This window comes from Bombina bombina, chromosome 2, assembly GCF_027579735.1.
Source record: "Bombina bombina isolate aBomBom1 chromosome 2, aBomBom1.pri, whole genome shotgun sequence".
Lineage (NCBI taxonomy): Eukaryota > Metazoa > Chordata > Amphibia > Anura > Bombinatoridae > Bombina > Bombina bombina.
The window spans coordinates 1,399,683,431-1,399,827,609 of record NC_069500.1 but is presented as its reverse complement, the minus strand read 5'-3'; the positions used below and the strand labels follow the sequence as shown (position 1 = coordinate 1,399,827,609).

At 39.2% G+C, this 144,179-nt stretch overlaps 1 protein-coding gene across 1 annotated transcript; it reads right to left on the bottom strand.

Moving 5' to 3' along the window:
• Positions 1–45,920: 45,920 nt before the first annotated feature.
• Positions 45,921–115,401, bottom strand: SPEF1 (sperm flagellar 1). The gene is made up of 7 exons (XM_053700337.1): positions 115,229–115,401; positions 95,180–95,291; positions 75,480–75,624; positions 74,151–74,193; positions 73,452–73,524; positions 72,212–72,317; positions 45,921–46,489 (listed from the first exon to the last, which is right to left on the bottom strand). The coding sequence occupies exons 1-7, from the start codon at positions 115,338–115,340 to the stop codon at positions 46,388–46,390; spliced, it is 693 nt and encodes a 230-aa protein (XP_053556312.1). The 5' UTR covers positions 115,341–115,401; the 3' UTR covers positions 45,921–46,387.
• Between the last annotated feature and the right edge of the window lie 28,778 nt (positions 115,402–144,179).

Sequence of the window (144,179 nt, the reverse complement as noted above, 5' to 3'; positions counted from 1 at the left end):
TGGTGTTGTTACTAACCTAGGTATATAAGCCTCAGGTGTTGCATTACAAACATGGTCTATGATTACGGCACGATTGTAAGCCGAAACGCGTAAGGCCGTTTTGTTTCTTCACTACTCTGTAGTTCTTTTTACTTAATAAAGTGTGTATTTTTATCTTTTTATCTGCACCGGGAACGTCTTCTTGTTTATCCTTATACCTTTATACGAGTTAAGAGGAGCTTGTTATCTGGATCCCAGGTGTTTGGACCATGACGACGCTGGACGATTGCGAGGCTGAAAGGCTAAACTGCTGATTTTCATTAGCCTCGGGAGCTTTCAGACGGAGGGGAGTGTTGTAGCTGGTAGCTTGGGTAGGCAGATATAATGCAGCAATGTCTGAGACGAAGAAGTGGTAGGAGACGGGTGCCACATCACGGTATTAATTCTTTGGAGTGCGCGGGACAAGATCCAACCCCAGGTAAGAGCCGGTTAAGGCTATGTGGGGATGTGCGCACAGAGATTACCAGTAACTGGGAGATGGTATAGGCTGAGAACCTGTACGGAATCACTGAATGTGCTGTTTCTAATTGTGCTACCCTTTATGCTGCTGGCCTTCGTGGGATACATATAAAGTATCAATCTGTCTGATATAGTCCGGAGTATTTTATTACAGATACTGACTTTGAGTTCTGGTTGGGCATTGTGTTTTTACTGACAGTTATATGTTGCTTTCGTGTTACTTTTTGCTATTGAACAATATATCTGATGCCTACATAGTTCCTGTGATTGAGAAATAAAAAGTGAATTTGTCAGATTCTGGCATATGTGTGACTGCCTCTTACTTTAGCTCATACAAGAATTTACCTATTTGTGTGATCCATTTGTGGTAATTAGAGAAAAACAACCTATGCCTATAAGCGTACTGCTCTATATTATAAAATAGGGACTTTTTATAAGGTAAGTTGTGTTTCCTTTCAAATTTTTATCTATATATATTTCCAACATACTTAAAGGGACAGTCTACTGTAAAAATGTTTCCACTTAAAGGGAAATGTACTGTAAAACCTTTTTCCCTTAAAGGGACAGTGTACTGTAACAGCGATTTCTCCTTATTGTGTTTTCAATTAATTGTTACACCAGCTGCAGAGTTTAAAATGTATGGGAATTTTTTCCTTTGGGTATATTTTTGCATGTGAAATAGTCATTTCTACTAATTTAAACCACAACCCAATAAAATGGGCCGAGCTTGTAGATGGAACAGACCTCATTATATTATCCAATTATTTACACAATAACACAATAATCTTATTTCTCTTTTATTCAAACAACAATATTTATAGAGAATAATAGAAAATTAACATTTTAGTACCTCTCTGTCACACTCCCCACTGGGAACATGGTTTCATCTAAACCTTCTTGTTTACATAACCAATACTTCAATAACCAATACTTAAGTACTAAAAGTTGCAGCATAGGTCGGGATATAACAGGCAAAATCAGCTATTTCAAATTAGGAAAAAAAAAGGTTAAGAAACTATTTATAAGCAATTTAATTCACTCTAGCACACTGGTTTTTCAACCTGTCCTCAGGCTTCCCAAACAGTCCAGGTTTTCAGGATTACCTAGGATGAAAGCAGTAAAATAACCGTGTTTACTAATCAGCTGATTGTTTCACCTGTGCTCCATTTCATATATCCTCAAAATGTGGCCTGTTAGGGAGGCCTGATGTCAAGTTTGAAAACCAGTGCTCTAGCAGGTAAAATAGATAATTGGGAACACATTAAAGGAGAGAAAAAAATCACAGTACATGTAGCTATTTTCCTCTTTCAAACCACAACCCATTTCAATGTGCTGAGCTTGCAGGAAGAGCAGTCCTCCTTATCTTATAATTCGCTTTATATACCGAGCAGTCCCCCTTATATTATCATTCTTTTTATATACCGAGCTGTCCTCCTTATCTTATCATTCTCTTTATATACTGAGCTGTCCTCCTTATCTTATCATTCTCTTTATATACCGAGCAGTCCTCCTTATCTTATTATTCTCTTGATATACCGAGCAGTCTTCCTTATCTTATTATTCTCTTGATATACCGAGCAGTCTTCCTTATCTTATCATTCTCTTTATATACCGAGCAGTCCTCCTTATCTTATCATTCTCTTTATATACCGAGCATTCCTCCTTATCTTATCATTCTCTTTATATACCGAGCAGTCTTCCTTATCTTATCATTCTCTTTATATACCGAGCAGTCTTCCTTATCTTATCATTCTCTTTATATACCGAGCAGTCCTCCTTATCTTATCATTCTCTTTATATACCGAGCAGTCCTCCTTATCTTATCATTCTCTTTATATACCGAGCAGTCCTCCTTATCTTATCATTCTCTTTATATACCGAGCAGGCCTCCTCTTTATATACCGAGCAGTCCTCCTTATCTTATCATTCTCTTTATATACCGAGCAGTCCTCCTTATCTTATCATTCTCTTTATATACCGAGCAGTCTTCCTTATCTTATCATTCTCTTTATATACCGAGCAGTCCTCCTTACCTTATCATTCTCTTTATATACTGAGCAGTCCTCCTTATCTTATCATTCTCTTTATATACTGAGCAGACCTCCTTATCTTATCATTCTCTTTATATACAGAGCAGTCCTCCTTATCTTATCATTCTCTTTATATACTGAGCAGTCTTCCTTATCTTATCATTCTCTTTATATACCGAGCAGTCCTCATCTTATCACTCTCTTTATATACCGAGCAGTCCTCCTTATCTTATCATTCTCTTTATATACCGAGCAGTCCTCCTTATCTTATCATTCTCTTTATATACCGAGCAGTTCTCCTTATCTTATCATTCTCTTTATATACCGAGCAGTCCTTCTTATATTATCATTCTCTTTATATACTGAGCAGTCCTCTTCATCTTATCATTCACTTTATATACCGAGCAGTCCTCCTTATCTTATCATTCTCTTTATATACCGAGCATTCCTCCTTATCTTATCATTCTCTTTATATACCGAGCAGTCCTCCTTATCTTATCATTCTCTTTATATACCGAGCAGTCCTCCTTATCTTATCATTCTCTTTATATACCGAGCAGTCTTCCTTATCTTATCATTCTCTTTATATACCGAGCAGTCTTCCTTATCTTATCATTCTCTTTATATACCGAGCAGTCCTCCTTATCTTATCATTCTCTTTATATACCGAGCAGTCCTCCTTATCTTATCATTCTCTTTATATACCAAGCAGTCCTCTTCATCTTATCATTCTCTTTATATACCGAGCAGTCTTCCTTATCTTATCATTCTCTTTATATACCGAGCAGTCTTCCTTACCTTATCATTCTCTTTATATACCGAGCAGTCCTCCTTATCTTATCATTCTCTTTATATACCGAGCAGTCCTCCTTATCTTATCATTCTCTTTATATACCGAGCAGTCCTCCTTATCTTATCATTCACTTTATATACCGAGCAGTCTTCCTTATCTTATCATTCTATTTAAATACTGAGCAGTCCTCCTTATCTTATCATTCTCTTTATATACTGAGCTGTCCTCCTTATATTATCATTCTCTTTATATACTGAGCAGTCCTCCTTATCTTATCATTCTCTTTATATACCGATCAGTCTTCCTTATCTTATCATTCTCTTTATATACCGAGCAGTCCCCCTTATCTTATCATTCTCTTTATATACCGAGAAGTCCTCCTTATCTTATCATTCTCTTTATATGCTGAGCAGTCCTCCTTATCTTATCATTCTCTTTATATACCGAGCAGTCCTCCTTATATTATCATTCTCTTTATATACTGAGCAGTCCTCCTTATCTTATCATTCTCTTTATATACCGAGCAGTCCTCCTTATATTATCATTCTCTTTATATACTGAGCAGTCTTCCTTATCTTATCATTATATACTGAGCAGTCCTCCTTATCTTATCATTCTCTTTATATACAGAGCAGTCCTCCTTATCTTATCATTCTCTTTATATACTGAGCTGTCCTCCTTATCTTATCATTTTCTTTATATATCGAGCAGTCCTCCTTATCTTATCATTCTCTTTATATACCGAGCTGTCCTCCTTATATTATCATTCTCTTTATATACTGAGCAGTCCTCCTTATCTTATCATTCTCTTTATATACTGAGCTGTCCTCCTTATCTTATCGTTTTCTTTATATATCGAGCAGTCCTCCTTATCTTATCATTCTCTTTATATACTGAGCAGTCCTCTTTATCTTATCATTCTCTTTATATACCGAGCAGTCCTCTTTATCTTATCATTCTCTTTATATACCGAGCAGTTCTCCTTATCTTATCATTCTCTTTATATACTGAGCAGTCCTCCTTATCTTATCATTCTCTTTATATACCGAGAAGTCTTCCTTATATTATCATTCTCTTTATATACTGAGCAGTCCTCCTTATCTTATCATTCTCTTTATATACCGAGCAGTTTTCCTTATATTATCATTCTCTTTATATACTGAGCAGTCCTCCTTATCTTTTTCATTCTCTTTATATACCGAGATGTCCTCCTTATCTTAGCATTCTCTTTATATACTGAGCAGTCTTCCTTATCTTATCATTCTCTTTATATACCGAGCAGTCCTCCATATCTTCTTATTCTCTTGATACACCAAAGCCTCCTTATCAATTTCTACATACACCAATGCCAATACTTACACCAATTGAACATTTTACCACCTTTCTCTCTTTTGTTTACATAGCTTTTCTATAGCCAGTACTGCTGAACATAAATTTTCAGCATTGGTGACAGTATAAACAGGCACATATAACTATTTAAAATTACAAAATAAAGGTAAATGATCTATTTGTAAACAAATTAGTACCCTCCAGCTGGTGAAAACATCACTGGGAACAGCAAAGGGGCTAAAGTTTTACAGCGCAATGTCCCTTTAAAATTTGATCTATTTTTAAATAATGGTAACCCTCTGTCAATATGTATTCTGTTGCTTTTTTAAAGGGACACTAAACACAAATTGTAAACGGCATGATTATAAACATTCATACATAAGAATAATTTTGCAATGAAAACTGCAACTTTATTTTTTCAAATGAGTATATTGTTTTATTTTTATTCTTTTCACTGATTTTCCTGTCCCCCGGAGCAAAAGCACCCCAGCTATCCAATCACAGACTAATATTCAGATATAGCACAAACTCTGTTTGCACATGTACAGACTTGGGTTTGCGACCCTCTTGTAAACATTCAAAATAATTATATTATATAGCATTATCTTACCGGCACCTTTATACATCTAAAGCATTTCCTGATTTTTTATCTCAAAGTTGGACTCTGCTCAAGGTTCTTGTTTTTCAAATTATTATTATTATACTCTATTTATGAAGCGCCCACATATTCTGCAGCGATGTCCATGGATACAATTCATTTAATAAAACAATTATACTTGTAAGAGACAGGACAAAATGTATAAACACATACAGGAGGAATTTAGGGCCCTTTTCCCGTTGGAACTTACAATCTAGAACGGTAGGAGGTTGAGAAACAGGAGGTGAGGACTGCAAGATTGAGAAAGATGTTAATGCAGAGTTAGATGAGGGAAATGTTAGGCTTCCCTGAACAGAAAAGACTTCAGGGACGATTTAAAGGAAGAAAGATTAGGGCAAAGCCTGACAGCACGAGGGAGAGTGTTCCAGAGGGTAGGTGCTGCACGACTGAAGTCCTGCAGTCTAGCATGAGAGGATGTGATAGTCGCAGAAGCAAGGAGCAGGTCATTGTTGGATCTTAGTGGGTGGGCTGGAGTATACTTGTTTATTAGAGAGGATAGGTAGAGGGGAGCGGCGTTGGTGAGAGCTTTGTATGTAAGGGTGAGAATTTTGAATTTAATTCTGCTGTGAATGGGGAGCCAATGAAGGGACTCGCAGAGAGGTGCAGCAGATACAGTGCAGCAGATATAGAGGTGCAGCAGATACAGATACGGGAAAGGTGGATCAGCCTGGCAGAGGCATTTAGGTTGGATTGAAGGGGGAGAGACGGGAAAGAGGAAGGCCAGCAAGTAGGTTATTGCAGCAAAGTCGGGAAATAAGGGAGTGGATTATTTGCTTTGTGGTGTTAGCGCTCAGAAAAGGGCGAATCTTGGAAATATTGCGTAGATGGTTGCAGCAGGATGTAGAAAGTGATTGGATATGGGGGACAAAGGATAGATTTGAGTCAAGTTTAACTCTGAGGCAGCGGACTTGGGGAGATGGGGATATAATGATGCCGTCAACAGGGATGGAGAAGTCCGAAATACGCTTTGTGGGAGTGCTGTCTAGTCACAGCCCGCCCGATCGTGCCATTGAAGTGAATGTAGCTTGCTCCCGCTACCAGATCAGAGCGGGAGCAAGCTGCATTCACTTCGATTGGGCGGGCTGTGAAAGTAAACTTTCATCAATTAGTGCCCGGTTTTTAAAAATGCTATTAAAAACAGGGGCACTTTTATTGATGAAAGTTCACATTGCACCGTATTTTACAAATACTTACTTTTTACATCTTCAAAGCCGGATCGGCATCCCCCGCCTGCAGGTCCTCTATAAATACGTCACCAATGATGAAACCGGCTTCCCCCCTCAGAGCGTCCATCTCGCGAGGCCCTGCCGTGATTGGAGGAAGCTGGTTTCGTCATTGGTGACGTATTTACAGAGGACCTGCAGACGGGGGATGCCGATCCGGTTTAGAAGAAGTAAAAGGTAAGTATTTGTAAAATACGGTGCAATGTGAACTTTCATCAATGAAAGTGCCCCTGTTTTTAATAGTTTATTTAAAAACCGGGCACTAATTAATGAAAGTTTACATTCACTTTAAAGGGAGAGTCTAGTCAAAATTAAACTTTCATGGTTCAGATAGGGCATGCAATTTTATACAGCTTTCCAATTTACTTTTATCATCAAATTTGCTTTGTTCTTTTGGTATTCTGTGTTGAAAGCTAAACCTTGGTAGGCACATATGCTAATTTCTGAGCCCTTGAAGGCCGCCTCTTATCTCAGTGCATTCTGACAGTTTTTCGCAGCTAGACAGCGCTAGTTTATGTGTGTCATATAGATAACATTGTGCTCACTCCCGTGGAGTATATTATGAGTGAGCACTGATTGGCAAAAATGCAAGTCTGTCAAAAGCACTGATATAAGGGGGCAGTCTGCAGAGGCTTAGATAAAATGTAGTCACATAAGTAAAAAGCATATTAATATAACAGTGTTGGTTATGCAAAAATGGGTAATAAAGGGGCTATCTATCTTTTTAAACAATATAAATTCTGGAGTAGACTGTCCCTTTAAAAGTTCCTATCCTGTTGGCATTAATTTCTGAATCAATACATTACTTATTCTTATTGAAAAATTCCATGGTTAAAGGGATATGAAACCCAAAATTATACTTTCATAATTCAGATAGAGCATGTGATTTTAAACAACTTTCTAATTTACTTCTTCATTCTCTTGGTATCTTTTATTGATAAGCAGGGACGTATACTTAGGAGCTGGCCTATTTCTGCATTATATGGCATCTGTTTTGAAAGAATGTTATCCATTTACAAGAGCGCTAGATGCAGCAGTATTTTCTGTCATGTAGTGCAGAACATTGGAATGTATAGTATTTACAGTAAATACACAGTATAACTCTGTATTAAATATGATTATTGCATAAATATGGTTTTTCATGTTTTCATCTACTTAACTGCAAAGGGCTCCAATGCACCTATACATATGTCTATATGTGTGTACATATGTATTTATGTGTTCATATGTGTATATATGTCTGTAAATACATATACTGTATACACATATAAATACATATATACACATATAAATACATATACTGTATACACATATAAATACATATATACACATATAAATACATATATACACATATAAATACATATATACACATATAAATACATATACTGTATACACATATAAATACATATATACACATATAAATACATATACTGTATACACATATAAATACATATATACACATATAAATACATATACTGTATACACATATAAATATATAACAGAATTTATGCTTACCTGATAAATTACTTTCTCCAACGGTGTGTCCGGTCCACGGCGTCATCCTTACTTGTGGGATATTCTCTTCCCCAACAGGAAATGGCAAAGAGTCCCAGCAAAGCTGGTCACATGATCCCTCCTAGGCTCCGCCCACCCCAGTCATTCGACCGACGGACAGGAGGAAATATATATAGGAGAAACCATATGATACCGTGGTGACTGTAGTTAGAGAAAATAATTCATCAGACCTGATTAAAAAAACTAGGGCGGGCCGTGGACCGGACACACCGTTGGAGAAAGTAATTTATCAGGTAAGCATAAATTCTGTTTTCTCCAACATTGGTGTGTCCGGTCCACGGCGTCATCCTTACTTGTGGGAACCAATACCAAAGCTTTAGGACACGGATGAAGGGAGGGAGCAAATCAGGTCACCTAAACGGAAGGAACCACAGCTTGCAAAACCTTTCTCCCAAAAATAGCCTCCGAAGAAGCAAAAGTATCAAATTTGTAAAATTTGGCAAAGTGTGCAGTGAAGACCAAGTCGCTGCCTTACATATCTGGTCAACAGAAGCCTCGTTCTTGAAGGCCCATGTGGAAGCCACAGCCCTAGTGGAGTGAGCTGTGATTCTTTCAGGAGGCTGCCGTCCGGCAGTCTTATAAGCCAATCGGATGATGCTTGTAAGCCAAAAGGAAAGAGAGGTAGAAGTCGCCTTTTGACCTCTCCTTTTACCAGAATAAACAACAAACAAGGAAGATGTTTGTCTGAAATCTTTGGTAGCCTCTATATAGAACTTTAGAGCACGGACAACGTCCAAATTGTGTAACAAACGTTCCTTCTTTGAAACTGGATTCGGACACAAAGAAGGTACAACTATCTCCTGGTTAATATTTTTGTTAGAAACAACTTTAGGAAGAAAACCAGGCTTAGTACGCAAAACCACCTTATCTGCATGGAACACCAGATAAGGAGGAGAACACTGCAGAGCAGATAATTCTGAGACTCTTCTAGCAGAAGAAATTGCAACCAAAAACAAAACTTTCCAAGATAGTAACTTAATATCTATGGAATGTAAGGGTTCAAACGGAACCCCTTAAAGAACTGAAAGAACTAAATTTAGACTCCAGGGAGGAGTCAAAGGTCTGTAAACAGGCTTGATCCTAACCAGAGCCTGAACAAATGCTTGAACATCTGGCACAGCTGCCAGTCTCTTGTGTAGTAAGACAGATAAAGCAGAGATCTGTCCCTTTAGAGAACTTGCAGATAATCCTTTCTCCAAACCTTCTTGAAGAAAGGAGAGAATCTTAGAAATTTTTATCTTATTCCATGGGAATCCTTTGGATTCACACCAACAGATATATTTTTTCAATATTTTATGGTAAATTTTTCTAGTTACAGGTTTTCTGGCCTGAACCAGAGTATCTATCACCGAATCTGAAAACCCACGCTTTGATAGAATCAAGCGTTCAATCTCCAAGCCGTCAGTTGGAGGGATACCAGATTTGGGTGTTCGAATGGACCTTGAACAAGAAGGTCCTGTCTCAAAGGTAGCTTCCATGGTGGAGCCGATGACATATTCACCAGGTCTGCATACCAAGTCCTGCGTGGCCACGCAGGAGCTATCAAGATCACCGAGGCCCTCTCCTGATTGATCCTGGCTACCAGCCTGGGAATGAGAGGAAACGGTGGGAATACGTAAGCTAGGTTGAAAGTCCAAGGAGCTACTAGTGGATCTACTAGAGTCGCCTTGGGATCCCTGGATCTGGACCCGTAGCAAGGAACCTTGAAGTTCTGACGAGACGCCATCAGATCCATGTCTGGAATGCCCCATAATTGAGTTATTTGGGCAAAGATTTCCGGATGGAGTTCCCACTCCCCCGGATGAAAAGTCTGACGACTCAGAAAATCCGCTTCCCAATTTTCCACTCCTGGGATGTGGATCGCAGACAAGTGGCAGGAGTGATCCTCCGCCCATTGAATTATTTTGGTCACTTCTTTCATCGCCAAGGAACTCTTTGTTCCCCCTTGATGATTGATATACGCAACAGTCGTCATGTTGTCTGATTGGAACCTTATGAATTTGGCCTTTGCTAGTTGAGGCCAAGCTCTGAGAGCATTGAATATCGCTCTCAGTTCCAGAATGTTTATCGGGAGAAGAGACTCTTCCCGAGACCATAGACCCTGAACTTTCAGGGATTCCCAGACCGCACCCCAGCCCACTAGACTGGCGTCGTTCGTGACAATGACCCACTCTGGCCTGCGGAAGCTCATTCCCTGGGACAGATGGTCCAGGGTCAGCCACCAACGGAGTGAATCTCTGGTCTTTTGATCTACTTGAATCATTGGAGACAAGTCTGTATAATCCCCATTCCACTGTTTGAGCATGCACAGTTGTAATGGTCTTAGATGAATTCGTGCAAAAGGAACTATGTCCATTGTTGCAACCATCAATCCTATTACTTCCATGCACTGCGCTATGGAAGGACGAGGAACAGAATGAAGCACTTGACAAGAGCTTAGAAGTTTTGATTTTCTGACCTCTGTCAGAAAAATCCTCATTTCTAAGGAATCTATTATTGTTCCCAAGAAGGGAACTCTTGTTGACGGGGACAGAGAACTCTTTTCTTTGTTCACCTTCCATCCGTGAGATGTGAGAAAGGCTAAAACGATGTCCGTATGAGCCTTTGCCTTTGACAGGGACGACGCTTGTATTAGAATGTCGTCCAAGTAAGGTACTACTGCAATGCCCCTTGGTCTTAGAACCACTAGAAGGGACCCTAGCACCTTTGTGAAAATCCTTGGAGCAGTGGCTAATCCGAATGGAAGAGCCACAAACTGGTAATGTTTGTCCAGAAAAGCGAACCTTAGGAACTGATGATGTTCCTTGTGGATAGGGATATGTAGGTACGCATCCTTTAGATCCACGGTAGTCATAAATTGACTTTCCTGGATGGTGGGTAGAATCGTTCGAATAGTTTCCATTTTGAACGATGGTACCCTGAGAAATTTGTTTAGGATCTTCAAATCCAAAATTGGTCTGAACATTCCCTCTTTTTTGGGAACTACGAACAGATTGGAATAAAATCCCATTCCTTGTTCCTTTATTGGAACTGGGTGTATCACTCCCATCTTTAACAGGTCTTCTACACAATGTAAGAATGCCTGTCTCTTTATTTGGTTTGAGGATAAGTGAGACTTGTGGAACCTTCCCCTTGGGGGTAGTTCCTTGAATTCCAGGAGATAACCTTGAGAAACTATTTCTAGCGCCAAAGGATCCTGAACATCTCTTGCCCAAGCCTGAGCAAAGAGAGAGAGTCTGCCCCCCACCAGATCCGGTCCCGGATCGGGGGCTACTCCTTCATGCTGTCTTGTTAGCCGTGGCAGGCTTCTTGGCCTGCTTACCCTTGTTCCAGCCTTGCATTGGTTTCCAGGCTGGTTTGGGTTGTGAGGCATTACCCTCTTGCTTAGAGGATGCAGAATTAGAGGCTGGTCCATTTCTGCGAAAGGGACGAAAATTAGGCTTATTTTTAGCCTTAAAAGACCTATCCTGTGGAAGAGCGTGGCCCTTTCCCCCAGTGATGTCTGAAATAATCTCTTTCAAATCAGGTCCAAATAAAGTTTTACCTTTGAAAGGAATGTTAAGTAATTTTGTCTTGGATGACACATCCGCTGACCAAGACTTTAGCCAAAGCGCTCTGCGCGCCACAATAGCAAACCCTGAATTTTTCGCCGCTAATTTTGCTAATTGCAAAGCGGCATCTAAAATAAAAGAGTTAGCCAATTTAAGTGCGTGAACTCTGTCCATAACCTCCTCATATGGAGTTTCTCTACTGAGCGACTTTTCTAGTTCCTCGAACCAGAACCACGCTGCCGTAGTGACAGGAACAATGCATGAAATTGGTTGTAGAAGGTAGCCTTGCTGTACAAAAATCTTTTTAAGCAAACCTTCCAATTTTTTATCCATAGGATCTTTGAAAGCACAACTATCTTCGATAGGAATAGTAGTGCGTTTGTTTAGAGTAGAAACTGCCCCCTCGACCTTGGGGACTGTCTGCCATAAGTCCTTTCTGGGGTCGACCATAGGAAATAATTTCTTAAATATAGGGGGAGGAACAAAAGGTATGCCGGGCTTTTCCCACTCTTTATTTACTATGTCCGCCACCCGCTTGGGTATAGGAAAAGCGTCGGGGGGCACCGGAACCTCTAGGAACCTGTCCATCTTGCATAATTTCTCTGGAATGACCAAATTGTCACAATCATCCAGAGTAGATAACACCTCCTTAAGCAGTGCTAATTTAAATTTAAATGTCACAACATCAGGTTCAGCTTGATGAGAAATTTTTCCTGAATCTGAAATTTCTCCCTCAGACAAAACCTCCCTCATGGCCCCTTCAGATTGGTGTGAGGGTATGACAGAACAATTATCATCAGCGTCCTCTTGCTCTTCAGTGTTTAAAACAGAGCAATCGCGCTTTCTCTGATAAGTAGGCATTTTGGATAAAAGGTTTGCTATGGAGTTATCCATTACAGCCGTTAATTGTTGCATGGTAATAAGTATTGGCGCACTAGATGTACTAGGGGCCTCCTGCATGGGCAAAACTGGTGTAGACACAGTAGGAGATGATTTAGTATCATGTTTACTCCCCTCATTTGAGGAATCATCTTGGGCAATATCATTATTTGTGGCAGTACTGTCCTTACTTTGTTTGGACGCTATGGCACAATTATCACATAAATTTAAATGGGGAGACACATTTGCTTTCATACATATAGAACATAGCTTATCTGAAGGTACAGACATGTTAAACAGGCTTAAACTTGTCAATAATGCACAAAAAACGTTTTAAAATAAAACCGTTACTGTCACTTTAAATTTCAAACAGAAAACACTTTATTACTGAATATGTGAAAAAGTATGAAGGAATTGTTCAAAAATTCACCACAGTGTCTTAAAGCCTTAAAAGTATTGCACACCAATTTTCAGAGCTTTAACCCTTAAAATAACGGAACCGGAGCCGTTTTTCAATTTAACCCCTATACAGTCCCAGATACAGTCTTTGCTAAGACCCAACCAAGCCCTGAGGGGAATACAATACCAAATGACACCTTCTAAAAGCTTTTTCAGAGATTCTTAGATCCTCTGCATGCCCTGCTCTCAAAAAACAACTGCTCATTAATGGCGCGAAATGAGGCTCAGTCTATGACTAGAAAGGCCCCCTGACTGAAAAAGGTGTCCAATACAGTGCCTGCCGTTTTATAAACGTTCCCCAAGATTATAAATGTCAATTGTTAGCCTAAATTTGAATAATATGCACAAATAAAGCAATCGATTTAGCCCATAAAAATGTCTACCAGTTTTTTAGCCCATAATAAGCCCTTTATTCTGTTTGTTTTTGACTAAGAAAATGGCTTACCGGTCCCCATGAGGGGAAATGACAGCCTTCCAGCATTACGCAGTCTTGTTAGAAATATGGCTAGTCATACCTTAAGCAGAAGAGTCTGCTAACTGTTTCCCCCAACTGAAGTTACTTCATCTCAACAGTCCTATGTGGAAACAGCAATCGATTTTAGTTACTGTCTGCTAAAATCATCTTCCTCTTACAAACAGAAATCTTCATCCTTTTCTGTTTCAGAGTAAATAGTACATACCAGCACTATTTTAAAATAACAAACACTTGATAGAAGAATAAAAACTACATTTAAACACCAAAAAACTGTTAACCATCTCCGTGGAGATGTTGCCTGTACAACGGCAAAGAGAATGACTGGGGTGGGCGGAGCCTAGGAGGGATCATGTGACCAGCTTTGCTGGGACTCTTTGCCATTTCCTGTTGGGGAAGAGAATATCCCACAAGTAAGGATGACGCCGTGGACCGGACACACCAATGTTGGAGAAATATACACATATAAATACATATACTGTATACACATATAAATACATATATACACATATAAATACATATATACACATATAAATACATATATACACATATAAATACATATGAGACCCTTACGGGTGAATAGCCGCGCTTTACAAGAACCCAATAGATAGATCGATAGATAGATAGATAGATAGATAGATAGATAGATAGATATGTACACACCTGTTCAGATTTACTTTCAATTTGTAATACGAGCGGAATTTAACTTGCGCACAAACGGCTGCAAAAATCTAATATCGTTTGCGTGCAAACGATAGAGCTCCACTCGTAATCTAGCCCTCATTGTTCATTAGAGGTACAAATCCCCAAATCTGGAATTCCAAAACCCAAACTGTTTAAAGGGACATTAAACTGCTGGGCACAGCTACTCAAGAATGGTTACTATTCATTATGCTATCGCTTTTCCTCCTGTTGCATTCTTTAAAGCCATGTTCCTATTTTATCCCCGGAAAAGTTGTCCGATGTTGAAGCTCCAGCTCTTTGTACTGGGGGCTGCCATCTTGAAGCACACATTTTCTTTGTTCTCTTGATATCTTTTGTTGAAAAGCAGGGACATATACTTAGGAGTTGGCCTATTCTAGAGCACTATATGGCAGCTGTTTTGCAAGAATGTTTTCCATTTGCAATTTGATAATAGAAGTAAATTGGAAACTTTTTTTATAAATTGGATTCTCTTGCTGAATAATGAAAGAAAAAATTGGGGTTTCGTGTTCCTTTAAAGCAAACTATCTGCAACAATTCAGAAAGCAAGTTCCCCGTTACTGTGTCTTTAAGTCATTGAAGTATTACCTAATGCTAAAACGATTTGTACAGTAGATATTGATTTCTAACTTGCAGCAGACTTTATGATTAAGAGACGGGATATATATTTCGAAAGAGAAATAAAAGGCACAGCAGGAATGCAGAAAATCCCGATCATATTGTTTTTGGTATTGATTTTATTGGCTTTTCTAGAGAATCAAAAGAACATTTAAAAAGATAGAGTTGCAGAAGATTAGTAGATATATCATACGGGTACCAAATGATCAGTTATAAAATATAAAACGTATACACCTAGATTACGAGTTTTGCGTTACGGTTTTAATGCTGAAATATGTCCATTTCAGCGTAAAAACAGTAACGCAACCATTACGTGTCTTGTCAGTATAGCTATACCGCAAGCATTTTAACCTGTAACGCAACGTCAATCCCGCACTCAAAAAAATGAAATTTTTCCGTGGGATTTCCATAGCGCCGGTAATTACAAGTTGTGCGATGAGGCTAAAATGCTTGCATTCCAGCCTATACCAACACAATCCGTTCTGCTATCTGAAAGCAGTAGTTATGAGTTTTGTGCAACAAAAATGTTTTACAAAACTCATAACTAAAATGTTACAAAGTACACTAACACCCATAAACTACATATTAACCCCTATTCCGCCAGCCTCCTGCATCACAAACACTATTTAAAACATTGCCAACATTGTAATAAAGCTATTAACCCCTATTCCGCCGCTCCCAGACATCGCCGCCACTAAATAAAGTTATTAACCCCTAAACCTCTGGCCTCCCACATCACCACCACTAAATAAACCTATTAACCCCTAAACCGTCAGCCCCCACATCGCATAAAGCTAAATTAAACTATTAACCCCTAAACCTAACAACCCCCTAACTTTAAATTAAAATTTCAATATCCCTATCTTAAAATAAATAAAAACTTACCTGTGAAATTAAAAAAACCTACGTTTAAACTAACAATTAACCTAACATAACTATTATACTAAAATTAAAATAAACTAAATTACACATTTAATAAAATCTAACACTACTAAAAAAATGTAAGTCTAAAATTATAAAAAATACTAAATTACAAAAAATAACAAACACTAAATTACGAAAAATAACAAACAAAATGAGTCAGTTTTTTTAATGTGTAATTTAGTTTGTTTAATTGGTAGTTATTTTAATTTTAGTATAATAGCTATGTTAGGTTAATTGTTAATTTAAACTTAGGTTTTTTTAATTTCACAGGAAAGTTTTTATTTATTTTAAGATAGGGATTTTGTCATTTTAATTTAAAGTTAGGAGGTTGTTAGGTTTAGGGGTTAATAGTTTCATTTTGTTTTTTGCGATGTGGGGGGCTGGCGGTTTAGGGGTTAATATGTTTATTTAGTGGCGGTGATGTGGGAGGCCAGAGGTTTAGGGGTTAGTAACTTTATTTAGTGGTGGCGATGTCGGGGAGCAGCGGAATAGGGGTTAATAGCTTTATTATAGTGTCGGCGTTGTTGGGGTGCGGGGGAATAGGGGTTAATAACGTTATTATAGTGGTGGCGATGTCGAGGAGCGGCGGAATAGGGGTTAATAACTTTCATTAATGGCGGTGATGTCAGGAGCGGCAGATTAGGGGTTAATAACTTTATTTCGGTGTCGGTGATGTCGGGGCAGCAGATTAGGGGTGTTTAGACTTGGGGTTTATGTCAGGGTGTTAGGTTTAAACGTAAAAAAGTTTTCCCCACAGACATCAATGGGGTTGCGTTATGGAGCTTTTCATTCCGCGCTTCAGGTGTTAGTTTTTTTTCTAACACTCTCTCCCCATTGATGTCTATGGGGAAAGCGTGCACGAGCACCTATTCTCAGCCCTTGGATTTTGTACGGTATGGAGCTTATCGCCACCATATCGCACGCACAAGGTGACTTTTCTGAGACGCTATGGAGGGTGAAATAACGCAACTTTTGTTGTGTTCGTTTTGTAACCTCTATAGTGCAAAACTCGTAATCTAGGTGATTCTGTATTGTATGAATAGAATTATTATGGTTATTATTTAGTAATATTAGAGAGACATGAACCCCAATATTTTTCTTTCACAATTCAGATTTTCCAATTTATTTCTATTATCAAATTTACTTTGTTCTCTTTGTATTCTTTGCTGAAAAGCATGTAGGAAGGCTTAGAAGTATGCACGTATATGGAGCAATATATGGCAGCACTTTTGCAAGAGCACTAAATGTTAGCACTGTTTGTCTTCCATACCTAGGTATGCTCTTCACCAAAGGATACAAAGAGAACTAAGTAAATTTGATAATAAAAATATTTTTTTATGTTCTATCTGAATCCTGAACAAAATATTAACCGGTTAACTTCTAGACAGCATCATGTGTACTAGAACACTGTTTGCTATAAATCAGTAAAAATGAATCTAGAGATTGCAACTTCCCTTGATGTGAAATGAAATACAAATGATATCTTTACACTTCCGTATGTGTTTAGTTATGACACTTTCATGACTGGTCTCCCAGTGTGGAGATATTTTTAAATGACACATTAACTCCTTATCCCAATTTAATAGATTAAAGGGGAATAAAAGTGCAAAAAGAAAGTGCTCTATTCTAGAACATTTAATTATTGCACAATTGTTTGTGTTTACTAGGTTTTAACTCCTGAAATATATGTATATAATGCATGCTGCTCCCTTATTGGCTGAACATGTCATCTCTTTGAGTACAGGACTGCTTCCTTGTTGGCTAAAGATGTCATCTCTGTGAGTACAAGACTGCTCCCTTATTGGCTAAAGATGTCATCTCTGTGAGTACAAGACTGCTCCCTTATTGGCTAAAGATATCATCTCTTTGAGTACAGGACTGCTCCCTTATTGGCTAAAGATGTCATCTCTGTGAGTACAGAACTGTTTCCTTGTTGGCTAAGCATGTTATCTCTGTGAGTACAGGGCTGCTCCCTTATTGGATAAACATGTTATCTCTGTGAGTACAGGACTGCTTCCTTATTGGCTAAACATGTTATCTCTATGAGTAAAGAACTGCTCCCTTATTGGCTAAAGATGTCATCTCTGTGAGTACAAGACTGCTTCCTTATTGGCTAAAGATGTAATCTCTGTGAGTACAAGACTGCTTCCTTATTGGCTACACATGTTATCTCTGTGAGAACAAGACTGCTCCCTTATTGGCTAAAGATGTCATCTCTGTGAGTACAGGACTGCTCCCTTATTGGCTAAGCATGTCATCTCTGTGAGTACAGGACTGCTTCCTTATTGGCTAAAGATGTCATCTCTGTGAGTACAGAACTGTTTCCTTGTTGGCTAAGCATGTTATCTCTGTGAGTACAGGACTGCTCCCTTATTGGCTAAGCATGTTATATCTGTGAGTACAGGACTGCTTCCTTATTGGCTAAAGATGTTATCTCTGTGAGTACAGGACTGTTTCCTTGTTGGTTACACATGTTATCTCTGTGAGTACAGGACTGCTTCCTTATTGGATACACATGTTATCTCTGTGAGTACAGGACTGCTTCCTTATTGGCTAAAGATGTTATATCTGTGAGTACAGGACTGCTTCCTAATTGGCTAAAGATGGTATCTCTGTGAGTACAGGACTGCTTCCTTATTGGCTAAAGATGTCATCTCTGTGAATGCTGAACAGCTAAAGCCAGTAACAGCTAAGGCACAATGATTATGTGTATGAATGTGATTTGAACTGTAATCCTTGACAGAGAGGTATTAATGGAAAGTGTTCTCTTGGTATCTTTATTTGAAAAGCAGGAATGTAAGCTTAGGAGCCCATTTTTAGTTCAGCACCTGGGTAGCACTTGCTTATTGGTGGCTAGATAACAATTTCTGAACTTCAGCTGTTACTGTCAGTATGTTTTCCAGTAATCACAATCTTAAAATGTTTTTGCTGTTACCCTTGAAGTTTGAGATTGTTACCTCCCTAAAATAACACAAAATTGTTATCTATGTGGTTCATTGTCTGATTATGTATTCCAGAAACCAAATTGTTGCTAAACTGAACAATAGCAGAGAACACTGGTTTTTATCTTCTCTTATATAAATTACATACAACACAAAAGACACATATAGCCGCATTAGCGGCATCACAAAACAAAACAGAACAAACATTAAAAAAAAAATTTTTTTAAAAATTAGTTGCTTCTAGTGTCGCTAATGCACAATTTGTCTCCAATGTGTGGGATATGATTCTGTTAATAGCAACATGAAGAAGAGAGGGGAGGCTCGAAAAGGGAAATAGAATCTGCTTTTGTGTGGGTAGCGGGAGTGAGGCTATAACCTTATCCCATTTGTTGAGAAAGGCTCTCAGTTTATCCTCTGTATAGATCATTGGGTCGTGTTGATCAATAATTCATTGATATAACATGTTTTGAGTAAATTCTACTAAGCCTGGTGGCCTTTTATCTTTCCATTTTCTCAGGGTCATTTGTTTAGCGATAAGAATGTCCGAATTGATTAAAAATTTATTCTGGATTGCCTCTTCTTTAACCATAAAGAAGATATGATACTTTTCAAGAGGTAATTTGACCGGTATAAACGTATTAATCCAGTAAGCCACTTGATGCCCGAATTCTTGAAGCTTTGGACAGGACCAGAATACATGCATAAGGTCAGCTATAGGAGCACTACACTTTGGGCATATATTATTCTCTCACATACACCAATGAGCCATCACACTTGGAGTCATATAAGATGTATTAACCTCACATGGGATTCCCTTATTGAAATTGCTGTTGTATATTTCATTACAGCGGAGATATTCTTTCTGAAGGTTTCAAAATCTAAATCTACAAAATCATATAACCACTTTTGATGAAGAAGCAACAAATTAACAGATGCCACTTGCGTTATTAAAGTTATTAAAGTTTTATATATTGTAGATATGGAGTGGAGTCCCGTACGATAATGGTTAATAATAGGATCCAGTTGTCCCAGGGACCATGTAGAATTTTCTCTCATATTTAAATTTGATATATAGTGCCTTATTTGTAGATAAGCAAATAATTAATTTTTATTTAGACTATATTTCAGGGACAAATGGTTAAATGAATAATTTTAGATTGTGGTTCTAGTAATTGTGAGATATATTTTAAACCTTTCTGAGACCATATTTTAAAAACATGATGACTAATCCCAGGTTTAAAATCAGAATTCCCCCTAATCGTTAAATATTTTGAGCATGTACTATCAATCCTTAATGCTCTACATACCTTAGTCCAGGCTTGGATTATATTCTGAAAAGTAAATTTTGGGATTACTTTTTTAGATATTGCCACATTCGATTTGTGAAGAAGAGCTTTAAGGGAATAGGATCTAATCATAAACTCCTACTCTTCATATGTGTAATATAGTTAGCTTCTGTTAACCAGTCTAAGGCCACTTTGGACATACATGCCCAGTTATAGAATTTTATGCTTGGGAATGCCAGTCCACCATATTCCCTATTATGGGAGAGTTTAGATAGTGAAATTCTCGGTTTCCCCTTTCCCCACAAAAAAAGGGAGCATGCAGAGTTGAAATTCTTTATATCTTTATTATGTAAAAAAGAGGGAATATGTTGTAGGAGGAATAGTAACTTTGGAAAGATAATCATTTTAATCATATTCACTTTGGCCGACAAGGTAAGGGGTAGCCTTGACCATACCCTGAAAGATTCTGAGAATTTCTCCCAAATTGGTGAAAAGTTCTGGTGATACCACTGTTCTTATTTTTTGGTTAAGATTATTCCCAGATATTTGATTTTCTTTTCCCGCTGGAATAAAAGGATTATTTATAAAATTATCTTTCCTTTTAATAATCCATAAAATTTCCGATTTGCTTCGGTTCATTTTAAAGCCTGAAAAGGTGCTATATTCAGAAATTATATCTAAGAGACAGGGAATGTTTTTTTTTTTGTATTACCCATAAAAAAAAGAATATCGTCCGCATATAATGAAAGAATAAATTTCCTTTTCCCCAGCCTTACTCCATCCAATTCTTTTCTACATTGTACTGCCAAAGGTTCTAATGCAATGTTGAATAACAATGGCGATAGAGGACACCCTTGTCTGGTTCCCTTTTGTAAAGTTATACTAGGTCAGAGAGCTCCATTTATGCTTAAAAAAGATATAGATTCGTCATATATAAGCTTATTGAGATCTAGAAAGTTACCTGAAAACCCAAATTTATCAAACGTGTCAAATAAATGATCCAATGTAATCAAATCAAACGCCTTTTCGGCGTCTACTGTGATTAAGGCAAAATCATTTTGATTGACTTTCGATTTATCACCCATTTGGGTATATTCTATTAGAGTCATAGCTGTTCTTAAATTTTTCATGGAGGTTCTACCAGACATAAATCCTGTCTGTTCTGGATGGATTATGTTCCCTAATGTTTTATTTAATCTAGTTGAGATAATATTTGTTAGGAGCTTATAGTCGGAATTAAGAAGGGAAATAGGAAGATATGAGTCCATCGACTCCGGATCTCTATCTTTCTTCAAAAGTAGTATAATATTTGAAGCAGTAAAATATCTTGATGGTTTCTTATGTACTAAAAATTAACTGTTAAATAGAGTTTTCAATATTGGACTAATCTGTGATTCTAAGATTTTATAAAATTCCGAGGGGATCTGGTCTGGGCTAGGTGCCTTACCATTAGCTAACTTATGAATTGCATCTGAGATTTCTTCAACTGTAATTTCTTTATTTTGAAAGTTTATTTGCTCCTCAGAAATTTTGGTTAAAGAGATTTTTTCCCAAAAGTCTTCCTTGCTTTTATTATTTACTTCATCTGCTAAATATAAATTTTGGTAGTATAAATGAAACTGAGTCAAAATATCTTGTGGTAAAGTATACCTGTCCCCCCTAGATAAAATTGCTCCTATGTAATTTTTCTTTCTCCTACTCCTAGCTAACTTGGCTAGATATTTAGAAGATTTAGGACTAGCTTTATCAAAAGTAGCTATATTCTTGAGACCAGATGGAATAGACTGTTGATTTAAAAACAATTCTATAGTTTCTTTTGCCTTCTGATATTAACTCCTCCCGACTCTGTCAGGATTTTCAATATATTCAATATACTTGTTCTTAAGATAGTTAGATAGTTGTATTTCCCTGCTCCCTATATATTTTTCCTTTTTATCATGTAGGCCTTAATCTCTTCCCTTAGACAGGCTTTTGCTGTTTCCCAAAATATCTCTGCTTTGGGAATATAATCTTTATTACATTTTTTAAATTCACCCCATTTATTAATTAACCCATTCCTGAACTTAATATTCTGGTATAGAAATGTTGGAAAAAAGAATTTACCCGTTTGTTTTTTCCCAAAAGCAGAGATAGTCATGGACAAGGAGATAACCGCATGATCTGAGATAAGGATGTTTTAATATCCGTGGCTATATCTAAACGTAGCAGTGATTCACTAATGAGGAACATGTCGATCCAAGATAGAGTTTTATATGATTTTGATTCACACGTATATTCTCTTGCATCTGGGTTGTGTATCCTCCAGATGTCCTTTAACTTTAAATCTTTAGCAACACCACAAATTAATTTAGCTTCTCTCCTAAATCTACTTTGGTGTTTCTTTGTTAGTCTGTCAATAAATGAATTAAAGGTCATATTGAAATCTCCTCCTATTATTAACTGAGCATCTACATATTTTATAAGTTTAGTATATAAATGTTCCCAAAATTTAGGCTGAAGCTCGTTAGGGGCATATAAGTTGCAAAGGGTAAAATGCGAGCCTTGTATCTCCATATTCAAAATTAAAAATCTCCCGTCTTTATCTTTTTCCCAAGAGATAATGGAATACTCCTCTCTTCTTGTTTAGTGCTGGAGAATATATTATTTCTCCTACCCAATTCAATTTTAATTTTTCTGATTCTATACAATTCAAATGAGTCTCTTGTAGGAGTACCACATCTGGATTGAAAGTTTTAAGATATTGAATAGTTTGCTTCCTTTTAGTTGGAGAGCTAATTCCTCCAACATTCCATGAAAGTATGTTTGACTTATATCTCATTTAACAACCAAGAAAGCAGCACCAAAACAGCAACAAACCAAACTAAAAAAAAAAAAAAAAAGACAAACAACAAACACATAATACAGCCCTTGACTCCGTCTAGTAATTTTGTTACTTGGCACTTTCATGGCTAGTACCCAAAATATTAACCTTTCCTCTATTTTTAAAAATTAATTTCCCATTCCTGCTTCCTTATTCTTTAACCTTATCCACAAAAATCTTAACATCCTCTATCTTATCCATTATGATAACTTTAAAGTCATGCAATATTTTAAGTTTTGCTGGATAGATGATGGCAGCCTGCATTCCAAGATTAATCAGTTCTGTACAATATGGGGAAAACTCCCGTCTTTTATTAGAAGTCTTTGCTGAGTAATCTTGGAATAGCAAAATACGCTCTTGATTCAGCTCAAAGGGTATTTGTGTCCTGTAATAGGTGAGGATTTTAATTTTATCTTGGAAATTCAGGTATCTTATCATAATTGGTCTTTTCTGATTGCTTTTATTATTACTTTTATTGTCTTGTATTTTAACGGGGCCTATTCTGTGTGCCCTCTCTACTGCTAAGGGAAGAACCTCTGTAGGAATGCCTAGCGCTTGTAGTAAAGTTAAAGTGGCAAATTTCATTAAATCTGTGTACTCCATAGTCTCTGGAAGCCCTACTACTTTCAAATTGTTTCTGCGAGATCTGTCTTCAAGCTCAAATAAGCGTGATTGTAAAAACTGTAGTGTTTTAGTTTGGGCTTTGATAGTTCTCTGCTGGGAGATTTGAATGTCATCTATATCAGATATCCTATTTTCTACCTCAGTGACCATTGTGGTGTCTATACTTGAATGTGTAGGATTGGAATTATCCATTGAACCACCTTCACAGTGGTCAATAATATTTATTGCTTTTCTTTCTCCTTTCTGCTTAGGAGGCATGGCTGGTGATATAGTTTTACTAATACCAAGATATTTGTCCATATACGATTAAGCAAAACAACAAAGTGAAGAAGAAAAAAGATGCGAAGAACAAAAAAAATAATAAGAAAAAATAAATAAAAATAAAGAATAAAAGTGGAATGTGTGCACAAATGTGACCCCCCAAAAAAGTGAAACAATAAATAAGGACTAAGTGACTTTGGTGCGTGTATGTGAAACGTGAATATAAATTTACTTCTATTATCAGTTTTTCTTCAGTCTTTTTATATGAACACTTTCTTAGGCACCACCTCCTACTGAGCACGTGCAAGAGTTCTCAGTGTATACATTTATGTGTCTGCAATTGGATAATGGCTGTCACATGGTACAGTGGGCAGTAAAATGAAAACAATCTTTGACATTTCTCAGAGATAATTTGAAGTTTAAAGTAAGTGCTACTGCATTGTCTTATAATTGTGTATCTATGGATTATGCAATTTTACTGTATTTAATGGTCCTTTAAGAAAAGAACCCATTTTTCACCCAAATGGTAATGAAAAAGTGCTGCTGATAAACACTGAAAATGACTGATAATGAAAAAGGCTCATCGGCAGTCGTTAACCTGCTGATAATTATCAAACAATGGATTATTTTTATTATTATTATCATCAGTTATTTGATTTACACATAGCTGAAGTCAGCTCCAAAGCAGCAATGCACTACCGGGAGCTAGCTGAACACATCTGGTAATCCAATAACAAGAAGTGTATGTAGGTAGCCACCAATCACTAGCTAGCTCCCAGTAGTGATTGGCTGCTTCTGAGCATACCTGTAGTTAAATAGCATACAACTGCCATCAATGAAAGTGATTCTGATTTAACCCAGATAAAAGTAATCTGTTGCTGTAGGATTTTCTTTAATGTCTGGGGTTGAATCATTCTGGGAGAGCCATGGTCCACAAAGAGTTGCAAAATACCAATCAGAAAAGGGATATAAAAAGAATATCAAAGGCACTGGATGTACCATGGAGCACTGTCATAAACATCATCAATAAGAGGAGAAATGTGACACCACAGAGACATTGCAAAGATCAGGTCGACCCTCCAAAGTTGATAAGAGGACGAGGAGAAACTTTTCAGGAAGGCTACCAAGAGGCCATAAGAAACACTAAAGCAGCTACAGGAATTCCTGACAGGTACAAATCACTGCTTGCGTGTGACCACCATTTCTCGGGATCTGCACATGTCGGGGCTATGGGGTAGGGTGGCAAGGTGGAAAACATTTCTTACAAAAAGGAACATCCAAGCACGTCTAAATTATGCCTAAAGGTTAATACAGTCTTCCCAAACCATGTGGGAAATTTGCTTTGGTCTGACAAGACAAAGTTTGCGCTTTTTCGGCATATATTGTAAAATATATATTGACTACAAAGCCAATAAAGCTCATCATCCAAGGAACACCATACCGAAGCATGGTGGTAGTGACATCATGCTTTGGGGCTGCTTCTTTTCAGCTGGTTCAGGGGCTCTTGGCAAGAGAGATAGAGTAATGAATAGCTCCGCATATCAAGATATTTTGCAACAAAAGCTGCTGGCTTTGGTCAGAAAGCTGAAGAGAAATTTCACATTTCAACATGACAATGACCCAAAGCGCACAGCTAAGTCGACCAAGTCTTGGAATGGCCCAGTCAGAGCCCAGACCTTAATCCCTTCAAAAACCTGTGGGATGACCTAAAGAGATCTGTAAAAACCAGAGAAGTTCAGCACAAGTGTCAGGAATGTGCTTGCTGCAGGGTTCACACTCTAAACCAGAGCTTTCCAAACTTTTCATGTTGGTGACACACTTTTTAGGCCTACATCATTTCGTGACACAGTAATTCAGTTGTACCAGCAAACAGGAGGTTAAACTAACTTGTTTTAAAATATTTTATATAATAACTAAATGTATTTATGAGTAACAGTTTGTATGTGCAATAATTAAAAAAAAAAAGTTTAATAACACCAATAGCTACTTACTATTTTAATGGGTTGTATAAGGTTGATGGGATGAACACAGTTTCTGAATATTTAGTGGAATATTAGATAAAGACACTCACATTTCATCATCAAGCATTTTTAAGCTTCCACTTCCTATCCATATATCAAGAGCAGGAGCAGCAATGCACTACTGGGAGCTAGCTGCAAAAACCCACTTTGACTTCTGACTTCACCTCAGTGTTTAAGCTGCTGCCCTCAGAGCTCTGCGAGTCTGACTGACTACTGCCCGCGTTGCAAACACACTGCTGTCCCACTCACTGATTACACGTGCAGTCACAAGCCGATTGAGCAGTCTGCAGGTGCTGTCAGAAGCCAACGTGCCGCCAATGGGAATAGTTTCAGTTTCTGCTAAGCTGCGCTAATAGGTTAAGATGATCTGTGACCAACTAGGTATTAATCACGTGTCAACCATGTGATATGCGTAGCAGGCAGGCGGAAAGTCGGAAACCAAAAAAAATTTTAAAAAGAATTTTAAATTTTAAAAAAATTCGTGCTAAAGCAGGGACACACCTACACACTGCCGCCGACACACTAATGTGTCACGACAGACAGTTTGGAAAGCACTGTTCTAAACCCTCAAAATGAGTACAAAGTCCAGAAAGCAGCCGCACTATATAAATTATATTTTTATTAGGTTAGTACAAAAGCATAAAAATGCAACGTTTCAAAACACACAGGTTCTTAATCATGCATATATGTGGTTCGAAACGTTGCATTTTTATGCTTTTGTACTAACCTAATAAAAATATAATTTAGATGGTGCGACTGCTTTATGGACTTTGTACTAAAGAGATCTGTACACAGGAGATCCCCTTTAAATTTGAAGGAACTTTAACTTATTTGCAAAGAAGAAGTCAGATGTGCAAAGTTAATAGACTTTTTCACAGACTTCCTGCTGTAATAAATATAAAAGTTGCCTCCACAAAGTATTACTTGTGCAGACTTATGCAATCATGGTGTTGTTTTTAAATTCCAAAAACCTGCTATTTAAGAAGGGTATGTAGACTTTTTATATCCACTGCATTACCAATTTTAATTTAACACAAAAAAAGCAAACCTTTTCAGAGCACATTTAAAAACATATCATTTCTATAGTCTGTTTTAAATAAAAAATATTCAACTTGTGGTTTCAGATGAAAGTTTTTCTATAGAGGCGCTGAAATGCAAGGAAAAAATAATAAACGTGTAGTCTTTCTTTTAATCAGCGTACTTGATTTGATTGTTAAAATGCATAAATATTAAAACGTTAAAAAATATATAAATTAATAAACTCTTTTGAATGTATTATAGGTCCTTTTTAGAAGATTATTTATTGTGAATGAATTTGGATTAACTCTTTTTATTGCTATATAGGTTCCAATCAGCCAATAGAATGCGAGCTCAATCTGATTGGCTGATCGGATCAGCCAATCGGATTGAACTTTATTCTGAATGGCTGATTCCATCAGCCAATCAGAATATTCCTACCTTAACTCCGATTGGCTGATAAAATCCTATCAGCCAATCGGAATTCGAGGGACGCCATCTTGGATGACGTCCCTTAAAGGAACGGTCATTCGTCGTCTAGTCGTCGGTTGAAGAGGATGTTCCACGTCGGCTTGGATGAAGATGGCTCCGCTCCAGAAGAAAGAAGATTGAAGATGCGGCTTGATAGAAGACTTCATCCCGATGATGGACTTCCGACTTCAGCCCGATGATGGATTTCTTCAGCCGCCGCTTGGATCCAGACTTCAGCCCGAGGATGGACATCACTCTTCAGCCCCCCGCTTGGGCTTGGATCAAGACTCTGGACCGATCGGTTAACCTGGTATGGTGAAGATAAGGTAGGAAGATCTTCAGGGGCTTAGTGTTAGGTTTATTTAAGGGGGGTTTGGGTTAGATTAGGGGTATGTGGGTGGTGGGTTGTAATGTTGGGGGGGGTATTGTATGTGGTTTTTTTTACAGGCAAAAGAGCTGAATTTCTTGGGGCATGCCCCGCAAAGGGCCCTGTTCAGGGCTGGTAAGGTAAAAGAGCTTTGAACTTTAGTAATTTAGAATAGGGTAGGGCATTTTTTTTATTTTGGGGGGCTTTGTTATTTTATTAGGGGGCTTATAGTAGGTGTAATTAGTTTAAAATTGTTGTAATTTTTTTCTTATGTTTGTAAATATTTTTTTATTTTTTGTACTTTAGTTAGTTTATTTAATTGTATTTATTTGTAGGTATTGTATTTAATTAATGTATTGATAGTGTAGTGTTAGGTTTAATTGTAGGTAATTGTAGGTATTTTATTTAATTAATTTATTGATAGTGTAGTGTTAGGTTTAATTGTAACTTAGGTTAGGATTTATTTTACAGGTGATTTTGTTATTATTTTAACTAGGTAACTATTAAATAGTTCTTAACTATTTAATAGCTATTGTACCTTGTTAAAATAATTACAAAGTTGCCTGTAAAATAAATATTAATCCTAAAATAGCTACAATGTAATTATTCGTTATATTGTAGCTATATTCGGGTTTATTTTACAGGTAAGTATTTAGCTTTAAATAGGAATAATTTATTTAATAAGAGTTAATTAATTTCGTTAGATTTAAATTATATTTAATTTAGGGGGGTCTTCATGTTAGGGTTAGACTTAGCTTTAGGGGTTAATACATTTATTAGAATAGCGGTGAGCTCAAGTCGGCAGATTAGGGGTTAATGTTTGAAGTTAGGTGTTGGCGATGTTAGGGAGGGCAGATTAGGGGTTAATGCTATTTATTATAGGGTTAGTGAGGCGGATTAGGGGTTAATAACTTTATTATAATAGCGGTGCGGTCCGCTCGGCAGATTAGGGGTTAATTATTGTAGGTAGGTAGCGGCGACGTTGTGGGGGGCAGATTAGGGGTTAATAAATATAATATAGGGGTCGGCGGTGTTAGGGGCAGCAGATTAGGGGTACATAGGTATAATGTAGGTTGCGGCGGTGTACGGAGCGGAAGATTAGGGGTTAATAATAATATGGAGGGGTCAGCGATAGCGGGGGCGGCAGAATAGGGGTTAATAAGTGTAAGGTTAGGGGTGTTTAGACTCGGGGTACATGTTAGGGTGTTAGGTGCAGACTTAGGAGGTGTTTCCCCATAGGAAACAATGGGGCTGCGTTAGGAGCTGAACGCGGCTTTTTTGCAGGTGTTAGGTTTTTTTTTCAGCTCAAACAGCCCCATTGTTTTCTATGGGGGAATCATGCACGAGCACGTTTTTGAAGCTGGCCGCGTCCGTAAGCAACTCTGGTATCGAGAGTTGCAGTGGTGTTAAATATGCCTGTACGCTCCCTTTTTGGAGCCTAACGCAGCCATTCTGTGGACTCTCAATACCAGAGTTATTTTAAAGGTGCGGCCAGAAAAAAGCCAGCGTTAGCTACGCGGGTCGTTACCGACAAAACTCTAAATCTAGCCGTATGTTTATTAATTTATATATTTTTTAACGTTTTAATATTTATGCATTTTAACAATCAAATCAAGTACGCTGATTAAAAGAAAGACTACACGTTTATTATTTTTTCATCAAGCGGATCTTATGATATTGCCTACAGCAAAGGGAGGCTTGTCCGCATACCGCTACCGGATAGGATAGCGAGCAACCAATCAAAAGTGATGAACGGATGTAAATAGCAAACGCACAGGAGCGTGCTATACGTCACTATTTCCTCTTGAGAAAGTCTGGAGAGCGCAGACGAAACGCGTTGGGGGTGGAGCCAAGGACGGCTCTGATATACAAAGACTGTGTAAAAGCAATATCTGAAGCGGCAGCAATCTAGCTGTGACCGGAAAGATTCCTGAGTGAACTGGGACCTGTTATTTTCCCTAGGAAGGGATTAATGCGATACCTTTTAACTTGTCTGTAAGTGCATTACTTTTGTGTGCTGAATAAATTTGTGAAACTACTACCTTGATGTGGGGTTGCGCTGTCTATTCTTTTTGTCATAGGAGCTATTTTGTCTTTGCATATTTATTATAGCGACAAGTTAGGTGCAAAACTGTGCACAAAATATGTAATCATTGATTTTTAAAGAGACAAAGTGGGAGCATAATCCATTCAAAGCATTTTTGTATCTCTATATCTAATAATGTATTAAATGTAGATCAATAATATATATATTTTTAAATCTCCTTAATTGCTGTGCAGTGTTTTCATTCTCTTGCTATCCTTTGTGTGAATATGTTTTTTTTTTTTTACAAACTTTGAATTACGGGAAGGGAATGGTATTTATAAGGTATACATATTTAATAATGCTTGCCATTGAGTTTTATTAGGTGATATGCTTCACTCTAGCAGCATCGAACATAAGATTTCTGTTTTCCAATTCCCATTGACTACTATAGCATCCGCAACCTCTAAGGCGGCGGATTGAAAACTAGGTACGCTGCGTCGGATAAGACGCGAGCGTAAGTGGTCATTTTTTGATAACTTTCAAAAAGCTTCTAATTGTTTTGAAGAACACGGCGAATGCACAGAATTCCGCAACATTTCCAGAGGTTTTCTAGTCTTAGCAATAGGCATCGAATTGAGAGCGCCGGATCGTATGTTACGTCACAAAACTCAAATTCTTCCGATCTTGAGACTTTGATAACTACGGCGATGCAATCTCGCGACAAGTACGACGCATAATTCTGCCGTATTTTCAGTAGACGCTTTGATAAATAGAGGCCTATAAGCACTTTGTGCTGTCAATTGAAATTATAGGGCCAACAAAATAATTATTACATGCCTTAGATTGATTTAATAAATATATTTTACCAATGGCTTCTAATACCAAATCAGTACTGACTTAGTGATGCATGAGGACAATTAGCATAATCATTAACCCTCAGTAGTTATAAATACTGTATATAGTTATAGGTAAGTACTTCTGCAGTATAAAAACTCACCCTTTACACCAGCTACATGTAATATAGATATTAACTGTTAGTTCTTGTTTTAGGTACTGGATTATTTCTTTTGTGTTTTGTATTCTTTGTGTTTCTATTATGAGTCTGTATCCGATGTTCTAATACATTCTGCTAAAGAATTTACTGAAAACCATGTTTAGCCTTTGTTTTACCTGTCAGTAAAGTACAAAGCAAGAGAAACAGAATATTTTATATTCATATGGATCTTAGGCGGCAATGCTTCCCCCCGCACACTACTTTTCTTTCATTTGCTTAGTAAGCTTTAGTTCATTTCTCTCGTGATTTTTTTTAACCACTTGGCTCCTGGCGAGGGCCTCTTTGACAGTCAAGGGTATAGGGATTTTGTTATGATCTTTCTCTCTCCTTTGCCCATCGGTGTTTGCTCATTTAAATGTTTAAGTTGTTATCTCACAAGTCCCAGCTGTAGTTAATACAAAATCCTGTCTTAAAGGGACAGTCTAGTCAAAATTAAACTTTCATGATTCAGACAGGGCATGCAATTTTAAACAACTTTGCAATTTACTTTTGTCATCACATTTGCTTTGTTCTCTGTGTATTCTTTGTTGACAGCTAAACCTAGCTAAGATCATATACTAATGTATAAGCCCTTGAAGGCCACCTCTTATTTTTGAGGATGTTGACAGTTTTCATAGCTAAGTAGCGCTAGTTTAGGTTTGCCATATAGATAACATTGTGCTTACTCCCGTGGAGTTACTTATGAGAGGGCACTGATTGACTAGAATGCAAGTCTGTCAAAAGAACTGAAATAAGGGGCAGTCTGCAGAGGCTTAGATACAAGGTAATCACAGAGGTAAAATGTATATTAATATAACCTTGTTAGTTGTGCAAAACTGGGGAATGAGTAATAAAGGGATTATCTATCTTTTCAAACAATAATAATTCTGAAGTAGAATGTCCCTTTAAATCCGCATCCTTTTTTTTACCAGAATTGGTGCATTGTTGTCCAGTCTTTAATTGCCCTTCACTCTGTTTGAAAACTGTCTGTGCGTTCCAATTTTATTTTCTTTAATGTCACAATAGTGACATTATTCTTTTTATTCATGCAATAACTTCAATAGCTTTTAATGCATTATAAAATAGAGACTTTCAAAAATGATCTATGCAATATTGAAAGATTTATGCTTATATCAACAGGAGGGAAAATGTGCTCAGAAAAAGGATCTTTCTAGTCAAACTTACTAGGGCATAAGTTCGAGATTTGTTGCTCAAATGAAAAGCAGAGTTACCCTCTGTTTCCGGCATTTGTTTAATTATGACACAGGATATATTAGAAATTAGAAGCGCAACTCAAAATATCAGAACATTTTGCCACATAAGATTACAAAACCTATTGGATATCTTTGAGAGCTGCAATGCATTCGAATCTAGCCTACAGGTACTTGTAAACAAGTGGTTGGAAACTTCTTCTGTAAAGGGTCAGAAAGTAAATATTTTAGGTTTTGTGGCAGAGGCAAATTTGAGGATATTTAGGGCTAGATTACAAGTGGAGTGCTAATTAATCGCGTGCCGCAAACAGGGAAATTCTTCCGTTCGCTGGTGCACAATAAATGGCCAGCCATTACAAGGGGCAGTTTATTAATACTACAAGCTTGCAGTAGCAATTAGCGCTCATAAAATTAAACAGAGATTAGATCTCAGGTTAATTTTAACAATGTGCCCGAAAAGCCCCCCAAAATACAGTGGTATGTATTTTATTAAAAAATAAAATTGAAGCATTTTCATTTTTAATCAAATAACTGCACAAAGCAGTTTTTAATGTGGGAAGTTGGCGGGTATGGGGTGTTAGAGAAAAAACGGCACTGAAAAGTGCCTTTACATTGCAGTCTATGGGAACTGTCGGCTAGATTACGAGTCTTGCGTTAGCCTTAAAAAACAGCGTTGAGAGGTCCCAAAGCTGCTTTTTAACGCCCGCTGGTATTACGAGTCTTGAAATGACAGGTGTACCGCTCACTTTTTTGGCCAGGCACAAAAATACCGCAAATCCACTTACGTCAATTGCATATCTTATATTTTCAATGGGATTTGCCTAACGCCGGTATTACGAGTCTTCCAAAAAGTGAGCGGTACAGCCTCTCCTGTCAAGACTGATACCACATTTAAAAGTCAGTAGTTAAGAGTTTTATGGGCTAACGCCGTAGCTTAAAACTCTTAACTAAAGTGCTAAAAAGTACACTAACACCCATAAACTACCTATTAACCCCTAAACCGAGGCCCCCCACATTGCAAACACTAAAATAAATGTTTAACCCCTAATCTGCCGAACCGGACATCGCCGCAACTATAAAAAATATATTAACCCCTAATCCGCAGCACTCCCGCATCGCAAACACTAGTTAAATTGTATTAACCCCTAATCTGCCATCCCTAACATCGCCGACACCTACCTACATTTATTAACCCCTAATCTGCCGACCCCAATGTCGCCGCAACTATATTAAATGTATTAACCCCTAAATCTAACCCTAACCCCTCCTAACTTAAATAGAATTTAAATAAATCTAAATAAAATTACTACAATTAACTAAATTATTCCTATTTAAAACGAAATACCTATAAAATAAGCCATAAGCTAGCTACAATATAACTAATACTTACATTGTAGCTAGTTTAGTTTTTTTTTTTATTTTACAGGCAACTTTGTATTTATTTTAACTAGGTACAATAGTTATTAAATAGTTATTAACTATTTAATAACTACCTAGTTAAAATAAAGACAAATTTACCTGTAAAATAAACCTAATCTATGTTACACCTAACACTACACTATAATTAAATTAATTACCTAAACTTAATACAATTCATTACAATTTAAAAAAATTATCTTAAGTATGAAAAAAAACCCATGAAATTAAAGAAAATAATAAAATAATTACAAGTTTTTTAAACTAATTGCATCTAATCTAATCCCCCTAATAAAATAAAAACGCCCCCCAAAATAATAAAAAGCCCAACCCTATACTAAATTACAAATAGCCCTTAAATGGGCCTTTTGCTGGGCATTGCCCCAAAGTAATCAGCTCTTTTACCTGTAAAAAAAAGTACAATACCCCCCAACATTAAAACCCACCACCCACACACCCAACCCTACTCTAAAACCCACCCAATACCCCCTTAATAAAACCTAACACTAACCCCTTGAAGATCACCCTACCTTGAAAAGTCTTCACCCAACCGGGCCGAAGTCCTCAACGATGCCGGGCAAAGTGGTCCTCCAGACGAGCAGAAGTCTTCATCCAAGCCGGGAAGAAGAGGTCCTCCAGACAGGCAGAAGTCTTCATCCAGGCGGCATCTTCTATTTTCATCCACCCGGCGCACAGCGGGTCCATCTTTAAGACATCCGATGCGGAGCATCCTCTTCAAACGAAGTCCAACTGAAGAATGAAGGTTCCTTTAAATGACGTCATCCAAGATGGCGTCCCTTGAATTCCGATTGGCTGATAGAATTCTATCAGCCAATCGGAATTAAGGTAGAAAAAAATCCTATTGGCTGATTGGATCAGCCAATAGGATTGAAGTTCAATCCTATTGGCTGATCCAATCAGCCAATAGGATTGATCTGGCATTCTATTGGCTGATTGGATAGGATTTTTTCTACCTTAATTCCGATTGACTGATAGAATTCTATCAGCCAATCGGAATTCAAGGGACGCCATCTTGGATGACGTCATTTAAAGGAACCTTCATTCTTCAGTTGGATGTCTTGAAGATGGACCCGCTCCGTGCCGGATGGATGAAGATAGAAGATTCCGCCTGGATGAAGACTTCTGCCCGTCTGGAGGACCTTTTCTTCCCGGCTTGGATGAAGACTTCTGCCCGTCTGGAGGACCACTTCGCCTGGCTTCGTTGAGGATTTTGGCCCGGTTGGGTGAAGACTTTTCAAGGTAGGGTGATCTTCAAGGGGTTAGTTTTAGGTTTTATTAGAGTAGGGTTGGGTGTGTGGGTGGTGGGTTTTAATGTTGGGGGTTATAGTACTTTTTTTTACAGGTAAAAGAGCTGATTACTTTGGGGCAATGCCCCGCAAAAGGCCCTTTTAAGGGCTATTTGTAATTTAGTATAGGGTAGGGCTTTTTATTATTTTGGGGGGCTTTTTTATTTTATTAGGGGGATTAGATTAGTTGTAATTAGTTTAAAATTTTTTATTTTTTTTTCTGTAATTTAGTGTTTTTTATTTTTCATACTTTAGATAATTGTATTTAATTGTATTTAGTTTAGGTAATTCATTTAATTATAGTGTAGTGTTAGGTGTAATTGTAACTTAGGTTAGGATTTATTTTACAGGTAAATTTGACATTGTTTTAACTAGGTAGCTATTAAATAGTTAATAAGTGTTTAATAACTATTGTACCTAGTTAAAATAAATACAAAGTTGCCTGTAAAATAAAAATAAACCCTAAGCTAGCTACAATGTAACTATTAGTTATATTGTAACTATCTTATGGTTTATTTTATAGGTAAGTATTTAGTTTTAAATAGGAATAATTTAGTTAATTGTAGTTATTTTATTTAGATTTATTTAAATTATATTTAAGTTAGGGGGTGTTAGGGTTAGACTTAGGTTTAGGGGTTAAGAACTTTATTATAGTGGTGGCGACGTTGGGGGGGGGCAGATTAGGGGTTAATAAGTGTAGGTAGGTGTCGGCGACATTGGGGGTGGCAGATTAGGGGTTAATAAATATAATGTAGTTGTCAGCGATGTTGGGGGCAGCAGATTAGGGGTTCATAAGTATAATGTAGGTGGCGGCGGTGTCCGGAGCGGCAGATTAGAGGTTAATAATATTATGCAGGTGTTGGCAATGTCGGGGGCGGCGGATTAGGGGTTAATAAGTGTAAGATTAGGGGTGTTTACACTCAGGGTTCATGTTAGGGTGTTAGGTGTAGACATAAAAGTATTTCCCTATAGGAATCAATAGGGCTGCGTTAGGAGCTGAACGCTGCTTTTTTGATTCCTATGGGGAAATCGTGCACGAGCACGTTTTGCCAGCTCACCGCTACCCTAAGCAGCGCTGGTATTGAAGTGAGATGTGGAGCAAAATTTTGCTCTCTACTCACTTTTCTGCGGCTAACGCTGGGTTTGTAAAAACCCGTAATACCAGCGTTGTCTGTAGGTGAGCGGTGAGGGAAAACTGCTTGTTAGCACCGCACCCCTGTTAACGCAAAACTCGTAATCTAGGTGTGTGTGTTCCCAGTAAATATATATGCATATAAGCATATACCTGTACTTATATATTTAAAATTGCTGCCCATCGCTGCACAACTTACCCCCTTTGCTGCTCTTTGGTTCTGTACCGTGTATGACGGCATCAGAATGAGGCTCCCATTAGAGCCTAATGAGGGCGCTCTCGTGAGTACCATGCTTCTGTGCAATACGAATGCAAGGTTTTGCTTTTTAGCAAAAGCTATATTTTGCGCTCCACTTATAATTTGGCCCTAAATAGGTACTTCTGTAACAAAAGGGAAAACAAATATTCACAATTTCTATTGATGAAGTTTAAAATATGTGACAAGCAAACGAGTCGTCTCTATACAGTAGCAACTTTTTTTTATTTTTTTATTTTTATTGAGGTTTTAGAATAAAACAAACAAGTTATTACATAGAATGTCACACCAAAAACACAATTGACAGTTACATATTCACTAAACAACATCGTCTATGAACCCATATGTAACTTGGAGATATTGATAAATATTGAGCATTAAACCTCAGTTTTCTAATAGAAAATGCCCTCTTGCGGAAAGGTAATGTACAAATCCAAATTAATACCCCCAGGGAACCAAAGAGGCCTCTCTTGGACTTCCTGAACTACAATATAGACATAATGGGGGACTTTAAAGAGGAGAAAAATAACTAAATAGGCCACTCTTGGACATAAGGATTGAAATGATATGATAGTTTAGCAACAATATGCAATATAGAAAAGATAGGTGATCAACATTCTAGTTAAACAAGCACCAGTTATATAGTGTTCTTATAATTCTTATAAAGGAGTTACTAAGAGTCATCTATGGAGATTAAGTATATGAATTAATGTGCTCTCTCCAATACCTAGTGAGTGAGTTACTTAAACAAGCAGCACCTGGATATAAACTACCAATAGCAGGGGGAATGTGAACAAATGCAGCCAGCTGATATTGGGCTGAGGTATTGTGCTCTCTATAAGACATATGTTAAGCCTCATAGCTATAAGAAGTTAATTGAGCAAGCAGCGTATATTGAGCTAGCAACTTTAGCAGTCTGAGACATATTTGAACAGTCAATAAACATATGATGGGCCGTTCAGTTAATAAACGTATCTTGAGCTAGCAACGTATATTGAACTAGCAAATGTACATAGCAGTTAATATGTTGTGCATTTAATAAACATAAATTGAGCTAGCAACGTTAGCATTCTGAGGCATATTTGAACAGTCAATAAGCAAATGTTGAGCAGTTAATAAACATATAAACACTAGCAACCTTAGCTGTCTGAGACATATTAATAAGCATATATTGAGCACAGATATTGAGTCTCCCCCAATACATAATTAAACCTAAATAACTAGTTTATTGCTAAGCCGCTTATATACATACGTCTGATATACATTTACTGCTGAGCTTTCAGGTCTCTAGACCGTCATTACTAGAACAGTACTTAATGCGCTTTGTACCCCGGTCTATTGTGCCAATAAATCTAGTCCGGGGATCACAGGCCGTCAAATATCCCTTCTTAGCTTATTATCCGATCCCTCTTTGACTGATAGATGACTCTGAACTAGCAAATGTATTGCAGCTGTTAGTCCCCCATAAAGGCAAAAATCCATTCATGAGGATTGGAGAGTAGATGAATTTTGACCCAGATAAACAACTCTTAATGTCCCATAACCTGTATTGGGCTTGTGACCGTCTGTCAGCAGGGTCTCTCCAGGCAAGAAGGTCTGGTGCGTGCATGTGATTCTTTAATAGCCTGTCTTGGATCTCCTGAGTAACTTTGCCTTTCTCCAGGATAGCCGCACCGCTCATATAGAGCTCCGGATATCTCCTCTTTAGATTTTGCAAATCTGTCGCTGCGGCCCTGCTCACAATGAGGGACGTATTTGGCTCAGCCAACTCTGTTGTTGCACCAACCTCCAAATTATGTCGGCCCGATTCCTCTGCTAGTGTGCTGACAAGCTTGGAGCCGCTTACCCTCTGCTCCTGTCGGTCAAACGCTTCCGAGAAGCAGTGTCTCACTAGTTGGATCAGCTCTGTGAAGCGCGCATCAAGTGTGTCGCAGATATTTTCTCCCCAAGCCTTTACCTCCGAATCCATCTCGGTGTCTCCTGAAATAGTGTTCCTAGTCGGGTTCAGTATAGAATATATCACTGTGGTGCAAATCAGTCTCTGATTAAGATTAGAGAAAGTATTACAGCATAACAAGCTGTTCTACCCGGATAACCAGGGGGGTTAGGTAAAGCCCGGCCTATTGCAAGGCCGCTGCTGCCGACTGTACCATTCCAGTTCTTTAGGACTGAGAAATTGTAAACTAGAGGTATCAAACCAATCTGCCTGGTATGCGTGGTCTAATAGTAGTGTTCATGAATAAGGATGATTTATCTTATGTCCGATAAACAGCAGATTTATCAAGACTTCTGCTCAGCCTCTAAAAAAAAAAAACGACCATCATGGCCGCCGCCCGGAAGCATCCCCCACAGTAGCAACTTTTATTGCGATATATTAGTGCAGTGCTACAAAAAAAGTGTGGTTGGGATGCTGTCGTATAATGAGAATGCTCTATTGATGGCGAAACACATACATTGTTAAAACCTGAGTTGACAGGTCGGATTCGCCATAATGCAATTTTCAATAGACAGATAGCATATCCGAAACAGTGATGGTTAATGGCAACCACAAGATAAGCTGAAAAATATAAACATAAACCAGAAATTGAATATTAGATATCCACAACTGTCAACAGTTAACACAGGAGGTTATGAAGGTAGTGGGTGTATTGCAACCAATGAATGACAAAAAGAGGGGAGGAGGGATAACACACACACATACAGGTAACCAATCAGGTTGTGAGGGAGCATATAAAGCTCCACAGGTGATACAAATAATTGAGTCTATGAATAAGGCACATCAGCTGAAACGCTTCAGACTGGCCTGTTTGTGACACATACATATGTTTTATAACACTTGTTACTGCACGTAAGCTATCAAGTTTTTAATTGTGTTTAATAAAATAAGACATTTTACTTAAGCAGCATTCCTTTCTGTTTTTGGATTCAAGTACGGCCGAGGAGAGGGCCGCTGTTTGCTGTGATTGGGCATATTGCTCATAATAACCCGTTGGAGCCTCGGGAAGGTATACTCTCATATAGCTGCCAGGATCGGTGAGAGCTGAAAGAAAGTAGGACCGATACCAGCCCGTCCAGTCTACCCAGTGATTGGTCACAAACGGTCACGTGAGTGTGACGTCAGACGCCGTCGGAGAATCTTGCAACCACGGATGAGTGGAGAGACCGGGATCTGAGGATACAGAGTGACCGGGGTAAGACGGAAGAGTTACAGGATAGACCGGAGAAGGTGAGACAACTCTGGTTTCTTTCTTACAGCCACCGCTAGCAGCCTGGATAATACAAGCCTATGGAGCACCGCTACTACTTCGTGCATTACCAAAGTCTCTCAGAAACTTACTTTGGTTTCAGCCTCATTTTAGTTTGTCACTTTTGTGAAGAAATGCTGCTGTGATGGGATTCTGTTTTAAATGTCCTAATTTTTCTGATCTTTGCGTTCCTATGAGCTGGATGAGAGTGAATGTATCACAATAAAATTTTATTTAAAGGGACATTAAACATCTTTGTAATTACAAGACATATCTGTTGTGTTGTTATAGAATAACATATCAGCCAAGTCTTAAAGATTTTTGTGTATGTATGCATGAGTGTTTATGTATTTGTGTGTGTATGTGTTTATGAGTGTGTGTATGTATGTATGTATGACTGTGTATATAGTATGTATGCATGAGTGAGTATGTATGTGTTTATGTGTATAAATGTGTATGAGTGCTTGTATATGTGTTTGTGTGTGTGTATATGATTGTATTTATTTTGTGGTGTTTTTTTAAGGGGCATTAGAATAGGAATATTTTTTAATTTATTGGGGTTATTTTGTGTGTTATTTTTTGTAAGGGTAGGTCTTGTTATTTTTTTGTAATGGTAGTTGTTTTTGTAAACGTTAGGTTTTTTATTTTCTGTAATGTAGGTTTTTTTATTTTTTGTAATGTAAGTTTTTTTTACATAATGTTAGTTTTTTTTATTTAGGGTAAGCCTAGGTATTAATGTAATTTTACAGCTACGTTATTATTTATTTTAAGGTAGTTAGTATAGTTTTTATTTAATGTATGAGTATTTTAATTGGGGTTACGTTAGGGGGTTAGGTTAGGGGGTTTAGTTGTTAGTTAATTACTTTGGGGGGGATGTTGTTCTAGGGGTTAATAGTTTATTTAGTTAGTTTGATTTGTGGGGGGGTGGCGGTTTAGGGGTTAACAGTTTTATTTAGTATTTGCAATGTGGGGGGATGGCGGAATAGGGGTTGCTAGGCTAGGGGTTTATGGTAAGGTGTTAGGTTTTTTTCAATTTTTTGTCCTTTTTGCGAGTAGGGTGTTAGTTTTTTCACTTTTTTTCTCAATCTCCATTGATCTCTATGGGGGAACACATGAACACACAGACGAAAACTCCACTAGCGGTTTTTGCGCTTCTCGGGCTACAAGCGCAAAATAATGTTTTTTTCAACTTGTAATACGAGCGGATCCCGAGAAGCGCAAAAAGCATTTAGCTAGCGGTGCTTTTGCTAGTGAAAAATATTGATTTGTGTATATTGCAATGTTGTTCTATTGTCCTTCATGAAAAAGAACAAAGCAAATTTGATAATAAAAGTAAATTGTAAAGTTGTTTAAAATTGTATGCCCTATCTGAATCATAAAAGTTTAATTTTGACTAGACTGTCCCTTTAATGCCAGGACAATATCCCACAAGTTAGGATGAATCCGTGGACTCGGTACATCTTGCAAAAGAAACAGTATATTATTTGATATTGATAATATCATAATTGATCATTTCATAATTTCCATCTGTTTAATGTATAATTGGAAACCTAAACTAATTAAAATATATTTTTTGTCATTGAATAACTATAAATATAGACCATGTAATTCATGGTGTTGTACGACGGATAGTATGTGGCGGATGTGGCACTTTTACCAAAACCAATTGGAACTAAAAAATAAGACAGGAAACTGAGACGCACTATACACCAAAACCCCTATTATCGGGAGTATGGTCTCTTTTTTCACTCAATGGATCACATGATCTCCTAAATAATATGTGAATGTTAAAGAAATTATTTAATTAATAGGCACTTGGTTTAAACGGCAAAATAGCTTGTATTTCATTGATATCATAAGGGATGTTTAAATCTACTCCTGGGAAATTCCATTGGATGTTATTATAGATCTTTGATAGGCCAATCACAATTGAAGACTTATGCAAACCAATTAGAGTCAAGGGAAATACTAAGAATAACAAACTAAACTCTGGGGTTGTCATGTTCTTTGTTCAGATGAGCATTGCCTGGTATTTCGGGGCTGGACTGACCTTACTTGGTGGGATCAGACTGATATACTACAAGAAAGTTTTCCTCTGTGAAAAGCACACTGGTCTAAAAGAGGCTGCTCCTGGGTGGTAAATCGCCATAGAACAAGCTGATGAGCTGTTGTTCGTTCCTGGTAGAGCGCTTCTCTCTTCGTATGCAAATTAATATGACCCTAGGGAAGTCTCCCTATAGGGGATGGGGGAAACCAGACATGGACTCCTTGCCCGGTGTGCTTATAGGAATGTGGCTGCACCTCACTGATGATGCCCATAGGAACCCGAAACAATCGTCTGGGGTTGCCATGTTCCTTGTTCAGAGGAGCATTGCCTGGTATTTTGGGGCTGGACTGACCTTACTTGGCAGGATCAGACTGATATACTACAGGAAAGTTTTCCTCTGTGAAAAGCACACTGGTCTAAAAGGGGCTGCTCCTGGGTGGTAAATCGCCATAGAACTAGCTGATGAGCTGTTGTTCCCTCCTGGTAGAGCACTTTTTTTTATGTAAACTCTAGAGTAGACTAGGATAAATAAATCAGTGTGAATGACAGGACATACTAGTGAAAAGGAATAACTACAGTTTACTTGGACAAACCAACCAGAATAAAGAACAAGACAGGTGAAGACAGACTAATGAGAATTAAATGCTAGTGCAGACTAGGGCAAACCAGTCAGAGCAGAGGACTAAAGCAGACCAATGTGAAATAAATAATAGTGAAGACTAAGACAAAGCAGTCACAGTCGAAGACAAGAACAACTAAACAAAAGTGGAAACAAGATCAATGCAATTAGAACCAAGAACAAGATAGACCAATGAGACTAGGGCAAGTAAATTAGAGCCAGTGACATATACAGGCCCATTTATCAAGCTCCGTATGGAGCTTGAAGGGCCGTGTTTCTGGCGAGTCTTCAGACTCGCCAGAAACACAAGTTATGAAGCAGCGGTCTAAAGACCGCTGCTTCATAACCCTGTCCGCCTGCTCTGAGCAGGCGGACAGGAACCGCCGGAAATCAACCCGATCGAATACGATCGGGTTGATGGACAGCTCCCTGCTGGCGGCCGCGAGTCAGCAGGGGGCGGCGTTGCACCAGCAGCTCTTGTGAGCTGCTGGTGCAATGTTAAATGTGGAGAGCGTATTGCTCTCCGCATTTAGCGAGGTCTTGCGGACCTGATCCGCAGTGTCGGATCAGGTCCGCAAGCCCTTTGATAAATGGGCCCCATAGACTATGACAACTAGCCACAGCCAAGGACAAAAGAGATCAAAACAGGTCAATGAGCAGTAAACGGGGTAGATTAAAACAAACCAATCAGAACCAAGAACAAGAGTAACTAGTGCAGAAAAATGAGAACTAAACACTAGGGCAGACTAGAAGAAACATTAAAGGGAAGGGCATGACAATCCAATAAGAACTAATTACTAGTACAGAATAGTACAAAGTAATCAATGACAAAATAGACCAAGACAGACTAATGAAACTAAACAATAGGGAACAAGATAATAAACCAATCAGAACTAAGGATCATTTTCAGTGGCATCAATAAGGGCGTGCGACTGCACCCGGGTGACACCTCAGGGAGGTTGCACCAACACTAGTGAAGCCACTGCATGGGCTGGTATTTATTTGATTTATATATATATATTTATGTACATACACACTGTATATATAATCTCATCTCCTCAGCCATTTTTTTTATCCAACTTGCTGCTTCCTCTCCCCCTCCCCAGCCCCTCTCCACTCCTGCTGCAAATTATTTCCTAAACTACCACGCCAGCTCCGGGGTTATGTGGTCTGAAGTGGCGGGCAGTACGACTGTGGCTCGCATGTAGCAAGATGATCAGCGTAGGCAAAACAAAAATAACTTCACAAATAAACTACTTAAAAATATACTTTAATTATGTTTTGCATTCATTTGATAATTGCGCTCTAAAAAACAGCTATCATTTTATATTAGTGAAATGCAAATGATTAAATAAAATTACATCAAACAACACACTGTTTTGTACTGTAGGCATTTCCAAAGTTTCTTCTGTACTGGGAGAAAGGCCAAATTTCAATTTATGAAATGTGATAAATATTGTAGCTCTGATGTATTGTGCAAGTGAGTACCATGAAAAGAGAGATTAAAGCGAGCATATCTAATGATTAAAAAAAAATAAAAAAATAGGCTCTCATTCCTTTATTTTATAAGAATGGGTGGAAGGCATAGAAGAAAGCTTTTTGCGTACGTCACTCGTATTACAAGTTGAAAGTAAACTGTTTTCGAACGAGCATTAACACGATGCACGCAAAAAGCTGAACTTAGGATATTGAGCATGCGTTAACATATTCCCACATAGAAGACAATGGAGCAAACAAAACTGGAAAAAAAACACCCCACTCACGTGCGAACCTTATTTTAAAGAGCGCTAACCCAACATGAAAATATGAATATTTCACATTCCAAAAGTTAAAGTAAACTGTTTTCGCTCACCCGCTAACCCGACGAGTGCAAAAAGCCCAACTTAGAATATTGCGTGCGTGTTCACGTATAACCCCACAGTCAATGGAGAAAAAAAGTGGAACACCCTACACGCACGCATAACTGATTGCATATTCTCAAGTGCGCTAACCTGACATGAGAATATTAATATTTTACATTCCAGTGTTCTTCACATAGCAGAATATGTTCTATTTATCCATAAATACATATTTATATATATATATATATATATATATATATATATATATATATATATATATAATATTTGGTACAATATATACAGTATCTCACTAAAGTGAGTACACCCCTCACTTTTTTGTAAATATTTTATTATATCTTTTCATGTGACAACACTGAAGAAATGACACTTTGCTACAATGTAAAGTAGTGAGTCTACAGCCTGTATAACAGTGTAAATTTGCTGTCCCCTCAAAATAACTCAACAAAAGTGAGTACACTCCTAAGGGGAAATGTCCAAATTGGGCTCAATTAGCCATTTTCCCTCCCCGGTGTCACAAGGTCTCAGGTGTGAATGGGGAGGAGGTGTGTTAAATTTGGTGTTATCGCTCTCACACTCTCTCATACTGGTCACTGGAAGTTCAACATGGCACCTCATGGCAAAGAACTCTCTCAGGATCTGAAAAAAAAGGGTTGCTCTACATAAAGATGGCCTAGGCTATAAGAAGATTGCCAAGACCCTGAAACTGAGATGCAGCACGGCTCCACTCAGAACAGGCCTCGCCATGGTCGACCAAAGAACTTGAGTGCATGTGCTCAGCGTCATATCCAGAGGTTGTCTTTGGGAAATAGACGTATGAGTGCTGCCAGCATTGCTGCAGAGGTTGAAGGGGTGGGGGGTCAGCCTGTCAGTGCTCATGCCATACGCCGCACATTGCATCAAATTGGTCTGCATGGCTGTCATCCCAGAAGGAAGCCTTTTCTAAAAGGTGATGCACAAGAAAGCCTGCAAACAGTTTGCTGAAGAAAAGTAGACTAAGGACATGGATTACTGGAACCATGTCCTCTGGTCTGATGAGACCAAGATAAACTTATTTGGTTCAGAGGGTGTCAAGCGTGTGTAGCGGCAACCAGGTGAGGAGTACAAAGACACGTGTGTCTTGCCTACAGTCAAGCATGGTGGTGGGAGTGTCATGGTCTGGGCCTGCATGAGTGCTGCCGGCACTGGGGAGCTACAGTTCATTGAGGGAACCATGAATGCTAACATGTACTGTGACATACTGAAGCAGAGCATGATCCCCTCCCTTTGGAGACTGGGCCACAGGGCAGTATTCCAACATGATAACAACCCCAAACACACCTCCAAGATGACCACTGCCTTGCTAAAGAAACTGAGGGCAAAGATGATAGACTGGGCAAACATGTCTCCAGACCTAAACCCTATTGAGCATCTGTGGGGCATTCTCAAACGGAAGATGGGGAGCGCAAGGTCTCTAACATCCACCAGCTTTGTGATGTTGTCATGGAGGAGCGGAAGAGGACTCCAGTGGCAACCTGTGAAGCTCTGGTGAACTCCATGCCCAAGAGGGTTAAGGCAGTGCTGGAAAATAATGGTGGCCACACAAAATATTGACACTTTGGGCCCAATTTGGACATTTCCACTTAGGGGTGTACTCACTTTTGTTGCCAACGGTTTAGACATTAATAGCTGTGTGTTGAGTTATTTTGACACAACAGAACATTTACACTGTTATACAGGCTGTACACTCACTACTTTACATTGTAGCAAAGTGTCATTCCTTCAGTCTTGTCACATGAAAAATATAATAAAATATTTACAAAAATGTGAGGGGTGTACTCACTTTTGTGAGATACTGTATATATAGGTAAAGTCGATATATACAGATATATATAGGATTATCTATTTAAAAATACATAGAACATATTCCCCCATGCACAGAACATTGTAATGTGAAATATTTACAGTAAATACTCAGTATAACACTTTATTAAATATGAATATTGCATAAATATGATTTTACATGATTTCATCTACTTGACTGCAGATGGCTCCAATGCACTTATATATATGTCTATATATGTATACATATGTGATTTTGTATTTATATCTGTATATATGTCTGTAAATACATATATACACACATATAAATACATCTGTATACACACACACACACATATATAGACATGTATATGTACGTATTTCGTATTTCTATGTTAAATCCCTTTGCCTGTCTTTTTTTTGTAACACCTAAGACCTCCTATCTTTGAGCCTTTATAATTTTTTGTTTCACAAAACAGTTAACCAGAGCTCTGAGAACACAGTAATTATTCTAGCATAATTCGCGATTACGCTCAAGCGATTGTGTTTACTTTCAACTTGTAATAGGAGCGGTAAACCCGATGTGTGCAAACCCCCACAATAAACCCCTTTTTGCTTGCACGTAACTGTTAACACGCACAAAATGTCAAATAAAATCTTCCTTGTATTACACCAATTGCTTGGGAAACAATAGATTTCATGTTTGCACTTGGGATGGCAGATAGTTTGCACTATATCCTCTGTTCATGTTCGTGAAAAGATCATTTCAAAAGTATGTGTTTATATATTTTGATAAACAGAATTAATGTGAAAATATTGAAACCCCTTGTAAAAAAAATAGATAAACTATAGAAGCGTCCTGTTCTTGTGGTTTATTCACTTCTTCTCTGCTTCTTGCAGGCGACGAGTTAGATCATCAATACGAACACTTTTTAGGTGCAGTAGCTGCTCTAACCGGCGTACTTTAGCCTGCAAAATCTGACAATAACAATATTATTAGCACAAGGACATAGACATTTCATTAAATTATAAACATATCATTACTGCATGCATTTACAAACACTTTCTAACATGCAACTCCTGTTATCAATTTCTAAGTGCATGTGACACTGACCCTAAATAAGTGCATGTGACACTGACCCTAAACAAGTAAATGCATAGGACACTGACCCTAAACAAGTAGATGCACGTGACACTGACCCTAAACAAGTAAATGCATACGACACTGACCCTTAACAAGTAGATGCACGTGGCACTGACCCTAAACAAGTAAATGCGTATGATACTGACCCTAAACAAGTAAAAGCATGTGACACTGACCCTAAACAATAAAATGCGTGTGATACTAACCCTAAACTAGTAGATTCATGTGACACTGACCTAAACAAGTAAATGTGTGACACCTTCTGGTTACTGTGCCCACCCTGCTATACAGTTCAGTGCTCTGGTCAGTACTCTGCATACACAAGTATCCTATACTTCTGTATGTAACTGTTACACAGTGTGACACCTTCTGGTTACTGTGCCCACCCTGCTATACAGTTCAGTGCCCTGGTCAGTACTCTGCATACACAAGTATCCTGCCCTTCTGTATGTAACTGTTACAGTGTGACACCTTCTGGTTACTGTGCCCATCCTGCTATACAGTTCAGTGCTCTGGTCAGTACTCTGCATACACAAGTATCCTATACTTCTGTATGTAACTGTTACACAGTGTGACACCTTCTGGTTACTGTGCCCATCCTGCTATACAGTTCAGTACTCGGGTCAGTACTCTGCATACGCAAGTATCCTATACTTCTGTATGTAACTGTTACAGTGTGACACCTTCTAGTTACTGTGCCTATCCTGCTATACAGTTCAGTGCTCTGGTCAGTACTCTGCATACGCAAGTATCCTGAACTTCTGTATGTAACTGTTACACAGTGTGACACCTGGTTACTGTGCCTATCCTGCTATACAGTTCATTGCTATGGTCAGTACTCTGCATATGCAAGTATCCTGCACTTCTGTATGTAACTGCTCATACATAACAGCTGATATATGCAGTTCTTCAGTTTATTCTGTGTTCCTGCCAGTCAGAGCCTCATTATCTATTTCAGAACATGTTGCTATGTTGAGCTCTGTTGTGGCTATTGGATTCCTACTGGTCTGTGCTATATCAGTTCCTGGTTCCTATTTTTAATACTGGTCTGTGCTATATCAGTTCCTGGTTCCTATAGTTACTACTGGTCTGTGCTATATCAGTTCCTGGCTCCTTTAGTTACTACTGGTCTGTGCTATATCAGTTCCTGTCTCCTATAGTTACTACTGATCTGTGCTATATCAGTTCCTAGCTTCTATAGTTACTACTTGTCTGTGCTATATCAGTTCCTGGCTCCTATAGTTACTACTGGTCTGTGCTATATTAATTCCTGGCTCCTATAGTTACTACTGGTTTGTGCTATATCAGTTCCTGGCTCCTATAGTTACTACTGGTCTGTGCTATATTAGTTCCTGGTTCCTATAGTTATTACTGGTTTGAGCTATGTCAGTTCCTGGCTCCTATAGTTACTACTGGTCAGTGCTATAGCAGTTCCTGGTTCCTATAGTTACTACTGGTATGTGCTATATCAGTTCCTGGTTCCTATAGTTACTACTGGTCTGTGCTATATCAGTTTCTGGCTCCTATAGTTACTATTAGTCTGTGGTATATCAGTTCCTGGCTCCTATAGTTACTACTGGTCTGTGCTATATTAGTTCCTGGCTCCTATAGTTACTACTGGTCTGTGCTATATCAGTTCCTGGTTCTAATAGTTACAACTGGTCTGTGCTATAGCAGTTCCTGGTTCCTATAGTTACTACTGGTATGTGCTATATCAGTTCCTGGTTCCTATAGTTACTACTGGTCTGTGCTATATCAGTTTCTGGCTCCTATAGTTACTATTAGTCTGTGGTATATCAGTTCCTGGCTCCTATAGTTACTACTGGTCTGTGCTATATCAGTTCCTGGCTCCTATAGTTACTACTGGTCTGTGCTATATCAGTTCCTGGTTCTAATAGTTACTACTGGTCTGTGCTATAGCAGTTCCTGGTTCCTATAGTTACTACTGGTATGTGCTATATCAGTTCCTGGTTCCTATAGTTACTACTGGTCTGTGCTATATCAGTTTCTGGCTCCTATAGTTACTACTGGTCTGTGCTATATCAGTTCCTAGCTCCTATAGTTACTACTGGTCTGTGCTATATCAGTTTCTGGCTCCTATAGTTACTACTGGTCTGTGCTATATCAGTTCCTGGCTCCTATAGTTACTACTGGTCTGTGCTATATCAGTTTCTGGCTCCTATAGGTACGACTGGTCTGTGCTATATCAGTTCCTGGTTCCTATAGTTACTACTGGTCCGTGCTATATCAGTTCCTGGTTCCTATAGTTACTACTGGTCTGTGCTATATCAGTTCCTGGTTCCTATAGTTACTACTGGTCTGTGCTATATCAGTTTCTGGTCCCTATAGTTACTACCGGTCTGTGCTATATCAGTTCCTGGTTCCTATAGTTACTGCCACACCCTGCATAGCCCTGTTTGCCAGCTTGTTTAGTTTAACATCTATTCAGTGGCGTCTCGTTTATGGGGGCCCATCAGTGTTTTTTGTGGGCAAGGTTGGGTGGTCCATGGTGGATTTAAATGGAGTTGTGAGGAACCTGTGCAAAGTGGTAGTGGGTAAATGAGGACTGATAATATTTGGGGGAGACTTGGGGGCAGTGATTATGGTAGGAGGGCTGGTGACTTCACAGCATCGACTTGGTTTCCAGGGATGTCTAAGAAATAACCTTTATTATGGGTCTGAATCTAATTAGATCACCACTGTGCATGAGAACCTGCTAACTAACCCACCCGTGATCATTACAGTATGTAACACTGGCTCCAACCAATTAAATGCATATAGCAATCCTACTTAATTGTATGTTCTGTTAACTGAAAGAGACATAAACCGTGTTCTTTTATGATTCAGTTACAACTTTCCAATTTACTTCTAAATCTCTGTGGTATCTAGTGGGAGCTATCTGAGCACATTAGGTGAGCCAGTGACTATAGGCATATATGTGCAGCCACCAATCAACAGCTAGCTCCCAGTAGAGCATTACTGCTCTTGAGCCTACCTAGCTATGCTTTTCAACAGAGGATATCAAAAGAAGGGTGCAAATTACATAATAAAAGTTAAAGGGGAAAGTTCTTTAAACTCACATGTTCTGTTTGAATCATGTACAGTAAATTTGTATTTCACTTTACTGTCCCTTTAAGTATAAAACTGCTGATCCCAGGCTTGGGCATGTTGGTGTTTGCAGTCGTTGAGTAAAGGAAAGTGAGGAGGATTTGTGTAGTTAATATGGTTGGTGCAGAGTACTGTGACATGTGACAAGTACCTATATATTACTAACCCCACTTTTAACTGTGTAGCCTCCAATATAACTTGTTTAATGGTCCCTCCAAATCATCTGAATCATTTTAGATATATTAGATTAGGGTGAAAACTGTATATTGTTAAATAAGGGTGACTGTTTCATTACTTAGGAACAATGGTGCTTCTAGATTCTAGTTAGTATCCAACCTCAGTCAATACTATAGCGCCCCCTAAACTCACATATGCCAATTGCCCTGATATTTCAATGTAATGAATAGTTATGTGTCAAATGATCTATTAAAATACCCCCTGTATGTTTGTTATTTAGTTTTACATTTTTTATGGTCCAGAGCTGTGAAGGCATCTGACCTATTATATGATTCTCTATATCTGCTTTTGTATATAAAACACGGAAATGGACTGCACTCTCAAACCGGACCAGGTACACATGTCATTGTAAAACCTGCAGCCCTCAGTACTCACCAGCATTCAGCTGCACACCTTTCAGTAACTCACACAATCCTGGGTGCAAAACCTATATATATATATATATATATATATATATATAATGCACTCTCAGGATTTTCACACAAAAGTGTCAGCTTTATTGGATGACGATTCAGAGACAACGTTGTCTCTTTCATCAAATCAAAAGTGCATATAATACAAATATGTCAAAATATATACGGTTAGATTACGAGTTTTTCGTTAGAGGCTATGAGGTGCTAACGAGCAGTTTTCTCTCACCGCTCACTTACCTGCAGCGCTGGTATTACGGGTTTCTACAAACCCGGCGTTAAAAGACAAGAAGTGATCCTAGAGCAAAATTGAGCTCCATACCACACTCCAATACCAGCACTGCTTAAGTCAGCGGTGAGCTGGTCGTACCTGCTCGATTTCCCCATAAGAATCAACGTGGAGAGCCGGCTGAGAAAAAGTCTAACACCTGCAAAAAAGCAGCGTAAAACTCAGTAACGCAGCCCCATTGATTCCTATGGGGAAATAAAAGTTAAGTTTACACCTAAAACCCTAACATGAAACCCGAGTCTAAACACCCCTAATCTTACACTTATTAACCCCTAATCTGCTGCCCCCGACATCGCCGACACCTACATTATACTTATTAACCCCTAATCTGCCGCTCCGGACACCGACACCACCTACATTATACTTATTAACCCCTAATCTGCTGCCCCCAACATCGCCGCCACCTACATTATATTTATTAACCCCTAATCTCCCGCCCCCAATGTCGCTGCAACCTACCTACATTTATTGACCCCTAATCTTCCGCCCCCAACGTCGCTACCACTATAATGAACATATTAACCCCTAAACCGCCGCACTCCCGTCTCGCAAACATTAGTAAAGTATTATTAACCCCTAATCTGTTGTCCCTAACATCACCGCCACCTACCTACATTTATTAACCCCTAATCTGCCACCCCCAACGTCGCCGCCACTATACTAAATGTATTAACCCCTAAACCTAAGTCTAACCCTAACCCTAACAACCCCTAACTTAAATATAATTTAAATAAATCTAAATAAAATTACTATAATTAACTAAATTATTCCTATTTAAAACTAAATACTTACCTATAAAATAAACCCTAAGATAGCTACAATATAACTAATAGTTACATTGTAGCTATCTTAGGGTTTATTTTTATTTTACAGGCAAGTTTGTATTTATTTTAACTAGGTAGACTAGTTACTAAATAGTTATTAACTATTTAATAACTACCTAGCTAAAATAAATACAAAAGTACCTGTAAAATAAAACCTAACCTAAGTTACGCTAACACCTAACACTACACTACAATTAAATAAATGTACTAAATTAAAAACAATTAAATAAATTAAATTAAATTAGCTAAAGTACAAAAAAAATTTTTTTTACAGAAAATAATAAACAAATTACAAGATATTTAAACTAATTACACCTAATCTAACAGCCCTATCAAAATAAAAAAGCCCCCCCAAAATAAAAAAAAACCCTAGCCTAAACTAAACTATAAATAGCCCTTAAAAGGGCCTTTTGCGGGGCATTTCCCCAAAATAATCAGCTCTTTTACCTGTAAAAAAAAAATACAAATACCCCCCGAACAGTAAAACCCACCACCCACACAACCAACCCCCCAAATAAAACCCTAACTAAAAAAAAACTAAGCTCCCCATTGCCCTGAAAAGGGCATTTGGATGGGCATTGCCCTTAAAAGGGCAGTTAGCTCTTTTGCGGCCCAAACTCTAATCAAAAAAATAAAACCCACCCAATACACCCTTAAAAAAACCTAACACTAACCCCCTGAAGATCGACTTACTGTTCTGAAGACCGGACATCCATTCTCAAGGAAGCGGCAGAAGTCTTCATCCAACTGGGCCAAAGTCCTCAACAAAGCCGGGAGAAGTCTTCATCCAAGCCGGGCGAAGTGGTCCTCCAGACGGGCAGAAGTCTTCATCCAGACGGCATCTTCTATCTTCATCCATCCGACGTGGAGCGGCTCCAGCTTCAAGACATCCGACGTGGAGCATCCTCTTCATCCAGAGTTTTCTTACTGAATGACAATTCCTTTAAATGACGTCATCCAAGATGGCGTCCCTTAGATTCTGATTGGCTGATAAAATTCTATCAGCCAATTGGAATTAAGGTAGAACAGCCAATAGAATGTGAGCTCAATCCTATTGGCTGATTGCATCAGCCAATAGGATTTTTTCTACCTTAATTCCGATTGGCTGATAGAATTATATCAGCCAATCGGAATCTAAGTGACGCCATCTTGGATGACGTAATTTAAAAGAACCGTCATTCAGTAAGAAGACTCCGGATGAAGAGGATGCTCCGCGTCGGATGTCTTGAAGATGGAGCCGCTCCGTGTCGGATGAAGATAGAAGATGCCGTCTGGATGAAGACTTCTGCCCGTGTGGAGGACCACTTCGCCCGGCTTGGATGAAGACTTCTCCCGGCTTCGTTGAGGACTTCGGCCCGGTTGGATAAAGACTTCTGCCGCTTCCTTGAGGATGGATGTCAGGTCTTCATAACAGTAAGTCGATCTTCAGGGGGTTAGTGTTAGGGTTTTTAAGGGTGTATTGGGTGGGTTTTATTTTTTAGATTAGGGTTTGGGCCGCAAAAGAGCTAACTGTCCTTTTAAGGGCAATGCCCATCCAAATGCCCTTTTCAGGGCAATGAGGAGCTTAGGTTTTTTTAGTTAGGGTTTTATTTGGGGGGTTGGTTGTGTGGGTGGTGGGTTTTACTGTTGGGGGGTATTTGTATTATTTTTTTTACAGGTAAAAGAGCTGATTACTTTGGGGCAATGCCCCGCAAAAGGCCCTTTTAAGGGCTATTGATAGTTAAGTTTAGGCTAGGTTTTTTTTTATTTTGGGGGTGCTTTTTTATTTTGATAGGGCTATTAGATTAGGTGTAATTAGTTTAAATATCTTGTAATTTGTTTATTATTTTCTGTAATTTAGTGGGGGTTTTTTGTATTTTAGCTAATTTAATTAAATTTATTTAATTGTTTTTAATTTAGTAAATTTATTTAATTGTAGGGTTAGGTGTTATTGTAACTTAGGTTAGGTTTTATTTTACAGGTACTTTTGTATTTATTTTAGCTAGGTAGTTATTAAATAGTTAATAACTATTTAGTAACTATTCTACCTAGTTAAAATAAATACAAACTTGCTTAGCTACAATGTAACTATTAGTTATATTGTAGCTAGTTTAGGGTTTATTTTATAGGTAAGTATTTTGTTTTAAATAGGAATAATTTAGTTAATGATAGGAATTTTATTTAGATTTATTTAAATTATATTTAAGCTAGGGGGTGTTAGGGTTAGACTTAGGTTTAGGGGTTAATAAATTTAGAATAGTGGCGGCGACATTGGGGTGGCAGATTAGGGGTTAATAAGTGTAGGTATGTTGCAGCGACATCGGGGGCAGCAGATAAGGGGTTAATAAGTATAATGTAGGTGGCGGCGATGTCTGGAGCGGCAGATTATGGGTTAATAAGTATAATGTAGGTGGCGGCGATGTTAGGCGAGGCAGATTAAGGGTTAATATTATTTAACTAGTGTTTGTGAGGCGGGAGTGCGGCGGTTTAGGGGTTAATATGTTTATTATAGTTGCGGCGATGTCCGGAGCAGCAGATTAGGGGTTAAAAAATTATTTTAGTGTTTGCGATGCGGGAGGGTCTCAGTTTAGGGGTTAATAGGTAGTTTATGGGTGTTAGTGTACTTTTTAGCACTTTAGTTATGAGTTTTATGCTACGGCGTTGTACCATAAAACTCTTAACTACTACTGACTTTAAAATGCGTTACGGATCTTGGAGGTAGAGGGTGTACCGCTCACTTTTTGGCCTCCCAGGACAGACTCATAATACCAGTGCTATGGAAGTCTCATAGAAAAAAGGGTTTACGAAGTTTACGTAAGTCGTTTTGCGGTAAGGCCAAAAAAGTGTGCGGTGCCCCTAAACCTGCAAGATTCATAATAGCAGCGGTAGGGAAAAAGCAGCGTTAGGACCTGTTAACGCTGCTTTTTCAGCCTAACGCAAGACTCGTAATTTAGCCGATAGTGTCTCAAAATCAGTGCTTCAAACAAAAACATACCTTCCTCAATTTTACAATTTGCGCCAAACATCACTGTGGAACGCATCAGTGCGTTTCAGTATTACGATAAACTGGAAGTCCCTCTGAGGTCACTTTCGGTTTTATCGTTATCAATATAAATTACATATATAAGGGTTACAAACCACACAACATACTCATATAAGTAAATGTAATTCCATCACCCCTTCTAGGTACTTCCAACTATGTTGGTTGTAGAGTCATGAGGTTAGTTTTTTTTTTTTTTTTAAAACGGGTTACCATTGTAACCAGTATACACATATCTAATGTGCTCATTTGTGTATTCTGAATCACGCTTTCTGGATCAAATAAGTGCATCCTCTGTATTAGTCACACACTCTACCAATCCCCCTAACAGCAAAACATGCTAAAAAACAGTGGCCTAGATTACGAGTTGTGCGTTAGGGTTGAAAAGCAGCGTTAAGAGGTCCTAACGCTGCTTTTTAACGCCCGCTGGTATTACGAGCCTTGCAGGTACAGGTGTACCGCTCACTTTTTTGGCCAGACTCGGAAATACCGCAAATCCACTTACGTCAATTGCGTATCCTATATTTTCAATGGGACTTGCATAACGCTGGTATTACGAGTCTGACCAAAAGTGAGCGGTACACCCTCTCCTGTGAAGACTGGTACCGCATTTAAAAGTCAGTAGTTAAGAGTTTTACACTACAACGCCGTAGCATAAAACTCTTAACTAAAGTGCTAAAAAGTACACTAACACCCATAAACTACCTATTAACCCCTAAACCGAGGCCCCCCCACATCGCAAACACTAAAATAAATATTTTAACCCCTAATCTGCCGAACTGGACATCGCCGCCACTATAATAAATATATTAACCCCTAAACTGCCACACTCCCACATCGCAAACACTAGTTATATTATTATTAACCCCTATTGTGCCGGCCCTAACATCGCTGCCACCTACCTACATTTATTAACCCCTAATCTGCCTCCCCCAACGTCGCCGCCACTATAATAAAGTTATTAACCCCTAAAACTAAGTCTAACCCTAACACCCCCTAACTTAAATATAATTTAAATAAATCTAAATAAAATTACTACAATTAACTAAATTAATCCTATTTAAAACTAAATACTTACCTATAAAATAAACCATAAGATAGCTACAATATAATGAATAGTTACATTGTAGCTATCTTAGGATTTATTTTTATTTTACAGGCAACTTTGTATTTATTTTAACTAGGTACAATAGTTATTAAATAGTTATTAACTATTTAATAACTACCTAGTTAAAATAAATACAAATATACCTGTAAAATAAAACCTAACCTAAGTTACAATTATACCTAACACTACAATTAAATTAATTACCTAAATTAAATACAATTAATTACAATTAAATACAATTATGTAAAGTACAAAAAAACCGCACTAAATTACAGAAAATAATAAAGAAATTACAAGATTTTTAAATTAATTACACCTAATCTAATCCCCCTAACAAAATAAAAAAGCTCCCCCAAAATACAAAAAAACCCTACCATACACTAAATTACAAATAGCACTTAAAGGGGCCTTTTGTGGGGCATTGCCCCAAAGTAATCAGCTCTTTTACCTGTAAAAAAAAATTACAATTCCCCCCCCAACATTAAAACCCACCACCCACACAACCAACCCTACTCTAAAACCCACCCAATCCCCCCTTAAAAAAACCTAACACTAACCCCTTGAAGATCACCTTACCGGGAGACATCTTCACCCAACCGGGCAGAAGTGGTCCTCCAGACGGGCAGAAGTCTTCATCCAACCGGGCAGAAGTGGTCCTCCAGACGGGCAGAAGTCTTCATCCAACCGGGCAGAAGTTGTTCTCCAGACGGGCAGAAGTCTTCATCCAGACGGCATCTTCTATCTTCATCCATCCGGCACGGAGCGGGTCCATCTTCAAGACATCCGATGCGGAGCATCCTCTTCATCCAACGGCCGACGACTGAATGAAGGTTCCTTTAAATGACGTCATCCAAGATGGCGTCCCTTCAATTCCGATTGGCTGATAGAATTCTATCAGCCAATCGGAATTACGGTAGAAAAAATCCTATTGGCTGATGCAATCAGACAATAGGATTGAACTTCAATCCTATTGGCTGATCCAATCAGCCAATAGGATTGAGCTGGCATTCTATTGGCTGTTCCAATCAGCCAATAGAATGCCAGTTCAATCTTATTTTGATTGCATCAGCCAATAGGATTTTTTTCTAGGTGTAGACATAAAATGTATTTCCCCATAGGAATCAATAGGGCTGCGTTAGGAGCTTTACGCTGCTTTTTTGCAGGTGTTAGGTTTTTTTTCAGCCGGCTCTCCCCCAGTGATTCCTATGTGGAAATCGTGCACAAGCACGTTTTACCAGCTCACCGCTAACGTAAGCAGCACTGGTATTGAGGTGAGATGTGGAGCTAAATTTTGCTTTACGCTCACTTTTTGTAAAGACTCTGAATGGATTATAGACTCTGCATATCCAAGTATGCCAATCCAATTTCTAATGCATATGGGATAGAAATTGTCCCATATTAAAACAAAATATGGTGCCTTTGTTGTTCAGTCCATAATGACCAAAATGTAGAACATCAGTATATACAGTACCTCCCAGATTTCAAAGAATGTGGCTCTCTCTAATAGAAGAGTGACTCATATTTCAGTAGAACAAGTGGGCCATCAGGGAACTCCGCTGGCAGATCTCCTCCACCAAAGCAGTGCCTCCCTCTGGCATGTAATGTGCGTTAGCAGCCTCCCCAGAAGCAGCCAACATACCCATGCCAACCAGCTCCACACTACTCATTTTGCACTCCTGGTATGTAACAGACTATGTCAGCCACTTAAAATCTGGTACTGAGTTCAACACTCCCGGGAACATAGTGCCCAAACGGTACATCCACTTTGCTTCCTTAATAAGTAGGAGTTTATCCCGGTCGCCACCTCTGTCCAGCTTCGGAATGTGGTCAATCAAAGTATATCTGATAGAGGACACAGGGTGTCTACTTTCAGCACAATGTCGTGCTACCGGTTGATCGAATGTCCTTTCTCCAATGCTTTTCGTATGGCTAGCCTATGATTAGCCATTCTCTTCATGAGCGTGTCCTTCGTCTTCCCCACGCAGAATCTTGAACAAGGACAAACCAGCAAATAGACCACATGCATGGTTGTGCACGTTATTGAATGTTGAATGGTATATACCGTATTCGTGTGTGGGTGATGAAACCTCTTGGTGGATATTAGCCCATTACATGTCACACACCCTGTGCATCTGTAGCTGCCCTTGATGTTGACCCTTGTCTGATCCTGGTAACACTGTGGATCTGTCTTTACCAACAGGTCACAAAGATTTGTACCGCTTTTGAAACCCACCATTGGTATCAATGGCTTAGAAACTCTAAGTTTAGGATCTGATGTCAGGATGGGCCAATGTTTCCTGAGGCTTTTACCAGTATTGGCCATACCTGGACTGAAGGTTGTGACCATAATCATTCTCTTGGCATCCTTATCCCCCCTCTGTTTGTTAATTAAATCCTCTTGGGTGTATGTTTGGACAGTGTCCAGAATCAGATCAATGATCCTTGGTTTGTATCCCCTCTGGAGGAATTTGTCACCCATTTCTTCCAACTGGGAGACCCCTACAGCATGACTAGTATTATTACGAAACGTCCTGACCATTTGTGATTTCACAATCCCTCTCAACAAAGTAGGTGGGTAGCAGCTGTCTGCTCTTAAAACTGTGTTGCGATCAGGACATAGTTGGAAGCACTTAGAAGGGGTGATGGGTTTACATTTACTAATATGAGTATGTTGTGTGGTTTGTAACCCTTATATATGTAATTTGTATTGATAACGATAAAACCGGAAGTAACCTCAGAGGGGACTTCCGGTTTATTGTAATGCTGGAATGCACTGATGCGTTCCACAGTGATGTTTGGCACGAATTGTAAAATTGAGGAAGGTATGTTTTTGTTTAAAGCAATGATTTTGAGACACTATATATTTTGACATATTTGTATTAAATGCACTTTTAATCTAATGAAAGAGACAACTTGTCTCTGAAACGTCATCCAATAAAACTGACACTTTTGTGTAAAAAATCCTGAGCGTGCATCATTTTGTTCCTGTTATAAAACATATACACTATAGGCTAGATTACAAGTGGTGTGCTATTGCAATTTTAACTTGCGCTCTTTTTACAAGTTGAAGGTAAATGCAAGCGCACAGGAGCAAACTAAATTTGTGCGACTGAAGCCCTTGCATAAAGTGTTAGGGGTGGGCTAAATAAAAAGTTACACTATTCACAACATAAATACATTAAAATAAAGTGTCACATTCATATATACACTATCTATTCATATATATATATATATATATATATATATATATATATATATATATATATATATATATATACACACAGGTGGCCCTCGTTTTACAACGGTTCAATTTACACCGTTTCAGAATAACAACCTTTTTTTCCAGTCATGTGACTGCTATTGAAAAGCATTGAGAAGCAGTGCATTTATTAAAATAGCCAGTAGGTAGAGCTATCCGCTTGTGTTGCAGCAAAGCCAAGCAAGCTGAAATTAATCAGTTTAACCAGACCTGAGCTATCGAGCAGATTTCAAAGGAACAAGATTTTCCTGTCTATAAATTAGTCCAGATTGGAATGCATAGAAAGAACTGTTTGCAGAAAAATGCAAGTGAAGTCTGCGTTGTGTGATTATTTTATTAGGTTTATAATGCTGTTTAGCAAATGTTTTTGTTCATTTAACTTAGTTTAATTATATATTCTGTGTTGTGTGATTATTTTATTAGGTTTATAATGCTGTTTAGCATTTAAAGTCTTCATTTCAAAGCTTTAAAAATAATGTATTAGGTGTTAATTATGACAATTTTGAGAGGGGCCTGGAACCTATCTCCCTCACTTCCCATTGACTTACATTATAAATTGGGTTTCAATTTACAACGGTTTCAATTTACAACCATTCCTTCTGGAACCTAACCCCGGCGTAAACTGAGGGCTACCTGTATATATACACAGTATATATATATATGGACAAAAAATATCAGAGGGGATGCAACTGCTGTTCAAGAGCTATTATGTAGAGTTACAAGCTGACAATAACACAACTAGTTTTGTCAGAATAAAAATTGAGGTGGTGCAGACCCTTATAAAAAGTTTTGTATGGTTTAGAAAAGGGAGAAATAACTAGGAATGTAATCCTAGTTGTAGAAAGACTGGGATTTCAGCACTCTTTTGAAAAAATAGAGCTCATTGGACCATAATACGTGTTTAAACAATGAATTTTTTATTATTCAATTGTGAACAGGGAGTTCTTCCAGCTGTATTTACACCACTCCCCAGGTGAAAAGATACAACACACTGTATCACATTCGTAGTAGGAAATTAATAAGGAAACATTAGTTACCTATATACATACTAGAGTTCGTATTCAAAACCTGACCGGTCAGGGGTACACAGCTTGTACAAAGACGAAAAGCAGCCAAAACTTTGTAGAATAATTTTTTGATACCTTTAAAGAACCTCTACACCATGCTGCACACAGAACCCCTAATGAAGAGGTATATCCTGGGCAGGTATAAGTAAGTGGGATCTAAGAGGTCAAATAGGGGTACCACAAGCAGAAGCAGTTCACAAATTTTTGTCACAGTCACAATATGGTATACAATGAATAGTAATTTTGTACTTAGTCAAGGGAAAAAGCCTTATTTTTAGACTCACTACACCCAACTGCTCACAGTACTCCAAACGAGGAGAGTATAATACTGGGCAGTACATAAAGTGGTAATTATTACCAGGATCTAAGTGGTCTCTAAGTTAGGCTTCCTTGAATTTAACAGTATGCGTGTACAAAGACATTTATAAGCAAAACTAACAGACAATATGTGCCATTTTAGTGCTTTTTTGTTAGCTATTCATGCAAAGCTTGCAGTAGGAAAAGTAAGCAATTAGAGGGTTTTAGCATTAAGCACAGATGATAGTAGTTCCTCAGTATTTCTGGGATCCTGAAATGCGGGCAAGTGAGGCTGCATGCAAAAAAGATTGTAGCAGGCAAGAAGAAAAGCAGTTCACAATGTTATTACTACAGAGCCAGCATAACATACAGGGAGTGCAGAATTATTAGGCAAATGAGTATTTTGACCACATCATCCTCTTTATGCATGTTGTCTTACTCCAAGCTGTATAGGCTCGAAAGCCTACTACCAATTAAGCATATTAGGTGATGTGCATCTCTGTAATGAGAAGGGGTGTGGTCTAATGACATCAACACCCTATATCAGGTGTGCATAATTATTAGGCAACTTCCTTTCCTTTGGCAAAATGGGTCAAAAGAAGGACTTGACAGGCTCAGAAAAGTCAAAAATAGTGAGATATCTTGCAGAGGGATGCAGCACTCTTAAAATTGCAAAGCTTCTGAAGCGTGATCATCGAACAATCAAGCGTTTCATTCAAAATAGTCAACAGGGTCGCAAGAAGCGTGTGGAAAAACCAAGGCGCAAAATAACTGCCCATGAACTGAGAAAAGTCAAGCGTGCAGCTGCCAAGATGCCGCTTGCCACCAGTTTGGCCATATTTCAGAGCTGCAACATCACTGGAGTGCCCAAAAGCACAAGGTGTGCAATACTCAGAGACATGGCCAAGGTAAGAAAGGCTGAAAGACGACCACCACTGAACAAGACACACAAGCTGAAACGTCAAGACTGGGCCAAGAAATATCTCAAGACTGATTTTTCTAAGGTTTTATGGACTGATGAAATGAGAGTGAGTCTTGATGGGCCAGATGGATGGGCCCGTGGCTGGATTGGTAAAGGGCAGAGAGCTCCAGTCCGACTCAGACGCCAGCAAGGTGGAGGTGGAGTACTGGTTTGGGCTGGTATCATCAAAGATGAGCTTGTGGGGCCTTTTCGGGTTGAGGATAGAGTCAAGCTCAACTCCCAGTCCTACTGCCAGTTTCTGGAAGACACCTTCTTCAAGCAGTGGTACAGGAAGAAGTCTGCATCCTTCAAGAAAAAACAGAATTTATGCTTACCTGATAAATTACTTTCTCCAACGGTGTGTCCGGTCCACGGCGTCATCCTTACTTGTGGGAATATCTCTTCCCCAACAGGAAATGGCAAAGAGTCCCAGCAAAGCTGGCCATATAGTCCCTCCTAGGCTCCGCCCACCCCAGTCATTCGACCGACGGACAGGAGGAAAAATATAGGAGAAACCATATGGTACCGTGGTGACTGTAGTTAGAGAAAATAATTCATCAGACCTGATTAAAAAACCAGGGCGGGCCGTGGGCCGGACACACCGTTGGAGAAAGTAATTTATCAGGTAAGCATAAATTCTGTTTTCTCCAACATTGGTGTGTCCGGTCCACGGCGTCATCCTTACTTGTGGGAACCAATACCAAAGCTTTAGGACACGGATGAAGGGAGGGAGCAAATCAGGTTACCTAAACGGAAGGCACCATGGCTTGCAAAACCTTTCTCCCAAAAATAGCCTCCGAAGAAGCAAAAGTATCAAATTTGTAAAATTTGGCAAAAGTGTGCAGTGAAGACCAAGTCGCTGCCTTACATATCTGATCAACAGAAGCCTCGTTCTTGAAGGCCCATGTAGAAGCCACAGCCCTAGTGGAGTGAGCTGTGATTCTTTCAGGAGGCTGCAGTCCGGCAGTCTCATAAGCCAATCGGATGATGCTTTTAAGCCAAAAGGAAAGAGAGGTAGAAGTTGCTTTTTGACCTCTCCTTTTACCAGAATAGACGACAAACAGAGAAGATGTTTGTCTGAACTCTTTTGTAGCTGCTAAGTAGAATTTTAGAGCACGGACTACATCTAAATTGTGTAGCAAAGTTCCTTCTTTGAAACTGGATTCGGACACAAAGAAGGTACAACTATCTCCTGGTTAATATTCTTGTTGGAAACAACCTTTGGAAGAAAACCAGGCTTAGTACGCAAAACAACCTTATCTGAATGGAACACCAGATAGGGCGGAGTACACTGCAGAGCAGATAACTCTGAAACTCTTCTAGCAGAAGAAATAGCAACCAAAAACAAAACTTTCCAAGATAATAACTTAATATCTATGGAATGTAGAGGTTCAAACGGAACCCCTTGAAGAACTGAAAGAACTAGATTTAGACTCCAAGGAGGAGTCAAAGGTCTGTAAACAGGCTTGATTCTAACCAGAGCCTGAACAAATGCTTGAACATCTGGCACAGCTGCCAGTCGTTTGTGTAGTAAGACAGATAAAGCAGAAATCTGTCCTTTTAGAGAACTCGCAGATAATCCTTTATCCAAACCTTCCTGCAGAAAGGAAAGAATCTTAAGAATTTTTATCTTATTCCATGGGAATCCCTTGGATTCACACCAACAGATATATCTTTTCCATATTTTATGGTAAATCTTTCTAGTCACTGGTTTTCTGGCCTGAACCAGAGTATCTATCACAGAATCTGAAAACCCACGCTTTGATAGAATCAAGCGTTCAATCTCCAAGCCGTCAGCTGGAGGGAGACCAGATTTGGATGTTCGAATGGACCCTGAACAAGAAGGTCCTGTCTCAAAGGTAGCTTCCATGGTGGAACCGATGACATATTCACCAGGTCTGCATACCTAGTCCTGCTTGGCCACGCAGGAGCTATCAAGATCACCGAGGCCCTCTCCTGTTTGATCCTGGCTACCAGCCTGGGAATGAGAGGAAACGGTGGAAACACATAAGCTAGGTTGAAGGTCCAAGGTGCTACTAGTGCATCCACTAGAGTCGCCTTGGGATCCCTGGATCTGGACCCGTAGCAAGGAACCTTGAAGTTCTGACAAGACGCCATCAGATCAATGTCTGGAATGCCCCATAATTGAGTCAACTGGGCAAAGATCTCCGGGTGGAGTTCCCACTCCCCCGGATGGAATGTCTGACGACTCAGATAATCCGCTTCCCAGTTTTCTACACCTGGGATGTGGATCGCAGATAGATGGCAGGAGTGATCCTCTGCCCATTGTATTATTTTGGTCACTTCTTTCATCGCTAAGGAACTCCTTGTTCCCCCATGATGATTGATATACGCAACAGTCGTCATGTTGTCTGATTGGAATCTTATGAATCTGGCCTTTGCAAGCTGAGGCCAATCCCTGAGAGCATTGAATATCGGTCTTAGTTCCAGAATGTTTATCGGGAGAAGAGACTCTTCCCGAGACCATAGACCCTGAGCTTTCAGGGGTTCCCAGACCGCGCCCCAGCCCACTAGGCTGGCGTCAGTCGTGACAATGACCCACTCTGGTCTGCGGAAGCTCATTCCCTGGGATAGATGGTCCAGGGTCAGCCACCAACGGAGTGAATCTCTGGTCTTCTGATCTACTTGAATCACTGGAGACAAGTCTGTATAGTCCCCATTCCACTGTTTGAGCATGCACAGTTGTAATGGTCTTAGATGAATTCGCGCAAAAGGAACTATGTCCATTGCTGCAACCATCAACCCTACTACTTCCATGCACTGAGCTACGGAAGGACGTGGAACAGAGTGAAGAACTTGACAATCGCTTAGAAGTTTTGACTTTCTGACATCTGTCAGAAAAATCCTCATTTCTAAGGAATCTATTATTGTTCCCAAAAAGGGAACTCTTGTTGACGGAGACAGAGAACTCTTTTCTATGTTCACCTTCCATCCGTGAGATCTGAGAAAGGCCAGAACGATGTCTGTATGAGCCTTTGCTTTTGAAAGGGACGACGCTTGTATTAGAATGTCGTCCAAGTACGGTACTACTGCAATGCCCCTCTGTCTTAAAACCGCTAGAAGGGACCCGAGTACCTTTGTGAAAATCCTTGGAGCAGTGGCTAACCCGAATAGGAGGGCCACAAACTGGTAATGTTTGTCCAGAAAGGCGAACCTTAGGAACTGATGATGTTCTTTGTGGATAGGAATATGTAGGTACGCATCCTTTAGGTCTACAGTAGTCATAAATTGACCTTCCTGGATAGTGGGTAGAATCGTTCGAATGGTTTCCATTTTGAACGATGGTACCCTGAGAAATTTGTTTAGGATCTTTAAATCCAGAATTGGTCTGAAGGTTCCCTCTTTTTTGGGAACTACGAACAGATTTGAGTAAAACCCCATTCCTTGTTCCGTCCTTGGAACAGGGTGTATTACTCCCATCTTTAACAGGTCTTCTACACAATGTAAGAACGCCTGTCTCTAGTGCCCAGGGATCCTGAACATCTCTTGCCCAAGCCTGAGCAAAGAGAGAGAGTCTGCCCCCTACTAGATCCGGTCCCGGATCGGGGGCTACTCCTTCATCCTGTTTTGTTAGCAGCAGCAGGCTTTTTGGCCTGCTTACCCTTGTTCCAGCCTTGCATAGGTTTCCAGGCTGGTTTGGGCTGTGAGGCATTACCCTCTTGCTTAGAGGATGCAGAATTAGAGGCCGGTCCGTTCCTGAAATTGCGAAAGGAACGAAAATTAGACTTATTCTTGGCCTTGAAAGGCCTATCTTGTGGAAGGGCGTGGCCCTTTCCCCCAGTGATGTCTGAGATAATCTCTTTCAATTCTGGCCCAAAGAGAGTTTTACCTTTGAAAGGGATGTTAAGCAATTTTGTCTTGGATGATACATCCGCTGACCAAGACTTTAGCCAAAGCGCTCTGCGCGCCACAATTGCAAACCCTGAATTTTTCGCCGCTAATCTAGCTAATTGCAAAGCGGCATCCAAAATAAAGGAGTTAGCCAACTTAAGTGCGTGAACTCTGTCCATAACCTCCTCATATGGAGTCTCTCTACTGAGCGACTTTTCTAGTTCCTCAAACCAGAACCACGCTGCTGTAGTGACAGGAACAATGCACGAAATGGGTTGTAGGAGGTAACCTTGCTGTACAAAAATCTTTTTAAGCAAACCTTCTCATTTTTTATCCATAGGATCTTTGAAAGCACAACTATCCTCGATAGGAATAGTAGTTCGCTTGTTTAGAGTAGAAACTGCCCCCTCGACCTTAGGGACTGTCTGCCATAAGTCCTTTCTGGGGTTGACCATAGGAAATAATTTCTTAAATATAGGGGGGGGGGGACAAAAGGTATGCCGGGCTTCTCCCACTCCTTATTCACTATGTCCGCCACCCGCTTGGGTATAGGAAAAGCGTCGGGGTGCACCGGAACCTCTAGAAACTTGTCCATCTTGCATAATTTCTCTGGAATGACCAAGTTGTCACAATCATCCAGAGTAGATAACACCTCCTTAAGCAGTGCGCGGAGATGTTCTAATTTAAATTTAAATGTCACAACATCAGGTTCAGCTTGTTGAGAAATTTTTCCTGAATCTGAAATTTCCCCATCTGACAAAACCTCCCTCATGGCCACTTCAGATTGGTGTGAGGGTATGACAGAACAATTATCATCAGCGCCCTCCTGCTCTTCAGTGTTTAAAACAGAGCAATCGTGCTTTCTCTGATATGCAGGCATTTTGGATAAAATATTTGCTATGGAGTTATCCATTACAGCCGTCAATTGTTGCATGGTAATAAGCATTGGCGCGCTAGATGTACTAGGGGCCTCCTGCGTGGGCAAAACTGGTGTAGACACAGTAGGAGATGATGTAGTATCATGTCTACTCCCCTCATCTGAGGAATCATCTTGGGCAATTTCATTATCTGTGGCAGTACTGTCCTTACTTTGTTTGGACGCTATGGCACAATTATCACACAATTTTGAATGGGGAGACACATTGGCTTTCATACATATAGAACATAGCTTATCCGAAGGCACAGACATGTTAAACAGGCTTAAACTTGTCAATAAAGCACAAAAACCGTTTTAAAACAAAACCGTTACTGTCACTTTAAATTTTAAACAGAGTACACTTTATTACTGAATATGTGAAAAAGTATGAAGGAATTGTTAAAAATTTACCAAAATTTCACCACAGTGTCTTAAAGCATTAAAAGTATTGTATACCAATTTTCAGAGCTTTAACCCTTAAAATAACGGAACCGGAGCCGTTTACAAAATTAACCCCTATACAGTCCCAGCTACAGTCTTTGCTGTGACCTAACCAAGTCCAGAGGGGAATACGATACCAAATGACGCCGTCTAGAAACTTTTCCAACTATTTTCAGGACCTCACACATGCATCTGCATGTCTTGCTCTCAAAAACAATTGCGCAATAATGGCGCGAAAATGAGGCTCAGCCTACAACTGGGAAGGCCCTTCCTGAATGGAAAAGGTGTCTAACATAGTGCCTGACGTTAAAAAACGTTCCCCAAGTTTATAAGTGTGAATTATCAGCATTAACATGTATAAAATGTCCAAATAAAGTAATCGATTTAGCCCATAAAAGTGTCTACCAGTTTTATAGCCCATATTAAGCCCTTTATTCTGTTTGAAACTAAGAAAATGGCTTACCGGTCCCCATGAGGGGAAATGACAGCCTTCCAGCATTACACAGTCTTGTTAGAAATATGGATAGTCATACCTTAAGCAGAAAAGTCTGCTAACTGTTTCCCCCAACTGAAGTTACTTCATCTCAACAGTCCTATGTGGAAACAGCAATCGATTTTAGTTACTGTCTGCTAAAATCATCTTCCTCTCACAAACAGAAATCTTTATCTTTTTCTGTTTCAGAGTAAATAGTACATACCAGCACTATTTTAAAATAACAAACTCTTGATAGTAGAATAAAAAAACTACATTTAAACACCACATATTCTTAACCATGTCCGTGGAGATGTTGCTTGTGCAACGACAAAGAGAATGACTGGGGTGGGCGGAGCCTAGGAGGGACTATATGGTCAGCTTTGCTGGGACTCTTTGCCATTTCCTGTTGGGGAAGAGATATTCCCACAAGTAAGGATGATGCCGTGGACCGGACACACCAATGTTGGAGAAACATGATTTTCATGCAGGACAATGCTCCATCACACGCGTCCAAGTACTCCACAGCGTGGCTGGCAAGAAAGGGTATAAAAGAAGAAAATCTAATGACATGGCCTCCTTGTTCACCTGATCTGAACCCGATTGAGAACCTGTGGTCCATCATCAAATGTGAGATTTACAAGGAGGGAAAACAGTACACCTCTCTGAACAGTGTCTGGGAGGCTGTGGTTGCTGCTGCACGCAATGTTGATGGTGAACAGATCAAAACACTGACAGAATCCATGGATGGCAGGCTTTTGAGTGTCCTTGCAAAGAAAGGTGGCTATATTGGTCACTGATTTGTTTTTGTTTTGTTTTTGAATGTCAGAAATGTATATTTGTGAATGTTGAGATGTTATATTGGTTTCACTGGTAAAAATAAATTGAAATGGGTATATATTTGTTTTTTGTTAAGTTGCCTAATAATTATGCACAGTAATAGTCACCTGCACACACAGATATCCCCCTAAAATAGCTAAAACTAAAAACAAACTAAAAGCTACTTCCAAAAATATTCAGCTTTGATATTAATGAGTTTTTTGGGTTCATTGAGAACATGGTTGTTGTTCAATAATAAAATTAATCCTCAAAAATACAACTTGCCTAATAATTCTGCACTCCCTGTATAAGCAATAGTGTTGCTATCCTCAGCAATTGTTACAAAAGTGCCCAGAGTCAACGTTCTTTGTGAGTGTATTGCTTACGGACCATATAGAAATGCAAACTGTCAACAGTGTAAGGCAATGGTATCCGTAAATATATGTGACCGTTATACAGTCCATATTAGTGAGCCATGATAGAACATATACGACCTTGCTATTTCATTCAGACATATCGCTGTGGCAAGATGCGTCCTCGTAACTTGTTTGATCCTCAAGTTAAATTTGTTATGCTTCTGTGTTCGCCGCAGGTATCATCATCCATGCGGTCTGGAGGCTGTGTTTGTAGCGTGCACCACGTAGGCCGGTCGGCTTAGCCAATGCTCTTCTTCTTCTTGACAGACTCAGACAATATCTTGGACACGGGGTTGAACGTGGTAACAAAGTTAATGATATCGCTATTGTTTTCCACCTTATCAGTAGGATCATGTGGTTGTAGCAAAGATACTTGATCATCCCCGGCCAGGTTGGTTTGCACCTGTGTTATCAAATTTCTTGCATATCCTCGTTGCTCCAATTTCATAATCATTTCATCCTCCTGTACTTTTCTAGTCTCTCTTAATGTGTTATTGCGGGCCACCCGCGTGAGTTGAGAGGATACCACACTCTTTTTTTGATGTTCAGGGTGAAAACTTGTGGATAGCAACAATGAGTTTCTATCCGTCGGTTTTGAATATAAGGAGGTAGAAAATTTGTAACAATCATCTTCTGTATAAACAGATATATTTAGATCTAGGAATGGTATGCTCACCCTGTTATGGGCAACCTTAAATCGAATAGTTGACTCAAGCTGATTTAAGCTGTCAACCCACTGTTCTAGGGATTCCTCTGACCCTCTCCATACCAAAAACACATCGTCAATATATCTGACGTACAGTTTAATTTTATCAATTGTGCGAATGTGCATGACCATAGTCTCATACCAAGACATATACAGATTGGCGTATGCGGGAGCCATATTTGAACCCATTGCAGTTCCTGATATTTGTAAGAAGAACTCCTTCTCAAATTTGAAAAAGTTTTTTTCCAGACAAAACCTCAATAGTTCCAATAGGAACTCAATGGGTGGTCCCGCATACGCCAATGACTCACTTAACATGGATCTGACTGCCTGTACACCACCATCATGCGGGATGACAGTGTATAAGCTGTCAACATCCATTGTAACAAGTAGGTCATCTGGGCCAAGTTCATTCCAAGCAAGTAACCTCCGAATGAGTGAGGGAGAATCCAGTATAAAGGAATATGACTCCTTTACAACTGGCTGTAGGTGATGATCTATAAAAATGGCCACATTAGAACACAAAGAATCCCTGGCAGACACAATAGGTGTACGTCAGATATATTGACGATGTGTTTTTGGTATGGAGAGGGTCAGAGGAATCCCTAGAACAGTGGGTTGACAGCTTAAATCAGCTTGAGTCAACTATTCGATTTAAGGTTGCCCATAACAGGGTGAGCATACCATTCCTAGATCTAAATATATCTGTTTATACAGAAGATGATTGTTACAAATTTTCTACCTCCTTATATTCAAAACCGACGGATAGAAACTCATTGTTGCTATCCACAAGTTTTCACCCTGAACATCAAAAAAAGAGTGTGGTATCCTCTCAACTCACGCGGGTGGCCCGCAATAACACATTAAGAGAGACTAGAAAAGTACAGGAGGATGAAATGATTATGAAATTGGAGCAACGAGGATATGCAAGAAATTTGATAACACAGGTGCAAACCAACCTGGCCGGGGATGATCAAGTATCTTTGCTACAACCACATGATCCTACTGATAAGGTGGAAAACAATAGCGATATCATTAACTTTGTTACCACGTTCAACCCTGTGTCCAAGATATTGTCTGAGTCTGTCAAGAAGAACTGGGACATTATTAATACTGACAAATCACTACCATTCCTGCACACATCAGCCCCACGGATGGCTTATAAGAGAGCACCCAATTTGAAGGATTTACTTGTCCATAATGACCCTGTGAAGTGCTATGAAAAAAGTACTTGGCTGGATAACAGGAAAAAAGTTGGCTGCTATAGATGTGGGGATTGCACTACGTGCAATAGTATGTTATCAGGGATGTTCTTTCACCACCCACACACTGGGAGAAAATACAAGATTTTGCACAGATTGTCATGTATGAGTACGTATGTTGTATACATACTAATGTGTCCATGTTCGCTGGTCTATGTGGGGAAGACCTCTACTACATTTCGTGATAGAATGGCCAATCATCGCCATGCGATTATACAAGCGATAGACAAGAAAACATCTGATCAACCGGTCGCCAGACATTTTCTTCAAGCTGGGCACACAGCGGCTAGTTTAAGGACTATGCTGATTGATCATGTGCCCCCCTTACGAAGGGGCGGAGATAGGAACACGAAACTACTCCAAGTTGAGACCTCCTGGATTTATCGTTTAGACACAGTGGCTCCCAAGGGTCTGAATGTACAGATGGACTTTGGTGTCTTCCTTTAAGTGAAATGTCCATGATTTATCAGTCTAGGTCATCAACACCTAGGAAGATGGACTGGTCCAGAATATATGGGTTCATAAAGTCTCTGAAAGTATGGTGTTCAGTGTATTGCGGTAGCCACAACTAAGTTTCTTACTGCACTCCAATTGGCATAGAAGCTATATGTTTTATTGATAATTATAGTATAACATACTTTATCTAGGAAATAGACATTTTGGAGATTGTGGATAGGATAATTAAGGGGAAGTGATTAGCTTAGCAAACTGTATATAAAGATGCAAAGTATCTTACTTAAGATGCTATAAATATAAGGAACAAAGTCTGTTTTGAGAACTCAGGTAGTCATATTACTTTTATAGATTTTAATTTGGTATAGATAGTTTTTTTACACTTTAGAGTAGTTATACTTGTAATAGTTAGTCCGGTGTCATTGGAACTTCAGCCACCCGGGCATGCGCATTAGCAGGAGTAACTATGCGTGGTTGGAACGCAAACGTCATTACGTGATTGAATATGCTAATTAGCCATGCTGTTGGCTAACTCCTGGACGCATGCGCGTGGTGGGGCGGCTTCTGATACACCGGAAGTGACAGGGATGCTTTACAGGTGTATATAGGTGAGTGGTTTGTGGTTAGTATTAGGAACCTTCTTTTGGGATAGATATGTTCTGATTACCCATTGAAAAAGATACCAATTGGTATCGAAACGTTTGGGAACTTTGTCATTTGATGCTGGATACCTAATAAAGGATTTTTGAATAAGACCGGAGAGTGAAGCGTTTTTCTACCTTGAGGGGTTGAACGGATATTGCTATATATATATATATATATATATATATATATATATATATATATATATATATATATATATATATATATATATATATATATATATATATATGAATAGATAAAGTTATAAGGGTTTAAAGGTATATGACAAGCTGTTTTAATGGAAAGGGCTATAACATACACACATAAATATGTGTATGTATGTATAATGTATATATATATATATATATATATATATATATATATGTTTTTATGTTTGTGTATATATGTAAACAAGAAAAAATATTTGTATTGAATATTAATATGAATTGTTTTTTACTGTAAATATTTTGCATTCCAATGTTCTTTGTATTTCTAAATAATTATTTATATATATATATATATATATATATATATATATATATATATATATATTTATGTGTATGCATATATTTATAGAGATATATGGGTATAGATATATATTTTACAAAAAACATCAAATATATATAAAAATAAATATTTATTAAATAAAAAGAACAGTTTATCCTATGAGAAGAACACAGGAATGTAAAATATCTATTACTCACTTCGGGTTAGCGCTATAAGTCTAACACAGTGTCGGGTTAGCGTGCAAACGATAGGTGTTACATATTTCTTTTCAACTTGCCCTTTCTATTGAAGCCTAAGGGGAGAACACATTTGCGATATCTGAAGTCCTACAGTTAGCTCACATCAGGTCTCACTTGTGCGTCAACTTTTTACTTTCAACTTGTAATACAATTTTACTTTTAGCTGTATTAGCATTCGAGCATGAGCCATTCCACTTGTAATCTCGCTCTCTCTCTCTCATACAAATGTTTCACAGTAGAGTAGCCGCTAACCTGAACAGTTTCTTGAGACTCTAGCAGTGCCTGCTCCTTCTCTGCTATTTGAATGCGTAAACTGGTGTCAGTACTGGCATTTTGCGAGTAGCCAAGCTGGGATTTACTAGGAAGCAAAGAAGATGTTATGGATGATGGGTTAAAATAATGTGTCAGTCAAACATTCAACTTTACAAATCAAATAATATTTTAAGGGACACTGAACCCAATTTTTTTCTTTCTTGATTCAGATAGAGTATGCAATTTTAAGCAACTTTCTAATTTACTCCTATTATCAAATTTTCTTCATTTTCTTGGTATCTTTATTTGAAATGCAAGAATGTAAGTTTAGATGCTGGCCCATTTTTAGTAAACAACCTGGGTTGTTCTTGCTGATTGGTGTATATATTCACCTTCCAATAAACAAGTGCTATCCAGAGTTCAGAATCCAAAAAATAGGTTAGATGCCTTATTTTTCAAATAAAGATAGCAAGCGAACAAAGAAAAAATGATAATAGGAGTAAATTAGAAAGTTGCTTAAAATTGCATGCTCTATCTGAATCATGAAAGAAAAAATTGGGTTCAGTGTCGCTTTAAAGAAACATAAAACCGTTTCAATATATAAACAGTACCAGCAAATAAAGATCTTAAACCAAAATAAATACTTGAAAATCATTTAAACTGTCATTCTGTTATCAAAATATGCATTGTTTTGTATTCCCTGAACATATCCCTTTAAACGCTCTCATCTCTCAACTGAGAAAAAGTAGGGACACTTTAATGCAGAGTTATGTTTATGAAGTCTGAAGTGTGTACTTACAATTGTTGTGGGGAAAGTTCAATCACTAAAAGACACGTACAATTTGTAAAAACATCCAGTTTACCATTTATTATAAATTAAATCAGTTATCTTGATATCTTTCTTAAAAAGTAGGTAACTAGGCACAGGAGCGTGTTTTGAGCTACACATAGTGCAAATACTGCTGCCATCTAGTGCTCCAAAAATGTATAGCATTGCACAAAAACCATACAGTGCTCAATTTGACTGCTCTTCAGCAATGAATACCATGGGAACAAAGTAAATTTGATAAATGTATAATTAAATATTTATAAAAATCACAATTTTGCTTTTTATTTCCCTTCCATACAAAATGTAATTGTATTTATGATTCAGTATAGAGATACAGATTTAATACAGAGATACAAGTTCACGGAACGGAAAATCAATAAGCAGTGAGGGTCATTATCTGTCGATGCTCACCTTGAATTTTCACCTTTTGCAGGATGTCTCGGGCTATGTTCTATTCCATTACTTTTATGTTTGGCGACATACCCTGTGTGATAACCAGATTGCATTATTAAGTAGAGGAATCGCTTTATATGTAAAAAAACTCTCTGTATAAGGTTTGTTAGCAGTTACAACTGTATCTGTGCTCATTCACAGGCTGTTAAACACAGTTGCTTTTAACAAGATGTGCATTTGAATCGACCGAATGTAAAAAAACAACTACATTTTTGTTATTCATTGTTTTTATCAGAAAAAAAACAGCTTCTCCTTTACAAGGATATGAAACTCAAAAATGTTATTCAGACAGAACATACCATTTAAAAAAACAAGGACAGGAAAGGCTTTTTTGTCGGGGGGAAGACTTCAAATTTACAGTAACCAATAACAATTCATTCACATTTCAATTTTGACCTTTCTATCCCTTTAAATCCTAGATTTGTAATTGATAATTTGATTTAATCTGATAATTATTCATTTATTAAGATGTTTCTATTGTGATTCAAATTCAAAAAGTAATTTTCCATAAAAAGGTTGATGGTTGTCACATGATGAAATCTGTCAGAAAACAATTTGCTTCTCATTTAAAGTTCAGAGTGTTATTGCAGTGCATTGTTATGAATGAGGCCCTTGATCATGCAATCCTACTGTTGGTCCTTTCATTTTCAGACTTACCTGAATCTGCGGGAGTTATTGCTTCGGGGGATGCGTTTGTCTCCTAAATAAATGAGAAACGAAAGTGTTTAGACAGAAAACATTCTTCATGCTCTCCCAGCTACATATGTGATTGCAGGGTACCGTACAGCTTGTAAATGTCACGTGGCATTAGTCCCCACGTGTCTAGTCTGTAACATCAGTAAGAACAACATGGTCTGCTACCAATAATGTCACAGATTGCTCATCTTAAAGAAAGGTGGTTGGCAACATTGCAGCTTAAAGGGATATGAAATTCAAAATGTTAGTTTGTTCTTCATCTTTATAAAGTTTCAATTTACTTCTATTAGCAAAATTGCTTTGTTCCCATGGTCTTTGTTGAAGAGATACCTAGGTAGCATCTGGAGCACTACATGACAGGATATAGTGCTGTCCTCTAGGGCTCTTGCAAATGGATAACATTCTTACAAAACTGCTGCCATATAGTGCTCTAGACACGTGCACGCTCCTGAGCACACATCCCTGCTTTTTAACAAGAGATACCAGTAGAACAAAGCAAATTTGATAATAGAAGTAAATTAGAAAGTTGTTTAAAATTGCTGCTCTATCTGAATCACAAAAGAAAACACAACCCCCCCCCCCCCCTCGTGCTACACAGTGGGAACTACACATCTTCCTTCCACCCTATAGTGGAACCTCAGATTCGGGCTAATCAGACCTGATGTCAATCCTAAGCCAATCACAAGCAGCATACGTATGTAGCCTCCAATCACCAGTGACCAGCTGTGTTCAGAAGAAATGGATTACAATATCTGAGCAGACTTTAACTATTATGATTAGGTGCAGATTGTTTGTGTTTTTGAATGGTTGTTCCAGACAATATGGCTGCCTGATTTGTGTATTGCACACCCATGTTGTTTTCTGCAACCGTCAACGGGTGTAAGGAAGCGTCTCATATTTAACATTATACATGTGTGTTTTTTTCTGCTGTTACTTTAAATAGTGAGTGTCTATGCTGGGTTATGTTTCTTAAGAAGCCAAACTCAATCTTGTATGGTCTAACAGTTACCAATAATTTACTAGCACAAAGGCTCAACAATCCTTGCAATAAAAATGACACAGCAGTTAAATCAAATGTACAACACAATTATGATTAAAAGTAACTATATACATATAAAATGACCTTTATGAGGGCTGAGTCATTTTTTACTCTGCAGTCAGTATGGATAATACATTGATTATGTGGTTCATATACATTGACAGAGGCCCATATAGGGACCAAAATGTAGTTGAAATAAAAAGCTAAAAAATAGGCGCAAACTACAAATCATCACACCTGTAGTAACGTACCTTTTCCATTTTATTTTGTTTCTGCTTCTCTTCGATCTTGTGCCGTAAAGTATTAATTACGAGCTCCACCACCCCTGGGGAGCACTGAATAATTTTGCGGATCACATCATAGGGGACAGAGAAGTTCAATTTACTGAGAACTTTTCTAAACAAGAAGAAAACAAACATGGTTTGAAATGTACTTTTATTTGAATGACAAATCTCAAGCAAATTTGTGTGTTTGCTGCTCTTTAATTTGTAAGATTTTTTATTTCTATTCAATTTTGTTTTCTGCACACAAAGGCTCTGGATTTGTCAAATGTTGTGCTAATGTACTGCATCACTGGCATCTCCTGATAGGTAGGAGTGAGTATATCAGATTGCATGGTAAAAACTGATAACGTGACATAAAAAATATATTCTTTATATTCAGCCATTCTTAAAGGGATATGAAACCCAAATTTTTTCTTTTACGATTTAGAAATAGCATGTTGTTTTATACAACTTTCTAATTTTCGGTGACTTCAACCTCCCTGTTGATAATCCCACTGCTTCCTCTGCAAAACAACTTCTGCAACTCACTTCCTCTTTCGGCCTGTCACAATGGACTGACTCTCCCACTCACAAAGATGGTCACTCCCTTGATCTGATTTTCAGTTATTGATGAACATCTCAAATGTCACAAACTCACCTTTTCCTCTTTCTGACCACCACCTCCTCACTTGTACCATCACATCCCTCCCTACAACTCTCCCTCCTTCTACCCCTCACACTAAACTTCACAGAAGAATCAAGTCATTAGATCAGCAACAGCTCGCTAGCTCTCTCGAACCTCTTCTCTCTTCCATCCCCTCCTTTTCCTGTCCTGATGACTCCATCTTCCACTATAACTCCACCCTTACATCGGTCCTTGATAACCTGGCCCCACCTACCATAGCTCGGAAAACATACACTCATCCTCAGTCCTGGCATACTCCTCTGACATGGTATCTACGCAGATGTTCCCGTACTGCTGAGAGACACTGGAGGAAATTTTGGAGTTCAGCTGACTTTCTTCACTATAAGTTTATCTTGAACTCTTACTATTCTGCCCTTAATCTATATAAGCAACACTACTTCTCTACTCTTATCTCTACTCTTTCTTCAAACCCAAAACGTCTGTTCTCCACATTCAATACTCTTCTCCGCCCACGCCCACCTCCCACCACAACTTTCTCTAAGCCCAAAATTTTGCCAGCTACTTCAACAACAAAATCAACTCCATCAGAACTGAAATTAGCTCTCAACATACTACCGGTCTCCCACCCCCTCAAAATCTCACAATCATCCAAAACCCACATAGCCATAAATTTAGCTCTTTTGCCCCTGTTACTGAGGATGAAGTTTCTGCCCTTATACTATCCTCTCACCTCACTACCTGTCCCCTCGACCCCATCCCCTCACAACTACTCCCCTCCCTCTCTTCTACCCTTACCCCTATCCTCACACACATCTTCAACCTCTCCCTCAACACTGGTATAGTTCCCACATCTCTTAAACATGCATTAGTCACACCTATCCTCAAAAAACCTTCTCTTGATCCAACCTCCCCATCCAACTACCGCCCTATTTCCCTACTACCTCTTGCCTCAAAGCTTCTTGAAAAGCTAGTATATGCACGTCGATCCCATTTCCTTACATTAAACTCCCTCCTTGACCCACTGCAATCTGGATTTCGCCCCCTTCACTCAACAGAGACAGCAATTGTTAAGGTTACCAACGACCTACTTACAGCAAAATCAAAAGGCCACTTCTCTCTACTTATCCTCCTTGATCTGTCTGCAGCCTTTGATACTGTCGACCACCCTCTTTTGCTCTATACTCCAATCCTTCGGCATCTGTGACACAGCTCTCTCTTAGTTCTCTTCCTATCTATCTAACCATACCTTTAGTGTAGCCTTTTCTGGGGTATCCTCTGCCCCATTACCTCTTTCTGTTGGGGTACCGCAAGGCTCTGTCCTTGGTCCCCTTCTCTTCTCAATCTACACGTCCTCACTAGGTTCCTTAATAAAGTCCCACGGGTTTCATTATCATTTGTATGCCGAAGATACCCAAATCTACCTCTCTGCACCAGAATTATCTCCTTCCTTGCTAACCCGTGTCACTATCTGTCTCTCTCATATCTCATCTTGGATGTCCTCTCACTACCTCAAGCTAAATCTCTCCAAAACTGAGCTCCTTATTTTCCCCCCTCCTTCAAAAATCTCCACGCCCCATGTCTATAACTGTTGACAACTCCATCATTACCCCAACCTCACAAGCCCGATGTCTTGGGGTTACACTTGACTCAGATCTTTCTTTCACTCCTCACATTCAGTCCTTGGCTAAAGTCTGCCGCTTCCACCTTAAAAACATTGCTAAAATTAGACATTTCCTTACACAAGACACAACAAAGATTTTAATCCACTCTCTCATCCTTTCCTGCTTCGACTACTGCAACTCTATCCTCTCTGGTCTCCCTAGCTGCCGCCTAGCTCCTTTACAATCCATAATGAATGCCTCTGCCAGGCTCATCTTCCTTGCACGTCGCTCTTCATCTGCCACACCTCTCTGCCAATCCCTTCACTGGCTTCCTCTTGCCTCCAGGATTAAACACAAAATTCTCACTCTGACACACAAAGCCCTCAATTGCATTGCTCCCCCTTACATCTCGGACCTTGTCTCCAGATACTCTCCCTCCCGTCCCCTTCGCTCCGCTCATGATCTCCTACTCTCCTCCTCTCTTGTTACCTCCTCACATTCCCGTCTACAAGATTTCTCAAGACTCCCATCTTATGGAACTCTCTGCCTTGCTCCACAAGAATCTCCCTTAGTTTTAAAAGCTTCAAGTGCTCCCTGAAGACTCTACTATTCAGGGACGCCTACAACCTACACTAACTTTCCTATCTCCACTGCTATCCCCTAAAACCCCATAGCATGTAAGCCTATGAGCCCAGCTGTTTGTAGTTCACCTTCATAAGAGCCGACTACAACAGTGTAACTCTCGGCAGGACCCTTCACCCATTTGATCCCTTTATCGTTTTTATATACCACCCATGTTCATAGCGCTGCGGAACCTGTTGGCGCTCTACAAATATCTGATAATAATAATAATAATAATAATAATAATAATAATTTACTTATATTATCTAAATTGCTTCATTCTCTTGATATACTTTGCTGAAAAGCATATCTAGATAGGCTCAGTAGCTGCTGATTGGTGGCTGCACATAGATGCCTTGTGTGATTGGCTCATCCATGTGCATTGCTATTTCTTAAACAAAGGATATCTAAAGAATATAGCAAATTAGATAATAGAAGTAAATTGGAATGTTGTTTGAAATTGTATTCTCTATCTGAATCCTGAAAGAAAATGTTTGGGTTTAGTGTCCCTTTAAATCATTATAATCAGGGACAATATAAGTATCATATGGAATGCAATTTCTACATGAAACATATAAATAGGCTACATTCATACTGATATCAGCAAGATTTTTTATTTTTTTTAATAATTTTTTTTATTGAGGTAAGCAATTACAGGCACAGAGATGTTATAAAATCAAAGCAAGTCATACGTGTGGACATGAGAGTAAAAAAAAAGAAAGATGTACACACAAGGTCAAAGAGAACAAACAAGCGACCTGTATATTACAGGCATGTAGGATAAACAGTATTATTCAAATGATATACCACACATATGACGTAGACAGACTTGTTTGCTTGTACTTTGAAATTCTATTGCAAAACCTGAAAACCTCATTTTCTATAAATTATTATATATATGGTAAACTGTACAACTTAAGGAGTAGTAATATTGAGCAAGCATGTGTGTGTGAGTGACCCACTAATATGAAGTGATGAGTGCTAAATGTGCCAGGAGTGTAAGATAAAGTGAGAGGCGATGAGGGGTTAAAGCGTGATAGAGGATAAGACGTCTTAAGCATAGTGAGGTAAACAGGGACACTCCACATCCGACAAAAATGTGCGGGATTAGACGTTTTAGACCATAAGCAACATCTGTCGCTGTATGCAGATGACTTGTTGTTATTTATAGGCAATCCTGCTACCAACTTGAATCCCCTCTTAGAGGTAATTAAGACTTTTGGAACTTTCACAGGTTACAAAATTAATGTCAACAAATCTGAAGTCACGTGGCTGCAAAATAAGCAAAACACCACTTTGACAAACACCACTCTTAAAATGACAGATGGCTCATTTAAGTATTTAGGCATTCATATACATGTGAATCCCAATAAATTATACCAGTTAAATCTGTCAAATACTATAAGCAACATAAAACTTTTACTCTCGGGTTGGTGTAGTTTACCCCTATCTCTTATGGGCCGAATTCACTTGTTTAAAATGGTGGCGTTGCCCAAACTCTTATATCCTCTGCAGATGTTACCTCTCCTTCTTACCAAACAAGACACCAAGTCAATACAATCCGCTCTGGGGCAGTTTATCTGGAGGGGCAAGAAACATAGGATAGGACAAAATTACTTAGCGATGCCCCTGGAAAAAGGAGGTCTTCGTCTCCCGAACATTTTATGGTATAACTGGGCCACTCTGACTAAACTCATACTAGATTGGCTTATAGATGACAATCGATTCACTGTCCCTGCCTTAGAAAATAGTTTGGTTAAACCAATAAGCTTGGCCTTCCTGCCCCATGCAAGCTTCACTTCACTACCCTCACACATACAGTCTCACGTATTATATAGGGACCCGCTTAGGGCTTGGGCCAAGTTGTGCAGGTTGTGGGGGGTAGACAAATCAGTGAGTAAGCTCTTGCCGATTCAGGGTAACCTAAATTTTATCCCTGGATACACCACAAAAGCATTTCAGGAGTGGCGTGGTCAAAAGCTCACAAAGATTAAACAGCTTATCAATCCTTTGACTCTGGAAATTGTCCCTTTTCAGGATTTAAGGGATGTGTTTGGTCTCCCAAGCTCCCATCGCTTCGCATACTTTCAGTGCAGACATTATATCACTAAGTTAAAAACAGAGGGGCATCTTCTCAGGGAGCCTACCCAGGTTGATAACCTATGTGCGCTAGCAAGGCAGGGTTCATATAAAATCACACACACATACAATTTAATCCTAGAACATTTTGAAAACTCAGCTATGTGCGGGCTTATATCTAAATGGGATGGTTTTAATGATTTATTAGTTAATGAAGAGCTTATTCACGCAAGTCTGAGAAAAATACAGACAGTCACCATTTCTGCCAAGTTGAGGGAGTCACATCTAAAATTCATGCATCAGGCCTACATAACCCCGCACCTACGCTCTAGATGGGTTCCTGGAGCTAGTGATACTTGCCCCAAGTGCAGTTTGGCTTCACCAGACTGGCTGCATTTGCTTTGGAATTGCCCCAAGCTACAGAGCTTCTGGCTCAAGATATCATACTGGCTTACAAAAGCGACAAACACCCAGATAGCTCTCTCACCTCAACGTATTATTTTCCTAACCCTTAATGATAACCCACCCTCTTATGACAGCTTAGTATCCACAGTCATAGTTTTGGCGAAACAAGTGATCTTGGAGGGTTGGGCTAGTAATAAAACCCCCCCTCTCCAAAAGCTTCTTAGAAATATACATACGCAAATGCTAATAGAACAGGCAGATGTGAAGGGTGATCCGAAAAAACGAATAAAACGTTTCATACTGAAATGGGGAACCTACCTTCTATATTTACCGGAAGCAGTTAGGGAAAGGGTCATTTACCCATTTAGAAACAGTCTTTTTAACTTAAATGAAAACCTTAAAGGAAATTGGTCTTTCCCGGCCCCCCAGAATTAACCAGTAATACTGCATTGGTGGTGCACAAACTTACCTACCCTGACGCCTTCTTTCATGGTGTCACTATTATTACCACTTCTCTCTCCCTTTCCTGCTCCTATTGCGTGTCCATGGGGGGTGAACCAGACCGGAGTGCTCAGGTATGTTATTATGTGTTTGTATTATGCGTCTGTGTTACCTTTTGTTTGTTTATATTTCTGTTTGTTTTTGTTTTTTGTTATTTTACTTATAAGAAAATGTGAACCCATACCTCTACATGGTGGAGTCATACGGGTCGTTGATTATGTGATTGTATGAAGGATCTTGCAATGTAGTGCTTCATGTACTTTTCTATTGGACTCTTTATGCCCTACTGCCATGTATGTATTGGATTCCGATAATAAATAAAGTTATTAAAAAAAAAAAAAAACAGGGACACTCAATGAATGAGAAGAAAAGGGTTCATAAAATAATGGGCACACCTGCACAGGGATATGGGCAATAAGTAAGTGAATATTATTGAAAACTGGGGGGTACATCAGCAGGCAAGAGCTGCTCTAGGTTGGAGGAGGGGGGGGATTGGGGAGGAGGCGGTTAGGTAAACGATGTAGCCTGTAATGAGACATTTATTAGGGTGGCTGGGCTCAAGTCTAGAGAAATTTTAATGTCTGGTTGTGTGGCAGGAGGTTATAGATAATGGGAAAGAGAATATTATGATATGGACAATACAGTTTATTAAATAGGGGGCATATGAATATGTGGCTTTATAAATGATAAAGATGAGGGAGGTGTAGAGTAGTGCGTAAGAAGAGGTTAGATGCTGTGAAAATATCAAACTATGTAAGAAAAATAAGCGAAAGGCAGTAAAGGTTTGACTCTCAGGTTAAAGTAAGCTAGGGCTTAGGTATGATTCCCAACCCATTACGTTAATTAGCCTCATGGAGTATTCTAGTGAGTTCTGAAGAGCCAGAATAAGGTATATGTGACCAATATTGCGGGATGCATACTGATGAATGTAACAGTAAAATTTGCTGACAGATCTGAACCTAGATAAGTTTAAAGGAGCTCAACGCCCGACATTACAGACATAGGCCTAGATTTGGAGTTTGGTGGTAGAAGGGCTGTTAACGCTCCGCGGGCTTTTTTCTGGCCGCACCATAAAATTAACTCTGGTATCGAGAGTTCAAACAAATGCTGCGTTAGGCTCCAAAAAAGGAGCGTAGAGCATTTTTACCGCAAATGCAACTCTCGATACCAGAGTTGCTTACGGACGCGGCCAGCCTCAAAAACGTGCTCGTGCACGATTCTCCCATAGGAAACAATGGGGCTGTTTGAGCTGAAAAAAACCTAACACCTGCAAAAAAGCAGCGTTCAGCTCCTAACGCAGCCCCATTGTTTCCTATGGGGAAACACTTCCTACGTCTGCACCTAACACCCTAACATGTACCCCGAGTCTAAACACCCCTAACCTTACACGTATTAACCCCTAATCTGCCGCCCCCGCTATCGCTGACCCCTGCATTATATTATTAACCCCTAATCTTCCGCTCCGTAAACCGCCGCAACTTACATTATCCCTATGTACCCCTAATCTGCTGCCCCTAACACCGCCGACCCCTGCATTATATTTATTAACCCCTAATCTGCCCCCCTCAACGTCGCCGACACCTGCCTACACTTATTAACCCCTAATCTGCCGAGCGGACCTGAGCGCTACTATAATAAAGTAATTAACCCCTAATCCGCCTCACTAACCCTATCATAAATAGTATTAACCCCTAATCTGCCCTCCCTAACATCGCCGACACCTAACTTCAAACATTAACCCCTAATCTGCCGACCGGACCTCACCGCTATTCTAATAAATGTATTAACCCCTAAAGCTAAGTCTAACACTAACACTAACACCCCCCTAACTTAAATATAATTTACATCTAACGAAATAAATTAACTCTTATTAAATAATTTATTCCTATTTAAAGCTAAATACTTACCTGTAAAATAAATCCTAATATAGCTACAATATAAATTATAATTATATTATAGCTATTTTAGGATTAATATTTATTTTACAGGCAACTTTGTAATTATTTTAACCAGGTACAATAGCTATTAAATAGTTAAGAACTATTTAATAGTTACCTAGTTAAAATAATAACAAATTTACCTGTAAAATAAATCCTAACCTAAGTTATAATTAAACCTAACACTACCCTATCAATAAATTAATTAAATAAACTACCTACAATTACCTACAATTAACCTAACACTACACTATCAATAAATAAATTAAATACAATTCCTACAAATAAATACAATGAAATAAACTAACTAAAGTACAAAAAATAAAAAAGAACTAAGTTACAAAAAATAAAAAAATATTTACAAACATAAGAATAATATTACAACAATTTTAAACTAATTACACCTACTCTAAGCCCCCTAATAAAATAACAAAGACCCCCAAAATAACAAAATGCCCTACCCTATTCTAAATTAATAAATTTAAAAGCTCTTTTACCTTACCAGCCCTGAACAGGGCCCTTTGCGGGGCATGCCCCAAGAAAATCAGCTCTTTTGCCTGTAAAAAAAAACATACAATACCCCCCCCCCCAACATTACAACCCACCACCCACATACCCCTAATCTAACCCAAACCCCCCTTAAATAAACCTAACACTAAGCCCCTGAAGATCTTCCTACCTTGTCTTCACCATCCAGGTATCACCGATCCGTCCTGGCGCCAAAATCTTCATCCAACCCAAGCGGGGGTTGGCGATCCATCATCCGGTGGCTGAAGAGGTCCAGAAGAGGCTCCAAAGTCTTCCTCCTATCCGGCAAGAAGAGGACATCCGGACCGGCAAACATCTTCTCCAAGCGGCATCTTCGATCTTCTTGCATCCGGTGCGGAGCGGGTCCATCTTGAAGCAGCCGACGCGGATCCATCCTCTTCTTCCGTTGTCTCCCGACGAATGACGGTTCCTTTAAGGGACGTCATCCAAGATGGCGTCCCTTGAATTCCGATTGGCTGATAGGATTCTATCAGCCAATCGGAATTAAGGTAGGAATATTCTGATTGGCTGATGGAATCAGCCAATCAGAATCAAGTTCAATCCGATTGGCTGATCCAATCAGCCAATCAGATTGAGCTCGCATTCTATTGGCTGTTCCGATCAGCCAATAGAGTGCGAGCTCAATCTGATTGGCTGATTGGATCAGCCAATAGGATTGAACTTGATTCTGATTGGCTGATTCCATCAGCCAATCAGAATTTTCCTACCTTAATTCCGATTGGCTGATAGAATCCTATCAACCAATCGGAATTCAAGGGACGCCATCTTGGATGACGTCCCTTAAAGGAACTGTCATTCGTCGGGAGTCAACGGAAGAAGAGGATGGATCCGCGTCGGCTGCTTCAAGATGGACCCGCTCCGCACCGGATGCAAGAAGATCGAAGATGCCGCTTGGAGAAGATGTTTGCCGGTCCGGATGTCCTCTTCTTGCCGGATAGGAGGAAGACTTTGGAGCCTCTTCTGGACCTCTTCAGCCACCGGATGATGGATCGCCAACCCCCGCTTGGGTTGGATGAAGATTTTGGAGCCAGGACGGATCGGTGATACCTGGATGGTGAAGACAAGGTAGGAAGATCTTCAGGGGCTTAGTGTTAGGTTTATTTAAGGGGGGTTTGGGTTAGATTAGGGGTATGTGGGTGGTGGGTTGTAATGTTGGGGGGGGGTATTGTATGTTTTTTTTTACAGGCAAAAGAGCTGATTTTCTTGGGGCATGCCCCGCAAAGGGCCCTGTTCAGGGCTGGTAAGGTAAAAGAGCTTTTAAATTTATTAATTTAGAATAGGGTAGGGCATTTTGTTATTTTGGGGGTCTTTGTTATTTTATTAGGGGGCTTAGAGTAGGTGTAATTAGTTTAAAATTGTTGTAATATTTTTCTTATGTTTGTAAATATTTTTTTATTTTTTGTAACTTAGTTCTTTTTTATTTTTTGTACTTTAGTTAGTTTATGTAATTGTAGTTATTTGTAGCAATTGTATTTAATTTATTTATTGATAGTGTAGTGTTAGGTTAATTGTAGGTAATTGTAGGTAGTTTATTTAATTAATTTATTGATAGGGTAGTGTTAGGTTTAATTATAACTTAGGTTAGGATTTATTTTACAGGTAAATTTGTTATTATTTTAACTAGGTAACTATTAAATAGTTCTTAACTATTTAATAGCTATTGTACCTGGTTAAAATAATTACAAAGTTGCCTGTAAAATAAATATTAATCCTAAAATAGCTATAATATAATTATAATTTATATTGTAGCTATATTAGGATTTATTTTACAGGTAAGTATTTAGCTTTAAATAGGAATAAGTTATTTAATAAGAGTTAATTTATTTCGTTAGATGTAAATTATATTTAAGTTAGGGGGGTGTTAGTGTTAGACTTAGCTTTAGGGGTTAATACATTTATTAGAATAGCGGTGAGGTCCGGTCGGCAGATTAGGGGTTAATAATTGAAGTTAGGTGTCGGCGATGTTAGGGAGGGCAGATTAGGGGTTAATACTATTTATGATAGGGTTAGTGAGGCGGATTAGGGGTTAATAACTTTATTATAGTAGCGGTGCGGTCCGCTCGGCAGATTAGGGGTTAATAAGTGTAGGCAGGTGTCGGCGACGTTGAGGGGGGCAGATTAGAGGTTAATAAATATAATATAGGGGTCGGCGGTGTTAGGGGCAGCAGATTAGGGGTACATAAGGATAACGTAGGTGGCGGCGCTTTGCGGTCGGCAGATTAGGGGTTAATTATTGTAAGTAGCTGGCGGCGACGTTGTGGGGGGAAGGTTAGGGGTTAATAAATATAATATAGGGGTCGGCGGGGTTAGGGGCAGCAGATTAGGGGTACATAAGTATAACGTAGGTGGCGGTCGGCAGATTAGGGGTTAAAAAATTTTAATTGAGTGGCGGCGATGTGGGGGGACCTCGGTTTAGGGGTACATAGGTAGTTTATGGGTGTTAGTGTACTTTAGGGTACAGTAGTTAAGAGCTTTATGAACCGGCGTTAGCCCAGAAAGTTCTTAACTCCTGCTTTTTTCAGGCGGCTGGAGTTTTGTCGTTAGAGCTCTAACGCTCACTTCAGAAACGACTCTAAATACCGGCGTTAGAAAGATCCCATTGAAAAGATAGGATACGCAATTGACGTAAGGGGATCTGCGGTATGGAAAAGTCACGGCTGAAAAGTGAGCGTTAGACCCTTTAATCACTGACTCCAAATACCGGCGGTAGTCTAAAACCAGCGTTAGGAGCCTCTAACGCTGGTTTTCACGGCTACCGCCAAACTCTAAATCTAGCCGATAGTAAGTAATAATATATAAATAAATAAAATGGGCCTGACAGTCTTAAGATATAACATTCTAATGAAATACATGCTCATTCATGAACCTTTAGAGAGTGACTAAGTTGAATGATTACAAGCAAAAACTATGAGGAGCTTAAGTGGTATATCTATAGAATCTGTAAATATATACATACGACAACTAAGGGTCTGGAAAGATGCATATGCACACACACTCTCTTGTATGGCTGAATTTTCTCTCAGGTCTAGAAGTGAATAGGGCTATACTGGTGTGAATGAGGAACTTTAGGGCGGTTTTATGAGCACATGTAAAATCTGGGCTCTATGGATCTATTTGAAAGTAGGGCTTAGGTATGATTCCCAACCTGTTGCGCCAATTAGTCTCATGAGAGATTCTAGTGAGTTCTTAATAGCCAGAATAAGGTATAGGTGACCGGTATTGCAAGATGTACCCTGAGGAATGGGACAGTAAAATCAGCTGACAGTTCTACACCTATATAAGGTAACGGGAGCCCAAAGACACAGTAAATAGTAGTATATAAATAAGAAGGGCCAGTCAGCATAAAGATAGTCAAATAGTATTCTAATATTATATGTGCTTTTTCACAGACCCCCAGATAATGACTAAGTTGAATGATTATAAACATAAACTATGAGGAGTTTAAGTGGTATACTTATAAAATCTGCAAATATATACAGAAGACAATGAACAATTTGCAAATATGTAGATACACACACATTCTCTTGTATGGCTGAAGGTTCTCTATGGTCTGTACGTGAAGAGGACCGTATAGGTGTAAATGCAGGACTGTAGGGCATACTTAAATACACATGGAGGACCTAGGCTCTATGAATCTGCATGACTAAGGGGGGTTAACTTGAAACAACCAACTAGAAAACTACTGTCGTGTAACTAACATCATAAGGGGAGTATGGTAATGTCCAGAGCTATAAGTTAACATACTTCAGGCCCTAAGGCCGTCATCCGGGATATTAGCCATCTAGTAACTAATGGCTAGGGATCTCAAAATGTATAGTCAGTCTGAAAAAGGTCTCAATGTTGAGAATAGGACAGTGGCCTGCTGTAGCTTGTGTGGAGGCAATCCGGACACTGCTTGGTGTTCGTTAGACAGTCACCCTACTCCAGATCTTAGGGTCAGAGGACAATGCAGAAGGTCTTGGGCTAGTGTGGAGTCAAAGTTCCATCGAGAACAGCCAAAATGCATATAGGACCCATGTCACCTAGGTCCGTCATCTTGATATAGCTGGACATCGGGCTCACGTAAAAAGATCATTATGGAAAAACGCTGAGACTTTTGATGTAAGATGCCAGACGTTTGATTGTCTAATACAAACTGGGTCCTCCTCACAAGAATAGAAGAATCTGTACGAGGTGCGAGTTGCAAAGCTTCCGTTTCTGCCGCTCTTTGTGTTGTCACCCCCACCTATCTGCGTGTTGCTTAACTGCGTTGTGCTCAACTTCATCCGGGGCGAGTGCTGGGGCCCTGCATCATCGCACCCAGTAAACGGACTGTCACTATCATCGATAGCATGGGGAGCATCGGTGGGGGACCTCAGTATAGCGACGCAGCTCGCATGATGTAGGTCTAGGCGTGAGCAGAGATCTTTCAAAAGAGATATAGCCACCTCCATCCTAATAGGAGGTAGGTGTCATAGATTACCAGCTTGTTGCATTAGTATAGAAGTCCGCCATGTGGTTGTGCCGTCTGATGTAGGTTAAGTATGTAAGCCGATTTGTAGCCTTTGGAGTCCCTGGAGCTTCAGATAGATCATCTAGATGCCAAAAAACAATTGTCGCGCCTTATGAGGCATAGAGAGTTGGGTAATAGTTGATGATTAATAGCTTAGCTCCGGAGCTTCAACCAAATGCGTCCTGCCATTACAGGAGTTAGCTCCTCCCCCATATCAGCAAGATTTTAACATTTTGAAAATATACAGTGAGGTTAGAGCTGCACTGGTGCCATTATTATAACTTTGGTTTGGCTACTAAGATTTAGGTGATAGGAAAGCTTACATTATCAAAGTGCAGGATATGAACTAATCTAATGCACAAATATTGCAGATCTAATCTAATCTATAGAAGTTTAACCTCTATAACAAGCTTAGCTTTTTTCTGACGCAGATAGTACAGCCAATAAGAAGCCATACCACACTATTGACAACCATAGATGTGTGCTGCAGCACTTCTGCTATTAAAGGGTCAAGACACCCACAATATTTATTTCATGATTTAGACACAGAATATAATTTTAAACAACTTTCCAATTTACTTCTATTATCAAATTTGTTTTGCATCTTTTGTTTAAAGGGACACTCAAGTCAAAATTAAACTCTCATTATTCAGATAGAGCAGCAATTTTAAACAATTTTCTAATTTACTTCCATTAACAAAATGTGCACAGTCTTTTTATATTTACACTTTTTGAGTCACCAGCTCCTACTGAGCATGTGCAAGAATTCACAGAATAAAACGTGTATGTATTTGTGATTGGCTGATAGCTGTCACATGGTATGTGTATGCATTTGTGATTGGCTGATGGCTGTCACATGGTATGTGTATGCATTTGTGATTGGCTGATGGCTGTCACATGGTACAGGGGGAGTGGAAATAAACTTAACTTTTAAAATTGTCAGTAAAAAATCTACTACTCATTTGAAGTTCAGACTAAGTGCTATTGCATTGACTTGTTATCTTGCATTTGTTGATTATGCAAATCTACAGTATTAACTGGTCCTTTAAGGATCAGCAGTACACTACTGGGAGCTAGCTAAACACATCATGTGAGCCAATAACAGGAGGCATACATGTGCAACCACCAATCAGCAGATAGCTTCCACTACTGCATTGCTGCTTCGGATCCTACCTAGGTATGCTTTTTAAAAACAGATACAGTACCAAGAGAACAAAGCAAATTTGACAAAAGGAGTAAATGGGAAAGTTGTTAAAATTGTATGCTCTGAATCATTAAAGATTCATTTTGACTTTACCGTCCGCTTAAGGTGAAGGGCCTTGTATGCAAAAATGCGCATGAACAGTTGGCAGAAAATTCCTTAAACAAGGCAAAGTAAGTAGTAAATTTCTATAGAGCTATTTGATAAATAACAACATTTATGCTTACCTGATAAATGTATTTATTTCCGGGCATGGAGAGTCCACAAAACATTCTAATTACTAGTGGGATATTCACTCCTGGCCAGCAGGAGGAGGCAAAGTGCACCCCAGCAGAGCTGTTAAGTATCACTTCCCTTACCCATAACCCCCAGTCATTCAGCCAAAGGGAAATGGAAAAAGAAGATAACACAAGGGTATAGAGGTGCCTGAGGACTAGACCAAAAAACTGCCGTCTTAATTTGAATAAGGGCGGGTCGTTGACTCTCCATGCCTGGAAATAAATAAAGTTATCAGGTAAGCATACATTTTGTTTTCTTTCCTATGGCATGGAGAGTCCACGAAACATTCTAATTACTAGTGGGAACCAATACCCAATCTAGAGGACACAGAATGAATAGAGAGGAAGAACAAGACAGGTGGACCTAAACTGAAGGCACCACCGCTTGAAGAACCTTTCTCCCAAAAGAAGCCTCAGCTGAGGCAAAAGTATCAAATTATAGAATGAGCCATAATTCTCTCAGGAGCCTGCTGTCCAGCTGTCTCATACGCTAAACGGATAACACTTCTCAACCAGAAAGAAAGAGTGGTTGAAGTGGCCTTCTGACCCCTACGTTTACTAGAAATAAGGTAAAGGGGAATCACACTGCAGAGCCGAAAGTTCGGAAACTCTGCGAGCAGAAGACATAGCAAGAAGAAACAAAAGCTTCCAAGATAGTAATTTAATATTAACAGAATGCATCGGCTCAAACAAAGCCTGCTGCAAAACTTTAAGGACAAGGTTAAGACTCCAAGGAGGAGCAACAGATTTAAACACAGGCCTGATTCTGACCAAGGCCTGAACAAAAGACTGAACATTTGGCAGAACTGCAAGACTTTTATGAAGAAGAATAGACAGAGCAGAAATCTGACGCTTTAAAGAACTGACTGACAAACCCATCTCCAGGCCAAGCCAAAATTCAAGGAACCCTTACTTTGTTCCAAGAAAATACCTTTTAAATGACACCAATAAAGGTATTTACACCATACCCTATGGTAAATTCTGCGAGTAACCGGTTTACAAGCCTGAAGCATAGTATCTATGACTTTCTCAGAGAAGCCACGTCTAGCCAAACTTAGATGTTCAATCTCAAAGCAGTCAGCTTCAGAGAAACCAGATTTGGATGAAGAAAGGGACCCTGAAGTAGAAGGTCCTTTCTGAAATGTAAATTCCACGGCAAAAGAGATGACATCATCACCAGATCCGCAAACCAGATCCTGTGACGCCATGCAAGAACTATTATAATCACAGAAGCTCTCTCCTGTTTGATGCAAGCAATTACTCGTGGAAGCAACGCAAACGGAGGAAACAGGTATGCTAGATTGAAGCTCCAAGGAACCGCTAGAGCATCTACCAAAACGGCTTGAGGATCTCTTGACCTTGAACTGTACTTTGGAAGCTTGGCGTTTTGACAAGACAACATCAGATCCAACTCCGGAACCCCCCCACCTGAGAGTTATCATTGTAAAACCTCCGGGTGGAGAACCCACTCTCCTGGAATAAAAGTCTGCCTGCTTAGAAAATCCGCCTCCCAGTTGTCCACCCCTGGTATGGGGATGGCAGAGAGATGGCAATTGTGAGACTCCACCCACTGGAGAATGCGAGACACCTCCTTCATTGCCAAGGAACTCCGAGTGATTGATGTAGGCCACCGAGGTGATGTTGTCCGACTGAAATCTGATAAATCGGACCAAAGCTAGTTGAGGCCAAGCTATTAAAGCATAGAAAATTTCTCTCAACTCCAAGATGTTTATTGGAAGAGACGACTCCTCTGGAGTCCACAGACCCTGTGTCTTAAAGAAACTCCAAACTGCTCCCCAGCCTAACAGGCTGGCGTCCGTGGTCACAATCACCCAGGAAGGCCTCAGGGAGCATGTGCCCCGAGACAGACGGTCCTGTGAAACCCACCAAGAGAGAAAGATTCTTGTTGGGGAATCCAAATGTATCTTCTGGGAGAGATCTGAGTGGTTCCCGTTCCATTGACTGAGCATCCATAGCTGCAAAGGTCTCAGATGGAACCAAGCAAAAGGAATGATGTCCATGGAGGCAACTATCAGTCCAATCACCTCCATGCATTGAGCCACAGATGGACGAATAGCAGACTGGAGAAACAGGCAAGAAACAGGAAGTTTGAATTTTCTGACGTCTGTCAGAAAAATCTTCATGGACAGGGAATCTATGATTGTTCCCAAGAAACACATACTTGTATCTGAAACAAGGGAACTCTTTCCCAGATTCACATTCCACCCGTGGGAACGTAGAATAGACAACAACATCTCAGTATGAGATCTTGCTAGATGAAAAGATGGCGCTTGAACTAGAATGTTGCCTAGATAAGGTGCCACAACAATACCCTGGGAGCTCACCACTGCCAGAAGAGCCCACAGAACTTTTGTAAAAATTCTGAGAACTGTAGCAAGGCCAAAAGGAAGGGCAACAAACTGGAAATGTTTGTCCTGGAAGGCAAACCTTAGATACTGGTAATGATTCCTGTGAATAGGAACATAAAGATATGTGTTCTTCAGATCTATGGTCGTCATGAACTGACCCTTTTGGACCAAAAGGAAGAATAGAACATATGGTCTCCATCTTGAAGGACGGAACCCTGAGGAATTAATTTAGACACTTTAGGTCCAGAATGGGACGAAAAGTGCCATCCTTCTTGGGAACTACAAATAGATTTGAATAGAATCCTAGACCCTGTTCCTCTAGAGAACCTGGAACAATCACTCCCAGGGATTATAGGTCCTTTACGCAGTTTAAGAAGACCTCTCTCTTTATCTTTTTCGCAGATAACCTTGACAGGTGGAACCTGTCTCTGGGAGGACAAGATTTGAATCCTATTCTGTAACCGTGGGATACTATATCTATGGCCCAAGGATCTGGAACATCGCGTATCCAAGCCTGGTCAAAAAAAGAAAGCGTGCTCCCTACTTGATCCACTACAGGATCGGGGGCAGCCCCTTCATGTTGATTTTGAATCAATGGAAGGCTTCTTAGCTTGCTTCCCCCTATTCCAAGGCTGACTGGACCTCCAAGAAGACTTGGATTGATCCGACGTGGAAGAGGAAGACTTCTGTCCTTTAAAGTTATGAAAGGAATGAAAATTAGAATTCTGGCGACCCTTAGGTCTATTCTTTTTATCCTGAGGTAGGAACAAACCCTTTCCACCTATAATGTCAGAAATAATTTCTGCCAGACCTGGTCCAAACAAGGTTTAACCCTTATAAGGCAGAGATAAAAGCTTTGACTTGGATGTAACATCTGCAGACCAAGATTTTAACCAGAGAGCTCTGCGAGCTAAAACAGTAAAACCAGAAATCTTAGCACCCAACTTAAGAACTTGCATGTTGGCATCACAAATAAAGGTATTGACTGGCTTGAGAGCCTTGATCCTGTCTTGGATCTCCTCTATAGTAGTCTCTTCTAGGATAAGATTAGATAAATCATCGCACCAATAAGATGCTGCCCCCACAACTGTAACAATACTAGCAACAGGTTGCCACTGTAATCCCTGATGAATGTACATCTTCTTCAAAAAAGCCTCAAGCTTCTTATCCATGGGATCCTTGAAAGAACAACTATCTTCAATAGGAATCTCAACATTCCAGTTTTTGACCCCATTTTCCCCTTTTATCTTAAATAACCGCCTAATAACAGCCTCTGAAGTTTAAAAAAATATTGAAATTTTGTAGTATACCAAAATGTTGTATTCTTCTTTTTAAACAATAGATGGCACTAATAACAAAGTTATGCAAACAGCAATTGCATAGAAAACTGCTTTAAAAAACCAGAGGGATGTCTTAGCATTTGCTTACATTAAGCACACAAAAAAGCCATGCAAGAAGACAAGATATTCAGTGTAAAAATAGCCAGAGCTGTTGTTATGCCTGCAGCACCGTATTTTCTGTTGATTGTGGAACAGCTGCTCTTTGTATAGGGATTTAAAAAGAATGGAATGAGAGTGCTGCATTGGAATATTGCCCCAGCACAGCAGTGAGACAGTTAAATGTAAAGCAGGTCTGCACAGCAGTGAAGCAGTTCAATGTAAAGGAGATCTGCACAGCAGTGAGGCAGTTAAATGTAAATCAGGTCTGCACAGCAGTAATGCAGTTAAATGTAAATGAGTTCTGCACAGCAGTGAGGCAGTTAAATGTAAAGGAGTTCTGCACAGCAGTGAAGCAGTTAAATGTAAAGCAGGTCTGCACAGCAGTGAGGCAATTAAATGTAAAGGAGGTCTGCCCAGCAGTGAAACAGTTAAATGTAAAGGAGGTCTGCTCAGCAGTGAGGCAGTTAAATGTAAAGGAGGTCTGCCCAGCAGTGAGGCAGTTAAATGCAAATGAGGCCTGGACAGCAGTGAGGCAGTTAAATGTAAAGGAGTTCTGCACAGTAGTGAGGCAGTTAAATGTAAAGCAGGTCTGCAGAGCAATGAGGCAGTTAAATGTAATAAATTCAAAGTGATGGAAAACAGCACAGCTTTATCTTCTTTTGTGGGGCACGGAGTAACAGACTTGCCAGGTCTCTGTAGAATCCACAAATTTCAAAAAAATTCCAGTACATGATTAAGAGCCTAATGTTGGCTTGAAACGTTGTATACTTGGACCCAGAATAAGATAATAAAGGTCTTTTAATGAAGTTGGTGGCTGGAGTTTTTTGAAATTTGCAGTTAAATGTAAAGCAGATCTGCAGAGCAATGAGGCAGTTAAATGTAACAAAATATAAAATGAGAGGGCGCTAAAAGCAAGAATAAATACCACACTTAATCTCTAAAAAATTATGAGTTTAATAAACATAATTAAACATATATATGGCAAGTAAAAATTACTAACATCAAAAAATAGAAGGGACGTCTCCCTATAGAAAATAAATCTTAAAAATACCACCAATATATTCAGAAAAAATGTTAAATTTCATTTATCATCCGTATGTATAAGGACAAAAAAGTATAGTCAAATCGATGTAGACCACTGGTAAAAATTGATCCGCAAATGCTCAGCAGTTAAATGTAAAGCAGATCTGCACAGCAGTGAGACAGTTACATGTAAAGCAGATCTGCACAGTAGTGAGACAGTTACATGTAAAGCAGGTCTGCATATGAAAAGACCCTTTACACAAACAGGGGCAAGCTGTAGTCTGTATACATCAGTATACATCTGATACATTGGGGCTTGGTTAGGAGTCTGAAAATCAGCACAATGTTATTAAAAATAAATAAAACTATACATTGTTACAAAAACACTCCCAGATGAGCTACTGTATTAAATGGATCATCTACAAAACAGTTTTGCAAAGAAAAATCTAGTGTACAGTATCCCTTTAAGTTCCACCCCTCCTAGTTCTCAGATTTGTGCTATTATACCCCAGTGAAATGACCCCATTGCTTTACAGAACTCTCTTACTTGTTCAGGGTGGTCCAGTTGCTCAGTTTCTGCTGTGATGAGTTTGCTGGAACGTAGTTGTGCATCTCAACAAGTTTGGGGAAGTAGAATTTTACCAATTCTGCCACTAGCACTGCATTGATCAAGAAAAAAACAGAACATGAATTGCAGCTTAATCAGTCATTTTTGTGCACTTACAGAATATGTAACAACTGTGATCAGACAGCCAATCTTCAGCCACGAGGTTCATCTATAAACAACCAGACCACAGCATCTGGCCTAGATTACTGGTCATTACTTATATTCCTCTTTATTCATTATTGTTAAGTTTCATTAGCTGACAAAAAAAGTGTAAAGTTTAGTGACTATAAAACAATGGGAGCTGCCATGTTGTAACTTAGGTTACCTTCTCTGCTGTGGCCAATTAGAGACAGTTATAAATAGGTCACTAGAGTGTGTAGCAATGGCTGTGTGGAATATAACAGCGTTCTGCAGTTCCATTTCTAACAAAAAAACTCACAATTTTATATTCAGCTAGATCATACAATTTTTTTTAAATAAATTCAATTTACTTCTATGATCAAATTTGCTTAATTCTGGTATTCTTTGTTGAACGGCATATCTTGGGTACAACTATGCATCACTGGGAGCTAGCTGCCAGTTTGTGTCAGCACATATATGCCTCTTGTCATTGACTCACCTAATGTGTGCAGGTAGCTCTCAGTAGTGCATTGATGCTACTTCAATAAAGGATACGAAGAGAATTAAGCAGATTTGATTATATAAGTAAATAGGACAGTTTAATATTATATGCTCTGTCCTCTTATCTAAGTTAACCCTGAATAGTTACATTTCCTTTTTCCTTGAGATGTTATAAACTAATGGGCTCGGTCATGCTGAATACAATGTTAACCCTTATCTAATCTCTTCTGCTCTGTGCAATAAGGGAGAGATGAAGCGTGAAAACAATGGCTGTGGGGAATGTAGCAACGTTACAAATGTTTTATCCCTCAATATATGATTTATAAACAAAGCAAATATACTGTACCTGGTTTCTTCAGTATTATCCAAACTTAAATGAATAATATTGGGGGGGGGGGGTGTATGAAAATAATAATAATAATAATAGTAATAATAATAGTGAAATAAATAAAAAATCAGATAAAAAATGTGAATTGAAGAATTACACAGATATGATGGAATATCTTAATCATACTTTGTCACTAAATAGCTTTTTATTTTTTATTTCATGTTTTTTTTTATCTCTTAACAAAGTTTACATTTTGGAAATGTACAAATAAAGGCACTTACATGATTTCTAAAGTGAATTTACGTAAATGATTTGGAAAGAACATACGGTTTTAAACAACTTTCCAATTTACTTCCATTGTCAAATTTGCTTTGTTCTCTTGTTTTCCTTTGCTGAAGGAATAGCATTGCATTACTGGCAGCAAGATGAACACATCTAGTCAGCCAATCACAAGAGACAAATGTGTGCAGGCACCAATCAGCAGCAGCTCCCACTAGTGTAGGATGTGTGCATATTCTTTTTCAACAAGGGATACCAAGAGAACGAAGCACATTTGAAAACAGAAGTTAATTTAAACGTGTCTTAAAATTACCTGCGCTATCTGAATCCTGCAAGTTTAATGTTGAATTTCCTATGCCTTTAAAGGGACAGTATACACAAATTTTCATATAACTGCATGCAATAGACACTACTAGAAGAATATGCACAGATACTGATCTAAAAATCCAGTGTAAAACCTTTTAAAAACTTACTTAGAAGCTCCCAGTTTAGCATTGTTGATGAGGTTAGGCTGGGACACCCAGTGAGAGGGGTTGAGAAAACAGGAAAAGCAGACACTGCCCCCTCCCCTGCATATGAAAAGGCTCATTACACAAACAGGATCAAACAAGAGTCTGTAGACTTGGGTCTACATCTGATACTTTGGGGCTTGGTTAGCAGTCTGAAAATCAGCACAATGTTATTTAAAAATTGTTATTGTTATAAAAATACTCCCAGGTGGGCTATATAAATGGATTATCTAAGGGACACTTAAAGGGACAGTATACACTCATTTTCATATAACTGCATGTAATAGACACTATTATAAAGAATAAGATGCACAGATACTGATCTAAAATCCAGTATAAAACTGTTTAAAAACTTACTTAGAAGCTGTCAGTTTAGCTCTGTTGAAAAGGCAGCTGGAAAGCCCACTGCAAGTGGGAAATAAGACACTCCCCCTTCTTTTGCATATGAAAAGACTCTTTACACAAACAGGAGCAAGCTGGAGAAGGTATCTGATGGTATTCAAATAAAACTTTGGGGCTTGGTTAGGAGTTAGAAAATCAGAGCAATGTTATTTAAAAATAAGCAAAACTATACATTTTTTTAAATACTTTATGGGCTTTATAAATAGATCATCTACAAAACATTTAAGCAAAGAAAAAATGAGTGTATAATGTCCCTTTAAGTCAAAATTAAATGTTCATGATTTAGATAAAACATGCATTATTTAAAATAAAGAAGAAAAGAAAGACTTTCAAAATTACTTTTATTATCAAATTGTTAGTATTTTTATATGCACACTTTCTGAGGCAAGAGTTCACAGTGTATTCATGTATGAGTCTGTGAGAGGCTGATACAGGGGACCGGCAAGAAATTTAGAAAATTGTCAAAAAAACAATCTACTGCTTGAATACTGTAAATGCTATTGCATTCTCTTTGTATAATGCACTTGTTGCACAAACCATGTTAGTGCCTACAGCTTCCTCATGAACAAAGAAGGAGGTGATTATATGGTGTATTCTTCATGCAGATTAATACATAAGCACTTTCACCAGGTCTAATCTCTTTTATACATAGACAAATCCCATGCTGCAGTTGTGTCACTTGATTTATCTTTACTACACCTTTATGATCACTAAAGCAAACAACCTACAAATTCCCTCTACTTATCTAAAGCAAATAAAAGGCTTAAAAAACAACCAACCTTTAAAGGGACGTACACACCTTGTAATTACGAAACATTTTTGTTGTGTTGCTTTAAAATAATAATCAGCCAAAAACAAATTAACATCCTGTCATGAGATGCAGAACATATGCAGGACACAGCAATGATGGTACAACTCTATTTTATTACAGAGCACGGAAACATACATCTAGTCAGGTTGATTTCACCAACTAACTGCGACACAGACTACTGGACCTAAGCCCCGCCCCCCAAACTAGTGACATCACATCCTGCTCTCATCACATCTTCCCCCTTTTCAAAGGGCGAAGCATACATTTAAATATAACAAATAACAGGGTATACAAAGAGCATACAACAACATTTTTGAACAGTATATAGCAAATTGGTTACAGAAAAATAAACAACATTAATTACATCCTGACTTGGACATCGGGGTAGACTACCCTAGTCCACAGTGACCATGGGATTATTCTGCCCATACTTCCGGTCACTGTTCTAGCTAAAGTCAGTCCCTATATCGGGCCGGAAGTTTCACCACTCTTCCGCTTGATGTAACTTTGCATGAACTATCCTCTGATACAGAAGAAGGTGAATAAGAGTCCGCTGGAGGCAAAGACATATCCCCACTGTGATCTTGCTGAGGGGAAGGCACCCCTTTTAGAACAGAGATCCCACCGGCGGTGGTACTCAGGCATCCAGTTCCAAACTCTCAGGTACAGGCTGAAGATGTCTTCGGTTACGGCGTGTAACCGTCCCTCCATCAGTAAGGACTACATAAGACCTTGGTTCTGGAGAGCGTCCAATTACCGTAGCAGGCGTCTACCATTTCTTCTCATCATCCAGTTTAATTCTGACACTTTGCCCCGCATTTAGTTCCTGTAAGGGCCTGACAGAATGTCTCCTGTCGTAGAAGAAACGATAGCCCTTTCTGGCCTCTTCATCCCTCCTAAGGACTTCGTCCCGAGGAACAGAGAAAGTCGGCTTGAAGACACCCACTGAGGGTAAAGTGGTGCAAATCTGGTGTCCTAGCATCAGCTGTGCCAGGCTAAACCCGGTGGCTTGAATGGGCGCCACCCTGTATGACAAGAGGGCTAGGTACGGCTCAGATTGCTTTAAAATGAACTTTGTTGTTTGAACTGCCCTTTCAGCCATTCCGTTGGCCTGCGGGTAATGTGGACTTGACGTGGAATGTACAAAGTCATATTCCCTGCTGAAAGCACTGAACTCTGTAGAAGCGAACTGCATGCCATTATCACTCACCAGCTCCATTGGAATGCACCACCGGGCGAACAAGCTCTTCAGACGGATGATAACGGCTTGACTTGTGATATCATTCAAAGGTGCAATTTCCAAATACCTGGAATAGTAGTCGATCACAACAAGGAACTTTTTCCTGTGCAGTTCACACAAATCAGCAGCTATTTTCTACCACGGCCCCGCAGGCAGCGGAGTAGAAATCAAGGGCTCTCTTCTCTGAGTAGGCCGGCGTTCCCGGCAAAAGGCACATTTGGACATGTGATTTGCAATGTCGGAGCTGATCCCAGGCCACCACACAGCTGTAGCTCCCCTTTATCTGCACTTTGTAATGCCTAAGTGGCCATCGTGAATCCTGTTTAACATCTCCTTCCTCATGCTGACAGGAATAACGATGCGGTCTTGGAACAGCACCAACCCCTCCAGCTCCGTGAGCTGCGACCTCTCTGGCTGGTAAGAACTGACAGACATCCAGGCTGCCTGGCTCTCGGGCCAGCCTTCTTTAATGTACTTCATAACCTCTTGCAGATCTGTGTCTAAATATGTCTCTTTCTTTATTTCTTCCAGTTTCCTAGAGGAAATGGACTTTGAGGCCAGAACTGAATCCACATACACGCACCTTTCTATTTTTCTTTGCAACAGGAACAATGGGGGCACACCAGTCAGTTGCTTCAACAACCTCTTCAATAACCCCCATAGACTTCATGCGCATATGCTCCTTCTCCACTTGAGGCATGAGCGGGAACGGAATTCTACGGGGAGTAGAAATACTGCATGGGACTGCGTCACTTTTAAGTGCTATACGGACTGGCTTGCAATTCAGTAGGCCCAATTCATTCACAGCTGGCAAGAAATTTCCCCGCACAATCAATGCGGCCACCAGGACTATGGACATTTGTAGTAACCTTCGCCAGCTGGGGCTGTTGAGGCAGTTTCATAAATGCAGCAAGAGACATTACAGTGATATCTGCTCCTGTGTCAATCTTAAAATCAACTTTGGCTCCCATTACAGTAAAAGTAACTGTCCAATCTTCCTCTGAGCTTGGCCGTTCCACAACAGACCCCACAAAAGACACTTCCTGACCCTCCTGGTCACTGTCCACCTGCATCTCCTTAATGTATTCAGTTTTACACACCACTTCAAAATGGCCCATTCTGTTACATTTTCTGCATCTTTTATCTCTGGCCGGGCATATAACACTCTGATCATGGGCACGGTAGCACCGTGTGCATCGGGCATGCTGCACCCATCCACTTCTATGTCTATCCGTTATTTTAGATCTACCGCTCACACTGTGCCTTTCACTAGCAGTTTTCCTGGACTGTCGCACTTCATCCACAATACTCTCAGACCTCAGATCAGCACTTTGCTTTTTCACCAGTTCACTCTGGCGGGCCATCCTAATAGCCCCGTCTAACCTTAAATCAGGCTCTAACTGCAGCTTCAGGGAGACTTCAGCATCTGCAATTCCAATAACTATTCTGTCTTTGATTTGCTCTTCTTTAGCAACACCAAACTCACAGAATTCAGCTAATTCATACAGGCTGCGCACAAATGACTCCACAGATTCTCCCACACGCTGATTACGTTTGTGAAAACAAGCTCTCTCATGGATCACATTTCTTTTGGGCACAAAGTGGGCACTGAGTTTATCCATTACTATATCAAAGTTAAATTCTTCCCCTTCTTGGAAAGTAAAAGCATTGAACACTGGCTCCACATCTTTCCCCGTATAAAAGAGAATTAACTTGTACTTCACCACTCTCCTTGTTCAGTTTGGTAGCAATCCTGAAGCGCTGAAACCGCTGACGCCATGTGGGCCAAGCTGTAGGCTGAGAGAAGTCAAAAGGCTCAGGTGGGGTAAACTTTGACATTGCAATCGATCAGGAACAGAAGCGCAGGCCAGAACTTCTGACACCATGTCATGAGATGCAGGACATATGCAGGACACAGCAATGATGGTACAACTCTATTTTATTACAGAGCACAGAAACATACATCTAGTCGGGTTGATTTCACTAACTAACTGCTACACAGACTACCGGACCTAAGCCCCGCCCCCAACTAGTGACATCACTTCCTGCTCTCATCACACATCCTTTTTGCTGACTTTATTTTTTAAAAGTCAAACTCCACCAACCAGCTGCTTTATATGGAGGAGCCAATCCTAGCTTTAGTCTACAGACGACAAGGCTTGCTGCTGTCATAAAGTTACAAGCTGTCAACTGATAAAGCCAATTAGTGACATATATGTAGCAGAGTTAGCCTTAAATGGTATGAAACCCCAATTTTTTTGTTCATAATTCAGATAGAACATGTGATTATAAACAGCTTTCCAATTTACTTCTATTATCTAAGTTGCTTAAATTTCTTGATATCCTTAGTTGAAAAGCATACCTAGGTAGGCTTAGGAGCAGAAATATATTACTGGGAGCTAGCTAATGATTGGTGCCTGCACACAAATGTCTCTTCTGATTGGTTCACCAGGTGTGTTCAGCTAGCTTCCAGTAGAGAATTGCTGCTTTAGGAAAAGATACCAAGATAATAAAGCAAATATGATAGTAAATAAAGTAAATTGAATAGTTGTTTAAAGTCATGAAAGAAAATTGTGGGTGTCATTCACCTTTAAGAAGTCAGCAGGGTGCATTTCAATGTCTGAGAATTAGAAATTGCTCAATTTTCAGAACTAAATTATAGGAAAAGGGTCAAAATAAATAATGAAAATATATCATTAGTTGTGTGTTTTTATATTTAATTAAATATAACTAAACATCTTATAAAAAAGTCTCAAGGTGTTGGCTCAAAGGATACAAACCCTAGCATAGCAGCTGTAATGTGCTATCAGACCGCTCTTAGCTTGCACAATCATATAAACTGTGCAAACAAAATGGTACATTATTTTCAAACATTCATTTTGAAATGCAGTGCAGAATTGCTGAAATGTTATGATTTTAATGACCCTTTAAGCGTAAGAAATGCTTTCAAACACATTAGTAAGTTATTATAACTATGGAACAAAATAGCTTTCATATTTTACTTTTTCATTGACCAAATATATTCTGTTTCCATTTAGGTAAGTATACAACATACACATAAACAGACAAACATGCATACAGAATACATTGGGCTCCTTTTATCATCCATGGGCAGACATATACACCCCTGTCCACCTGGCTTCAATCCGTTGCCCGCATTTACCATTGCACACAAGCTCTCCTGTGCGCTTGCGTGCAACCCCCCCTTGCCCGCGCACTGCCAATCACGCACGGGCATTTGCTGTCAACCCCTCCCGGTCGGATGAGTTCGGGTAGATAGAAATTCTTCACCTAAGAGGTGGAGAACAGGGCAGGGAATCCTGACTGCAGGTTCGCTTGAGCAGTCGAAAGGGAGAGAAGGGCTTGATAAATTGAGCCTGTTCATCAGTGTTCTCCCAAGAACCTATTTAGGGCTAGATTTTGAGTAGAGCGGTAGTTTGCTCTCCCGCTTGCACATTAAATCCGCTTGACTTCTGCTTTATGCACGCATCGGGTACCAAGAGTTTTACACATTAATAGTAAAAAGTTTTTGCTTGCGAGCTACCTCACATACGCAAAAAGCCAGTTAGAATATTGCGACCATGCTAATGTAATTCCCCATAGACTTCAATGGAACACAAAAAAGTAGGAAAACACCCAACAAGTCGCACAAACATGATTGCGTTTAACCAAGTGTGCTAACCCGACATGAAATATTAATATATCACATTCCATTGTCCTGTTCTATTTAATCATAAATACATACATTTCTATATACATCTGATGTTTTTAGGTTATATATATATATATATATATATATATATATATATATATATATATATATATATATATATCCTATACTATAAAAGGCCAAGTGTGTTTGTCAGAAGCTGTCATGCGCAGTAGAGACAGCACGAGGACAAACACACCTTGCCTTAAATCCCTACCTGATCTGCCGACTGCTGCGAGCAGAAGTGGGCGTGGCTGAGCGTGTGCAGGGGCGGTTACCGAACTTGAAGGGGCGTGGCCTAACGTAAAGACCTGTGAAGGGGCGGAGCCTAGCATGGAGGTGTGCGGAGGGGCGTGGCCGGGGCGGGGCCATGGAGAGAGCTCAAACAGCTCAAAAGAGGGGAGAGAGAGATCAAGAGGGGAGAGAGAGATCAAGAGGGGAGAAAGAGAGAGGGTGGAGAGAGAGAGAGAGAGAGAGGGGAGAGAAAGAGGGGAGAGAAAGAGGGGAGAGAGAGAGAGGGGAGAGAGAAAGAGAGAGGGGGAGATAGAGAGAGAGGGGATATATATATATATATATATATATATACACATAGAGAGAGAGAGAGAGAGAGAGAGAGAGAGAGAGAGAGAGAGAGAGAGAGGGGAGAGAGAGAGGGGAGCGAGAGAGGGGAGAGAGAGAGGGGAGATGTGGAGAGAGAGAAGGGAGAGAGAGAAGGGAGAGAGGGGGGAAAGAGAGACAGAGGGGGGAGATAGAGAGAGAGAGACAGAGGGGGGAGATAGAGAGAGAGAAAGAGAGAGAGAGAGAGAGAGAGAGAGAGAGAGAGAGGGGAGAGAGAGAGAGAGAAGAGAGAGAGAGGAGAGAGAGAAAGAGAGGGGGAGAGAGAAATAGGGGAGATGTGGATGGAGAGAGAGAGAGAGAGAGAGAGAGAGAGAGGGAAGAGAAAGAGGGGGAGAGAGAGAGGGGAGAGAGAAAGAGAGAGGGGGAGATAGAGAGAGAGGGGGAGAGAGAGAGAGAGAGACAGAGGGGGGAGATAGAGAGAGGAGAGAGAGAGAGAGAGAGAGGCGAGAAAGAGAGAGAGAGAGAGAGAGAGAGAGAGAGGCGAGAAAGAGAGAGAGAGAGAGAGAGAGAGAGAGAGAGAGAGAGAGAGAGAGAGAGAGAGAGAGAGAGAAAGAGAAAGAGAGAGGGGAGCGAGAGAGGGGAGCGAGAGAGAGGGGAGCAAGAGAGAGAGAGGGGAGAGAGAGAGGGGAGTGAGAGAGGGGAGAGAGAGAGAGAAAGAGAGGGGAGATGGGGAGCAAGAGTGGAGATGGAGAGAGAGAGAGGGGAGAGAGAGAGAGAAAAAGAGAGAGGAGATAGAAAGAGAGGGGAGATAGAGAGCGCAAAAGAGGGGGGGGGGAGAGAGTGCAAAAGAGAGGGGGGAAAGAGAGAGCGCAAAAGAGAGGGGGGAGAGAGAGAGAGAGCTTAAAAGAGAGGGGGGAGAGAGAAAAAGCAAAAGAGAGTGGGAGGGAGAGAACGCAAGGGGTGGGACCACTGTACTATATATATATATATCCCCGCCCCCTCATGGTTCTTCCACTGCGACTTGCGACAGGTACTAGTGGGCTGGTCCAGCAGTTACAGGGAGGTGACGAGGCGCAGCCGGAGACACTGAGCAAGGAACTCAGGAGCCGCTGGTAAGTGCTGTGTAGCAAATAGAATGAGAGAATCCTGCCCTCCCCCATCATTTGCAGAAATAATGGTACATTCAACAACCTCTGGCAGTTTAAGCTGGTGCAGCCGTTACCATGGTTACTAAAGCCTGGACTTGCCCATGTCTTTCACTTTCACATGGGGGTGTTACTTTTGTTTTATGCTTGTCTGTGTTAAGTACAGCAATATAAGTAACATATAGAGGATTTATAGGCACAATAATAGTGACGTGACTGCGCTCAGCGGTGTCTGCCGCAGTCTATGCTGCTGAACTTTTTTTTGCTCCCCCTCCGTCTGCACCACTGTGGGCACTCTTTGCGCATGCGCAGTGCACAGCTGACTGCTCAGACGGGGAGATACAGCGCCATGGAAGTGGCCCGCACAGGGGGCCTGAACACCTATGGCCGGCCCTGTATATATATATATATATATATATATATATAAATATATATATAAATATGATTATATATAGGTATAGATATATACAGACATATATACGAATATCTATTTAAAACACTTATTCCCTTATGTGAAAAACATTGGAATGTGAAATATCTACAGTAAATACATAGGTAAAAACTTTATTAAAGGGACAGTCTGCACCAGAATTTGTATTGTTTAAAAAGATAGATAAGCCCTTTATTAACCATTCCCCAATTTTGCACAACCAGCACTGTTATATTAATACACATTTTACCTCTGTGATTATCTTGTATCTAAGCCCCTGCAGACTGCCCCCTTATTTCAGTTCTTTTGACAGACTTGCATTTTAGCCAATCAGTGCTGACTCCTAGGTAACTCCACGGGCATGAGCACAATGTTATCTATATGGCACGCGTGAACTAACGTCCTCTAGTTGTGAAAAACTGTAAAAATGCATTCAGATAAGAGGCGGCCTTCAAGGGCTAAGAAATTTGCATATGAGCCTACCTAGGTTTAGCTAAGAATACCAAGAGAACAAAGCAAAATTGATGATAAAAGTAAACTGGAAAGTTGTTTAAAATGAGATGCCCTATATGAATTATGAAAGTTTATTTTTTACTAGCCTCTCCCTTTAAATACGAATATTGCATAAATATGATTTTACATATTTTTAGCTACTCGACTGAAAAGGGCTCCAATGCACTTATATATATATACTAGTCCTAAAGCCCGTTCACATGGGCCATTTTTTGCTGGGTACAGCGGTCCCACCCCTTGCGCTCTCTCCCTCCCCCTCTCTTTTGCTCTCTCTCCCCCCTTTCTTTTGCGCTTTCTCTCTCCCCCTCTCTTTTGAGCTCTCTCTCTCCCCCCTCTCTTTTGCGCTCTCTCTCCCCCCTCTTTTGCGCTCTCTCTCTCCCCCCCTCTCTTTTGAGCTCTCTCTCTCCCCCTCTCTTTTGAGCTCTCTCTCCCCCCTCTCTTTTGTGCTCTCTCTCCCCCTCTCTTTTGCGCTCCCCTCTCTTTTGCTCTCTCTCTCCTTCTCTTTTGCTCTCTCTCTCTCCCCTTCTCTTTTGCTCTCTCTCTCCCCCTCTTTTGCTCTCTCTCTCCCTCTATTTTGCTCTCTCTCTTTCTATCTCTCTCCCCTCTTTTTTGCTCTCTCTCTCCATCCCTCTCTTTTGCTCTCTCTCTCTCCATCCCTCTCTTTTGCTCTCTCTCTCCCCTCTCTTTTGCTCTCTCTCCCCTCTCTCTCTTCCCCCTCTCTCCCCCCCTCTCTCTCCCCCCCCTCTCTCTCTCTCTCTCTCTCTCTCCCTCTCCCCCCTCTCTCCTCTTCTCTCTCTCTCCCCCCCTCTCTCTCTCTCTCTCTCTCTCTCTCTCTCCCCCCTCTCTCTTTCCCCCTCTCTCTCCCTCCCCCCTCTCTAGCTATCTTCCCCCCACTCTCTCCCCCCTCTCTCTTTCTCCCCCCCCCCTCTCTCTCTCCCCCCTCCCTCTTTCTCCCCTCTTTTGATCTCTATCTCCCCTTTCTTTTGCTCTCCCTCCCCCTCTCTTTTGCTGTCTCTCTCCCTCTCTTTTGCTCTCTTTATCTCCCCTCTTGATCTCTCTCTCCCCTCTTGATCTCTCTCACCTTTCTTATGTTATCCCTACTCCATCTCTCCCTTCTTTTGAGCTGTTTTGAGCTCTCAGTCTGCACGGCCTTTCACAGGCCCGCCCGGCCCCGCCCCCTTCATGCACCTTAACGCTCACCCACGCCCCTTCACTGACCGGCACGCTTGGCCACGCCCCTTCATGCTCGACCACGCCCCATCCGGCCACGCCCACTTCTGCTCGCACCGCAGATCAGGTAGGGGCTGTACGGCCAGGTGTGTTTGTCCTCGTGCTGTCTCTACTGCACATGACAGCTTCGGACAAACACACTTGGCCTTTCATAGTATAGGATATATATGTCTATATATGTATACATATGTATATATGTACACACATATAAACATATATATATATATATATATATATATATATATATATAGTCAAGCTATCCTGACATGCGTTAAATTGAATTGCGCCTGAGTGAACACATTAACTTTTAACTAGTAATATGCGCGCCAGTGTTAATTTCGTCGACTAAAACTAGACTAAAATGAGTATAAAACTAAAGAAATTCTGATGACTAAAATACGACTAAAACTAAAATGGCATTTTAGTCAAAAGACTATGGGGCCTGCAGGCTCGCCAGAAACAGCAGTTATGAAGCAGCGGTCTAAAGACCGTTGCTCCATAACCTGTCCGCCTGCTCTGAGCAGACGGACAGACATCGCCGAAAATCAACCCGATAGAGTACGATCGGGTTGATTGACACCCCTGCTGGCAGACGATTGGCCGCGAATCTGCAGGGGGTGGCGTTGCACCAGCAGCTCACAAGAGCTGCTGGTGCAATGCTGAATACGGATTGCTCTCTGCATTCAGCGAGGTCTGGCGGACTTGATCCGCACTGTCGGATCAGGTCTGCTTGACCTTTGATAAATATCCCCCTATGACTAAAGCTAAATCAAAATTTGCTGACAAAACAATTTATGCAAGGTGTTATAATTAAGAGGTTGCCTTTGTGTACAATCGTAAATGGATCAATATTGGCGATAACTTTGTTTTTAATTTTATTTGTAAGGAATCATGAATGAAAGTCAGATTGAATTTGTAAAACAAATGATATCCTGGATCGTCATAAAGGTAAAGTTTACTTTCAGGTGTCATTATTCTTTCCTCATAATTATACTTGTTATATTGTCACAAAAGTAACACTGATAGTTAACGGATACATTTTTTCCATGATATTAATTTTCCATTTCTTCCATAGCCTCTACATAATCTGTCTGTAAATTCAGCAAGTCAAATGGGATTAATTATAATGAGAACTACACAATAACAGGGATACTACAGCCTCCAAACACAGCCCAGAAGGACAAGTGTTGTTATTGCTGCAAAGCTTATTAACGTTTCTTTTTTTTTTAAAGATTTATTTTCACATTAAATTCATCTATAAGAATGCAAAACTGTAAGGGTCAAGTTGACAGCATTAAATGGATTCATTTTATTTCCGATAAAAGTAATTACACCTATTAAACAAAAATGGTAATGCACTTGCATTTTTCTGTGGGCTTTGTGTATAATTTTACTTCCAAATTGTATTTTTCCAATCATCCCAAAGAGTAAAGGGTATCTAGCCCGATTTAGAAACTAACCCTGCAAAATGCTAGGCAGTGATTGCTTTATCAGAGTAGTAGCTTATTTCTGTCCTTTATTGACCACAGCAAAGGAGATAAACAATCCCAAGAGGGTTTTCCAGGGGTACGTTCCTAGACTGCAAATTGTTTTGCAATCAAGTGTTTAATTGCGGATATATACTATGCATACATATAAAAAATAATTTACTGTCCCTTTAAATTAAGCTACTGAAATGCACTCTAAAGGGGCAGTATTAAAGGGCACTAAACAGGTTTATACTTTTTCTCATGAAAAGGGTTAAAGGGACAATATACAGTAAAAAAATAAAAATATTAATGTATGTTAAATGACTGCAGAGCTTTATTTGTGAATATGAAATTCCTGGTTTTGTGCTTTTAAACCACAGCCTATTACATTGTGTTGAGCTTGCAGGTAAAATCAGATCTCATTATATTATCACTTTGTGTGCACATACTTGCTTCCTTATATTATATTTGTCTGTAAACCAAAGCTCAATACTTAAAGAGAACAATAGAAAAATAATAATTTTATTACTTAACTATCCTGTACCCCACTGGGAGTGTAATTTCCTCTGCTGGCTGTGTTTACATAGCTTTTCAATAGTGTAGACTCCAGTATAGAAATTTTCAGTATAAGTGGGGCTACCACAGGCTAAATCAGCTATTTCAATTCCGAAATAATGGTAAAGGAGCTACTTGTAAACAATTGAATACACTCTAGCAGGTAACATGGATAATTGGGAACAATTTAAAGGAGAGATTTTTTTTGAGTGAACTGTCCCTTTAAGTTTAAGCTGTACTAATTTGGGAGCTTTATATTGTTATATAAAATGTTTAATGATGTGTAATAAAAAAAACTTTGCAATATATTTTAATGATTTATTTTGCCTTCTTTTTCTGTAATTTAACTCTGAAAAGAGATTTTACAAAACCTAACCCTGCCACATATCTGTCCTTAATTGGTCTTAATTATCAAGTAAGGGCAAACCGGCACTACAATCCAAAAGGGTGGGAAAAGCATCAAATAAAAATATTTCTATGAGATAAGGTGCTAATCCCCTAAAAATAACAATTCAATTATACAAAAGAGAGAAAGTGTGGGGCTTACAGCACTATTCCCTACTAATAAAACATAGCCTTTATTAATAAATTAAAAGGTAATATCACATCTAATCACCCTGCTCACATACCCCCCTCCCACGGGGTAAGGTTACATAGTACTGAAAAAAGCAGAGTGAATAAGAAAATAAACAGAACAAGTTAAAAAAAAAAAAAGCATCACATCAATCCTAAAGAGTCCTGGCCGATATACTGGAACCTCGGCATCAGGTGGGATAGAGGAGAGGCAAGTTAGAAAAGCTAGCGCAGCAAACAAGTTTCGGCCATACACGGCCTTTTTCAATGCTAATGTTCTCAGCAGACGTGATAAAATAAGGTAAAACAATGCAACAAAATGGCAGCAGCAAGTGTTGTCTACTTCAGTAACAAGTTCAGATTGTCTCCCCTGTAAAGTGCTGCTGGAGGGACAGCAATAAAATGGTGATATTTGTGTCCTGTGGAGGTGACTACTGTTTTATAAACAAAATAAATGGGTGTTGTGTTGTTATCAGACGCTGTATAATGTACTGACTTACTGGTCACATGACACCGCAGCAGTCATTACGCAATAACACTTGTACCCAGGCAGCACTGTTTGACTAATCTGCTGAATGAAAACACTTGATAAAATACAAAGACTCCACTTCTCTGAGGATTATTTTTTCAACATAGGATCAAGTTGGATTTTTCAAGAGTGTTAAAAATAATAAAAATCCTTATAATTTTTTTTTAGTAACATTGTAGTGTAAAATAAAATTCTATATTTAAAGGGACATTAAAATCCTCTTGATTTTGTGTAAGAAAAATGTACTGCAAATTTCCTTAACAAGGCTTTAGCGGTCACTCCCATGCATGGTCTAATTGGGTGACCTCACGGAGCCACAAACCAATCAGATCATGCATTAACAATGCCTACCCCCCAATGCATGATCTAATTAGTCCATTTTTTTTTGTCTTTTTTTGCCTCCGCTTGTGGGGTTTAAGGGGGGCACAAGGCGTTAGCTCTCACCCCAATGCATCTGGTTGGTCTGTGACATCACCCAATCGGATCATGCATCGGGGTGCCCTCTGACGTCTTGTAAACCAGCTATTTGATTTGTGACCTAGGTGTTTTTTGGCCTCTCTAGGGAGCGTTGGACATAAAAACCTTTCAATATCTTCTTTTCCTTCTTTTCCTCTCCCCTCTTAGTCCTTTTTTCCCCAAACCCTCACACACTCAATTTAAGCCACTTTTTGTGTGACAAGTATTATAAAGCTATTGTTTAGTTTAGTTGTACATTTGTATTGTCTGCTTTAGCTTTTCTTTCTCTTTCCAGCTGTTATAGGCAAATATCTGACACTAAAACCTCACCCTCCATGACATTCTGGCTCCCGATAGTAGTATCTGGTAATTTCAAGCGCAGGTACATTTAAGGATTAGGGATATGGTTGGGGGGCTTAGGTTTATAGTCACCGCTTTCTTGCTGCTTCAGTATTGTGGCAGCTGCACTATTGCTAGTGGGGCAACCAGGGGCGAAACTACAGGGGGTGCAGAGGTCGCAATTGTGACTGGGCCCCCAAGGATGGAGGCCCAGCTTAAAAAAAAAAAAAATAATAATATTTTTTTTTACAATAAAAAACGTTGACCTGCCACTGGCTGCACTGATATCATATGAGTGTGACATGATGTTTCACTAGTGTCTCTGACTACAGGGGTTAGTGTTTCTGTTTTACCCATTGGTGTTTATGTGTGTATGTGTGTGTGTATGTATGTATGTATGTGACTGTGTGTGTGTGTGTGTGTGTGTGTATGTATGTATGTATGTATGTGACTGTGTGTGTGTGTGTGTGTATGTATGTATGTATGTATGTGACTGTGTGTGTATTTATGCATGTATGTGTGTGTATGTGACTGTGTGTGTATATATGCATGTATGTGTGTGTGTGTGTGTGTGTATGTTTGTGGAATCAGAAAATTACAGAACTTGTTACTACAGCATGGGGGGGGGGTAAACAGTGTCACTATACAGTACCACTATATACAGTAAGGGGGGGCTGGACCATGTCACAGACTACTGTGGTCACTCTATAAAGTATTGGGGCGGGTAGGGTCAGGCCAGCCATCTCGCCGGCTGATTACAGACTGTGTCACTAACTCACTATATAAAGTACTGGTGGGTTAAACAGTGTCACTATATACAGTAATGGGGGGTCAGGCCATCTCACAGACTGTGGGCACAGGGTACCTCCTTTTGTAGACATGTAATCTGATTCACATGTATTTTCTGTGTTAAATGTAAAAAAAAAAAAAAAGATATGTATCAAATTCACTTTTTTTTGGGGGGGGGGGGGGCCTTCTTAGATTCTTGCACCTGGGCCCTGTGGTTTCTAGTTACGCCTCTGGGGGCAACATTCTTAAAGGGACATTAACCACTTTGAGGTATTATTATAAATGTTTAATTGTATGTAGTAAAACAACTTTGCAATATACTTTCATTGTTTATTTTGTTCCCTTTTGCTGTAAATTCCTGTTGAAAGTGGAAGTGCAGACACTGCTGTAATCCACACAGTGATTGGTTGCACACTCTAGCAAACCATTTGTAATTGTCCTTAATTGGCCTTAGCCGAAAAAGAAACCTGTTACAATATGGCGGTGCCCACTGCTTTATAGATATGTGAATGTTACCCTTATAGTTTCAATATTTAAAAGAAACAAACTTATGTCATTTAAAAAAACACATGTACATATTATTCTCAGGCTAATATTTATCTGAATACATTATTCTATCAATGATGTATTTAGTGTTTAATATCCCTTTAACAAAACCCCCTGGACGGAATAAAAAGCCGTTTTGTGGTTTATTCATTACACCGACCCATAACAGAATTGGTAACCTAAGTATCATTTTGGCACCATAACATTTTAAAACTAAAAGTAGACATTATTTTGTTATGTGCAAATCCAGATCTTTGTGTATCGCACTATTAGACGAATAAATCCTGCCACTGCTATAACCCGATGCTGCTACTCCCGGCCATATTCAGCATTCATTTATACAAACAAATGCCAAATTTCAGAAAGATGTCAGGATATATATGTATAAGATTTGACCACATCAGAGCTCACAACTGACCTGCTTATTGTGGTAATGTCATGTATTGGGAGGTCTATGCTGCTGTCGCTCTAGATAATTCCTCTTCTAGAGCAAAATCAGGAACTGCCCTGGCTCTGTGTGTGTCACCCAACCTGCACATCGCTCGCCCGCTACGCTGCCCCTTTGATCGTGGCTTCACCCACAAAACATTGCCTACAAGTCCCCCCTCACCACTCAGTTTTGTAAAACTTCTGGGAAATGTTTGGAGTTATGTCATTTGCTTAATGCATGCAGCAGCCCTCTTATGCTGTTCTTATAATGCCATAGATATGATTACCCTAATCATTAGCTGTTATATAGCTGGGAGGTAAGGCACTATAAATGTAAAGAGACATTACTCTCACCAATGTCTGTCGTGCATATGATAAGTTACTATTTAAATATGAGAGAGAAAAAAGCGCAAGAAACACAAACAAACAAAAAAAACCTGAGAATAAGTTGTTACCTTAAAACATCACTTTAATAAATTGGTTTAAAGCTCATGGGGTTAAACACATAGCAGTGCAGGGTCGATAGTTGTAAAATTATGCTCTAACAAATGATCCTTGAATGTAATATTTTTATAGTATAAAGTATATTACCAATAAAGCACTGCATTACAAAAATCTGCATACAAAACATATCTGTTAAAAAGCATTTTAGAGCAACATTTTGTTTGTTTTGCAGTTCAAGGACACACCTCTTGAAAACCTCTAGATCATGTTGTTGTCAAGAAGGTTTGTTGGGGACAGATAAGAATGAACTCCAGCATTGATAAAACAATCACTTTGTAGCATGTTTGTGGTGTAAAACTCCTACATTCTACAAGATACAGAACAGACTATCTGTGTGGGGGGGGGGGGGGGGGGGTCACAATTATCAGATGTAAATTACTGAAAAATAAGGCAAAATACGTAATAAAAGTGCAATTATTTTTTTTATGGTGAATTTAATTTTCAGTTTCGAGTCCAGTTATATACAATGCAGCATTATGCATAAAAGCACATAACACAAACTTGCACAAAGGTATTTACACTTTCAAATGCTATCTCACACACATTCCCTCACACTCTCAAACATACTCACACAATAACACACTAACACTCCCACACACATTTTCTCTCTCACACACACACACAAATACACTAATGCTCTCACACACACACACTTGCACACATTCTCTCTTTCACACACAAATACACCCACTCTTTCCCACACCGACACTCACTGACAAACACAAAGACACACACACACAAACACACTTGCAAACATTCTCTCTTTCACACACAAATACACCCACTCTTTCCCACACAGACTCACACACACAAACACTGTCTCACTGACAAACACAAAGACACACACAAACACACTTGCACACATTCTCTCTCTAACACACACAAATACACTCACTCTTTCACACACAGACACTGACAAACACAAAGACACACACACTCAAAGACACTAATGCTCTCTCTCCCACATACACACACACTTGCACTTATTCTCTCTTTCACACACAAATACACCCACTCTTTCCCACACAGACTCACACACACAGACACTCACTGACAAACACAAAGACACACACAAACACACTTGCACACATTCTCTCTCTAACACACACAAATACACTCACTCTTTCACACACAGACACTGACAAACACAAAGACACACACACTCAAAGACACTAATGCTCTCTATCCCACATACACACACACTTGCACACATTCTCTCTTTCACACACAAATACACCCACTCTTTCCCACACAGACTCACACACACAGACACTCACTGACAAACACAAAGACACACACAAACACACTTGTACACATTCTCTAACACACACAAATACACCCACTCTCACACACAGACACTGACAAACACAAAAACACACACACTCAGACACTAATGCTCTCTCTCACACATAATTGCACACATTCTCTCTCTCACACACACTCTCGCTCCTGTTTCACACAGAGACGGACACTGACAAACACAAAGACACACACACTCTCACACACACAGACCCTTGTACAAACAGTTACACACAAAGACACCCACCCACATACACACTTACACACGCAAGAGAGAAATAACTGTAGGCATGTGCAGTATGTTGCAAATACACGTCACCTTTTTGGCTGTGGCTGTTTCCCACCAAACCAGGACATTTGCAAGTCCAGGTCTGACTCAGCTTCAAACCCGGACACACAAATAGAAACCCGAACTGTCCGGGTCATTCCCGGACAGGTGGCAACTCTATCACAAATGCTGCAGCTATTATATTAGAAAATAAACCATATTATTAACTACACTCCCTCCTTAAAATGCTGTATCCATGAGGGAATTCCTGATTACAAATACCTTGCTTTAATCACAAATAAAAATAACTGCTTTAACATCATTACTGGGGGCTTTTTTCCTTTGAAAAATTCTACAACATAATATTTACAAAAGGTAATTATTTATAATGATGCAAGCATATAACACAATGCTGTAATCAGAAATACATTCTAACTGAATACAAATACCATACAAACCTCCATCACTGAAATCTCTAGCTATGTTTCTTTTGGGTCTAGACAGTGGGATTTTGTCCACCCAGGCATACAGATCATGCAGATTTTCTTCATCAAAGTCCACCCCAGGCATCCTGTTATTGGGATCTGCTGCTGATGATCTTTAGAATTCTTTAGAATAATATTATAGTTAAGAAAACAAAGTGTAACAGGAAAGTTTGTCAATGCTCCACTCACTGCATACATCTGATCATCTGACTGTGCAAAGTCTCATGCAGCATCCATATTGTTTATATGGTAGCCATAGAGACAGTCCTGCCTGTAGTACAGGAAGCTTGCAAGCCTTCTGGGAAATGTAGTTTTTACTTCTGTTTTTAATTCAAGTAACTTTATTTAAATGCTCCTAATTATAGATTTTTTCTCTTTATTACAATACTAGTCGATAATCCTGCCCAAAGGGCAGTCTATAGTTACTGTATCAATAATGTAGACACTGACACAGAAAAAATAAGCATTAATAAAAATGTCAGTGTCTACATTATTTATACAATCACTATATGCATTGTGACTGTATAAATAATGTTTAGACTGAGCCGCCTCCCAAAAATAAACCTAACATTTCTTAACCTATATTTCCGCCTTCCCTCAAAAATCGCAATTAAAACTAAAATTAATAACCACTTAACCGTCAACCACCCACATCGCAATACACCTAATTACCCTATTAACCCCTCAACCTCCACATCGCAATAAACCTATTTACCCTATTAACCCCTAAACCGCAAAATGCCTACACCGCAATAAACCTATTTACCCTATTAACCCCTAAACCGCAAAACCCCACATCGCAATAAACCTATTTACCCTATTAACCCCTAAAGCGCAAAACCCCTAAATCGCAATAAACCTATTTACCTTATTAACCCCTAAAGCGCAAAACCCCTACATCACAACAAACCTATTTACCCTATTAACCCCTAAAGCGCAAAACCCTTACATCGCAATAAACCTATTTAAATTATTAACCCCTAAACCGCAAAACCCCTACATCGCAATAAACCTATTTACCCTATTAACCCCTAAACCGCAAAACCCCTACATCGCAATAAACCTATTTTCCCTATTAACCCCTAAAGCGCAAAACCCTTACATCGCAATAAACCTATTTAAATTATTAACCCCTAAACCGCAAAACCCCTAGATCGCAATAAACCTATTTAACCTATTAACGCCTAAACCGCAAAACCCCAACATCGCAATAAACCTATTTACCCTATTAACCCCTACATCGCAATAAACCTATTTACCCTATTAACCCCTAAACCCCTACATCGCAATAAACCTATTTAACCTATTAACCCCTAAACCGCAAAACCCCTACATCGCAATAAACCTATTTAACTTATTAACATAAACCGCCAAAACCCACAACGCAAATAACTATTTAAATAACTAAGTACAGTACACTAACCTAACACCCCCAACCCTAACAACCTCTAACCTAATACCCCCTAACCTAACAACCCCTAACCTAACACCCCATTAAATAAACCCAAATTACCTAAACTAATATATTCTAAAGTTACAAAATAATTAAATAAAATAAGTTTACAAAAAATAAGAAAGGCTAACATTACAGAAAATAAAAAATCAAATTACCAAATTTAACAAAATTAAACCTAATCCCTATAAAAATAAAAAAGACCCCCCAAAATAAAAACACCCCCGCCCCTACTCTAAGAATAAACTACCAGTAGCCCTTAAAAGGACTTTTTGCAGGGCATTGCCCCAAGATAATCAGCTCTTTTTCAAGAAAATACACAAAGCCCCCCTAACAGTAAACCCCCCACCCACCAAACACCCTCAAATAAAATAACCTAACACTAAAAAACCTAAACTACCCATTGCCCTGAAAAGGGCATTTGTTTGGGCATTGCCCTTAAAAGGGCATTTAGCTCTTTTTCTGCCCATCCCTAATCTAAATAAAACAAATCCCTCCAAAAAACCCTTAAAAAATCCTGTCTAGCCCCCAGGTTGGTACTCACAGTTCCTAAAGTCCGGCGGAGAAGGTGCTGTTCTTCCAAGCGCAACCTCTTCTTCTTCCAGGAAAATCCTCCGCGGAGCGGAGCTGAAGACCGCGGAGCTGAAGACCGGCGACTCTGGAACTGAAGACCGGCGACCATGGAGCGTGGAGGATCCTCTTTGTACAATCTCCACTGTACACTGAATAGTGAATTCAAGGTACGCGATTAAAGATGGCGTCTCTTGAATTCCTATTGGCTGATTTGATTTTTCCAATTCAAATCAGCCAATAGGATGAAAGCTACTCAAATCCTATTTAGTAAAAATTATTAGTAATTCCTATATATGTATCTAAATTAGCCAATAGCATGAGAGCAAGTGAAACCCTATTGGCTGTTTAAATTAGCCAATAGGATGAGAGCAAGTGAAATTTTATTGGCTATTCAAATCAGCCAATAGAATTTCACTTGCTCTCATGCTATTGGCTAATTTAAATACATATATAGGAATTACTAATAATTTTTACTAAATTTTAATTTCATGCCGGTGCTTATTTGTCTACATCCTAACAAAGGTCCAAAGTAAACAAACAAGTAAAAATTTAAACCACGTGATTGTTCATGCGATCGTGTAATTTTAATGATGGGATTGGGTCGGGGGGGACTATGATGCTAGGCAGGCCCATGATCCCAGTTATAAAGACGTTATGGCTTCAGTACAGCCAAACGGCTAGGACGCTCCATGCCGTCATAACGGTTCTAAAGTCCAGCACAGTTAGGACGACATGGAACGTCCTAATGGCGGGAAGGGGTTAATATGGCTTTTATGACATGATACTGGAGCTTGTTTTTCCCCCACATCTAATAAGAGATTTCCAGTTAGCCTTATAGGAATATGTAATAACCAACAAATTCCGCACTTGGCAGTGCATAGATGAAGTCCCACACAAAGGTGAATTAGTAAGTTAGAATCAAATTTATTGCAGAAACATTTTCAACAGTATAAACATCTACGTCTCCAGAGGCAACTGCATTGCCAATAAAGTACACACAAAAAAAAGGCTAATAGCAGGTCAAACGCGTTTCGTATAAACTTATTACTTCTTCAATGACCTTTTAACTGAGCAAACCAGTGCCTTTTTTTAAAAGAGAAAACAGAACTTCTCATTGGATATGACCTGACCAATCAGATCAGTATTGCAAAAGGCATAAATGTTACTGAGTCAACAGAAGGAAACAAATCCATTAATTCACTATAATACATCTGTAAAGAATAAACATTACATAATATATGTAAATTATAACATCTAAACAGGAAGAATATATAAAACAATACACATAAATAACAATTGTTGCAGAATTGATAAAGAAACCTTAAAAGCTTTAAATAAGGGGGTGGAGCTAACCGCTGAATAGAGCGGACGCAAGTTAGGAGAGCTCTGTGCAAAACCTAAGATATTAAGGGGTTTTAGGGCATTTACGAGTCCAAAACCGGACCCTGAACTCCCTACTACCAATTAGGGAAATCTCTGTCACTTACCGCTTTCACCGCCGGCACGGAGCACCGCTGCAATCGTGGCCTACTGAAGAGAGGTGCCATAACGCTCCAACACACAAACAAGCAGCGATAACCAACAGATCCCCTGAAGGCAACACATTTCACCTGAGACCTCCATTAACAGGCAGCACGGAAGCAGGGTGAGACCTACAGTTACAAACACAAGGTGCACAACCTCCTCTTACGAAGTAGACATACCGGGGGGAGAACAAATTAACAGGCAGACATAAATGAAATTATAAGCCTTTTTTTGTGGGCCCCTTACTAAATAATAGCTGCAGTACTATTAATAGAGAGCTATACATCAAGTCCTCACCTCAGATTGGGCTAACAGGTGGCCATTACTGATACAGCACTGCCCACTACAGAGAATCTAACATGCAGGGACACTAGGAGATGGAGGAGATGAGACTGCAGCATAACACAGTACCAGCATGAACCTTGTTATAAACAGCACAAGCATACTACCCTGCTGAGCATTATATAGTAACAAACATATAAAGCTAGTGGTGGCTTTGATACTGCTAATAATTTCCCTACCTAGCTAATAACTCCAACTACGAAAATGAAAAATAAAACGCAGACAGTGGAAGACTGTCTGTCTCGCTCACAACTGAAGCATAAAGTTCCAGAGGCAACGCTATCACCCCCAGGGAACAAAACCCCTTCCACACCTGACAAGCCAGATGATACACCAACAAAAAATGCACCCAACCAGGGATTACTCCTGTAAATAAAAGCCCTGTTTCAGGAAGAATTCAAGTCAGCAGTGTCAGAAATCAAGCAGGACATACTAGAAATAGGGGGCCGCACAGCTGATATAGAGGAGAGGTTGGAGGAGGTAGTGGAGGAAATACCAACCCTGCATAACGCTATTCAAGACCAAGCCGACCAAATCAGAAAGCTAGAGGATCAACTAGAATATCTGGAAAACAGGTCTAGAAGGGTTAACTTGTGAATACGCAATCTACCGGAAACCTATACCAATCTTACAGAAACGGTCACCCAGCTATTCCAACAGCTACTCCCTGAGACCGACACAGCACTATTTCTCACTGACAGAGTACACAGAATCACTAACAAGACCCCCTCAGGCATCTCAACATAGAGATATTATTTTGAAGTTACATTACTATCACATTAAGGATCAACTTCTAAAAGCCACAGAACATTAACCCCTTAATGACCACGACATACGCCGTACGTCCTCACAAAAAATACCCTTAACGAACGAGGATGTACGGTTTCTAGTTATTGCAGTGATGCCTCGATATCGAGGCATCCTGAAATAACATTTTTTACCCCTCCGGTGCAGAGAGAGCCACTCTGTGGCCCTCTCTACACCGGGCATCGATCGCCGCAATTGTTGGTGGGTGGGAGCCGACGTGGGAGGGGGGTGGGCGGTCATCGATGGATTCCAGAAGAGTGAGGTGGCGGGATCGGGGACGGGGTCGTCTTGGGAGTGCACGGAGGCGTGCACGGATGCGTGCGCGTGAACGGGGGCGGCGGGCACGTGCACGGGGAGGGAGCGGATGGGAACCGCTACACTACAGAAAATTTTTGATTAATAAGTGGGAGCAAAGGGGGAGGAAAGTAATAAAAAATTATCTAAGGGATCTGGGAGGATGTGGGGGGTTGGTCTTTGGGGGGGAAAGCTACAATACAGAAAAAAAATTAAATAAAAAAAAATTGTATTTTATTCTAAACTGGGTACTGGCAGACAGCTGCCAGTACCCAAGATGGCTCCCAATAAGGCAGAGGGGGAGGGTTATAGAGCTGTTTGGCGGGGGGGGTCAGGGAGGTTGAGAGCTAAGGGGGGATCCTTCACAGCAGCATATGTAAATATGCTTGAAAAATATATATATTTACCTTTTATTTTAGTACTGGCAGACTTTCTGCCAGTACTTAAGATGGCGGGGACAATTGTGGGGTGGGGGAGGGAAGAGAGCTGTTTGGGAGGGATCAGGGGGTGTGATGTGTCAGGTGGGAGGCTGATCTCTAATTACCAAAAAGCAATGCCAAAGCCATATATGTCTGCTATTTCTGAACAAAGGAAATCCCAGAGAAGCATTTACAACCATTTGTGCCATAATTGCACAAGCTGTTTGTAAATAATTTCAGTGAGAAACCTAAAGTTTGTGAAAAAGTTTGTGAAAAAGGGAATGATTTTTTTTATTTGATCGCATTTGGCGGTGAAATGGTGGCATGAAATATACCAAAATGGGCCTAGATCAATACTTTGGGTTGTCTGCTACACTACACTAAAGCTAAAATTAACCCTACAAGCTCACTAATTAACTCCTTCACTGCTGGGCATAATACACGTGTGGGGCGGATCTGCATTTAGCGGCCTTCTAATTACCCAAAAGCAATGCCAAAGCCATATGTCTGTTATTTATGAACAAAGGGGATCCCAGAGAAGCATTTGCAACCATTTATGCCATAATTGCACAAGCTGTTTGTAAATAATTTCAGTGAGAAACCTAAAATTGTGAAAAATTTAAATTTTTTTTTAAATTTGATCGCATTTGGCGGTGAAATGGTAGCATGAAATATACCAAGATGGGCCTAGATCAATACTTGGGGTTGTCTACTACACTACACTAAGCTAAAATTAACCCTACAAGCTCCCTACAAGCTCCCTAATTAACCCCTTCACTGCTGGGCATAATACACGTGTGGTGCGCAGTGGCATTTAGCTGCCTTCTAATTGCCTAAAAGCAATGCCAAAGCCATATATGTCTGCTATTTCTGAACAAAGCGGATCCCAGAGAAGCATTTACAACCATTTATGCCATAATTACACAAGCTGTTTGTAAATAATTTCAGTGAGAAACCTAAAGTTTGTGAAAAAAATTGTAAAAAAGTGAACGATTTTTTTATTTTTATCACATTTGGCAATGAAATGGTGGCATGAAATATACCAAAATGGGCCTAGATCAATACTTTGGGATGTCTTCTAAAAACAAATATATACATGTCAAGGGATATTCAGGGATTCCTGAAAGATATCAGCGTCCCGATGTAACTAGCGCTATTTTTTTTAAATAAAGTTTGGAAATAGCAAAGTGCTACTTGTATTTATTGCCCTATAACTTGCAAAAAAGCAAAGAACATGTAAACATTGGGTATTTCTAAACTCAGTACAAAATTTAGAAACTATTTAGCATTAGTGTTTTTTGGTGGTTGTAGATGTGTAACAGATTTTGGGGGTCAAAGTTGGAAAAAGTGTTTTTTTTCCACTTTTTCCTCATATTTTATATATTTTTTATAGTAAATTATAAGATATGATGAAAATAATGGTGTCTTTAGAAAGTCCATTTAATTGTGAGAAAAACTTTATATAATATGTGTGGGTACAGTAAATGAGTAAGAGGAAAATTACTGCTAAACACAAACACCGCAGAAATGTAAAAATAGCCTTGGTCCCAAACGGTCAGAAAATGGAAAAGTGCTGTGGTCATTAAGGGGTTAAACACCATACATTTTGACGGACATCAGCTTCAAATTTATGCTGACCTAGCCCCGATAATACTTCGCAAGTGAAGGGTGTTAAAGTCAATTCTATCGACACTGATATCTGCCCAAATTAAATACAGGTGGAATTTCAGACACACTTTCAACTACCAGAATACCACCTACTCCTGCTCCACATTGGAAGAAGGTGAAATCCTACTAAAGAGACTTCAACTATCAAGGGACGTTCACACGTCTGCATCCTCACCCAAACCTCAACGGAAACCACATCAAAGAGAATGGGCAACAGTAGGAAGATCCAAAAAGTCCAGAAAAGATGGGCACGGGCCAAAAAATCAAGACAAGTCTGACCAGCCGGCAGATGACGATGCATCACCACCATGACTTTAGTACTGAAGTTGGACTTCACACCAAAGAATAAGTAGTTACTACTTATTCAAGTACCCTGTCCACTAGACTGACATTCTAATTTACATTTTAGCAGGAAAGGGGGCGTGGATTAAAGTCAGAACTGGTATTTTCTGCACTTTGTATTATGCCATTTGATCTACCTATATATCATGTTTATATTTTGTTGAATCATCACCCACTCACCTCCCCCTTTACTCTTATATATCCCAATCCCCTCTCCCATCCCCACTAATGGTGTACAGAAACGCTGGCCCTCTAAACCCCTTCCCCTGCTGCCCTATTTTCCCTCTTCCCCCACCCTGTCCCCCTATTCCCCAGGTTCATATAATAATGTTTCAACAGTTTAGCTGCAGCTCGTTTACTTCATTGTGTTTTCTCTGTTATTGTAGAACATGTTTCATTTAATTGTATTATTTTATATGTTTTTTTCTTATGTCTACAACAGGATAGCTTGTACTGACTGGACATGCACACATCACTCTCAGGGTTTCCACACGACAGATGACACACACACAAAGACTACTGAGTCACCCTTGAGAAGATGCAATACGTCAATATATGTTGGGCGGCCCACTATGAGGTGCAAAGTGTTACAAATCTTATTACTCGCTCCTAATTCAAAATGCCTACTATTAAGATAATTTCCCATAATGTTAGAAGGCTACACTCTAACACTAAAAGACGCAAAGCATTAACAGAATATAAAGCCCATATAAACGGTCATATTATACTACTCCAAGAAACACACTTCACTTCACTAAAGCCTGTACACCTAAATACTGGGATAAAACATACCCACAACAATACCACGCCACTAGTAGGAAAAAAAAACACTGTGCGGTTTCTATAGTGCTCCATGCTTCAATTAATTTTAAGGAAGAAGAAGTCATAGTTGACAAAAACGGTAGATATCTAATTCTAAAAGGTCTGATCCACAATACCCCAGTCCTCATAGCGAATATATATATGCCCCAAATGAAAGACAAGCTTCCTTTTTATCTAAACTCAGCCACCAGGGGACTTTAACACAACTTTAGATGATAAAATTGAGAGAACAGGGAATTCCAAACAAATCAGTCAAAGGCATGATCCAACATGCAATCTATTAAAGGACTTCCTCACTGACCACAACTTAATAGACGGGTGGTGAACTTTGAACCAAACAAGTTGGGATAACACATACTACTCACATGTACATAATTCATTCTCTAGAATAGACTATGTTCTGCTAAGTCAACTTCTAATACCATTAATATCGAAAGCTTAAATCCTAAACTGTACGTGGTCTGACCACACCATGGTGGCAATTAATATTGAAGGGATTATGAACCCCCAGAGATCTCGATCTTGGGTACTAAACTCCAACTTATTCAAAGACGTTCTAGTAATGGAAAAATTTATATCAGAGAATTTATACAGATTAATGAGGGATCAACCACTAACCCCATATATACATGGGGCGCTCTTAAATCTTTTGACAGGGGTCTATTAATTATGGAATCAAACAAATAACTTAAAGTCAGGAACCAAAGAATAGGAACACTTCAAAAAGAAATCATTAATTTAAAAACACAGTTAATTGCCCACCCATGACGAAAGTTAGCTAAGCACTTAAAACAAAAACAAGAGGAATTAGATAAACTGTTGACAGAAGAAGCAATTAGATACATTAAAGGGACAGTCTACCATAGAATTGTTATTGTTTTAAAAGATAAATAATCTCTTTATTACCCATTCCCCACTTTTGCATAGCCAACACAGTTATACTAATATACTTTTTACCTCTGTGATTACCTTGTATCTAGGAACCTTCTTCCAGCCCCCTGATCACATGACTGTGACTGTTTATTATCTATTGTCTTAAATTTAGCATTGTGTTGTGCTAGATCTTAAATAACTTTCTGTGCCTGAACACAGTGTTATCTACATGTACTTTCTGTCTCTTTGTGTTGAAAAGAGATTTAAAAAGCATGTGATAAGAGTCAGCCCTCAAAGGCTTAGAAATTAGCATATGAGCCTACCTAGGTTTAGTTTAAACTAAGAATACCAAGAGAAAAAAGCAAATGTGATGATAAAAGTAAATTGGAAAGTTGATTAAAATTAAAAGTCCTGTCTGAATAATGAAAGTTTAATTTATACTAGACTGTCCCTTTAAACTGGTAGACACCCATTTCTTTGTCCACGCCAATAAACCGGATAGGATGCTAGCAAACAAATTAAAAGACATAACGAGAACAACGTCGGTACCTCAAATTTTAAAAACAACCGGTGAAGCAACAAACGACCCTCTCGACATAGCAAACACCTTTGCCACATTCTACAAAACCTATACAACCTCCTGGTAAGACAAACAAACACATCTAAGGCAGAGGACCTCCACCAATTTCTAGTACAGTGCACTGCCTACAATATCCACAACTGAAGCAGAGCAGTTAAACGCCCCAATCACGGTACAAGAGGTCCTAATAGCAATAAAAGATCTTAAAACAAACAAGGCTCCATGACCTGACGGTTACTTAGGATCATTTTATAAAACCTTCTCTGATGTACTAGTTACACAGCTAGTAAAGATATTTAATGCCTTCATGCAGGGCGACACTATTCCTCAAGCTATGCTGCTGGCGAGGATATCAGTTATACCAAAACCAGGAAAGAACAAACATTTCTGTCAAAATTATAGGACCATATCCCTTATCAACCAAGACATCAAATTATTTACAAAAATTTTAGCAAATAGACTGAATTCCCCTCTTGTCAAACTCATCCATTCAGACCAAGTCGGTTTTGTTAAGACTAGAGAAGCCCCAGATAACATCAGAAAGCTAATAGACCTAATTAATTTCACCTCTGTCCATAGGATGCCTTCTCTCTTCCTATCATTGGATGCAGAGAAGTCATTTGATAGAGTGGATTGGGAATACATGCATTCCATTCTCAACAAAGTGGGAATTACTGGTTTCTTTCATAAGGCCCTCTACTCACTGTATTCCTCGCCGGCAGCATACATCAGACTTGTAGGTTATCAATCAAAAATATAACTATTAGAAATGGCACAAGGCAGGGATGCCCCCTATCGCCACTTCTGTTTGCACTTTGTATTGAACCCCTTGCCACCAAAATTAGAGATAACCCAGACATCTCAGGAATTCAAATAGCTGAAAAATCATATAAAGTAGCCCTATTTGCAGATGACGTCATTAACTAAACCCCCTGCTTTCATTGCCACCCTTGTACCAAATTTTACAACAATTTAGTATCCTTTCTGGATACAAAATAAATGAGGACAAGTGTGAAGCAATCTGTACAAATTTACCACTCGCCACAAAAAAATGACTAGAAATTAACTTCTCTTTCCGCTGGGCAAAAGAAACCATAAAATGCCTAGGTGTAAATTTATCCCCAGATGTCCACACTCTATATCAATATAACTATAAACCACTATTTGCACAATTAAGGCAACTTATGACTAAGTGGAACAAGCATAAAATCTCATTTTTAGGAAGACAGGTAGTCTTCCTATACCTTTTCAGATCATTGCCCATAACAATTCCTATACAGGACTTAGAAAAACTACAGAAAGATATGTTACACTTCATCTGGAACAACAAGAAAGCTGGAATTAGCAAACATATTCTGACCAGACATAAAAGTGGAGGAGGAATGGGAATCCCCAGCCTGACATCATACTATTATGCTGCTAGACACATTGGTATGACAATAACAGTGAAATTCAATGGGTACACATGTAGGCACAACTAATACATACAGACAACATTTCACGACTCCTTTGGACACCCAAACGTAGCCGACCCTCTCAGGAGAATAATTATGTAGCCATCTCTCATACACTGTATATTTGGGACAAGGCTATGATTAAATACTCACTATATAACCCCAAATCTATAATCCAACCTTTGATAGTCCATGAATCTTCAACTGATAGAACAGTACAGGAGAAATGGAAAAATAAGGGACTATATAGAATCGCCTAAACTGATCAATGGGAAATGTATGACCATACAACAATACAACGCATTAGACCCTCTAGACACAGACACATGGTTCCACTACCTCCAACTACGATCCAGAGCACTGGAAATCCTAGGCCCTAAACTAACTGCCACAACTACTACAACACCATTAGAAACACTGTGCCTTACAAAATCTAGACGGAAAGGCCTCATTAGATTACTATACCCCTCTGTTAATCTATTGCATGTAAACAAAAAAACTGGACACATGAAAAAGTGGGAAGACAAGATAGGGAAAGAGTGGCCCATACAAGAATGGATTACAAACTTAAAACGTGGCACAAAATTTACATGTAGCACCCACCTCCAAGAAAACTATATAAAAACTGCCTTTTGATGGTACCTGCACCCAACTAGGATACACAAATCAGGAAACATCTCAAATAACCTTTGCTTTAGGAATTGTGGGGAAGAGGGTACATATCTTCACGGGTGGTACTGTGCCAAAATACATAATATCTGGGTAGAAACAACTAAATTACTTAGTACTATACTGGAAAAAGAAATTACGATAAATCCCGAACATGCACTTTTACACTTCACAATTTCAGAACTTTCCACCCCACAAAACAAACTAATAGCTTTAATCTGTACAGCAACACTCTGTATTGCCAGATTCTGGAAAACAAAGCCCCCTAGCTTCAAAGTGATAGAACAAAGGATTGACTACATATATCAAATAAGCAGCTCAGCAGCTGAGCTCCTATCCACTAAAGACCACTTTATTAATATTTGGGAACCATGGATAATGTTCACTGAAGCTAGACAGAGGGAAATCTCCCAAACACTAATGTCCTAAGAGTAGTATGAATGAATAATATTATTATTAAAAAAAAAAAAGCTTTAAATAAACAGCTTAACGTCCCAATCTGAATTTAAACCCTTTGGCATTCTAGTATCCAACTGGACAAACAGAATACTTGCTTTTTACTTAAAACAGTATCTCTGTTGCCCCCTTTAGGGTGCCTGGATATCCATTGTATATCTTGGAATGTCAAAAGGAAACTGTCAGAATTGTGTTTGTTTTTAAAATGTAGAGAAACAGGGGTAGTTAATTCAGGATCCTCTATGTCACGTAAGTGCTCCAAGAAGTGGTCCTTTAGGGCCCTTGAGGTTAGTCCCACATACAGAATCTGGCACCCCCTACAGGTCAAAAGGTAAACTACATAGCATGAATTACATGTTATGTGTTGTTTGATAGAATATGTTTTTTGATTAACATGTGATGTAAAATCATTACCAAATGTGACAGAGGAACATGACTTACACCTACGACTACCACACTTAAAAAAACAGGTTTAATAGATGGCCAGTTTTTCTTTCTAATAGTGGGCAACATAGAAGGTGACAATATGTTGCCCAATGTCTTGGCCCTTTTAGAAATGAAACAAATCCCTTCATCTAAAACTTGTGATAGTTTGTCATCTGTATGTAAGATATGTAAAGAATTCCTAATTATGCCACAATTTTTTTCATACTCTTCACTATAAGTGTTTTTGAACTTTGGTCTCCTGAACCTTTCTTAGAACTTTGCTTAGACTGGAATAACTCATCCCTCTGTACTAGATCAACATCAAGTATGGCTTTACCCAAGGACTCCTTTTGATAGCCTCTTTCAAGAAATCTGTCTATAAGTTCCTCAGAGTGCCTTCTGTAGATTTATTTATTAGTATAATTTTCTTTCTACCCTGATATATTGGCATTTAGGGATAGTCTTAATAATATGCTTGGATGACAAGACGAAGCATACAGAAAGGTATTCCCTGCTGTCAACTTACGGTACAGTTCAACCTCTATATGCCCCTCAACAGAGTTAGGCAAAAGTTTAATGTACAAAAATGGAATTGAATGAGCACTATATTCAATTGTGAACCTTAAATTTAAATTTAAACTGTTGTTTTGAAGATACTCAAAAAAACTGGGACTCAAACTCTCTGGTCCCTTCCAGACCAAAAAAAGGTCATCAATATAGCGACCATAATAAAGTATATATTCCCTGAAAGGGTTTCCATGTCCATAGATGTGAAACAGCTCCCATGTACCCCAAAATAGGTTGGCATAGGTGGGGGCAAACTTGGTCCCCATAGCCATTCCAAGCCTCTAGAGATAGAAACCCTCCCCAAACAGGAAAAAATGATGAGTCAACAAATACTCTAATGACATCTTAATGAACTGTTTTAAATGTCCACTATATGTTGAATGATTTTCTAGAAAATAGTCAATAGCTTCTAAGCCTTTTTCATGGGGAATTGACGTATAAAGTGATGCTACATCAATGGTCACTTAAGTGTAACCTTTGTGCCATTGAATACCCTCTAATTGTTTAATTATATCAGTAGTGTCTTTGATGTAACTCATGAGATTTAAAACAAAGGGTCGTAAATAGGCATCTAACAATTCGGAAAGAGGCTCATTAAGAGAGCCTATTCCGGCCACAATCGGCCTGCCTGGGGGTTTGCAAAGATCCTTGTGGATTTTGGGTAGGTAATGAAAGATAGCTGTTATGGGATAATCAACCAACAAATATTCAAAATTCACATTTGTAATGACACCATTAAGTAAAACCCAATCCAGTATTTTTGATAACTCTGTACTGTATTTAAAAACTGGGTTGCCTTTTAATTTCTCATACACCTACTTATCTGATAGTTGTCTGTTTGCCTCAGCTAAATAATCACTTTGATTCAATATTACAACCTTTCCTCCCTTATCAGAATTGCGTATGACTAAATCCTTGTTATCTTTTAGAGATTTAATGGACAGATATTCCTCCCTGGAAAGATTATCCCTGACATGATCTAGGGGATCTCTATGCTCACTCAATTTTCTAAGTTCAATCTCTACCTTTTTTTTTAAATACCTCAATAGCACTTGATCTTGCCTGTACAGGGTAAAAAGTGGATTTGCCCTTTCTTATTGTAAGATCCTCAATGCATTGCTGACTAATATGTATGTTCTCACTGTCTAGGGACATTAGGTCCACTTTTGCACATTGATCATTTAATTTTTTTAGTACATCAGATGATGATTGATAACTTTTAACTGTGTGATCTTCTGATTCACATTACCCCAAAAAATGCTTTTTAAGTACCCATACCGTGACAAATCTATGTCAACAATAGTATTGAAAGTGAGTAGTGGGAGAAAAACTTAAACCTAGAGAGGGAACTCTATCTTGTATTGGAGTCAATTGAACAGATGACAAATTAATAACATTGCTTGTGTCTAAACATATCTTCTGGACTGGGTCACTTTTTTTTTCTCTGTGGATAGCGCCGAGACTGAGATGACATTGTTTCTTGTGTAGTTGTTCCTTCTTGATTTCTTTTCTTCCACCTCTACATATGTTTTTCTTCTTGAGAACTTGTTTACTCCTTTCTTGTTTTTTGACTGTGCTTGTATTGTCACCTTTCTGTAGGACAAAGGAATCCCCTTCCTCAGATACGTTGTTGTAATTTCCCATTACTTCCAAATCAGAGGAATCATAATCATACTCGGTGTCTGTGTCAACAAATCTCACATTTTTATCTTTATCTTTCTTCCCATTCCTTTGGAATCTTATTCTCCTTCTACCTTCAGGAAAAGTCCATTTATAACCCTATTCCTTTCGTAATCTTGTTTGTCTCTCAAGATCTTTTGTTTTTTAAAATGCCATAAATTCATTATAAACTCCAAAATCACTTGTTTAATTTTGTCATCATATTTACCAAAATCTGGTTGTCTACACAGAGGATGTATATATTCCCATAGTTTTTGTTTCTCTTTTAATGTTTCCTGTCTTAACTGTTTCTTATATTCAATAAGGAAATCGATTAATGCTAATGAACATTCCTTTAGTACCATGTTCCATTTATTAATGAAGGATTGATCAGTGACCTGGAAAGAGGGGAATTTTCTGATTCTCAATCCCTGTGGAATACGCTTCACATTTTTGTATATCATGAACGTTTTTATATCCAGTTCATACCTTGTATCTTTCTTTAACAAATTATCCATGCAAAAAAATAAACTATTTAAGTCCTGATTTTCCTGTCTTTCTGTATCATCAGAATTAAACAAATCCTCATTGTCACTGTATTCATCAGTGGACTTTTGAAAAATGAAACCTTCAGTAGCCATATTTATTGTGTGTACTAGGCAACAAAAACACAGCAGTTCATATGTGAACAACCATAAAGTAATTATTGTGCAGCTGCGTCTTACAGCGCACACGCCTTTAAACCACCAGTAATACAAACACTTTCACTGAATAGGGAACCATCCGTGCAGTTTACCAAATCAAGGTGGATAATAACAGTTTACACAAACTTCATGTAAGTGCTCCTGGACCTCCGGTTCCCGTGTCTGTATCTGCTGAGATGCAGCGTTCTTCACGCTGCTGCAATCCGTTGGCTGTGATAAAGAAATGAGCTTTCCACCAGCTGCTCAAAAGAGATACATAATAACCAATAAATACCGTACTCGGCAGTGCATAGATGAAGTCCCACACAAAGGTGAAGTAGTAACTTAGAATCTAATTTATTGCAGAAATATTTCCAACAAACTTTCAGGATTAGCAACACCATCCAATATTGCGGATAAATGCAAGAGGGAAGACTCTGTTGTATTAAATTAAAACGTCCATTTTATTTGGTAAATGTGATAAAATACAAACACTCAGGGCACAGCTCACAGGCACTGATACTGCCACAGGCATTTCATCAGAGCTAAATAATACATTGACAAACATCCCTATTTAAATGCTAAAAACAATGCTATCTGGCTAATCAGGAAAAACATGGCAGTTTGTTACGTAATTTCCATGTAAACACTCGTTTGACATATAGCCACTCAGACCTTAATCTTATTTAACATTTAATAAATAAAATTTCTTCACAATGTTGGCAAGGCTAAAGAACTCGACACTTGTGAAGTAATACGTTTATACGAAATGCGTTTGACCTGCTATGAGCCTTTTTTGTGTGTATTTTATTGGCAATGCAGTTGGCTCTGGAGACGTAGATGTTTATACTGTTGGAAATATTTCTGCAATAAATTAGATTCTAAGTTACTACTTCACCTTTATGTGGGACTTCATCTATGCACTGCCGAGTGCGGTATTTGTTGGTTATTATGTATCTCTTTTGAGCACCTGGTGGAAAGCTCATTTCCGGCACCGGCTTTCTTTCTTTCTCACAGCCAACGGATTGCAGCAGCGTGAAGAACGATGCGTCTCAGCAGATACAGACACGGGAACCGGAGGTCCAGGAGTACTTACCGGATGTATGTGTAAACCTTATAGGAATATGTGCAGTTTCCACACTGAGGCCCCCTTGGTGCCAAAAAAAAAATAGGCCACAATTCAAGAACTGTTCATCACTCTAGGACAGCCTTTTTCCTTTCCTAAAACAACAAAGCTGACACTATAGTATTCACCATCCAAAACAATATGAAGATACAGCTAGCGTTTACTGTAGGAAGCAATGGTTTAGGTAAATTGGTCAAAACTAACCCAGTCACCTCCACAACAACAGCAACGTTTAGTTCATTAAATGCAGAAGAAAAGAATAATCACCAAATACATCATAAAAAGTCAATGTAAAAGCACTTACTTTGACTTTCTAATGAGTATTAGATTCGTGACAGCCGTCATCCACTCACAAAAAACACACACACACATATATATATATATTTATACAGTATATATATTCTGTGCACGCTTGCATAGATCCAAGTATTAATATTTTTTTTGAGGAGTCTATGGGAACTGTGTGTTCCCAGTAAATATATATGTATATGTTTATATAAATATATATTTATGTGTACATATTAGCACATAAATATATATGTATATAGTCATATACATATATATTTACAAATTGATGCGCTATTTACCCCCTTCACTGCGCTTCGGTTCTGTGCCTTGTATGACAGCATCAGAAAGAGGCTCCGATTAGAACTTATGGAAGTGAGCTCTCATGAGTGTAATGCTTCCCAGCAATTCGAAAGCAAGCTTGTAATATTAGTGCACATTAGCGTGCCCTGGTATTACTCAGTGGAGCGCTAATGTCGATTTCGTGAAAGCTGGTACTAAATTGGAACTTTTTTTGTTAAGTGCATGCTCTATCTGAATCATGAAAGTTTAATTATGAATTCAGTGTCCCTTTAATTTATGCCCTGAATCAGAATCAAACCATCAACTTTCAGATTGGGAAGTTGATGGTTTGAATAAAAAATAAACGCATAGATTACGAGTTTTTGTCTGTAAGTCTGTGCGGGGCTAACAAGCCTTTTTTTCTTACCGCTCACTTAAGCCAGCGCTGGTATTACGAGTTCTCTGCAAGCCGGCGTTAGCCTCAGAAAAGTGACCGTTGAGCAAAACTTAGCTCCACATCTCAATGTAATACCAGCGTTGCTTACGGTAGCGGTAAACTGGCAAAACGTGCTCATGCATGATTTCCCCATAGGAAACAATGGGGCTGAGCTGGCTGAAAAAAACCTAACACCTGCAAAAAAGCAGCGTTCAGCTCCTAACGCAGCTTCATTGTTTCCTATGGGGAAAGAAAAGTTATGTATGCACCTAACATGAACCCCGAGTCTAAACACCCCTAATCTTACACTTATTAACCCCTAATATGCCGCCCCCGCTATCGCTGACACCTACATTATATTATTAACCCCTAATCTGCCGCTCCGGACACCGCCGCCACCTACATTATACTTATGAACCCCTAATCTACTGCCCCCAACATCGCTGACACCTACATTATATTTATTAACCCCTAATCTGCCCCCCAACGTCGCTGCAACTATATTAAATTTATTAACCCCTAATCTTCCGACCCCAACGTCGCCGCTACTATATTAAATTTATTAACCCCTAAACCTAAGTCTAGCCCTAAGTCTAATCCCCCCTAACTTAAATATAATTTAAATTAAACAAAATAAATTTAACATAATTAAATAAATTAATTAATCCTATTTAAAACGTAATACTTACCGATAAAATAAACCCTAAGCTAGCTACATTGTAGCTAGCTTAGGATTTATATTTATTTTACAGGCAACTTTGTATTTATTTTAACTAGGTAGAATAGTTATTAAATAGTTATTAACTATTTAATAACTACCTAGCTAAAATAAGTACAAAATTACCTGTAAAATAAACCCTAACCTAAGTTACAATTACACCTAACACTACACTATAATTAAACTAATTACCTAAACTACCTACAATTATTTACAATTAAATTAAATAAACTAAATTACAAACCCCCCCCCACTAAATTACAGAAAAAAAAGAATTACAAGAATTTTAAACTAATTACACCTAATCTAATATCCCTAATAAAATAAAAAAGCCCCCCAAAATAATAAAATTTCCTACCCTATACTAAATTACAGATAGCCCTTAAAAGGGCCTTTTGCGGGGCATTGCCCCAAAGTAATCAGCTCTTTCACCTGTAAAAAAAGATACAATACCCCCCCAACATTAAAACCCACCACCCACACACCCAACCCTACTCTAAAACCCACCCAATCCCCCCTTAAAAACCTAACACTACCCCCTTGAAGATCACCCTACCTTGAGCCGTCTTCACCCAGCTGGGCACAAGTGGTCCTCCAGAGGGTCCGAAGTCTTCATCCTATCCGGCCAGAAGAGGACATCCAGACCGGCAGAAGGCTTCATCCAGGCAGCATCTTCTATCTTCATCCTTCCAGAGCGGAGCGGGTCCATCTTCAAGACATCCGACGCAGAGCATCCTCTTCATTCAACGGCCCACAACTGAATGATTGGTCCTTTAAATGACGTCATCCAAGATGGCGTCCCTTGAATTCCGATTGGCTGATAGAATCCTATCAGCCAATCGGAATTAAGGTAGGAAAAATCCTATTGGCTGATGCAATCAGCCAATAGGATTGAAGTTCAATCCGATTGGCTGATCAAATCAGCCAATAGGATTGAGCTTGCATTCTATTGGCTGTTCCAATCAGCCAATAGAATGTGAGGTCAATCCAATTGGCTGATTGCATCAGCCAATAGGATTTTTCCTACCTTAATTCCGATCGGCTGATAGGATTCTATCAGCCAATCGGAATTCAAGGGACGCCATCTTGGATGACATCATTGAAAGGACCAGTCATTCAGTCATCGGCCGTCGGATGAAGAGGATGCTCCGCGTCAGATGTCATGAAGATGGACCCGCTCGCTCCGGAAGGATGAAGATAGAAGATGCCGCCTAGATGAAGCCTTCTGCCGGTCCGGATGTCCTCTTCTGGCCGGATAGGATGAAGACTTTGGACCCTCTGGAGGACCACTTGTGCCCGGCTGGGTGAAGACGGCTCAAGGTAGGGTGATCTTCAAGGGGGTAGTGTTAGGTTTTTTTAAGGGGGGATTGGGTGGGTTTTAGAGTAGGGTTGGGTGTGTGGGTGGTGGGTTTTAATGTTGGGGGGATATTGTATTTTTTTTTTACAGTTGAAAGAGCTGATTACTTTGGGGCAATGCCCCGCAAAAGGCCCCTTTAAGGGTTATTTGTAATTTAGTATAGGGTAGGGAATTTTATTATTTTGGGGGGCTTTTTTATTTTTTTAGGGGGATTAGATTAGGTGTAATTAGTTTAAAATTCTTGTAATTTTTTTCCCCTGTAATTTAGTGTTTTTTTTTTTTCATAGTTTGTTTGTTTTTTTTAGTTTATTTAATTTAATTGTAATTAATTGTAGGTAGTTTAGGTAATTAGTTTAATTATAGTGTAGTATTAGGTGTAATTGTAACTTAGGTTAGGGTTTATTTTACAGGTAATTTTGTACTTATTTTAGCTAGGTAGTTATTAAATAGTTAATAACTATTTAATAACTACTCTACCTAGTTAAAATAAATACAAAGTTGCCTGTAAAATAAATATAAATCCTAAGCTAGATACAAATGTAACTATTAGTTATATTGTAGCTAGCTTGGGGTTTATTTTATCGGTAAGTATTTAGTTTTAAATAGGATTAATTTATTTAATTATGTTAAATTTATTTAGTTTAATTTAAATTATATTTAAGTTAGGGAGGGTTAGACTTAGGGTTAGACTTAGGTTTAGGGGTTAATAAATTTATTATAGTAGCGGCAACGTTGGGGTCGGAAGATTAGGGGTTAATAAATGTAGGTAGGTGTCGGCAGATTAGGGGTTAATAAAATTGAACTAGTGCGATGTCAGGTCGGCAGATTAGGGATTAAACATTTTAGTTAAGTGTTTCCGATGTGGGGGGGGGGGGGCCTTGGTTTAGGAGTTAATAGGTAGTTTATGGGTGTTAGTGTACTTTTAGCACTTTAGTTAAGAGTTTTATGTTAAGGCGTTAGCCCATAAAACTCCTAACTACTGACTTTTAAATGCGGTAGGAGTCTGGACAGGAGAGGGTCTACCGCTAACTTTTTCAGGCGATCGTAATACCGGCGTTAGGCAAATCCCATTAAAAAGATAGGATACCCAATTGACGTAAGGGGATTTGCGGTAAGCTGAAATCGCGGAAAAAAGTGAGCGGTAGACCCTTTCCTGTCTGACTTGTAATACCAGCGGGCGTTAAAAAAACAGCATTGGGACCCCTCAACGCTGCTTTTTAAGGCTAACGCAAGACTCGTAATCTCGCCGATAGTAAATGATATATTCCCTGTGACATCATGAACGCCATTTCTAAAACTTTTCATGTTACCACTTGCACATAGAGATAAGCAACTGTCAAACTCTGAGTTTTGTGAACAATTTACTTATTCTCAACACATTTACATGTCTAAAATATCCACCCTGTAATTTTTCTGTCATTGTAAAATCCTTGAAATTAACAGAGCAAACAGCTGAAAGGAAGCCACATTTTTATAGCAGTTTTGTTTTTTCTTACTAGAATAATAGTACGTAGAATACATAACAAAATGATGAATTTATACACCCTTTTCAGACTAATTACAGAGATATATTGCCCCTTTAGTATTACTTGCTAAACATCAGAAAGGTACTTACTTGGGAGACAAATGGGGTAGATTTATCAAGTGTCAGACGAGACAGACATCGCTAAATGCTAATAGCATATGCTGTCGGCATTTAACATTGCACAAGCATTTCTGGTGAAAAACATGTGCAATGCCACCCCCTGCACTTTCAATCATCTGGTGAAATGCTTGTGCAATTTATACTGTGTGTATATATATATATATATATTGTATGCATATAAACACATATATACACATTTATTTCAATTATAAACTTGTATTTGATATTTTATATATGTATGTGAATATATTTATATATATTAATATATATATATATATATATACTTTATTTTAATATGTTATACATGTGTTTTATTATACTTTTCTTTTAGTCCTTAAGGTCTCAAATTGTGATAACTTTTCTCGCAACACACAACTTTCAACTTGTAATACGAGCGATGTTTAGAGCAGTTGTGATTGAAATCTATTGAAAGTTTAGGGCGCTAAAGGGATGTAGACTGCGCTAATCATTCAACTAGTAATTCTGTTTTACCATGGACTTGTAATACCAAACTGCATGCTAATCTTAGCTCGGTCCTGCGATAATACTCCACTTGTATTCTATGACCATGTCAGGTAAGTGTCCATTTTTTTTTTACATATATTTTATAGGAAAGCCTGTGAAATACTGAACTCCTGGGTTCCCTAAATACCAGAGTATTACCAGTGTCTGCTCTCAGTGAACTATTTCTGTATTGCCTCTGAGACCAATGCCTGCAGCTTGTGTTTCAGCATATGATGACAAAGTAATATTCCTGGTACCATATACTTATCTCTTTTATCTCACACACAGTTTATCTGGCTCTTTTCACTGGGGCACCTTTGACATGGGTATATTACAGGTAGAGATGGGCCAATGTGCTGAAAGTGTAATTTGTTTGGACAATCTAATGTTGATAAGAAACATAATCCATTACAAATAATCAAATGTCTGTTTCATTTTCGAATGTTCATAATTAGATTGAATATCCACTTTTGAAATTTCAAATGTTACATTCAATTTAATAAATACTGTTCAGAAGTTCAATAGTTTATGTGGCAGGGAATTTAGTAAATTGATACAAAATAGACACAAATATATTAATTTGAATGTTTCTATTTCAAATATTGCATAATTCAAATATTACATTTAAAGAGAGTATTGGAAATACTATTAGAAATATATCAATTCAAATTTTTCAAATTCGAATATTGTATAATTCGAATTGAATTGTTGACATTTTTTGAATAGAATATTACATTTAAAGAAAGCATTAGAAATACTATTACATTAAACAGAATGTGCCCATCCTTAATTACAGGTTGTCATTTGTCACCATTGCACACCTTACATGACACTTTTCCTGTGATGCACTTAATATTAATTATCTCAGTTCTCAAATACCAATAACAGACAAGAATCTAAAGATTTCACCTGAGCACAGGTCAATTAGAGTCACAGTGACCAACCAGCCAAGGAAATAGTTACAATCTGTTAGTGGTGCTTTAGGGTGGAATTGAGAAACTCTTTATTGTGATATAGTGAATGTCTCTATTAGGTGCATTAGAGGAATAAAATATTAAAGGAACAAACCCTGGTTTCATCCCCTTCCCAATGGTCAAGTGCCCTCAGTGGTACAGTAAATCATTGTAAAATGGCAGTTACTTTCCCAAGGGACTCTCTTATGTGGGGGACAGCTGCAAAGCTTCAGGGGCTCAGGCAGTTAACCACAGCCAAACTTGGGAGCAAGCAGGATCATGGTATTTGTACCCAGTCTGGTTTGAGAGTGCAGTCGATTTCTGTGTTTTGTATGTGCCTAGGGAAATACAAAGGGCCGGTGTCACCATCATTTGTATCTCAGTATGTTTGGTTGAAGGCATGCACTGTGTGGCTGTAGGTTAGAGACCCATGTTTTTTACTAGTCAGGAGCGTAAATTTACTAGCCCAGAGGAAATAAGTGACTAGTCTACTCAATGATAAATATAGAAAAAAAGGCCTAAATGCCCATTTGCATTAGCTACAGAGACAACTCTAACCATAAAGTCACAACTTTGGTACCACTTAATCCCAGTGGAAGCCTTCTCAAGATGGGTACATCTGATCACTGCCAGGGGTACCATGTAGCAGGAAATTCATGGCAGAACATCCCTACACAAGGGAGTCCCTGCTTCACTATAATGTCACAAGCACATATTTTCCAGGAATAACTGCACAACAATACTTACTTTGTATGTAGTAGCATTAAAGGGTTTATTCTGCTCTGCCCTAAGGGGTACAAGTCACGTCCTACTCATCCCAGAGATTTAGTGCTGAAATGTCAAAATATTTATTTAAACTGTTCAGGAAGTACAAATGTCACATCTATTAATAGCATTAAAGATGCAGAAGATTTAGGAAATCTGACAAATATATGCACAATAAATTTGTTCTCTGACAATCAAAGGGTTAAAAATATTTGCCCTGTGTTTACCCTACTCTGTCCCATTTCACATGAGATTTCAAAAGTTACATTTTGCTTTTACATTGACCTTCCCAATACACACCATGCAACATTTAAAATGAAGCAGGATAGGGTTAAAGGGACATTCTAATGGGGGAAAAAATATATTTTGTTAAAGTTTTTTGTTTTGCATAATTGACTCATGGGGGGCGATTTAACAAATTGCGAATAACTCAATAATTTTTCTCTTACCTAACAACATTTCCCTCATCTAACTCTGCATTAACATCTTTCTCAATCTTGCAGTCCTCACCTCCTGTTTTCTCAACCTCCTACCCTTCTAGATTGTAAGTTCCCACGGGAATAGGACCCTCAATTCCTCTGTATGTGGTAGAATTTTGTCCGGTCTTCTTACAAATTTTATATTGTAGTTTTATTTAAATGAACTGTATCCATGGACAGCGCTGCGGAATATGATGGCGCTTTATAAATAAAATATAATAATAAATATGATCCGCTGTATCGATCATGTCCGCCCACATCGATAAATGTCGACAAAGCATACACTGTTGGCATTTATCATTGCACAAGTAGTTCTGGTGAACTGCTTCTGCAATGCCTACCCCTGCAGAATTCACAGCCAATCGGCCGCTAGCAGGGGATGTCAATCAACCCGATCGTATGCGATCGGACGGATTGATGTCCGGCCGCCTCAGAGGGGGGGCGTACGAGTTAAAGTGAAGGTAAAGTCTTGCTTCTGGATACCAAATATCAACCTATCATCAAAAATCATTATGATGTTCATTCATCAAAATATATGCAAACACAATAATAAGCTTTATTTTTTACTTGTTTGAACCCGCTCCGTTTTCTGCTCTTCAATCCGCCCGTCATAGTGCCTTCAGTGATTGACATTTCTCACTCCTATCGTTATTTTACCCCCATGGGCGTCCTGCCCCTTTTCTATTTCGTCATCGCCATCTTATGCGCATCTGCGTTAATGCAAACAGCGCATCATCATTGGCATGCTCGTTCACGGGAACGCCATGCGTTCTTATTTCTCCCCGTTCATGTGTAACAGTGAATTGACAGCATCGCTATCACTTTGATTATTGAAGCACCTCTTCCAAAAGTACTAGACCGGTAATTATGATACCCGCAGCGCAGCTCACATACTAATTATTGACAATCACTATTTATTATTCAACAATCTGGCTATCAATTTTTTAGATTCTAATATGCCTTCTTTGGCAAACTAGCTACCGCGGCAAGAATATTTGCATGATACAGCACCATAAACTACAAACAGACTGCTTATTGTGAAATAGAATGCTCTGGCAAATATAACGTTGTACATGTTAAAATACACATCGCTAATATATATATTCTGGATACTGAGTTACGGCAAGTACTTGAACGCATGCGCCATTGAGCTGCGGAAACGCATGCGCAGTTGAAGTATATTACGGGTGCACGAGCGTAGTCCGATGCTAACAGAGAAAGGCTACGTCATCCGATATGAACAAGGAAGTGGTTGATGGGGGCGGAGGCGTATAGCGCAAACGGCGGTAGATTATAATTACTATTTATATGTGAATGTATATATTTTAAAAACATATAAAATAAGCGACTGCAATAATTGTAAGATTAGTTTTAACAATAAGTCTTGTGAATTGAAAAATTGACCTTCACTTTAGAGGAGCAGTGTCTTAACACCGCTGCTTCTTAACTAATGTTTCCGAAACAGATTAGATTCAGGGCCATTCGCCCTTGTTAAGATCGGCCCCATGGTGTTAATTATAATCCATTGGTTGTTGTCTATCAATAATTGTGCTTGATTATAAGTGGAGCACAAAAATATTAGCGCTATTGTGCACTAACACTGCTGTAGTTTAATTTTGTGCTCAAGTTGAAAGTAATAAATTAGTGCTTAAGCAAAAGTCGGGATAGCTCAGTGCACTTTCACATAATAGACTTCTATGGGGAGCACTGAAAATATCACTTGAGCACAAAGCCAAAGATGCGCTATATTATACCACAGTAGGAAAACCCTTTATCCAGACTGCTTGGGACCAGAAAAGGTTGGATTGTTGAATAGTTTGGATTTTGAAAGATTTGTATATTTGCATCTGTAAAATTTGACAGTTTGGAGTTGGGATGGAATTAAGTGTAAACAGCAATATTTTATGTCAATTAGGGAATATTTATATGTCATAATACAGCTGATACATGTAACCTAAAGATAGTTTTATATCACATTTTAATACTTTTGTATACATAGTACTCTCAGAAATATAGTACAGTACTGTACAGAAAGGTAATATTTGTTGTTTTAAATAAATACAGACTATTATTTGCATTTTAGAACACAAAAACCAAAACAAAGACACAGGCAGAGAAGATTGTGACTTATTGGTGGTGAAATAGTCATTTTTGATTAATTTTATTTTGAAAACAATATTAACCCCTTAATGACTGTGAAACCACGCTATTAATAACACAATCCCCATAGAAAGATCAGCCATGTACAGGGTAGGTCACTTGTCCTTAAATACTTCATTAAAAAATGAATGTCAACTGCAAAAAGATTATCTGGTAATCATTTTTATCATCCACTTATAATAGCACATTTGTGCGTTATTTATAGGATAATGCATCGGTTACGCTCCACTTGTAATCTAGTTTAGTTATTTCTAAACGTCTCCAACTGTTGGGTTTGATGTGATCACAAATACATTAGCCCTCTTCTGGGAATAATCCTCAAGCACAAAGTCAATAACTTCGAATAACCTTAAAAAAACCCTTTTCCTTGTTAATCTCACAATATCAGTATTAAAAATGAAAACCAACACGACCAAATACAAACATAATGGTGATTTCTCAGGCTTAGCATCTACATCATAGCAGAAGAGCCTGTACTGTATGTGGATTAATTCTTTATAATAGTATGTAGTGATGCTATTATGTGACGAGTTCATCTAACCTGTTGAGGTCCAAAACCATAGAAATGTGTGTGTATGCTTCCCTTTTAACAGGGGCATTATGGGTATAGTGAGCATGTGTGCTTTTTCAGGTATTGATTGCTCTAATTTTAATTAGTTTAAAAGTTCTTATTTTTTAGCTTTAATTGTTTAAAGGGCCATTATACTTTAGGTTACATCTACAGTAATATGGTTACTTCTCACCATGCTATTGTAATGCTAATCCTCCTGTACCTGCAGCTCTTTATAAAGCCATTCTCTTAATTTAACTCATTACAAAATCCAGCTGGTAAAGCTCTGCATTTTATACTGGGTGCTGCCATCTTGTATTGTACGTATTGTTGCATCATGTGACGGGAGCAGTGCATGTTACTGCTTTTTGACAGCTGTACCTTGTCTTCAGTTTATCTCACATAATAGAGAGCGGAAGTGTTAAATTTTTGGCAGGTTTTTTTGAGCAGTTTAAAAGTTAAACAACAAATATAAGATCCAAGATGGCGGGGCGCCCATTGTGAAAATGGCAGAGCTTCGCTAACTAATACATTCTACTGAGTTGTACTTAGCAGTTTGATGTCCCTTTAAAAGGATAGGAAACCCCAAAACCTTCTTTTATGATTTGAATAGAACACGATTTTAAACAGCTTTCCAATTTACTTCCCATTATCAAATTTGCTTTGTCCTCTTGTTTTCCTTTGCTGAAGGAATAGCATTGCACTACTGGCAGCAAGATTAACACATGACAAGAGAGACAAATGTCTGGCAGGCACCAATCAGCAGCAGCTCCCACTAATGTAGGATATGTGCGTATTCTTTTTCAACAAGGGATACCAAGAGAACAATGTACATTTGAAAATAGACGTAAATTAAAAGGGTCTTAACATTACATGCTCTATCAGAATCATGTAAGCTTAATTTTGACTTTCCTATCCCTTTAAGCATGTATCTCTTGTATCTGTTTGGTGACTAAATGGGGGGGGGGGGTGAGCGTGTTTATCAATTTGTCACTTTGTGAGGTACCCGATTGTATTACAAGAACAGACTCCTATTTTGCATTAACCTTTCACTTTACTACTACTACAGCAATTAAAAGTATAACATTTGAATATTAACAGAAAAAAGATGACAACAAAGAGTATATCACAGAGACCAATGAGAATAGTCCTTTGGTAGTCAGAGACAGTACTGACCAATCAGATGCATCATAGTAACCATAAAGAGTCCAGAAACTAGCAAAACCTCCTCTTTTCTCTTTGCTGACCGGAGTTAAGTTCAAATTGTTTATTATAAAAACTAGTACTAAAGCCCGTGTACACAGGCCATTTTTTGCAGTACAGCGGTCCCACCCCTTGCTCTCACCCCCTCTCTATTGCTCTCTCTCCCCCTCTCTTTTGCTTTCTCTCCCCCCTCTCCTTTGCACTCTACCCTCTTTTTCTCTCTCTCTCCACTCTTTGGCTCTCTCTGCCCCCTCTTTTGTTCTCTCCCCCCCTCTTTGGCTCTCTCTCCCCCCTCTTTTGTTCTCTCTCCCCCCCTCTTTGGCTCTCTCTCCCCCCTCTTTGGCTCTCTCTGCCCCTCTTTTGTTCTCTCCCCCCTCTTTGGCTCTCTCTCTCCCCCCTCTTTGGCTCTCTCTCCCCCCTCTTTGTCTCTCTCTGCCCCCTCTTTTGTTCTCTCCCCCCTCTTTTGCTCTCTCTCTCCCCTCTTTGGCTCTCTCCCCCCCTTTCTTTTGCTCTCTCTGCCCCCTCTTTTGTTCTCTCCCCCTTCTTTGGCTCTCTCTCCCCCCTCTTTGGCTCTCTCTCCCCCCTCTTTGGCTCTCTCTGCCCCCTCTTTGGCTCTCTCTGCCCCCTCTTTTGTTCTCTCCCCCCCTCTTTGGCTCTCTCTCCCCCCTCTTTGGCTCTCTCTGCCCCCTCTTTTGTTCTCTCCCCCCTCTTTTGCTCTCTCTCTCTCCCCTCTTTGGCTCTCTCCCCCATTTGTTTTGCTCTCTCTGCCCCCTTTTTTGTTCTCTCCCCCCTCTTTGGCTCTCTCTCCCCCCTTTTTGGCTCTCTCTGCCCCCTCATTGGCTCTCTCTGC

Coding starts and splice junctions, on each gene's coding strand:
- SPEF1 (XM_053700337.1), bottom strand. CDS start 115,340: ATGCCTGGGGTGGACTTTGATGAAGAAAATCTGCATGATCTGTATGCC. Junction 75,625..95,179: donor AACTGGACCACCCTGAACAA/GTAAGAGAGTTC, acceptor CTTCTTGTTTAG/AAAAGTTCTCAGTAAATTGA. Junction 72,318..73,451: donor GCAAAAGGTGAAAATTCAAG/GTGAGCATCGAC, acceptor TTTGCTTCCTAG/TAAATCCCAGCTTGGCTACT.